Source organism: Bubalus bubalis, chromosome 14, assembly GCF_019923935.1.
Source record: "Bubalus bubalis isolate 160015118507 breed Murrah chromosome 14, NDDB_SH_1, whole genome shotgun sequence".
Lineage (NCBI taxonomy): Eukaryota > Metazoa > Chordata > Mammalia > Artiodactyla > Bovidae > Bubalus > Bubalus bubalis.
In genome coordinates, this window is record NC_059170.1 from 72,134,627 (window position 1) to 72,262,773 (window position 128,147).

Consider the following 128,147-nt stretch of genomic DNA (forward strand, 5'->3'; position numbering starts at 1 on the left):
CTACTGCCCTTTTGTACCACTTCCTCCCCTCTGAGGTCACCCTGCTGCTGCTAAGTCACTTCAGTCGTGTCCGACTCTGTGCAACCCCATAGACAGCAGCCCACCAGGCTCTCCCGCCCCTGGGATTCTCCAGGCAAGAGCATTGGAGTGGGTTGCCATTTCCTTCTCAGCCAAATTTATCTTTGAAAACATAAAAGCATGTGAGAGGAAAAAGCACACTACCACCTGCCCTTTAGGCCCACCCACCCTCCCTCCTCCCTCCAGAGGAGCCCTGGGCTGCGTTGAGTACTAGGTCCCAACTGCCTTTATTGACTTTCACTCTCTGGCTCAGCTGGTAAAGAAACCACTTGCAGTGTGGGAGACCTGGCTTCGATCCCAGGGTTGGAAAGATCCCCTGGAGAAGGGAAAGGCTACCCACTCCAGTATTCTGGCCTGGAGAACTCCATGGGCTGTATAGTCCATGGGGTTGCAAAGAGTCGGACACGACCGAGTGACTGTCACACACACACACTCTATTCACATTCGGTATGTGCACCGTATCATTGCTTCCACGATGATCTTATTTTGGAAACTCTTCTGCAAGGTCACACAGCTAAGATGGTATTTGTGGCATAACAAGGAAAAAGTTTGGTCGTTTTACAATTTTAATTTCTGGCTACACTGGGTCTACGTTGCTGTACCCGGGCTTTCCCTAGCTGCGGCAAGACAGGACTACTCCCCAGTTGCGGTACTTGGGCCTCTCATGCAGAGGCTTCTCTCCTTGCAGTTCACAGACTCTAGTGCTCAGGCTTTAGTAGTTGTGGCACATGAGCTCATTTGCTCTGCGGCATGTGGAATCTTCCCGGACCAGGGATCAAACCGGTGTCCCCCACGCTGGCAGGCGGATCCTTTACCACTGGACCACCAGGGAAGCCCCATATTTGGTCTTTGTTTCCACTCCTGGGACACAGCCCCTAAAACCCGTGGCAAGTCCTGAGTGATAGGAGTGTCTTCTGTTATTCATAAGGAGCTCCCTTTGATCATACCTGAGTTATTCTAATGAGGAGACACCGGTGCAGCCCCCAGATGCCGAAGGCTGGGGCTTCCAGGATGGGGCAGTTTCAGCCCTCCTGGGTGACCCTTGGGAAAGGGAGTGGGACTGCGGATCGAGCTCTATCAAAACTCTTAACAAGATGTGCTGAATTCCCTGGTTGGTGAACACGTGGAGGGCCAGGACCTCCACGCCCCCTCCAACAAATCTCGCACTGAGCCTCTCTTCCTTCTGGTGCTCCTGAGTTGCAGCCTTTATAACACACTGATGACAGCAGGTGAACTGTTTTCCCTGGGCTTTATCAGCCAGTCTGGCAGATTATCGGGCTTCAGAGCCGTGAGTCAGAAGCCAGGTACCAACCTGGGATGCGCAGGCGGTATCTGCAGTGGGGGTGGTCTTGCGGGACAGAGCCCTTAGCCTGGGGGGTCTGCACTGGCCCCAGAGAGCATCAGAGTTGAGCTGAAATGTTGGTAACCAGCTGGTGTCAGAGAATGAGCTGTTGTGCAAAAACACACCTGGTATAAGAAGTGATCTGGAAACATACCAGAACCAAGCCAGGAGGAGAGCTCAGGCACGGCTGATTCAAATCTTGGGCTCCACCGGCTCTTGGTGCAGCCACCTGGCCCTGGCTTCTCGGCTCTGAAAAGACTTTGGCTCCCCAGCCCTGCTCTGAGCAGCGAGCCAGAGGTGCAGGCTGCCGCCCCACAGCCACAGCTTAAGCCTGATGGCTTTCTCTGGGCTCGCAGGCTCCCTGCAGGTAGGCTGCCTTCTGAGTCCTTCAGGGGCTACAGGGCCTCCCAGGCTGATTCACAGGAACACAGAAATACATTAAGAGGCAAAACCAATGTTCAGCTCTCAGCCCCAGCTTGTCTGGAGTGTTAGACACACACCAGAAACAACGGTAGCAGAACCAGCCTGCGGCCTCGGCAGAGAAGCAAGAGCAGGGAGGTCTCACCACTTCCCCCAAACACCTGTGTCCTTCCCCTTCCCCCAGAGCCTCCTCACTACAGAGCCCACAATTAAAAAAAGAAAAAAGAATGAAGATCAGAGATTTTTCATTCACACAGCCTATCTTGGCAATTCCAGCCACTGCACTCCCACTGGTGTTTCCAGGAGGATCGGTTAAAATCCTAAACACGTTTTCTCTTGGCACTTGCCACCAGGTTCCAGACAGCGGGAGCAGTTGAATACTAATTACTTGTAGACAAGGACATGAGAAGACCATCTTTCACTTTCTTCACTATTTAAACCATCTGTTCCTGGCGCTTCTTGTTCCGACCTACTTTCCAGAAAACAAGTGGATAAACTGGCAAAAAAATCTCTACTGAGGATGAAATTCATAAGATTTCTTTCCTTCCTTATTTGGCAAGTAGGCATTGGATGCCTCCTGCTCCTGGGCAGCGGGCTGAATGCTGGAGAGACTGATGGGCAAACACCACACTGTTCCTACCCCTACGTGCTTAAGCCTGGTGAGAGAGCAGACGGGAAGCAAAGAATTACACCAATAAATGTAAAAGGACAAGTCTGGGAATCCTGCAGGAGAGATGCATGTGGTCCAGTGAGTGCATTTCACAGAGATTTGAATTGGTCATTGTACAGATGTGAGAATTGGACCATAAAGAAGGCTGAGCACTGAAGAATTGATGCTTTTGAATTGTGGTACTGGAGAAGACTCTTGAGAGTCCTTGGGACAGTAAGGAGATCAAACCAGTCAATCCTAGGGGAAATCAACTCTGAATATTTATTGGAAGGACTGATGCTGAAGCTCCAATACTTTAGCCACCTGATGAGAAGAGCCGACTTATTGGAAAAGACCCTGATGCTGCATAAGATCAAAAGCAGAAGGAGAAGGGGACAACAGAGGACGAGATGGTTGGATGGCATCACCGACTCAATGGACATGAATTTGAGCAAACTCCAGGAGATGGTGGAGGACAAGAAAGCCTGGCATGCTGCAGTCCATGGGATTGCAAAGAGTTGGACGCAACTCAGCTACTAAACAACTAAAGGATGTCTCCCCTGAGGACATGACCCCAGATGCATCAGGAGCACCCTGGATGAGAGGAGGAAAGGGACACCAAGGAGCAGAAGTACTAACAAGGACAAAGAAAGAGCACAGACAAGGGAGGTACAGAAAGTCCACACAACCCTGGAGGAGTAAAGTTCTAAGATGAAGCCAGGGAGGCGGCTGAGGGCCAGGCCATCCCGTACATGGTGAGCTGTGCTTCTCAGGATTGTCACTATGCCCCAGAGCAATAGGAAAAGAAAAAGTGATAGGCCTGGGAAAAGCCCCAGTGGAGGGCTTTAGTCACTGGGGTAACACAATGTTACTCTAGTTTCATGGTAGTAACAGTGAGTAATGTCAGCCATACTGCACTTTCCATACAAAATAGGAAAACGTATGAACCGATATCTCCTCTGGGGATGACAACATTGATACACAGAAGGAAAGCAGCTTGTGCGGGTCATAGGGTACTAGAAGCCAAAGTGTAAGACCTGGGACTTCCCTGGGAGTCCGGTGATTAAGACTTTGCCTTCCAGGCTTCCCTGCTGGTTCAGTGGTAAAGAATCCTCCTGCCAATACAGGAGACACTGGTTGATCCCTGATCCCACCTGCCTCAGAGCAACTAAGCCCATATGCCACAAGTACTGAGCCTGTGCTCTGGAGCCTGGGAGCTGCAACTACCGAGCCCACACCCCACAACTACTGGAGCCCTAGAACCTGTGCTCCACAACAAGGAAGCCGCTGCAGCAAGAAACGCCTACGTCACAACTAGAGCGCTGTCCCCATTGGCCACAATAGAGAAAAACCCACACACAGCAACCAAGACCCAGCGCAGCAAAATAAATGCATAATTGCATGCCTGCTCAGTCACTAGTTCATGGCCAACTTTTGTAACCCCGTGGACTGTAGCCCACCAGGTTCTTCTGTCCAAGGGATTTTCCAGGCAAGAATACTGGGGTGGGTTGCCATTTCCTACTCCAGAGGATCTTCCCGACCCAGGGATCAAACCCATGTCTCCTGCATTGGCAGGCAGTTTCTTTACCACTGCGCCACCCGGGAAGCCCACCCCAAGTAAACAATTACTTTTTAAAGAAAGACTTCCCTTTCCAATGCAAGGAGTGCAGGTTCAATCCTGGTCCAGGGGCTAAGATCTCACATGCCTTGAGGCTAAAAAACCCAAACATAAAACAGAAGCAATATTGTAACCAATTCAATAAAGACTTTTAAAATGGTCTACATAAAAAAAAAAAAAAGTTTAAAAAAATTAAAAAACACCAAAGTGTAAGACGCTTATCACATGTTCCCAAGTCTCTAAACAGCCATTTTCAAAAAAGTAGATGAAAAATACACTGGTAATCACATTAGGTGACCTTCTTCTCTTATACATTTGACACACGGACTCTTAAAGTTGTGTGGGTATAAATGACTCTGCCAGTAGCCAGAAATACAAGCTGCGTAAGCCCACCCCTAGGGATGGTTAAGCCTCCGACCGCCTCTCTCCATACTTCTCCTCTTTCTCCTCCAATTTCTCTTCACTAAGTCATTCCTAACTTTTTAACTGTAGTGGCTTTCCTCTGGCAAAGATTAGTTCACTGCCTTTTCAGCATAACCTCATCAGCAAAGATAAGAGAGAACCCAGAGTCCTGTAGAGGAAAATACAGTGTTATGTGTTACTGCCTAAAACAAGTCGAAGTCATCCTTGACCACTGAGTCTATAATTCAGCCTTAAATTTGTTTAGGGGAAGGTCTTTATACCAGGCCTCAGTCTTTGCATCTGTAAAATGGAAGTAAGACCTCTACTCTCAGCAGTGGAGGACAGGTCATTCCAACCAAACACCCTGCTGAGAACAAATAGTACAGCTAAAAATGTGAACAATGTCTACTGGGACAGAGCAGGAAGCTAAAAATGCAGTGAAGAATTGCCATCTGGAAAAGATAAAAGCCCAGGAGATAAGCCCACGCATGTGTGGAACCACTTTTCTCCTGGAGGCATCTGCTCGTTCCGGGGGGTTGACTGAGAGGCTGAGCAGAGATGCTGTAGTCTCACCTGGCTAAGGGCTTGGGGATTGGAGTCTAGGGACAGAATGAGGAGGAAGACATTGTGAAAATCCTTCACTTTAGATTGGAACCTCACAAAACTACATGGTAACAGGGTAGGGGACAGTCCCATAGGAAAATGATGCTCAGTTTCAAAGGAGCTGAATCACTGAAACTGGACTGATGTAATCAGACTGTTTGCACCCTCAGGCACCCAGCAAAAGAAAATGACAACATTTGGGGGAAGATAGCAACATATGAATGACCTCTGCAAGTAAGTTCATAAGAATAATGCCCTGTGCACATCCAAAAGTAAGAAGGCACGTGAGGAGAAAATCACATGATTGAAAACCTGCAGAAACAATAAACAGTGAAAGTTAACAAGCATAAATTGTTCCATGATTAATATGTTCAATGAGATAAAAGACTAAGAATTTCAACAGAGAAATGGAAATTATTTCCTTTAAAAAGAACAAATGGGTTTAAAAATAAAATAAAACAAACAAACAAAAAAGAACAAATGGAAATTCTAGAAATGAAAATAACCAGTATTAAGAACAACCCCATTTAAGAGTTCCCGGGACAGGTTTAAGAGAAAAATAGTCAACTAAAATATAGAAGGCAGGAGGATAATAAATGAAGCATAGAGTATCAAAAAGATGGAAAACACAGCAGAGCTGAAAACAGAAGTAGAACAAACATTGAGAATGTCTAGCATACGTGCTTAATAAATTCTTGAAGGAGAGAGGAATCGGGGGGGGGAAGTGTAATATTTAAGAAATAATGATTGAGAATTTCCAAAAACAATGAAGAACATAGAATCCCAAATTCAAACCACTCTAAAAATACTGGAATGATAAATTAAAAAAAGAAATCCACCCAGGTACATCATAATAAAACCACTGAAAATCAAACACAAAAGTAATATCTTGATTGCAGCAAGGGAAAAAAATGGCATATTACCTTTAAAACACCTAAAATGAAATGTCAGCTGACTTCTCAACAGGAAGACAGTAGAAGGGTATCTTCAAAGTGCCGTGAGAAATATCACATATATACAAGATCAAAAATTTAAAAAGGAAATAGCTCTACAAATCTTACAGACATTAAAAATACCCTAAGAAGGTATTATGAACAACTCTAGGAAAATAATTATGAAAAATTGAGATGGATAGTCAAGCCACCAAAGAAATGAAACTTACCAAAACTGGCCTGATTACACAGAAAATTACAGTTGAATCCATCATTTCAAACCTCCCCAAAAGAAAGCTCCTGGTCCACATGGGTTCACTGGGAATCCTACCAAACACTCAGAGGAGAAGTAACGCTCCCCTTATACAAATTATTTTCAAAAAGAGAAATGAAGCCATCTCCAACTCAATTTTCTGAGGCCAGCCTAACCATGATCCAAAACCTCTTAAGAACGTTATAAAGACAGAAAGTTTCAGGCCAATCTTACTCATAAACACAGACATAAAAATCTTAAAGCAAAGTGAGGGTAAACCAAAGGCAACAATATATAAAGAGGTGAATATATCCCAGAGAAGTCAGGTCTATTCCAGGAATGGCAGATTGCTTAATATTCAAAAATCAGTCAGAATCATGAGATATCTTACTAGCTGCAGAAAAGGCATTTGATTAAATTCAGCACATATTCATCTCTTTTTTAAAAACTCATAAATATCTAGGAATAAACAATAATTCCTTGCTTTTATTTTTCTTTCTAAAACAGCTGCAAAAACTATAATATCTCTGGTGGAAAGGGAAGCACTTTCCTTCTAAGATCAGGAATGAGATGAATGTCCACTCTCACCAGTTCCATTCGACGTTTTACTGGAGGGCCAAACAGCAATAAAACAAGAAAAATGGAAAAGGATAAGAATTGGAAAGGAAAAGATAAAACTGTCCTCATTGTCTGACCTCATAATAGGTTTAGGTAGAGCGTCCAAAATAAACAAGCAAAACACTACAGGAAAACTATTAGAGCTAGTCAGTGAATGCAACAAGCTCCCAAGATACCAGGAAATTTTCAAAAACACAATTGTTATTCCTATGTAACAGCAGTAAATAAAGAACGAAATTTTGATGATGCCTTTTAACCTCTTTATGATCTTTGTAAATGTACCATTCAGTCCAAAAAAAAAATTGTGATGAAGGTTTTTTGTTGTGGAAAAAAAAGATAATTTTTACAACATCCTCAACACACACACACACACAAAATCCTAGTCTGAGATAACAGCAACCTCTTGAATTCAAAACTCTCCATACAGCCTCAAAAAAAAAAAAAAAGAAAAGTAACCACCAAAGCCCCACACAACCTCCAAAACACTGCCAAAGATAAAAAAATAAAAAAGAACATTAAAAAAAAAAATAAAGCTGAAGATTATCAAGGAGCAAAAATAAACCACAATGCTCTCAGCATCCCCAGGACAGAGAGGAACTGAGAGTTATGCAGAGAAATATGTACCTAATTGCAACAAAGCTACTGCTGGAGTTCTGCTGTGTGTTCAGGTCCTTGGGAGTAAAAGTCTTAAGAAAATCTCCCAAAATAAGAGACCAGTGAACTATGCAGTCACAGAGGGGCCTGTGCTCAGTAGGACGCTGTGCCTGGATTAAGGCTGTGTTCCTGCCATCGTGAAATTCTTAACTTTACCTTTGAACTGATGTTTTAGAAATGAAGTCTGGGCCTTCATGTCTCCTTGGCCCCTTGGCGTCCCGCTAGACTGCAGGAGGGGTCAAGAGAGGGATTCTGAGAGTCAGGAGGAGCTCAGGAGCAGCTTCCTCCTTTCCACTTTGCAGTTTGGTCCAGAAGCTTCTCTGGGCTGCAGCCCTTCACCCTCGCTGTCCTCTGTTCTAACCTCCAGCATCATTCAGCACACCGGGATCCAATCTCAACGCCCGCCTAGCCCCGCCCTCAAGCTCTCAGCGTCTATCCTTCTCAGCTGTGGGCATCCCCTCTCTGAGCTTCTGGGTTCTCATAACCCCAATTTCTTCCCTTTGTTCCTCTAGCCTTCAAGGCAGCGCCTGTTCTCTGAAGCTATTATCTCCCTGTTACCCAAAGGTTCCTTCTTGGCTTTCAGTTTCTGAAACCTGGGTAACCATGTCTCCTTATTCAACTCTGTTGAGATAATGTGATTTCTGTTCTCTCAATTCAGCAGATATGTACAACACACAACACATGTTCTTGTGACCTCAGGGTAGGGAAAGATTTCCTAAGCAAGACACAGAAGTGCTAATCAGAAAGAAAACATTTGGGAAGTCAGATTACATTGAACAATTCAAAAGACAGCTTTTAAAACATTAATAGGCAAGTAAGGGATATTTGCTATTCATTGCACACACACACACACACAAAGTAGGCCTTCTATCCAGGAAAAGACCCTGATGCTGGTAAAGATTGAAGGCAAAAGGAGAAGAGGTGGACAGAGGATAAGATGGTTGGATAGCATCACTGCCTCAATGAACATGAATTTCAGCAAACTCCAGGAGGTAGTGAAGGACAGGGAAACCCGACATGCTGCAGTCCATGGGGTCACAGAGAATCAGACACGACTGAGTGACTGAACTACAACAATCCAGGCATAGAGAACTACAAGTCAAGGCAGAAAACCCAATGAACAAAATATTTTAACTATATACAATTTTATTTGCCAATTATACCTCAATAAAATTGAAAAAAATGAGCAAAGACTTCAAAATGTACTTCATAAAAGATAATATCCAAAAGTCCAATAAATGTATGAAACGGCACTTGACTTCATTTGTCACAAATGGGATACAAATTAAAATCAAGATATCACTATACATCATCATAAAAGCTGGAGTTAAGACTGATAATGCCATGCACGGTAGGGATGCATGCCTCAGACTCTTGTACTCTGTGGGTGGGGATGTGAATTAGTACAACCAGTGTGGAAAACCGTTTAGCATCACCTACCAAAACTGAACACATGCCGATCACCCAGCAAATCCACTCTTGTTTACATAGCCAACCGAAATGCATGCTCTTTGTCATTGAAAGACATATGCAAGGATGTTCATTGCAGCATTTTCCTTAATAGTCCCAAATTGGAATGCATGAAAGTGAAAAAATAAAGTGAAGTCGCTCAGTCATGTCCGACTCCTAGTGACCCCATGGACTGCAGCCCACCAGGCCTCTCCGTCCATGGGATTTTCCAGGCAAGAGTACTGGAGTGGGGTGCCATTGCCTTCTCCGAAAATGGTTTCTAGTATATACTAAAGACTAGGTACAGGGTGGAGGTGAGTTTTAAGTGTATTTGCTACAAATTAAGGGTTTCCCAGGTGGCACTAGTGGTAAAGAATGTGCCTGCCAATGCAAGAGACACAGGTTCAATCCTTGGGTGGAGAAGATGCCCTGGAGGAGGGTATAGCAACCCACTCCAGTATTCTTGCCTGGAGAATCCCATGGACAGAGGAGCCTGGAGGGCTACAGTCCATGGGGTCAAAGAGTCGAACATGACTTGAAGCCACTTAGCACACATGCACTCTACAAATGAATGCCAGGAGACAAGGAACAGTGCCTACCACAATGTCTGCTTTATAAAATTTTCTCAATAATTATTAGAAATACAGATGATGGATGGGTGTGTGGATGGATGGGTGTGTGGATGGATGGATAGATGGACAGGTGAATGAGTGGATGGGTGAATGAATGGATGATGGATGGGTGGATGGACAGGTAGGTGGACAGATGGATGGATGGATAGATAAGGGGGGGTTTGGATGGATGGGTGGGTAGATGGTTAGATAAACTGAAACAAGAGTTAGACTAATGTAAATTCTGAAGCTCCAAGAGGGTAGACTTTCTCCAGGCAGTTTTCCTTGCTTGGAGCTTAACACACATACAATAAAACTTTAGGCTTTGTGATAACAGGGAAATCAGTGACCATCTTTGCAGGACTTTTTTTGGTCTTTCCTGGCTGTTTACTAGCCAGGAAAATGGCTTAGGATCTATAATATCTGCCATCAAGTGGGTAATTTATTTTACCTACAAATTAAGCATTCTGCCAGGGCTATCAATCTAGGCTGAAGGCAGACTATCCCCCACAGGGAGCAGAGTCTACACTGATGCTCATCTGATGCACCTGCATTTGCTAGGCTAAAAACATGTTTTCCGACAACAGCCCAAAATGACAACCAGGCATCCGGAATGGAGACCACTGAAGCCACAATTTCCAGACCAGTATTATAGGTAATTGTAGTCCTCAAGGTTCTGTTCATCACAGAGACAAGAAAACATCATTACATTCATCAAGCGGTCACTATCATGCTGTCTGGGTCTTAGAACTGCAGATCAAGAAGGCTGTTGAGACACCAGCTACAGTCACATGGCCGAGTTGTGTACATTGCATTTTTTCCTATTCCAGTTATAGGGCATAATAGGCTCTCTCAGGAACCCTCAGCGTCTCCATCTACCCCTCCATCCCCAACCCCAGCCACTTCTGTAGTAACACAATTACGATTGAATCTGTTGCCTTCCAGACTTATTTCTTGCACACACATTTCTTTTTATTTTAAAAATGATATCCAACTATACATGTATAATCTACTAACTCGTGTATTTGGTCTCTGTCCCACATGCCTGACACAGAGCTCCTAAAACCCTTGGAACTTCCTGAGTAAGTGGAGTCCTTTTTTTTTATTCAAAGAGAGCCCTTTTTGATCATACCTGAGTTTATGCTAATGAGGTGATCAGGGTCTGGCCCCCACATAACCTTAGGATGGGGCTGGTCAATGGAAAGACCCAGCAACGAAAAGCTTGGAACTTTCAGCTCCACCCACTGACCTAGGGCAAGAGGGCAGGAGGACTGGAGAGTCAGCTTGGTAAGACTCTTGAGCAGCGAGATGTGATGAGCTCCTGGGCTGGTGAACACGTGAAGATTCCAGGAGGGCACACCCAGAGAGGGCAGGGATGCTCTGCGCTCCGTCCTGCATGCACGCCCTCTGCATTTCTGCCATTTGTCCTGAGCTGCTGTTGTTTAGTTGCTATCTCTGACTTTTTGCAGCGCCATGGGCTGTAGCCCACCAGGTCCCTCTGTCATGGGAGTTTTCATGCAAGAATACTGGAATGGGTTGCCATTTCCTACTCCAGAGGATCTTCCTGAACCAGGGATAGAACCCATGTCTCCCGAGTCTCCTGCGTTGCCAGGCAGGTTCTTTACCACTGAGCTACCAGGCTGTACCCTTTATAATAAACCTGTAACTGCAAGTAAAATGCCCTTCTGAATTCTGAGCCATTCTAGCAAACCACTGAACCAGAAAAGAGGATCCTGGGACCTCCTGATTTGTAGGAAGTCATCCAGAGGACAAGTGGCCCCTGCGTCTGGCACGTGAAGTGGGGGGTGACGTGTGGAACTGAACACTTTAACTTGAGGCATCTGACAGTTAACGCCAGGCAGTCAGTGCAGGGCTGCGTTAAATCACTGATACCCGGCTGGTGCTGCAGAACCGACTGGCGTTGGGAAACACCCAGAATATACCCTCAGCACCTTGCTTTCTCTGCTCAGTGCTCATAAACAGCTTTCATGGGAAGGGCTCTGGACTGCACTTCACTCTTTCGGTGGGAAAGCAGACACTCACCACAACCCCTTGGCTCCCTGATTATTCCAGCATGTCTCACCCCCAGCTCACGGGTGCGTTCCTGCAGCTCCTGCCTTCAGAGCTCTCTCCTGAGGCCTGCCCCATTCTCCCTAGAAGTATCGAGAACCAGGAGGGCCCGCAGGATTAAGAAGGCCCAGCACCAGGGCCGTAGAGAGCAGACATAGAGAACATAAGAGACATAGAGAACAGACTTGTGTACACAGAGGGAAAGGACAGGGTGGGACGAATTGAGAGAGTAATGCTGAAATGTATATTACCATATGTAAAACAGATAGCTAGTGAGAAGCTGTTGTATAATACAGGGAGCTCAACCTGGTGCTCTGTGACAACCTAGAGGGGTTGGATGGGCTAGGGGGTGGGAAAAAGGTTCAAGAGAAAGAGGACGTATGTATGCTGTGCTGTGCTAAGTCACTTCAGACTCTTTGTGACCCCCTGGACTGTAGCCCACAAGGCTCCTCTGTCCATGGGATTCTCCAGGCCAGGATACTGGAGTTGGTTGCCATGCCTGCCTCCAGGGGGTCTTCCTGACCCAGGGATCGCACCCATGTCTCTTGTATCTCCTGTACTGGCAGGCCCTTTACCATTAGTACCATCTGGGAAGTCCCAGACATACAGCTGTCCCATACCTACAGCTGATTCATGTTGATGTATGGCAAAAACAAACACAAGCAATTATCATCCAATTAAAAATAGATTTTTAAAAAGGAGGGCCCAGGGCCTCGCCTGCAGGTGGTACACTTTACACTCCCCCATGGGGATCAGGCATGCACTGAGGCTTCATCTGAACTCACCCCCTGACCTGGTGTCTTCCCCCCCCCACCCCCTGCTCCTGCCCCACTTTCCTTTCCGTGGCTTTCCTAGCAACACATCCCTGGTAAGTCACATCTCGGGTGTGTCTGAGTAAGATGACTCACTGCACTTACTATTCCACGTATGGGATATGCACTCACCCACCCAGTCTCCCGTGAGTGGGTTTTTGTGTGGCTCCTGACTTGACCTGTCCCAGACCATACCATACACATATCTGCACACCCATCCTACAACAGAGAGCTTCCTCGCCCCCCGTTCCCCACCCTGACTCTTAGGAGCTGGCCAAGTCAGTGGCCTGGCCTCCCGTCATCAGAGCTTGAAAGACCAGAGGCCCCGGGGAGGCACGTGGCCCTCCTGGGGCACCTCAGCCCCGGGCACCCACCACAGCCCCTCTAGCTTCTCAGTCATGCAGGTAATGCAGGCACACCTGATTTGTCTCCCAAATCTTTTTCTTTCCCTGCCACCCTTTATTTATCAAGCACGATATTACACAGTAAAGGAGAACAAATAAGGACTTTGTGGAATTCCACCAGGGCTTTGCTAAGGATGACATTTGGAAATGAGAACAATTTTCTGGAAAATGCCAGCCACGTTGGCACTGTACACACACATGGCCCCCACACCCCTGGGTTGGGTTTTTGGTTTGGGTTTTGGGGGGCTTTTTCATGTTACAACCATGTCTGTATTGGTATCTTATTTGTTTCACTCTCAAGTGTATCATGGCATATGTACAGATCTTTTTTGTTGTTGTTAATAATATACTAGGATTTGCTTAAAAAAAAAAACAACACACACACTAACATAGAAACCCTTTTGAGTTTGCCCTAGAATAAATGAGACTTAATTCAATTTCCGGAAAAAGAAAATGTATCTACAAAACAGAAATAGACTCACAGACACAGAGATTAGACCTGTAGTTGCCAAGAGAGATGGGGTTACCGAGGGGTAGGGTAGTGGAGGAGGACGGGTCGGGAGCTGGGGTTTAGCAGATGCTAGCTGTTATACACAGAATGGATAAACAGCAAGGCCCGACTGTACAGCACAGGGAACTACATTCAATATCCTGCGATATACCATAATGGAAACGAATATAAAAAAGAAGGTATACATATGTATAACACAATCACTCAGCTGTACAGCAGAGATTGGCACATTATAAATCAAGTATATATCCATTTAAAAAACAACATGAAAAGAAGGAGCCCACTGAGAAAACATAAGCATTGTAAACACAGCAGCAAAGAACCCACTACCAATATTAGCCACTGAGAAGACAGATGACTCAGCAAGCTTGTTTATTTTTCCTGGAGTTAAGTTAGGATCAGAGGACTCAGCCCACACAACTTCCGAACTGCTTGGCTCTCAGGTTCCTAAGTAATCAACGGTTATTATTACATACCCTCTCAGAGGCTGGGCCTTGTATTTCTAGATCAATGACTCAAGAGTCCTTTTGTCAGAGAAATTACAAGGTTTTACATCCCAGTGTCTAATCTCCTCCTAACACCTTGCTGTGCCATGTTAATTGCTTCAGTCATGTCCAATGCTTGGTGGCCCCGTGGACTGCAGCCCACCAGGCTCCTCTGTCCGTGGATTTCTCCAGGCAAGAATACTGGAGTGGGTTGCCATGCCCTCCTCCAGGGGATCTTCCTGACCCAGGGATTGAACCTGCATCTCCTCTGTCTCCTGCATTGGCAGGTGAGTTCTTTACCACTAGCACCATCTGGGAAGCCCCTCCTAACACCTTGGATGGTCCCAAATAAAAAAAAAAGATGAAATCCTGATGCTGGAGAGGCTTCGTTTATCAATGCTACTGTGAAATTTTCACAAGGAAAAGGCTCCAAGTGGGTTGAAAATTTCATTTTGAAACGAACAGCGAGGACATGGAAATCTATTTGAAACTCTTTTGTTTAAGAAACCTCTAAAATGAGCTAAACTATCTTAGTCTCTGGGGAATCACTGGACTAGAAACTTCCTCCACACTGTTCTCTTGATAACAGAACCTAAGGCAGGAATCTTTGGATTCCTTCTTGATTCTCTCCTCGTGGGCATACATTTGATCTCTCAGTGTCTGAAAGGCCCCCTCTCATCTCTGGCTGTGTATTTCCACTCACGGAATAGTCCCAAGTGACATTTCATTCCGATGATAAATCTCCAACACGTTAAGTATACCTGCTAGTAGCCCCACCTCTTTCTAGAAGCTTTTGAGACAATTAATGAGGTCAGTCCACTTAAAACCCCTATGGCTCAAGAGGTAAAGAACCCACCTGCAGTACAGGAGCCACAGGAGATGTGGGTTCCATCCCTGGGTTGGGAAGATCCCCTGAAGAAGAAAATGGCAACCCACTCCAGTATTCTTGCCTCGAAAATTCCACGGACAGAGGAGTCTGGAAGGCCACAGTCCATGAGATTGCAAAGAGTCAGACATGACTGAGCACACACACACACACCACTTAAAACACACAACCCCCATGCGAATAGAAGTGTTGTGGTTGCCGGCTCTGGGTTGTGTGATAGAATTTGACAAGGCATTGAACACATAATCGCATTTCACAACTCTAGGATGAGAGAGGTCCAACCATAAGCATCTCCTCTGTGCATTTTAGTCACATCCAGCAAAGACTCTTTTTCTTTTTTTCATAAAACAGGCTGACTCACCTAGACCTCTCACCATCTCCTGCTGACACACCCCTTCCCATTCTCAATTAGTCTCTGGGAATTTACAACCTCTGGTGGGAGGTATACCTTCCAGGCCAAACCCTCCACAAAGAGGAGATGCTTTTTCAGGAGCATCTCAGTACTGATGCTAAGAACAAAAGACAAAGTTAAGTTCTGAGCACACCAAGTTAAGTTCTGAGCGCACAGGCACTCAAGTCTTAGAGAGGGGAGGGACTCAGACTAAGAAGTGGGTGAGGCGAGTGGAATAACAATGTTTCAGAGTTTAGGTGATTCACCCCAAACCTTCCATCAGTGGCCAAGTCAGAGGTTGCAGCCAGTTCTCCCAAATCCTGGCCTGGGGTCTCTTTCCACCAAAATGTATTGCTAATGTTATTAGAAGCAAAGACCACAGGAGGGGACAGAAGGTCCACATCAAGGCTCCCATCACCTGCCAGTTACTTTTTAAATAATAATAATCATTGTTATTATAATCACAAATATTGTCATTTCTGAAGAAGCAACTGTATCACTTCCCCAGCAGTTTCATCATCATGTGCCCCCCAGGCCACCCCTCTGGGCCTACGACTCAGAGCATCACCAGCCAGACAAAGCTCAGAACCCATAGCCTTCGTCTCCTGAAGTCCACACATCCCAGGTGGCTCCCCACAAGGCCTGTTCATCCAACACCACCACTTACTTGGCCTGGCCCAGATCTGTGTACTCAACAAAACTAAGCCAAAAAAGTTTTGAGTACTTAAGAGTACTCTGAAAAAAAAAAAATCTCAATTAGTCTCTGGGAATTTACATCCTCTGGTGGGAGGTATACGTTCCAGGCCAAACCATCCACAAAGAGGAGATGCTTTTTCAGGACAGCATCTCAGTACTGATGCTAAGAACAAAAGACAAAGTTAAGTTCTGAGCGCACAGGCGCTCAAGCCTTAGAGAGGGGAGGGACTCAGACTAAGAAGTGGTACTTCTTAGTACCACTTAGTACCACTAAGAAGTACCACTTCTTAAGTACTCTTTTTTTTAAGAGTACTTAAGCCAAAAAAAGTACTCTAGGTCTGTCAAGTTTACACAGTCAGATAAGGGAGACACTTGCTGAAATTATCCAGAATATAGATATAGATATATAGATAAATATAAATAGATTACATTTTTGCATTAAAATTGATTTAAGAAAGAGAGGTTGAGTAAATTGTATTTCATTTGTATGTGGGTCAGAAAGAAATAGAAATAGATGTAAACCCTCAACATAATACTGGATGTGGAGCCCAGACAGTATAAAATGCCAGGTTAATTGAAAACAATCATTTTCAATTGGTCTGTATTGGCACCAAAGGCATGGATGTGAAGACACTAAAAGGTACATTTTACACAGCTGTTGCTGATCTGAAAGTGCCAGGTGACCCCAGAGCTAGGAAACCTTCTCTAGAGGGCCAACCTTTGTCTCAGGTTATCTTTAGCAACTGCTTCAAGGAGCCACAGCAGTGAAGAAGGAGTCTAAGCCCCAGTCCGGCTCCAGGTGCTGGGCGTGGGTACCAGCCCTGAGGCTGGGTGCTGGGCCCCCTCTCCACACACCTACGGACTACCAAGCCGGCCCAGGGGCTTGAATGGGGTGACCCAGGGTCCCTCCCAGAAATTCCACTCTTGAACTCCTAAATAGGAAGGGAGCACATTGTAGATGGATTTGCTTGAGTGGATAATCAGAAGAAGATTGAAGAGGAAAAACAAACCACCTGCGAGTATGTGAATTAAGATACTCTGTTCCTTGTCTTGCTTGAAGCATCACCTTTCCATGTTGACTGCCCCAAGACTGTGCTCCTTCTCTGTCTCGATGGTGCACCGCCTGCTGTCCTGCTCCCTGGACCCCCAGCGCCAGGCTGGGGCAGCCTTTTCGGTCCTTTCTCTATGCCAGCGACCAACGTGGGAAGACAGGCTGGGAGCTGGGACCCTCAGAGGCAGGGCTGCAGTGCCTGCCCCTGAACACAACTTTCCTCAAGCAACAACAACAACAAAAACCCCAAAACCTGTATGGGACTAAAAATAACCATGTGCATGCACAGTTGGGGCAAATTCTGGACCAAAAGATACAAAGAGACCAAAAAACCCAACTGCCACTTTTGAAGGGTCTGGAACAAAAACAGGGGGTTGGGAGCAAAAGCAGGATACTGAGCGTGCCCCCTGCACTCAGCACTACAAAAGGGTGGGCAGATTACCTAAGCCACCCCTCCAGCCAGACCCCCAGACACACCCCTACCCTCATCCCATGTAAGGAACAAGCTTGCCCCCTCACCACAGCAGAGGCCCCAGTAAAGCGTTGCCTGGCCTCTGATCAATATCTATTGATCGGGGAAGGCTGAGAACCCTGGTTGGTAACAGAAGAAGGATGTCGGAAGCAAGGCTGGGGGAGCTTTTTCTGAGCTAAAAAATCTGTCACAGAACACACGTCACAGTGACTGCTGGGTGATGGCACGCCGTCACCCTGGCCTGGAACACACTCGTGCCCCTGAGGGGACCACATCCTGCCACCCACAGCCCTCCACCTCCATGCAGCGCAGAGGGCGACCTTACCGCGTAGGCAATTCGCCTCGGGGCAAACGCCCAGTTAGTTAAATTTGCTGCTACCGTTTTAGATTTGTGGAAGAGAGGATAACATTTTTTTTAGCCCTGCAATAAGCAAGCAAGCTATAGGAGTAGGCACATACACAGGAAGAAAAGGAAAAGTCAAATTTTCTGAAGATTTTATAATTTGAAATTATGTATGTAATAGAAGTAATTGTTCTCATTGTAAAAGAGTCAAACATAGAAGTTTATAGAGTAAATCGTAAAGGTCCTGCTTTATCATTCCCACCCATTCTAACTTACCACAACTACCAATTTGATATGTATCATTCAAGTCTATTTCTATGTATTGGCATATAATATACATATAAATTTACACATTTTATATAATTGCTATATAGTTATATTATTAAATCATGTTTGTATAATTTATATTATATTTCATAATGTTATTAAATTATAATTATATTGATTAAATATAAATGATATATAATTAACATAACTATATATTTATTTTTGCATTATATAAAATATTTTATATATTATATATAATTTATGTATGATGACATAAGTGGTACCATACTACTACTAATAAGTATTAGAGACATTTTCAAAACTGTATGTTTATCTCATTATTTTTAATTGTAGCACGGTTTTCCGTAGTGTGATCATATAATTTTTTAACCAGTTTCATATTGATGGCCAGTTAAGTTGTTTCAGATATTTTTATAATCATATATCCATGCATATGGGTATATGACATATATCATTCCTTAAGGTAAGACATTTCTATCATTTTTAAATTTATCCATGTTATAAATAACTTTCTGTACAAGTATTTGCATTTATGTCTTAGGGCAGATTTCTAGACGCTGAATCACTGAATTGAAGACAAACTTTTAAAACAAAAGTCTTACATGCTTAATTATCCAACTACCAATCAGAAAGTAGACGGCACTGTTGATCACAACACCACACATACACACACAGAGAAAATCGACAGAGGGCGTTCCAGGTGTCTGTTATCAACTCTACCATGAGTTTTGACATGAGTTTTCTAAGCCATCTCATTCATTCTCGTAAAACAAAGCTGAGTTTAGGAGTCCCCAGAGTATATCCTGCAACTACACCAGGACAGCAACTTAAGCCAAAGAGAACAGACTCTATATTAGCCACACAGCAGCAGGAGGAGTGCCCTACAGCCAAATAACACGGGAGACACAGACCGGAGGTTCAGGTTTTGGAGTGAGACACAGATTTGAATCTGTGTCGGACGTGGGCTGCCGTCTATGGGGTCACACAGAGTCGGACACGACTGAAGTGACTTAGCAGCAGCTACAACGTGAAGCCTGTTCTCTCATGATACCTCTGTTCGTCAGCTTGTGTTCCCTTCTTGCCATAGCCTCCCCTTGCCTCCATCTTCTCCTAAACCTCAGTCACTTTGCCTCTGTCCCCAGACCAACCTTCCCCTACACCAGTCCACACCCCTCCCTTCCAAGGACTTCCATGCCTGCATCCCACTGGAACACACAAGCTTGTAACAGACCATCACACCTACCCACAACACCACAAAAAGGAGAAAAACAAAAACTAAGTAACAAAGACATATTTTTAAAAAGCTATGGGCCAGGGCTTCCCTGGCGGCTCGGTCGTAAAGAATTTGCCTGCCAATGCAGGAGGCAAGGGTTTGATCCCTGGACTGGGAAGATCCCACAAGCCACAGGGCAACTAAGCCCACGCCTGTGCTCTAAAGCCTCGGAGCCGCAACTACCGAAGCCGGAGAGCCCCACAGCCCACGCTCCACAACGAGAAGCCACCACAGTGAGAAGCCCTTGCGCTGCAACTCGAGAAAAGCCCACACAGCAATGACGACCTAGCACAGCCAAAAATAAACAAACAAATAAAATTATAAGAAAAAAGATGTTGGCCAGCAGAAACCAACACAACGTGGTAAAGCAATTATCCTCCTATTAAAAATTAAAATTATAATAGTAATAAAAAAGCTGTTGGGAACCACAGATTCAAAAAAACGTCTAAAGGCACTAAACTGTACAGAGAGCCAGGGGCTCTTTTCCGTGAGCGCAGATGGCACTTTGTTCCGGAGGTGATGGCTGGGTCAGGAAAGGCGGGAGGATGAGTCTGAGGGATGGGAGGTGGTGGATAATCCCTCTGAGGACTAACTGAGATCAAAGATACAAATGCACCGGTTCCCTCCCATCCCAGCCCTTGACCCTGGACACCCGAGGTTTACTAACATCCCTTCTGACATTTGCAGTGAGAGCTGGAAAAAATAGTTTAGGTTATTCTAGTTGAAGGCTCTCAATTTTGGCTGCATGTTAGAATCACCAGGGAATTTTTAAAAATACATCCATGGTGGGGGTCGGGGGAGGGCAAGGGGATGTCTGGACCAATTAAAACAACAGTTCTGTGGCAAGACCTAGACCACAATGCTTCCTAAACTTCTCCAGGTGAGTCTGGGGTGCTGCCAATGTTAAGAAGTGCTGGTTTAATTCCACCTGCTTCTTTTATCCCTCACATGTTAAACTATTTCATCTCCTTCCCACTGTTGAGGGCTTAGGCCACTTCTCAGCCACCTTTCTGTCTTTACAGCATCCAGGGACTTCCTTGGTGGCCCAGTGGTAACGACTCCCCACTTCCCCTGCAGGGGACACAGGTTCAATCTCTGGTTGAGGAACTAAGGGCCAATATGCAGCATGGTGCCACCAAAAAGAAAAGGTTCAGTGTGTCTTTACAGGACCCACCAAAGTGCTCTGTGTGCAGTAGGTATTCCATAAACATTCTCAAGGTGATGGATTAAATACACGCCCACAAGAGTTAGTCTTTAGGCACTCAACGTCGAGAAAAAATTGCATTTCTTTAAAAAAAAAAAGTCAGAAATAGAAAGACAAACACTGTATGTTAATGCATATATATGAAATTTAGAAAAACAGTACCAATGATCCTACATGCAGGGCAGCCAAGGAGTCCCAGTTGTAAAGAATAGACTTTTGAACTCAGCAGGAGAAGGCGAGTGTGGGATGATTTGAGAGAACACCGCTGAAACATGTGTACATGTGTATCACCATATGTAAAATAGATAACCAGTGCAAATCCCGTGTGTGAAGCAGGGCATTCAAAGCCAGTGCTCTAGGACAACCCAGAGGGATAGGGTGGGGAGGGATGTGGGAGAGGCATTCAGGATTCGGGGGGGCACATGTATACCTGGGGCTGATTCATGTTTATGTATGGCAAAGACCATCACAATATTGTAATTATTCTCAAAAATAAATAAATAAAGCAATATATAAATATAAAAAAACATACATTTAAAATATTCATTTGTTTGGCTGTGTCAGATCTTAGTTGTGGGATGCAGAATCTTTTATCACAGCATTTGAACTCTTAGTTGCAGTATATGGGATTTAGTTCTCTGACCAGGGAGATCGAACTGGGGTCCCCTGCATTGGGAGTGTGGAGTCTTAGCCACTGGACCACCAGGGAAGTCCCCCAAGTGCAATTCTTATGGCTTCAAATTGAACACTTTACATATAGGAGAGGGAGAAAGACATTTCCAAGACAGAAAAATTCACACCAGCCCAGGAAAGTGGAAGTGGATACATTTCCAGGGAAATCCCCTCAATGAAAAGGAAAGAAAAGGTCGGTTTTCCCACCCCAAAAAATTGCTCCCACCGTTTCTTCTCTTTCTGGAAACTGACTTTTGTTTAATCAAGTTGGATCCACTAAGACATTGACCGCCTGGTAACCACGATCAGCTGGTTTGACGCCCCCTCTAGCTGTAACCATCTGTGTGATCCAGGGCAAATTATTTAGCCTTTGAGCCAGAGTTTTCTCATATATACTGTTAAAAGATAAACTGAAGAATATTAAACTTTTGAGTTTATTTGAGCAAAAATTGATTTGAATCGGGGTAGAGCCAATTTAGTGGAAAGAAAGTTGCCCGAAGAAGCTGTGCGCAATGAAAGATTATAGCCAGAAGGGAGCGGAAACAAGGAAGTTATTCTAGGCAAAAAAAAATAGGGCTGGTTATTGCAAGGCTCCTTTCCTGTGAGGGACACAGGGGTCTATCAGGAGGCGACCTAATCAGAGCAGATAAGGTGTTTCCTGACTAACTGGTTTAAGACTCCATTTCTGGGACAGCTGAAACTGTAATTAAGTTTGGGTTTGGTGCTGTGGGGCTTAGCATAAATGATTCCATTTTGGACCTGTTGCCTTGTTTTTAACAGTATAAAGTGAGAAATAAAACCCCCCAAAAACCAGCTTGTAAAGTTGTGGGGAAGATTCAACGCAATGTTCCAAATCTAAACATCTAGCCATAATGGGCATTCAAGTATTACTTCTTTGTATTCTTGGGGACCATAGAATATTACATGTCTTAAAAGTCAGTATAGTCAAAGCTATGGTTTTTCCAGTAGTCATGTACAGATGTGAGAGTTGGACCATAAAGAAGACTGAGCCCCAAAGAATTGATGCTTTTGAACTGTGGTGCTGGAGAAGACTGTTGAGAGTCCCTTGGACTACAATGAGATCCAACCAGTCAATACTAAAGGAAATCAACCCTGAATATTCATTGGAAGGACTTACGCTAAAGCTGAAGCTCCAAAACTTTGGCCATGAAGAGCTGCAAAGAGCTGACTCATTGGAAAAAGCCCTGATCCTGGGAAAGGTTGAGGGCATGATAAGGTGGTGACAGAGGATGAGATGGTTGGATGGCATCACTGACTCGATGGACATGAGTTTGAGCAAACTCCGGGAGACAGTAGAGAACAGGGAAGCCTGGTGTGCTGCAGTTCATGTATGGGATCTCAAAGAGTCTGACACGACCTAGCAACTCAACACAACAATATATGGTATTAATTTATGAATTATATATATATATTATTATATATCTTCAGATAGCCTCTGGTAAGAAAATCAAGTTAAACCCTTGCCTCTAGTTTTGATTCCTAGAACCATCCAATGACAAACCTGGCCCCCAAAAGAGCTGGGCGATCCCCGCCATCAGGAGTAGAGGGTTGAGTTAGGACGGGTCTGGAAGATGACACGTCACAGCAGGGGAGCTGCAGACTGGACTGGCCAGGGGGAAGAAAGATGGATTTTTCAGTTACTGAAGGGAGAGCTGAACTCTTGAACCAACCGGATGTGTTTTCCTGTGTTTCGCCTTCCCCCAGACTCTCCAAAAGCAGTGGGTGGATGGATGTCTCTGCTGATTTCCTCCGGTTGTTTTCACAGACCTACACTTTGAGAGGCTGATTGTTGAGTCCTCATCTTTCTTCCCCACAAGAAGAGCGCTTTGTTCAGCGATTAAGTCAGGCTGAGAGGCAAAGCCTTCTTATTTTAGATCAAAGTTTGGGCCCCCAAGTAAAACAGCTCTCACCTCGTTTTCATTTAACTGACAATGTTTTCTCCCTTAGAGACCAAACTGGAGATTTCCACCAGACAGAAAGCCCCTGCCATGACTTGTATAGATGTCAAAATACCAGGAAGTGAGTGAGACCCCAGCTGCTTCCCAGGTGGCAGTGGTAAAGAATCTTCCTGCCAGTGCAAGAGATGAAGGTTCAATCCCTGGGTCGGGAAGATCCCCTGGAGAAGGGCATGGCTACTCACTCCGGTATTCTTGCCTGGAAAATTCCATGGACAGAGGAGCCTGGTGGGCTACAGTCCATGGGGCCACAGAGAGTTGGACATGGCTGAATGCACACACACACTCTGAGACCGCAGCTAGCAGAGGAGAGCATGAAGACACTCATTTAGGCATCTTATTTCTACTTCCAACGAAGGGACACAAGCAAAGATCACCTGTGGTTCCTCTACACGATGACCTCAGCTCTCCCCCTTCCTTTGTTTTGGGGCAGATTGCATTCAGACTCGGGGTGGGGGGGGCAGTAGCCCTGCCAGCAGGTGGGTTCTGTGTGCTCATCGTCACCACCTCTGGAGGTTTTCTCGGTGCCTCGCTTGACAATACTGACGGGTTTTTCTCTGATGTTCTAGAGCCGTTGAGAACGTCTCACTGTCCCTGTCTAAAACGATTGCCCGCTCTGAGATTCAAGGATTGTGCTCTGTGGCTTTAATCTCAGTATGAACGTCTTCAGTCCTTTCTTTGGGAATTACCGCCTGAATTTCTTAGTACAAGTTACACGGCAAATTCACCCCTAAAACCGGAAGTTCTAAGGACCTTGAGTCCATCAAAAAGCAACTCAGGAGAGCTCTGGGGCTGAGGGGAAGAAGCAGAAGGCTCAGGGACCCAGGCAGCATCTTTGAGAAGAGGGAAGAGGGTCAGTTTGCAGAAAATGAAGGAAGGTGTCTTCTCAGCCGTCAGTAGTAGAGGGGAGTGGCTGTACCTGGCAGCTTAGAGCTTTTTTCTTAATGCCACACAGAACTTCTGAAAATTCCTGGGGTACTGTTTTCTCTTCTCTCTCCTCCTTTCCAGGAAAGTAACTCTCACTGGAAAGAGCTGGGTCAGGAGTCAAGTTGTTTCAGTCCCAGCTACTATTATGCCTGCAATTGCTTCCCCTCCGTGAGCTCCCATTTCCTCACCTGGAATATGTTAGGGTTGAACTGGAGGACCTTGAAGGGGGCCTCCCCAGTCACTCAGCAGTAAAGAATCTGCCTGCAATGCAGGAGACACAAGTTCATTCCCAGGGTGAGGAAGATCCCCTGGAGGAGAGTATGGCAACCTACTCCAGTATCCTTGCCTGGGAAATCCCATGAACAGACGAGCCTGGCAGGCTACAGTCCATGGGTTCACAAAGAGTCAGACTTGACTGAAGCAACACCCCACACAGAGGACCTTGAAGACCCCAGCTCGAGCCATCAAGGCTTCAAAGACTAAAAAGCTCATATGATGATGTGTTTACAATTCTCTTTGACAGGAACTAATGTTTTTCTCATTCATTTCCTATAAAAGTTTCTCCCAGGATTTAGTACGTCTTGGACCATAATAGGAACTCCATAAAACCCACTGAATGAGTGAATGAATGAATGAATGGGCCTGATTTAAGCCAGCTCTTCTCTCTCCTGAGAAGCTCTGCCTCTGACTGAAGAGGCCCCACGAGCAGCGCAATACACTTTTGTCCTTAACGGCCAATTTCCCGCTTCTCACTCACCTAATCCTCTGTGACTTGTGGGTTTAAAGACCCGGAATTACTTGTCCAAAGTCAAGTGACTCTATTGGCAAAGTACACCAAGCTTCCGAAACAGAGAAAGAAGAACACTTACGTAATTTTTATAAAATGAGTATAAGTCAGGGTCAAAATCAGAAAAGAACAGTATAAGAAACAACTATTATAAGCCAATTTCACTTCTTTGGATGTGGACAATTTATAAAGTCTTTATTGAATTTATTACAATATTGCTTCTGTTCTATGTTTTGGTTTTTTGGCCATGAGGCATATGGGAACTTAGCTCCCTGACCAGGGATTGAACCTGCACCCCTGCATTGGAAGGGGAAGTGTCAACCACTGGACCACCAGGGAAGTTCCCAATTTCACTTTTAATGTAGTGTGAGGCTAGGTTTTGGTTTCAAGACTGCCGAGAATGATGGCTGAAATCTAATTCCTGGTGACTTTCATTTCAGGTTCCTGCTGAATCAGAAAACAAAGAAAACACAAAATATACGAAATAAAGACACAAGTTAGAAAATGGGTGCAGCTTCCCAACTCCTGCCGAGTTTCTCGGAGACATGCTTCCTAAGTTGAGTTTTCTTTTTATCCCCAACTTTTGTTTTCTCTGAAGAGAGGGCAGGATGAGAAGCCTACCACATCAAAGAGTTCAAGTCACCGGCTTTCTTCTATTTATGCTTTAGAAAAAGGAGAGGGGCCATAGCATCATCCGAGGGTCTCTCCACTACCGTATAAAGCAATTCCTTTTCCCACTGTGATGACCACAGTTTTGTGTCATCAAAACACTGTGTTTTCATTGCATTACTGGGTCCAGAGTAGGCTTGACCACAGTCTACAGCGAATATACATAAAGCTCCTAAAAATGTCTACCTGCACATTGAAATCTACAATATATCTTAACACATTATTGACCGGGGGATATTTGCAGAAACTAACGCCTGTAGCTGGTGATTTGTTACACAAGTGAATATTGAAATGTCACCTGTCAATAATGTTCCAGGAACAAAAGACATGTTAAAACGTCTCTGCTCAATAAGCTGTTAAAAGTAAATAATGACCAGGTTGGGTATATCTTAGAAGAGGAGGAATGATATAAGACTGAAAGCGCCCATAATGTAATTTAACACATCAATAGATTAAAGGCCAAAAAGCAGAATTTTTGTACATGCAAAAAAAAAACACAACACCCCACATTCTCTTTAATCAACTCCAATTTACAATTTAACATTAAAAACTTACGAAATCAGAAAAAAAAAATTACTTGTCCAGATGTACTCTGCTTGCCATAGAACTAACCTATTCCTGTGTAAGAAAGCCCAGAGTCTGGACTGAGCTTAGGTCCCTCTGACCCAGAGCCTCCAACCGAACACAGCTTTGGGGGGTTCCGTGCCAAGACCTGCTCTGAATTGGAATATGGTTAGTGTCTCCCTAAAATGGGCTTCCTTGGTGGCTCAGATGGTAAAGAATCTGTCTGCAATGGGGGAGACCTGGGTTTGATCCCTGGGTCAGGAAGATGACCATTCCCAGTAAAGAATGGCTACCTATTTTAGCATTCTTGCCTGGAGAATCCCATGGACAGAGGAACCTAATGGGTTACAGTCCACAGGGTTGCAAAGGGTTGGACATGACTGAGCAGCTAACACACTTCCTAAAACACCGAGCAACCACATTGCTCCAGAGAGATCAGCTTCTCTCCAGAAAGTCCCTCTCTCTTGACCGAGTTCGTCTTCTCTGGCTGGTGGCTGGTGGTGGTCGGACTCCCTTGGAGAGCAGAGGGTTTGATCTGCACTAGAGCACTTGATTCACATTCCCTGTGTATGTGCCTTCTTATCCTGGTAAGTAGTGGGTGCCATACTCTTCATTTGGCACCTGGGGGCCCAGAAAGTCCCCGACAACTGAGTTGACAAGGCCACGATGTCCCCTCAATGGGCTGAGAAAACAAAGAGCTAATGTGTTTAACTCCAAAGCCTTGGAGTTACAAATGACAAATCACAATCTGTCTCACATGCTCTTTTCCACTCCATCGTGGGGAGATGCAAAGTGCATTAGAGGACAAGAACAGGCTCCAGTAAGAACAGCCCCAGGCCCCCAGGGAGCAGCTGAGGCAGACGTCTGCCTTGGGTGGCAGCTCAGACGGACAGGCAGATCAGAGGGACCACAGCCAGAGGCTGGTGGGGCAGACGCTGTGTCATTGCTCCCTCTCAGCCTGAAGGGGGGCTTGTCTGAAGCTGTCACCACGCGTTTACTTCTCCTTCCATATTCTTCCCTCCATCCCTGTCATTCCTCACCAACTTCATCCGCTCAGATGTTCTGGGATTTAATAACAAAGTCAAGAGTCTTGGATGGAATTACCCTCACATCTCAGCACTAGACCAAAGATGTGTTTGTTGTCCTGGGACCAACTGCTGCTCCACTTCTGGTCATGGCAGCGTGGTTTGTAAAGGAATCTTTTTCTTTCTTTAATGAAATAGTGAGGCTCCTGTCTGCTTCTCTATGCTTCCGCCTCGGGCATCCTGGGCCTCAGGATCTAGGCATCCCCGGTGAATGGATTAGATCTCTGGCTCGGAAAGGGTGCTGCAAAGTCTTAAAACATTTTCTGTCTCTAATACTTAGAACAGTGACTTGCACATAACACGCCTTCAGCAGATACTTGTTGGGACATGGAGCTCTGTTCCGTGCTGTGTGGCAGCATGGATGGGAGGGGAGTATGGGGGAGAATGGGTACATGGATACCTATGGTTAAGTCCCTTTGGTGTTCACTTGAAAGTGTCACATTGTTAAATCAGCCATAGCCCAATACAAAATAAAAAGTTTTTTTAAAAAATAATACTTGTTGAGGGGATGGGGATGGATAAGCCTCTTCCAAGTGATATGTGAAAGCTTCACATTTTGGTGAATGAACCCCTCAAACTGCCCAGCAACTGAATCTGCTGGGGGAACAAAGAGAGACAAAGGGATAAATTGGGAGCTTGAGATGAATGGATACGCACTACTGTTTATGAAATAGATAAACAAGCTCCTGCTACATAGCACAGGGAACTATTTCAATACCATGTAATAACCTATAACAGAAAAGAATCTGGAAAAGAATAGATATATGTGTATATGTATAACTGAATGTGTATATGTATATGTATAACTGAAACCCTCTGCTGTACACCTGAAACTAACAACTCTGTAAATCAACTATACTTCAATTTTTAAAAAAAGAAAACAAACACTGTTTTCAGAGCATTACAGTGAGATTGTTCTCATTCTGCATGCTCCACCCAGCACCAGAAAGAAATCATCCAGAGCAGTTACAGCACGAGTGAACCATGATGGTGATGCTGACCTCTGGGTTGGCATGGAAACTGAGATCACCACCTCCATCCCAGGCAGGATTATCAAGTACCAAACATTCTGGGCAGTAGAAGGCAAATTGTTCTCAGAAATCAAAGAACTGCAGAGCAAGTAAGAAACTCAAAAACTTATCTGCAGAGGAATATCCGTGAGTCCGTAGTGATATAAATAGATGATTGAATGAGTAAATGAATGGGGAGAAGTGACTAATTTTCCTTACAGGAGAATCACAAACAACAATTAGAAAGGAAGGAAATAGAAAGTTACCATCAGACATCACAGTAATAACAACTGCAAGGAAAACACATGAATGGATGCTGAAGTCCAGGAGTGAAACTTTAAGAAGAAACAGGGTATTTTGTTGTTATTGTTCAGTCACTAGGTCATGTCTGACTCTTTGTGACCCCATGGATTTCAGCATGCCAGACTTCCCTGTCCTTCACTATCTCCCGAAGTTTGCTCCAGAGCGAAAACTGCAATCACAGAAATTAGTTATTTGTATATCCTCAAAATGTCTCCCCTCCAAACCTTGGTCAATTACTGTGGTGATTTTAACACATGTCCACAAATTCTTTAACACTCCTCCCTTCAGAGATGGAGATGATTCTCCTCCTCTGAATGGGAGCTGGGCTATGACTCATTTCCAAAGAACTATAAATTGAAAAGGAAAAATACCAACCTGACAATGGTTATTACTGGCAGACACCACCCTCACCAAATGACTGGTTAACACCACTGGCAACAAGTCATGTTGTTATTTTGTCCCCCAAAATGGTGTGATGAGAAAATCACTTGCCCCCAAATGCATTATCTTAGTCCCATCATGAGAAAACCTAAGACAAAATCAAATCAGGAGCCTTTTACAGGATACCAGACTAGCACTCTCCAAAAGTATCCAAGTCGTTTTTTTTTTAAAAAGGAAAGACTGAGAAACTCACAGATTGAAGGAGGTTTAATGCCATCTGAGATCCTGAATGGGATTCTGGAAGTGAAAGTGGATATTAATGGAAAAACTTGGGAAATTCAAATAAAATCTAGAGTTGTTGATGGTATTATACTAATGTTAATTCTTAGTTTTGATGAGTGTATTGTGTTTTTATAAGATGTTAACATTAGAGGAAGCTGGGTAAAGGGTAGATGGGAACTCTCTGTGCTATCTTTGCAACTCTTCTATAAATCTAAAAATATTCAAAAATGAAAAGTGTTTGTGAGACTATCTAGTCTACTCCCTTCATCTAGGGATGCTAATGTGCAAAAGTTCAGTATCTTCACACCAGGCACATGCTAAATGCATGATAATTACAATTACAAGTCCTTTAATTACATGAACTTGATCCTAATGGCCACAGAACCCAGATATCCTAGCCATCTAGTCCTGAACAAGTCCCTATAGACATTGACTCTATAAAGTAATGATAATGTTAAGTTTTGCTTTTGAAAGATAAAACAGAAATATATAAAATAAAAATAGGAAGCAGCTCCATTCCTTTCACTAACCACCAAATTTAGACTTTCCCTATCTATATTTGTTGAGGCAAGGAATATGACTTTATTTTGAGAGCCTGCTGACCAAGAAGATAGCACACTAACGTCTCAAAATAAGCATCTTGTCAGAGTCTGTATCCCAGGTTCTGTTATAGAACAGAGATGGGGGAGGTAAGGAAACAAAAAGACCATCAATCTTGCAGATATCTCCTAGAATGGCAAGTCTCTGGCAGGGGGATGTGTTAATTTCTTCCTGCCTGACATCCACAGGTGGACAGGGTCCTGAACAAATGTGCTTTAGTCAGACAGAGGCCACAGAATTCTCTGAGGCAGGCCTTCATGTATGATTATAATAACAAAAGTAACAGAAAGCAAGTCAAGGGAAGTTCCAGCATGGAGTCAGAATTGGCTTTTCTCTGCTGTAACATATTTTAGTAAAAGAGAAAGGTTAGCATGGCTGAAATCTAATCTGTCTGGTGGCTGGCACATCATTCTAATTTTAACTACAAGGAGGTGGACCTCACTATGCATTTGAAGATAAAAGGAGGATTGGCGGCAATCAGAATAAATATTTCATGATACAATTTGATAGAATTGTATTGCAAAGAAGGAGCAAGTCTGACTCCATGTTGGAACTGTTTCTTTGACTTGATTTCCATTGCCTCGTCTCCGATTCACTGGCCTGGCATGTGGCAAGCAGAGTGAGCTCAGACTCAGTAACTGTTGGTTTCAACCTTTTAATTAAAAGACACAAGACTTTTTAAAGAATTCAGGAAATTCTTCATGAAGAAATTCTTTCACGTCCTTTACATGTTTCCATGCTGCTGTTCTCACTCTTTCTACTCTGTCAGAAGCATTGAAAAGAGTTTTTCTTTTTAATCCTTGTTAGACTACTGATTTCAAGAGGGGAAAAGAGCAACTCCTTAGACACTTCCAGATTTTGACTTTCTAGTAAAAAATTGTTGGGATTCTTAGACCTTGACACTTTTGAAGATAAAATAAACATGTCATCTTCTATTTTATTTTGCTCAATAAAATTGTTCAGAATATCAAAAGTGTTAAAGACAATGCAAAATTTAATGTTTTGATATTGATGTTGGATATTGTTTAACATTTTGGAGAGTAACTGCCCCTGACTGCAACTCAAGGAAATACTGTTTCGCTAGTAATGTAATCAGTTTTTGTTTAATGACATCAGCAAAGATGTGTTTATTAGTTTTTAAAAAAAAACACATGAAAACATATAATCTTTTACCTTTTTATTTGAAAATAATTTCAAAAGTACAGAAAAGTTGCAAAAATAAGAATAGAACCAAAAAGACTGTATAACTTTTACCTAGGTCTCCTTATTGCTAACATTTTATCCCTTTTGCTTTATCATTCATTCTCACTCTCTCCAGGTAAATCTTCACTCAGCCATTTTTACAGTAAATCATAGGTATGTCGACATCACCCCCCTGAAACCAGGAGTATAAGAGATGATGTAGAACTTTCATATGTGGGAACTTTTTCCAATGTTTTCTACAAATTGTTTTAGCCCTAGAAAGCATTTCTGCTATGTTTTAAAGAATATTTATGACAACCTATATTGCTGCTCTGACTTTTTAAAGGTATTTTTCTCTCCAGATGGAGAATATTAATAATAATTGAAAATAATTGCTTATATTTAAATTTTTTAATGTTAAGCACTCAGTATTTCTTACTGATAGTCTTTGCTTTGCACACAATGGACTGTTTTTCTAGAGGGCTGTATCTTGGATCCCTGTTGCTGTTGTTTAGTCACCAAGTCATGTCTGAGTCTTTGCAACCCCATGGACTATAGCCCACCAGGCTCCCCTGTCCATGGGATTCTTCAGGCAAGAATACTGGAGTGGTTTGCCATGCCCTCCTTCAGGGGATCTTCCTGACCCAGGGATAGAACCTGCATCTCCTGCATTGCCAGGTGGATTCTTTAATGATGAGCCACCAGGGAAGCCTGTATGCTTGGATACCAATGGAGAAATGAAAGAAGCCAAGACACTGAAATAAAATTATTATTTCCTCCACTTCCTTTTACCATATGCCATTCAGAATAATGTAACAAAATGAATCTCCTTTTAAAGAAATATCTATAAAGCAGAGAAAGGCAGGAGGTCCAGGGTTCAGGGTATCTTAATTAATAATTGATAAAGTCTTACTTTTTGCTTTGTGGCATAGAATTTTTTTTACATACTAGGGCAATGCAGCTAGGTGAGATTTAACATGGGCAAGAGGCATGTTTTCAGACACATAACTTTTGCAAGAAAAAAAAAAACACATGGAATTTAAAGTCTTGGATTGCTAGATACGATCCTATTTACCTTACATGTTAGAAGGTCTTCCCTTAAACCCCCAGGGGAAACCTTGTGTAGTGTTTTAAATATCACTGTCCTGAACAAGTCATGAGTCTGGCCAGAGAAGGTATTAAACTGGTGGAAGGAGGAAAATTGAACCCAGATTCTTGGAGATGAGATTAGGGAGATGGGCCTCCCTCATCATCACCCAACATGAGGATGAAGAGTCGAGATTCAGCAGATGGCCAATGGCCATAAAAGGTGCTCAGCATCACTGATTACTAGAGAAAAGCAAATCAAAACTACAAAGCAGTATCACTTCAAGCTGGTCAGAATGGCCTTTATCAAGAAGTCTACATGAAATGCGAGGTGGCTCAGATGGTAGGAAATCTGCCTGCAATGCCGGAGACCCAGGTTCAAAACCTGGGTGGGGAAGATCCCCTGGAGCAGGAAATGGCAACCCACTCCAGTATTCTTGCCTGGAAAATCCCACGGACAGAGGACCCTGGTGGGCTACAGTCCATAGGGTTGCAAAGAGTCAGACATGACTTAGCAACTAAGCTACCACTAAAAAGCCTACAAATAATAAATGCTGGAGAAAAGGGAAATAATAAATGTTGTGGAGAAAAGGGAGTGCTCCTACCCTGTTGGTGGGAATGTAAATTGGTGCAGCCACTATGAAGAATAGTATGGAAGTTCCTTTAAAAACTTAAAATAGAGTTGCCATATGATCCTGCAATCCCACTCCTGGGCATATATCTGGAGAAAACTCTAATTTGAAAAGATACAAATTTACAAATAGTTCATGTGATTTAATATCATCAAAACAAACAACCCAATCAAAACATGGGCAGAAGACCTAAATAGACATTTCTCCAAAGAAGACATACAGATGGCCAAAAAGTACATGAAAGGATGTTCAACATGGCTAATTATTAGGGAAATGCAAATCGAAACTACAATGAGGTACCAGCTCACATCAGTCAAAATAGCCATCATCAAAAAATCCACAAGCAGCAAACACTAAAAAAAAGAGCCACCATATGATCCTGCAATCCCACTCCTGGGCATATATCTAGAGAAAACCATAATTTGGAATATCACTAAGCCATAAAAAAGAATGAGATAATGCTATTTGCAGCAACATGGACGGACCTAGAGGATACTAAGTGAAACAGGTCAGATAGAGAAAGACAGATATCATATGGCATCACTTACATACAGAATCTAAAATATGATACAAATGAACTTATTTACAAAATAGAAACAGATCCCCATACATAGACAACAAACTCATGGTTACCAAAGGGGAAGGGGTGAGGGAGGGATACGTTGGGAGTTAGGGATTAGCAGATACAGATTATGGTGCATAAAATAGATCAACAACAAGGTCCTACTGTGTAGCACAGGGGACTGTATTCAATACCTTGTAATAAACCATAATAGAAATGAAAAGTAATGAAAAGCATATGAAAAGTAATATATAAAAGAAATATATATATATAAATATATGGAAATACATATATTGAATATATATATGAATCCCTTTACGGTACACCAGGTATTAACACAATACTGAAAATCAACTATACTTCAATCAACATTTTTTTAAACGACAGTTGCAGTTCCGAGGGAAATGCAGAGTTGGGTGGGAGCCGTTTTATCCATTGTCCGCCCCACTGCAGCATCTGATAAAATACCGTGTGATCAGAATGGCAGCCATGTGATCTGTGACTAATCAAGTGGAAACCAATTTGGTTAATAAAAGACAGAAAGGTAAGAAGTAACCTGAAGCAGAAGGGTAGAGTTCTGCAGAAGGGTCCCTGGCTTGGGGGCTCTGCCTGCCATGCTAATGTCCTGTCCCTTTTTGTGGGAAATGAATGGGTGACCACTGAAAGGATTTATGCTCAGGAATTATCAGATTTCCCTTTAAAAAGCCTTAAATGATAATTAGATATTTTCTCAAACATGAATGAGTGAGATTATCACTTTAAGGAAAACAACTGACAATATATGTTGACCATTTTGAGTTTTCAAGTAAAAACTAGCACTGTAGAAAACTTGAACCCATCACTATAAGGCTCATTGCTTTCCAATACTTTGAGAATTTTCTTTTAAAAAATTTATTTATGTGGCTGTGCCGGGTCTTATTTGCAGGACATGGGCTCTCTCATTGTGGAGCTCAGGTTTAGCTGCCCCAAGGCTTGTGGGGGGGTCTCAGTTTCCCATTCAAGGACTGAACCCATGACAGGGATTGAACCTTCATCCCTTGCATTGAAAGGTGGATTCTTAACCACTGGGTCACCAGGGAAGTTCTTTTCTTGAGAACTTTTTGATGAGATCAGAGGGTGATTAATCAATGTGACTTATTAAATACTGTGTTATGGAATGTGTCAATATTGGAAGATGTCCACAACTTAGTGAGTCAATATTTTCCAAATGGCCAATGTTGGATGTTACATAATCATGTGTGGGTGAAAAATCAACCCCAAAATAAGATCAACCAAATGAATTTTAATGTAACAAAGTACTAAAAGTTCACTGAGGTGGTCTGAGATTCAGCACTGCAACTAACTATAATTTGTCCAAAAAGGAATCTCACAATTATTTGAAAAGGCTATTAATATACTCCATCCATTTTCATCTACATTTCTGTGTGAGGCTGGATTTTCTTCCCATATATCAGCCCAAGCAACACATTACAATAGATTGAATACCAAATCAAATATGAGAATCTGCAATTAATGACATTTCTGAAAAATACAAATGCCATTCTCCTACCTAAATATTCTCTATTTTGAAAAGTTAGTTATTTTGCATAAAATATAGGTTAGTTATAACAGGTGAATGAGTTTATCATTTTTAAATAAATTACTAACACACGTTAATAGTTTTTTAATTTTGTAGTTTTCATTTCAAATACACTAAATATGATAGACATAACCTACATAAACAAAGGCCCTTGGGACTCTTGAATGATTTTACGAGTGTAAAGGAGTCTTTTTCTACATTTATTTTTTAATATTCTTTTTTTTATGTCAATCATGTAAAAAGTCTTTATTGAGTCTGGTACAATATTGCTTCTGTTTTATGTTTTGGTTTATTTGGCTGCCAGGCATGTGGGAGCCAGAGATCAAACCCACACCCCCTGCACTGGAAGACAAAATCTTAGCCACTGGACACCAGGGAAGTCCCTGAAGGTGTCTTAAGATCAGAAACCTGGAGAGCTGTTGCACAAACTTATATTGTGTTAACGGTTCTAAATTCAAAACATTCAAGAGGAGCTGAGTTTCACGTTTAACAGAAGCGAGGTAGGCAAGAAATCCCTGGAGGGCTGTAGTGCCTGAGTTAACCGTTAAAGGAGGCTTCTCTTACTTGGGTGCCCTGCAGGTGTTTCCACTTGGGGTGCATTCATTGCAGTGAGTGCTTCTGGGATGGGAGAGGGAAGTTGCCTTTCTCTGCCTTGTCTGCAAAGTAGACCAAGACTATTTGAGAATCTAAGCAAACTTCTCAAACTACCTTGGAAAGGGCAAAAGTGGAAGTCATGGATTTGGAAAACTATTTGCCTAAAACCAAACCCTAATCTATGTAGGGGAGCTCCTGGGAAAGCCTTCCTGTACCCCAAGGATGGGCTTGAGGCCCAGTTTAAAAGAGGTGGGGAGGGGAAAACACAGACTCTTAGAGACTGGACGTCCTAAATCAGGACCCCTTAAATAAATTCTATTTTCTTTCTTTCATTGGAGTATAACTGCTTTACCATGTTGTGTTAGTTTCTGCTGTACTTACAAAGTCAAAGAGCTATACGTATACATATATCCCTTCTCTCTGGAGCCTCCCTCCCTTTAGGCATTTTTGGAAGCAGAGAGACCTCTCCACAGCCCCAGGGACACAGAAGCCCATTTGCTAACTAACATGTGACTGACTCCCATTCCTGTGGCCTGTGATTCATCCAGCTGGATCTGGCTCCTCGGTGTGGCTCTTAGGCTGGGTGATCTGGCAGCCTGTCCCCTGGGGCTGATCCCCAGTTCTGGCTGGGCAGAGCCAAGCAGGCTCATTGAGATCCCTCAGTCTCAGAGCCGCACCTGTAAAGCCAGGATAACAGCCTGGACTTTGCATTCAAAGAATCTGGCACACATTCAGTTCAGTTCAGTCACTCAGTTGTGTCGGAGTCTTTTGAGACCCTATGAATTGCAGCACGCCAGGCCTCCCTGTCCATCACCAACTCCCAGAGTTCACCCAACCTCATGTCCATCGAGTCGGTGACACATTAGTAGATTAATAATGGCCATTTCAGTGCACACTGTGTGCCAAGAACCATCAAGTGCTCTTCATTTATCAGATTTAGTCCTCACAAAAAGCCTGGAAACTCATGACAGTATTGCTTTGCTTCTAAGGAGACTTTTGGTCTACATTTGGGTGGTGGTTTAGTAGCTAAGTTGTGTCTGACTCTTTATGATGCCGTGGACTGCAGCCCGCCAGGCTCCTCTGTCCATGAGAGTTCACAGGCAAGAATACTGGAATGGGTTGCCATGCTCCCTTCCAGGGGATCTTCCCCACCCAGGGATTGAGCTCAGGTCTCCTCCATTGCAGGCAGATTCCTTACCAACTGAGCCACTAGGGAAGCCTGGTTTAACACAACAGAAATCAAATTTCATCTTGTATTGGTTGTGCATATGGTGCATTCTCTTTTGTATAAGAAGTTAGTAAACTGATAGTGTATCTTACAAAAACATGGTATGAGTCTCCCCATTTTATGGGTGGGGAACAAGTTTAAAAATAGGAAATAACTTGTCCAGGTCCACACATGGTCATGGTGGGACAGAGGTGAACCTAAGACCATCTTTTTCCTGCAGTGCAGGAGACACCGGTTAGATTCCTAGGTAAGAAAGATCCCCTGGAGAAGGGGTAGAACAGGCTACCCACTCCAGTATTCTTGGGCTTCCCTGGTGGCTCAGGCAGTAAAGAATCTGCCTGCAACGTAGGAGACCTGGTTTCCATCCCTGGGTTGGGAAGATCCCCTGGAGGAGGGCATGGCAACCCGCTTCAGTATTCTTGCCTGGAGAATCCCCATGGACAGAGAAGCCTGGTGGGTTACAGTTTATGGGGTCGCAAAGAGTCGGACATGACCGAGTGACTAAGCAGATATTAATTATTATAAAATAATGGCTATATTCCCTGTGTTGTACAATAATATATCCTTTTAGCTTATTTATTTATGAGAGTTTGTATCTCTTACTCCTCCATGCTTCTGTTATTTTTACGCAAGTTCTCTTTATCATGAGCTTAGGTGTACGTCAGAACCTATAGGTTGAAACCACTGCCTTCATATCAAGATTACCTAGGCCACTGGGGCTTCCCATGTGGCGCTAGTGGTAAAGAACCCACCTGCCAATGCAGGAGTCACAAGAGACCCGGGTTCGATCCCTGGGTTGGGAAGATCACCTGGAGGAGGAAATGGCAACCCATTCCAGTGTTCTTGCCTGGAGAATTCCATGGACAGAGGAGCCATGAGCTTCAGTCCATGGGATGGCAGAGTCAGACACAACTGAGCACAGCAGTACACACCTAAGCCCTCAAAGCACTGGCTTAAGCCTCGACCCAGACCGCTCACACTGTGTCAAAAACGTGAGCTCCAGAGACTTCTCTGGCAGTCCAGTGGCGAAGACTCCACGCTCCCCATGCAGGGGGCCCAGGTTCAATCCCTGGTCCGGGAACTAGATCCCACATGCCACAACTAAGAGCCTGCATGCTGCAGCGAAGATCTGGTATAGCCAAAATTTTTTTTTGAAAAGTGAGTTCCAACTCAAGTTGATAAAACAACCATTAGAACTTAACCATAACAAACTTCAGTTGTTCTGTCTTTGAGATTGCCAAGGTTCACAGCAAGGATTAACTACAAGCCTTTGTCCCAGGATCTAGAAGACTTGTCATGTTTTTTCTTATTGCTGTGGATGTGTTTCCAATTTACATTTTAGAAAAATTGGGGGTTGTCTAATCTGTTGCAAATATCCACTAGCCTGTGGTTTTGCTTTTGCTCATGTTCAAGGTTTTTGATGACCTTTATTCTTAAGATGGAATCTCAGTATTTCCTTTGTAGTTTGTTATTGCTTTTAAGCTTGGTCTCTGTCCAACCAAAGTTATTTACCAACATTTTCTTCTCCTTTGTTAATGAATTTGATGTTTTGTAAAACACTTGGATGGTGCAATTCTATGATTTGATTAGCTTTTTCATCCCAAATAGTTGGCCGATTCTCCTGCTACAGCTTATTTAAGTGATTCCAAGTTATGAGCGTCTGCACCGAGCTGGTGGGAAAAGTGGAAGGTTAGCCGAGGGTGAAGTGAGATGAGTATCAGCCTGCCTGGAGGCCCCACCCCCTGCCCGGGGCAGGTGGGAACACCTGGCGTGAACGCAGGCACAGCCCTGCCCTTGAGATGCTCAGAGGTCACTTTGCTGCAGCAATCCTTCCTAGGCCCACCCACCCTGATTCCACACCCCGGTACAATCTGCTGCCTCTTAAAAGCGCTAGTCAGCTTCTCAGAAGGACTTAAGAAAGGTGGAGTCTGATTTTACCTAGGGAGTTCTGGAATCCAGACCAGGGCTCCCATATTCTCCTCACTGAAGACCTGACCATGTTGACCACCAGCCAAGCCCCAAAGGGAGCAGGCTAGAGGACAGCCCCTGACCCCCAGCCCTGCAGGCGAGCAGCTTGACCTGACCTCTCACACTCCATTACCCTGGCGAGACCAAGAACACGCAGAGGGGAAATTTTATGATGGTTAAACACACAATCCTTAGAGTCCCAGGCACTTGGATTTGAATCCCTGAAATTCACCCATTAAGCAGCCTTGGGGGACGTAACTGACCTTTGCTGAGCCTCAAATTCTTCATCTGCAAAGCAGGAGGACAGAAACAGCCCCCCCTACCCAGGGCACGCAGGATAAGGATCATGGAAGATCATTAAGCCGTCTGCACTGCAGCTGTTTGATGGAATGACTTTATCTGCTGCAGGTGAATTTCAAGTCCTAGGGGATTTTTCAGCCAAAAGGCATGTGGGATCTTAGTTTCCCAGACCAGGGCTTCAACCAGTGCCCCCAGCAGTGGCAGCGTGGAATCCTACCCAACCACTGGACCACCAGGGAAGTCCCTGCATGTTCTGGTTAAAGAAAGGTGATGGGGCTGAGTGGCAGAAACTTGGTGGAGTGACCCCCAGAGTAGTTAAAGTCTTCCTGTCCCTCTCCCCAAAAAGGACCAAGGGGTGCTTCACCTGTGTATTTCAACCAGGTATTTTATTGTTTTGGCAACTGCAAAATATACAAATTTCCGACAGGCTTTCCGTTTGAAAGCTGGCACAGCTTCATCTCAGGTAATTAATTCGGACAAATTTACAGAGAACACAGAGAAGTCAGAAGTCACACATAAAAGGCCCCCAAGCCCACCAACCAACAAAACCCAATCTATACAGCTTTCTATCTTCAGGATCCCTTATACATATTAAATAAATAAATAGCACATCTGCTATCAAAATAATAAAAAAATAAATTTCAAGTATTAGAAACGAAAACGTCATTGGCGTGGTTCAAACAGTCTTTCTTCCCTACCCCCAAATGAAGAGCTTTGCCCACAGTCTCAGGACAGAAGAAGGCGAGGGGCAAGCCCACCCCAAAACAAATAAGCGAAGTTAAAAATATTGGTCCCAGAAGCTTCTGGGGGAGGGAAGTGAGAGCCAGCGGTCAGCGAGGCAGAAGCCCCGCGACACAGCCTCGGCCCGCCCCTCCCTCCCTGGAAGTCTGGTCTCTGGCCCCCAGACCCCCAGCTTCTGCTCTCTGCCTGTCCCCCACCTTCCCCCAACACTGAGGTTCTCTCTCCACATCAAGGCCCCTGCAAACAAAGGTCCCAGTCAGGCCAGGCCTCCTGTGTAAATGCACTGATTTCGGGCAGTCAGAGGCCAGGGTAAGCATTCAGATCAGCCATCAAGAGTCGAAATTCAGGGTCCGCTCCAAACACCAGAGGAGGAGCCAGAAGGTGGATGTAAGAGCCATGCTCAGGAGGACAGCAGGCCCCTCCGTCTAAACACACACACAGACACACACGACAAGGCAGCAGGAAAGAGGGAGAGTAACACACGCCCTGCACAGGCACGTACAGACAGACAGACATTCTCTTGGGAAGATCGCCAGTGATGGGAAAGGAGGGTTTGAACAGCTTGATGTGAAACCCACACACCTGATTGTAGGGCCTCTGAATCCTGTCCCCGCTCCCCACTGAGTCCCAATCAGAGAAACATGCATTTTTCTTCTACAAGCTCCTCTCAAACAAAAAATTCTAACAAAAACAGTTCCTCTCCCCACTCCAGGCTCCAGCTGTCTAAATGGCTCCCCACCCCCGTGACTACTTCACAAGCTAAGAGGGGGAAGGAGCGGGGAAGGCAGGAAGAGAAGGTGACCTTTGGCACCGGCTTCTCGAGATTCTGAAAAGGGTCACTGGACAAGATCTACCTCAGTTCACACTGCTTCTCCTGGGCCTCGACCCCCTCGAGTGCCCGGAGGCCCCAGGGGAAGACCAGCAGGCAGAAACTACAGGTGTTCAGAACCACGTGTCCACAGCCTGCTCTGACCGCCCCCTACTAGAAATGCCGCAGGTGCCGTGAAGGCAGACGAGGACATTCTCTCCTCCGGACCCACCCAGGGCAGCGGGCTCTGCGCTGAGGACACAGCGGGTCTCTGCACGCACACAGGGCGCCGCTCCACATCCTGCGGCCAGCCTCCTGGAGGACGCGGCCACGAGAGAGGCCTGGCTTGGGCCGCTGTCCTCACCCAGGAAGCACAGGGCGGGATGAATGTCCCGAAGGAGGGGGCCAGGTCGTTTTTCTGCATGCTGTCGCCCAAAGTCAGTCTTGCAACAATCCCAATGCTCCCTGCCCGGCCATTTAGGGGTGGGGGTATCCCCTCACCTCCCCAGAGGCACGCCTGGCTCCCACAACCTTCCAGAGCTCCAGCCCCAAGGGCACAAACCCCGAGCATCTTCAGTTGCCGAAGGTGAGATGTTTCAGGTCACAGTCTCTGCCGTTAAGAAAGTGCATGAGCCAGCAGGCCCAGGAGCCGAGGGAGGAGCTTGCGCTAGGAGGCGAGGCCCCCGGGGCTGTTTCCTCCTGCCAGACTGTCCCACGCCCTCCTCAGAGGCAGGACAGACTGGGAAGGGTAGGCAACATGCAGAGGGGCTGCTGCCTGGCTGACCAGCGGGTTCAGCGCGGGGCTCCTCTCTTCAGCTGCAGGACCGGCTCTCCTGGGTGAGCCCCACCCAGCTCAAGCCATGAGCTTCTCTGCAGGAGGCAACGTCCAGGCCAGATGCACAAAGAGCCTCTTGGAAGTTTTCATTCCCTTGATCCTTAGCGGCTGAGAGCCTGGCCCCCTTTAAGGTTAGGAGTCGAGGACCAGCATCACCACCAGCGGGGCAGGTACAGAACGAGATGAACAAGCCCACAGGGCGGCACCCCGTCCTTCCTTCTCTGTGCACAGTCCTTCCCGAGCCACTTGGGGTCCACGGGGTGAGCGGCCTGAAGGCTGGGGGAGCAGGGGCAGGCAGGGGCCCAGTCCCCCTGGAGCAGCAGCCCTTCCTCCATGCTGCCCTCCACCCTGCTCTGCTCTGCGAGACGTCCTCGGGTGGCTGGCGGCGGGCAGACGGGAAGGGCGGGAGCCGGGTGTGGGGAGGGGGCGGTCAGTGCGTCCTGGAGGCGTCCACGCTGCCCGGGGAGCCTTTCATGTTCTGCTCTCAGGAGAGAAGAGGGGGAAGCCGGTTACCATTCCTGTTGACTAGGCTTCTCAAGCAAAGATGAAGTTTGCAACTGAGACGCGGGCCCCCTCTCCCCAACAGAGAACACGGCCCGGAGGAGCAGCATCACCAAATACAGTGAGGCCCAGGAACATGGTGGTGGATGAGCCTGGGGTCCCACGGGGAAAGGGGCCAGGAAGGGCCCTGATACGCGCCCGGAGGAGGTGGGGAGGGCGCGGGTGGGGACAACGGGCAGCTCCTGGGGTCTGAGCTGCTCCCAGGGGCACTGGGTGCCAGCACCTGGGGCCCCTCCAGCTCCTGCCTCTTTAGAGCCCAAGGCTGCGCTTGTCCCCACCCGGGGCACTCGTGCTGGCCTCGCTACCAGGCAGGGGCAGTAGGGGACGGTTAAAGCTGGAGAAGCACTAGGACCCTCCTCTCGCCTGGCCTAAGCGGAGCTGTGGGCTCCTAACCTACCCTCCTTAACGTGCCCCGGAGAAAAGGGAAACACAATTTCTAAAAGTGTTCTCCTCCCAGACTGTCTTAGAGAGGCGGCAGGGAAAGTGGAATCCAGGAGGACAGAAACACAAGCATCACCACAGCCCACTCCTCTCCCGCCAGAACCAAGAATCTCTGAAAGAGAGGCCCATTGCAGGGCTGGCGGCACAGAAGCCGGGGCCCCACCTGAGCCCGCTTTCAGCTGGACTCAGGGCCCAGGCCACCAACCCGCTGCCCACGAGTGCATCAGACCGCCCCAGTGAGCTGGGCATCTCCAGCAAGGCCCCCGAGGCTCATAACCAGGGAGGACTCGGTCAACCTGTGGGGTCAGGGATGGAGGTCCGGCTCCCACCCGCCCTGGGACATCACACGCCCGAGGCTGTGGCACCCACGAATGATGGTGATGCGATGAGGACACTGGAGACCACAGGCCACGTCATGCGCTCAGGGTGCCCAGGGCTCTGGACACACGGAGACATGGGGGCTGCCCTTTAAAAAACACACATGCTCCGGGGCCTGGGTGAATGAGTTACAGACTTCACGATGGCCAGTGTCCACGCAGACCATGACGCCCTGAGGGCTGAGATGCCATGATGCAGAGAGACGTGGAAGGAATGGAGGCTGGCATGCAGGTAGCGTTTACCTTGCCAAGGTTAGTAAGGAGAGAACTTTGAGAAAATATGACAGACAGTTCGTCTTTCAAGCATAGAAGGGGGAAGGAAGAAACATGTCGGGAAAGAAAAACAAAACATCTTTAGTAGGATTGTCTTCTGAGGGCGCATTTGACATTTAAACGTTGAGGAGGCATGGCAACCCACTCCGCGGTTCTCGCCTGGGCAATCCCATGGACGGGGAGCCCCGCGGGCTACAGTCCACGGGGTTACAGGACAGTCGGACATGACTGGGTGACTAAACAACAGCATGGACTTGTCAGTTTCTGTTATGTGAGTACTATAAGAAGCTAAATAATTAAACACATTATTTATGACTAAAAATAAAAAAGCCAAGGATGCCCTGTGAAGGCCAGATGGCCTGCCGGCCACTGGGGAGCAGGCTGCAGGGTAGGCACTGTGTCCCACCTATCACGAGCCTGCTTTACCAGGACACTAGCATCCTGGGGCCACCACCCTAAGACCCCAAGGGCACCCCATCCCCAGTCCCTGAGGACTCCTGCTGCCCACGAGAAGGAACCCCCAGCCTGGCCAGGCCGCCAAAGCACAGGGCAAGGAGCCTCCCTCAGGAACAGCTCTTGTCCACCAGGCACTGGCCCCGAGCCAGGTATTTTCCTAAGTGCTACACCCACATTCTCGTCATCAAGACACCTGAACGCTGGCACACCTGCATGGATGCAGAGAACACATTTTCACTGAACTGGAGGGATTCTGACCAAAGGTACCACCAGCCTTAGAAAGAGACATGTTCAACCTCAAAGGGTGGCTGAATGGCCCTCTCCCAGCAGGAAGATGTCCTTCCTGGCAACACTAGGCTGTGGATCAAAAGGAAGAGGACACGCACAGATGCAAAACTGTAAGATTCCAAACCTCTAAGGCTGGTTTTCACACTAGCACATTCGCCCCTGGGCACTCTATGTGTCACAGGGGTCACAGACACAGGACTGTTACTCTTACAGACTGACTCTGACGGGCAAGCCCACCATTAAATAAACACATCTTAGCCACAGGAAGCGGCTGCAAAGCAGAGGCTGCGAGAGCCAGAAAGGAATCCAAACTGCTCTGGGCCTCGCCCTACAGGCTGCAAACGCCGGGTGCCCGGGATGGGGAGGTGAACAGGACCCGGGCAGCTCTGGAAGCCAGCAGAGAGAAAGTAGCCAGCCTTTGGGACTGGAGAGCCATTCAACCACTGGTTCTGTTGAGGGCTGCTGGGGTGACTGTGGGCGAGGCCTCACCCTCATCTGGGAAGCGGGGCCAAGAACTGCCCTGCGACCTCCTGGGGTTATATTAAGAACTAAAGACTCAGGATGTGTAAAAGCTGAAAAGTGATGATGTGTATTTCTGGGCAGGTGATATCACTCAGTCCAAACACAACGCCCAGCGGCTCCTATTTTCCAAGAGTAAGCCATGTTTCTGGGTGGATTAGCCTAGCCAGTGAAGGGGAAGATGGGGCAGGGGTGACGCAAGGAGTTAGGGCGATATTTCAGGATGTCTCTTGTTAAAATTTTGTGATATAACAGCCGCAGTTCATTCCTGTGGCTGGGGACCACCAGAGCAGAGGAAGCACTGAATTTATCCAGTGGAATTAAAACCAGCACTGAATTAACCAGAAACTACAGAGAGACAGCCGCACCCCATCCTGGACATGACCGTAAAGGCTGAGAGTGTTCTGATCCAGGACAACACGAGGCAGAGCAGTGGTGTCCAGGCAGACCACTCCAGAGCGGGGGTCCCGGAGCCCCTGAAGGTGGGGGATCCCTGCAGGACAGGAGGGGGTGCTCGGGTCCTCCACTGTTCACCGTGCAGGTTAGGCTCTGCACAAACTTTGCTCTCAAAATGGTAGGGCTCTTGGGGGAGGCCCAGAACATAAAAGACAACATCAAGAGGCAAAGACCCAGCTTCCTGCCAACATCTGACGCCAAGAGGGAAAAAGCAGACCGTCCAGCCACTGAGGACCGCAAATACTGACAGTCACCCCGCCCCGAGAGGGAGCGAGGAGAAGGCGGCGGCGGCCAGGATGGCCAGAGGATGCACGGAACACCCACTCCCTGCGTCCTGTCCTGAAAATTCACAGACCCTTTCTCCTTCCTCCTTCAGATTTTACAAAAACTGCCGTGACCCTTACCACTTTAACAGGCGGGAGGGCCAAGCTGACAAGCAAGGAGAAAAGAGACGCAAAGAGCAAAAGAATTCAGAGAAAAATACTTACAAACAGGCTTTCCCTAGCAAAGGCTGCAGAGAGAAAAGGTGGGAGAGAGTCAGTGCAGGGAAGGGAGAGGGCCTGGGTCACTGGGGACCAGGCATTCTCTGTGAGATGGAGCCCTGGGCACCCCCAGCCTGGCCAGCGGCTTCCAGGTCTGCAACCCCGCAGGACGGGCCCGCCCCCCCGACCCCCATCACCCGGGGCAGCACGGCCTTGACCATCATCCAACCCCCGCCCGAAAGGTCCCTGCGTCTGTGACTGTGGCCCCTCACCTTCCATCTGTGACCCCACCGTTTACGCCAACACACAATGTCACTGACATGCCACTTTAGCTCTAAGTTTTCACAAAATCACTGCTGAGGGTAGGCCCCAAAGGACCACTAATTAGATGTCTTCCAGCCAGTCTGTCTCCCTCATTTTAAAAAAACAGGGAGACTGAAGGCCAGGGAGGTGACAGAACGAGACCTAAAACCCCAGAGCTGGCACCAGGGCGGGACACGACCACAGACACACTCAGCACGTCTCCCCATGTTCAGCCCATGGCAGAAACTGCTGCTCCCCCATCCCACGGATGAGAAAACTGAGGCCTGAAGCGGGCCAATGGCCTGCCCGGGGTGGCACGGCACCGTCACCCCTGCCCCCCACCCCGGGCACACACACAGCACGTTTCCAGACAGCACAAGGTTTAAAGGAGTTTCCAGGAAACTCAGGAAGAGCCTGCAGGCCTTCAAATTCAGCTTGAACTTGAACACATGATTTCTATGTCAGAGGGTGGCGGTTAGCGGAGACCCCTAGGTGGGACCCAAATCTGTGCCTGGGGACTTCTACATCTCACACCCTGGCCAGGATTCTCGAGTGTTGTTGAGGAAGATAGAGGTTTGCTGGAAACAAATTTTACAGCCCAACAGCCAGCATCTTTCAGCCTAGCATCACAAAGGATGAAATAATCTAAGAATTAATCTAGTTGGTTTTCTCCTTAGGGGTTTTTTTTACTGTTATAGGAGAAAGTGTCTATTCCAGGTCCTTTGGTCCGGGTTCCAGTCTGTCCATACCAGCTCCAGACACATTCCCAGGGCCCCATCTGACAAAGCTTTTCTCTAACAGAGCAATGGTCAGGAAGGAAGTCAGGAAAGATACTCATCGTGGGGATAGAAGAGATGTCCCCAGGCCACACAGAAGCCAACAGCCCTCAGCCAGATGGGGGCTGAGCTGGTCCTGAACTGGGGGTTGCCTTCAACTTTTAGAAGAAACTGTCCACGAATATGAACGGATCATGGACACTGGGCCATCTCTTTGCTTGGCCTGGTTCTGCCCAGGGAAGGCCACCCCCCTGGAAAGGGCATGTCCGTGCAAAGCCAAGGTCTCAAGAATGGATCTGGGGGTTCCACACTCAAAGGGACGGTCCGTGTCCTCTCCTCCCAGTCCCCAACCCGCAGGCCTAAGTCTGCGGCCCCTGCCGCCCTGCTGGGCACGCTCTCCCCACCCTGCACGCGACTTGACTCAGGAAGAAGGGGGGTCAACGCACTTGTCCGGGCAGCTGCGTGGGCACCTCCGGGGGCAGGCAGGTGGGCAGGGCAGCGGAGGTAGAGGCCACATGCTCCTCAAAGCTGTTGATGCGAGGCTTTTTGGTGGGCTCGGGGCTGGCTAGTGGGGTGACACTATTGCGTCTCATGAGCGGGTTAGGTCCCTTCTTTGCATCCTAAGCGAGACAAAGACAAAAGAAAGAAGGCGACAGTTACGAGGAGGGGGAGGTAAATAAGCCAAAAAAACCCCCAAATCCGAAACCAAACCAAACACATTTCTCTGCTTCTGGATTTCACTAAGACCACGAGACTGACCACAGAGAACGGCCCTGGACAGCAGGGCCGCCGGCTCGACCCGCGTCTCCCACTCAGCAAGAACAAGGGATGATCTCTCATCCTGAGCCCCCGCCCCGATCATTTCCAGACAACTGCTCGACAGACACGACGTTCGCAAAGCAGGCGAGGGAGGAAGAGAGAGCGGGACAGTGATGCGGTGGCAGCACATGAGAGGCGGGGGGAAGACCTGGCTGCAGGCCTCCAGGGACGCAGAGGGTGGGGTCCTGGGCTGGAGGCGTGGGCAGCGGGAGGTGTCGGTGCCGGTCCCCCCTCCTGCTGACCTCAAGCTGGCATCTTCCCAGTTCCTGCTCCCAGGGAGCACACCCAGCCTCAGACAGAAAACGCAGCCTCCACCCCAGCCAGGGGACCACAGACACAGGAAACGCTAGTTTTCTTCCGACCATGGGACAACTTGATTGGAGTGGGGACCTCCAAGGTCTCCATCAAGCCCCTGCCCTGTTCTGCCCGTCAAAGCTTTCAGGGGCCATCGGAGCCCAGTTCCAGCCTACCCCCATCATCCCGCTGTGGGAGGGTCCAGTGGGGAGGCTGCTGCCCCTGGAGGGAAAGCCAATGCCCATCCTGCCACCCCAACTGGGGAGGCGCCGTCAGAGCCAAGGCATGCGGTCCACCTTCATCTCGGTCCACCAGCCGGGCGACTGGAGGCTGGGATTTGAATGCCAAGATCTTCTGGCCACGCTCCATGAAAGCAGAGACAGGAACATGGGGATGTCATGCTCAGTGTCAAAGAAAGGGTTGGGTGGATGTTGGCAGAGCACTGAGTCTGGCCGCTGGGATAAAATAAATTCAAACTTTCTTTCACAAGGTTCCTACGCCTGGGCAGAACTCTGTGCTGTTCCTGGGGGAATCCCAGCCAGGCTGACCACCAAATTCCAAACCACCCCCAGGTGGTGGCGCATGCGGTCAGGCACTGGGCTTGTCCAGAGAATCATTCATTCCATCTGCCACATCGCTAACTCCCAGTTACAGCTGTGCTTCCCTGGTCTTCATTCTTTATCATCTTTGTGAGAATTAGAGACGTGAGTGCACGTGGATGACACTGAAATTTGTGGGTCCCACTGCCACCCAGGACTCTGGAACCTGCGATCATTTGGCTTCCCCAGAGGAAAAAGCGATGGTAACCAGACCATGGTTACGTTTAAAAGAAGCTTCCTCCTCCACACTCATTTCTTGGGTCAAGAGGAAATGGGGGAAGAAGCACAGAAAGAAAGGAAAAGGAGGACGATGCCAAGAAGCCACCAGACAGGCAGGCAGGAGCACACGGAGCCGAGAAAGCAGGGAGGGGGTCGGGGAGGGCAGCCCCGAGGACCACAGGTCCAAGCGAAGGCAGGCAGATGCCACCGACCGACACAGCTTTTGCCAGCCTTGCCGCTGCGGGGTGTCCGAGGGGCTGGCACCCACGGGTCCCTCCCAGACAGACGACACAGCAGGGGTGAGGAGGGGGCCACGAGCTCACACTCACCTCTGACCTCTCCCGGTGTGTGCTCACGGACTCCACGTTCAGGTAGATGGATTCTACTCGGCAACCTGGGTGAAGCCGGGGACAGGTCAGCTTCGGTGAAAGGGGGACCCGAGCTCACACCCCCGCCCGGCCCACCCGGGGGGACCAGTCTCGGTGGGGCTGGGTCCCCACGCTCACCATAAGCGATGGGAGTCAGCTTCAAGACAGCGTGAAGCGGGCACTTCAGGTAGGGCATCTCCTCTGAAAATGACAGAAGGGCCCATGGTGAGATGGGAGACTGGAGGGTGGCCATGCCCAGGCCCCTCACCAGAGCCTGTGCTGCGTGGGGACCGCAGAGGCCTGGCTAGGCAGGTGCACACCGCCCCCCGCCCCCGCCCCCGCCCCAGCACAGGCCCTGCTGCCCGCGGCAGGCGGCCCTGCTAAGACACCCAGAAGAACACGATCAGAGCTAAACCAAAGCCTCACACAATGAGCTGGAGTAAGAGCGTCATTCCCCAAACACTTTAGGAGTCGGGATCCCGCTGGCCCATAGGCAGACACACAAGTGTTTTGAGGTTGCTGGGCTGGGAGCCCCTTAGAGGTGGGTTGCCCCCTCCCCAAAGACCCACTGCCCCTGAGATGTGGGGAGACAGGGAGGCTGGGTTTCTTGAGGCCGTTAAGCCCACCCAGCTTCAAACTGCTCTGATATCCTCTGGGGGCTGCAAGGAAACACCCGGAGGGGGCTACCCCAGGGGCCCTGCCTCCTCGTGGAGGGGCTGGGACCAGCTCCCAACCCGGATCTCCCCCAGGAGAGGGCGCGCTGCGGGCCAGGCACCTGCGCTCTTGTCGAGGAAGTAGGCTAGGAGGCAGCGCAGGACTGCCTGGTGGCAGATGACCAGCACGTTCTCCTGCCGCTCTAGTTCCATGATGACCGGTTCCAAGCGCTGCACCAGGTCCTGGTAGGACTGCAGGGCGGAGGGAGAAGGGGACGCTGAGCTGGAGCAGAAGCCGGGCACCCCCGGCCACGCCCCGCCCATTGTTATAAACCAGGGACCATGCCGGGCACCCCGGGCCACGCCCTCCGGTCGTTAAAAACCAGAGACCACGCAGGGCACCCCCGGCCCCGCCCCGCCCATTGTTATAAACCAGGAACCACGCCGGGCACCCCCGGCCACGTTCTCCCGTCGTTATAAACCAGAGACCACGCCTTCCGTCCTGCATCAGCCCACCACCCGCGTGCTGGTCCTGCATCCATCCCGGCCCCGGGGGACCCACACCACTGTCCTCTCCCTGCTCCTTCCTGACCCCTACCCTCCGCCGGGAAACAGAGCCCCGACACACAGCACAGCACGAAGGAGCCTGAGCACGCTACACGGAGTGACGTCTGAGTATGTGATTCCATTGACGTGAAACGTCCAGAACAGACAACTCGAGAGACAGAACACAGACTCAAAGAAGCCACAGGCCGGGGGATGGGAACTGGGACTGACTGCTGACAGGCTGGGGGTCTCTTTTGGGGCAATGGGGAAATGTTCTAGAATTAGTGATGATGGCTGCACAATACTGTGAATATACAAAAAAAAAACCCACTAACGTGTACTTTGGCTAAAACGGTGACTTTTATATGATAGGAACTTTATCTCAGTAGGAGAAAACTGAAAAAGAAGGGGTGAGCCTGTGACTTTCAAGACCACCACGACCCCTAGTCCCTCTCTCACTAAGGAGGTCCCAGGGAATGAGACCAGGGACAGTGCCCTGAGCTCCCGGAAACTGACGTGTGACAAACGCTGAGCAGAAGGACCACAGGCAGGAAGGACCCCTGCGGGGTGTCACCAGGCCAAGCCTTCCGCAGACCTGAGAGCTCCGCCTGCACGGGACCCTCCGTGCAGAGCTCCAGGCAGCTTCTGGCACAGCCCGAGGGCCTACAGGGCCCAGCGGTCCCTCTGCCAGCATCCATGGAGCCGGCACAAGGGACTTGCTGAACTCCTGCCATGATGCCCACAGTCAGCGGGGTCCTGCGTCCAGTGCATCAGCAGCCAGGGCTGTTTCCCTTTCCTGAACTGTCATTTCCGTCACTGGAGAAACGCCTCTGTCCCAGCTGCTGGGAAACACAGCAGTGCTTCCCTTGGAGCTGTGTGAGTGGGGAGGACTCTGTTCACCGGCGGATGGGCACGGGGCAGCGCTGCAAAGCGAACGCACAGGCCCTTCCTCCGCGGAGCCGCTCAGCCCCTCTGCATCTTTGGCCTTGCCGGGTACCGCAGCCTCGGCAGGACCAGCGCTAGCTCCTCAGCTGCAGCCCCGCCGCCCTCCCGCCAGCGGCCCAGCGCGCACGCACCTCCCCGGTGGGGTAGCGGTAGTAGTACTTGTCCTGCTCACGCAGCGCGTACTCCTCGGGGTAGGTGTCCTTGATCTCCTCGTAGGTCATCTCCTCACACACGCCCTGCAGGCACAGGCGGAGGTCGCTCGAGGGCGCAGCCCGCAGCCGCTGAGCTGGCCGCCAGCGTGGGAGGCTCGGGGGTCCCCCACAGCGCCTCGGGCAGAGGCCCCGGCCGGCACTCACCGCGTCGATCTCGTTGAGGGCCTTCCACTGCTCGTAAGGCAGCTGCAGGGCCTCGGCCGTCTGGATGGTGCTCTTCAGCTGGCTGGTCCACACCTTGAGGTCCTTCAGGTTCTGCTCCTCCACGAACTTGCTCAGGGCGTTGGCGAACTGGGGGGATGGGGTGAGGGGCGCGCACTGGGTCACAGGCTCCACCCGTCTGGGAGAGGAGGACGGAGCCCCTCTGGGAGGGCAAGGCTGTCCTCACTGCTGGGGAAGCGGGCCCTGAGAGCAGCCCTGCACACATACCCTCCCTTCAGGCGTGCACACTTGTGAGTCAGTGTCTGATCGGCATAGGCAAACACACAGAGGGACTCGCACACGTACACAGAAGGGCACCGATACATACATGAGACACACACATACACAGAGGAACACACAGACACACACAGGGACACAGACACACAGAGGAACATGCACCTGTACACACAGGGACACAGAGACACACACAGAACACACATACACACAGGAACACACACAGACACAAGGACACGTGTACACACAAGGACACACAGACACACACAGAAGAACACAGACACATACACAGAGGAACACACACAGACACAGGGACACACACACATACACACGCGGGCACAGATATGTACACAGGACACATACACACAGGGATGCTGCCCGCCCAGCCCCGCTTCCCCTACCTTCCTGCCCCGGCTGGACAAGCCCGAGTCGCCCCCGATCTTGCCCTGGAGGTTGTGCTCGCTCTCGCCATGCCGGCACAGGTAGATGGTGCGGGGCTGCACGTGGATGTTCATCAGGTAGTACACGATGCGGCTCTGGATGTGATCCTGCACGCGGTTCACCAGGAAGCGCCGGCCCACATCGATCACCTTAATCAGCGACAGGTCCCTGCAGGGGGGGCCGGCCTGTCAGACGCGGCTGGCGCAGCCCAGCCCCACCAGGCAGACTGGGCCTCCACCACACCACAGCGTCACTCCAGGGAGGCACAGACTGAGCCTTTCTGCTCCGAGAGTCAGGGGGGTCTGAGTCTGCAATTCCCACAGCAGAGTGGGGCTAGAGGGCCTCCCAGAAGATAGGAGAGAGAAAAGCAAGAGGATTGAAAGGAAAATAAGGGGAAAGAGCAAAGGGCAGAGAGAGACGGGAGAGACGGGGCTCAGAAACTCACTTTGCACACAGCAGCAGCACGCGGTGTCTGTGATAGTTACACCGAATATATCACCAAGGATTTTTTTTTGAGACATTTAAAAAGAGAGTGTATAAAAGTACCCATGAACAAACGCTTCATGGGAATATTATTCATCAGGAATAATATTCACAGCCCTGAAGCAGGTGGTTCAGACAGTCACTGCTCAGGAATTACCTGTCACATTTATCAGGGTCGAGGGGCTGGTAACTGGCCTCATAGCAGTTAATTCTCTTCATGAAGTCGTCCATAGCTTCTGCGGAGTTGCAATCTTTGTAATCCGGGCTAGAGATTTTCACTTCCTGTAACACCACAAAGAGGCAGCTGATGAATCACGCTGGAGGGCTTTCTGCTTAGAATGAGCAGGATTTGGGGCTTGCAAATTGGGAAAGGCATGGATGGGCTCAGAATGATGATGACCTGACCCACTGTTCTAAGAGGAAAAACAAAAAGAAATATGGCTGAGTGTTGAGTCGCAGCCTGATGATTCCATGGGGAGGGCACCCATGGTAAGGCACGGACAGGAAACCCAAGAGGATTCTTTTTAAGTTTTTTTTTTTTTTTCTTTTTATGTAGACCATTTTAAAAGTCTTTACTGAATTTGTGACCATATTGCTTCTGTTTTATGTTTTGGTTTTTCTGTCCGGGATTTTGGATCTTAGGTCCCCAACCAGGGAACGCACCCACATTCCCTGCATTGGAAGGCGAAGTCTTACCCACTGGACTGCCATGGAAGTCCTATCCCAGATGGATTCTAATAAATCCCTCTGAATGGGCCCCGATTCAGGATCAGTCCAGTAGCCAGGTCACCACTAGACAACCTGGTCTTCAGTCTCACTGAGTCCCACATAAGCACCTACCCAGAGGAGGCTGCCTGTCGGCAAAGGTGCCCCAGGGGGTGCTGGCAATGCCCCGTCACTGTGGGTACCCTCCTGGTGGAATCATCGGGTTCCTCCTGCACTGCTCACAGGCGGGGTGGTACCCCTTGTCATTGGTCCCCAGTGGTACTTCTCTACCTGGTCCCAACCAAGGCTCGCTTTCATGGGACAGAGACAGAGGAGAAATGCCCCTAGGGCCTGCCGTCCTCTAAAACTGAACAAGCCTGAGAAACCTGGCCGATTTCCGGGAAACTCAGAATCTGTTCACACACCCTCTTTTCTTCCTCAACAATGACCACAGCCATGAAAGACAGGCGGGCACACCGCAAAAATTCAACTTCGGCGGGGCGTTCGTGTTTCACGGGGGCAGTGTTTTAGTCCAGGAAGAGGAGAAAGTTCTGGAAGTGGACAGTGGGGATGGTTTCCCAACAGGGTGAATGTGCCGAGTGTCACGGAACTGAACACTTAAAAACAGTCAAAGTGGTAACCATTTTTATTAGGTTGGCCAAAAAATTCATTCAGGTGTTTCCATATGATGTTACAGGTAAATCTGAAAACCGTTTTTGGCCAACCCAGCTATGCATGGAGAAGGAAATGGCAACCCACTCCAGTATTCTTGCCTGGAGAATCCCATGGACAGAGGAGCCTGGTAGGAGACAGTCCATGGGGTCACAAGAGTTGGACATGTGACTTAAGAGACTAAACCACCACCACCAAAGTTATGTATATTTTAGCATAATTAAAAAAAAAAAAAAAAAACTCGGTTCACAGATCTCTTCCTCCAACACAGCCTCTTGCATAAAAAGCATGAGAGAAAAGTCTAAAAACTGCTAAGCAGCTCTGAGGCGTCATCAGAGAAAAATTTCTGAACACGGAGGGTTGGGGAACAGGGATCCAGGGATTCACAGAGGACGAGATGGTGCATGAGCTTCTGGCCAAGTGAGTGTCAACTGCTCACCAGGGAAACAGACAACCTGCAGCTGCGCTCTGCTTCCCTACCCGCTGGAAATGTAGAACCAAACCAAAGAAATACAGCAAAAGCCTTTGTTTAGCCCAAGGCTACTTGTATTTCCTCATACTTTGAGCCTCCTCCTTTGGGGCCACTGAAACCAATCTGGACTGATTTTTCTACCATTTCAATAGCCCTTCCTGAAATATGAACTCATTGCTGAGAAATGCATGCAAATATTCCCACTGCCTTGGAGCAAAGGCCCACCACCAAAAACTAACAAACTCTCAGCATTCCTTTGAAGGACACACACTACATGGCCAAAGTCTGGCACTCCCTGTAGAAGGGTCCGACCAGCTTTTTGCTATAGGTAACATCTTACTCAGATGTATTTAAGCTGGAGAGAAAGTGACCTACAACAAGAGAAGGGGACTTCCAGTGAAGTCTTCACGATAACCTTTTCTGTTTACAGTTTATTGTTAATCAAGTACAATTTAAGAAGACATCAAATTAAGCTGCCAAGTACCCTCAATTTACCCAGGTAACCCTCCCCTTGACACAGGAAGAGAAGCAGGAAGACAGTTTTACCACTCCCATTTTTCCCAAATTTGGGAATTCTGCCCTCTGTCTGCAGGGTCCTATAGGTTGTTGTCAACACATGACTATGCTTACCTACTGGGAAAACTTACCGGCAAGAGACCAGCCTCCTGTCTCCATTTCCATCCTCCACCCTAAGCAGCCCCCTCACCCCCCAGCGGCCAAGGCTACTGCCACCAAAACAGTTTTCCCACCAAAACCGAGGTCCTCGACTTCTCTCTTACGTCCAACAAAGAAAGCTTTCTGCCAACCACTTGAAGGGCCTTGCTAAAATCAGTCCAGGTGGCAGAATGTGTTTCTAAGTTAACTACTTCTCTGCACTTCTGACCGCCCGCTCCCCAGGACAAAATCAAACCGCCAGCTGGCAGAGCCAGCTCATTCTCAAAGTTCTACGGCTTCTCCTGGCTGACCCAGTCACCCTGCTCTCAGACTGCCATGCTGGGGGTCTTACCATGATGTTGGAGGCAACAACTGTAGGGTCATCGCACACAGACTCAATGAAAAACACCTGGAAGGAAACAAGACAGAAATGTTAGGAAACAACAAACGCGGTAACACAAAGGGCCAGCTTTGGGATCGTTGTGACGTCACCACCACACTGGAGCAGGAAGGACCCCACACATAAATGCCCAAATACACAAGAAAGAACCAGCCATCAGTCTCTGCCCTCCCACCAATAGAGGATGCTCCGCTCCCTGGTCTCAGGAACCCCTTAGAGCCCCCACCAGGAAAGCCCAATCTGTAGGCAACAACACCCGGGCCGTGGCAGGGGAAGCCCAAGTGTGGACCTCAGGTGCTCCAGACAAAGAACCAGTCAATCCCTGCGGGACCCCCTTGCTCCTGAGCGCACTGGGCCAAGATGAGAAATCAGGCTCACCTTGAAATCGTTTTCTTTGGCAAAATGGAGGATCATGTGTCTCCTCTCTCTAGTAGTATTGGTGGCATCGAAAACCTGGCCAGAGAAGAGAAGTCGGTTGGCGTTGAACAGTGTTTACTGCACCACCAGAGGTCGGGTCTGCCACTTTCTGGGGTTCCAGGAGAAACTGCATCCTCCCAGGCCCCCCATGGCCTCTGTCCTGCGCTCAGGGACCAAAGGGGAGGCCCGGGTGGGAACAGTCCTTAAAGCAACGCACAGGGGAGGGCCACAGAGGGATACTGGCTTCGGGGGCCGCACCTCCCGGGTCGGGCAGGTTGTGCCCCTCAGTCTGCCCCACCCACCAGCTTCCTCTTGGGTCCTGGGGCTAGCCGCACACCCTGCTTCCTTCACGGCTCACGCCAGACGCCTGTCCCCTCTGGCAGCATCCCCCCAGGGCTCTGTCCACATGCCCCGCCCTCCAGGGCACTGTCCTGCAGCAGAAGGGGAGACGAGACTTATTCCCCAGACTTACTGCGATCTGGCCCCCCTCCTTCGTCAGGTAACTTTTGACATCTCTCAGGGCAGCCAGGGCACACTGCCTGCAACACGGAAAGAGACGGGTGCATCAGAGTGGGTCCATCCTAGGGGACACCCAGGCACCACCACCCCCCCCCCCACAATGAGCAGGGTGACCTGCAACTCTGCCACTAAAGTGTACAAGGTGGTTGAGACCGCCAGGCCAGAGGCTCCCAGTCAGAGTCCCGCACGTATGGCTGCAGCCCTTGGGGAGTGCTCGAGTGCGGCTGGCATGCCGAAAACCGCCCCTGGGAGCTTCCAAAAGACGGCTGCCCAAGTCCTGCCCACGGAAGCCCACTGTACCCATCCAGGCAGGGCTGGCACTGGGGCATTTCCCTGCTCCCAGGTGACTCTCAGGTCACACTTGGGAGCCCTGGTCACTTTGGGTTGAAAAGGAAATCCTTTTCTGGTGTTAACAGACGATTTTGCAGGGAACGATTTAGCTCGTGCCGAGTGAGATGCTCTCGCTGGTCTGCATCATACCAGCGGGCGCAGGCCGCCTGGAAGCGGAGGACAGCGGCGAGGCTCAGAGGCCGAGAGGTTCACGTGCTGCACATGGAGGGGCCGGCTGCCCCCCTCCCGCCCAGTCTAAGGCCACATAGCAGACAGAACACCCTGCACCCACAGCCGGGGCCTCACTTGCGGACTTTCATGGCCTCCTCGTTGTCAGGGCGGAAGAAGTTGTAGGAGCTGTACTGCTTCACGGCCTCCCGGCGGTACTCGCCCACGTTGAACACTGCGTGGAAAAGAACAGCCCCTTCACTGACCATGCTGACCGCCAGAAAGGATCTCCCAGGGCCAGGAGCCCTCTTTCCAAAGAAGGAAACCAAGCCAGCACACGACTTGAATAAGATCCCAGGAAAGCCAGAAACCAGGCAGTGGGGGCTGTACATCCTGCACCGGCATCGCTTGATCTGGAAGGCAGCCAGGGTTCCCCAAGACCCAGCACTGCTCACAGTGCCCCTGATTCTCTGGGGTCGCCTCCCACAGCCCAGCCTGGAAGCTAGCCTTTCAGAGCCGGAGCTGGAGGCTGAGCCTGAAAGCAGGTGGTGGCCACGTGTCTAGTGAAAACTGGGGCCGTGATTCCCGCCAACACAGTTGAGAGGGAGTGTGGACTCACATACATGGCTGGATCCACAGCAGCCACTTTGTATACCAGCAGCCCACACCCAGGATGGGCACTGGGTGCTGACCGGGCAGTTTGTGTATGAAGCACTGTGCTGGGCACGGGCTTGGAGTTGGGGTGGGGGTTGGGGCAGCAAATGTGAAAAATTAGTCCTCGTGCTAAAGACATTCCCCGTGTCAGTGGGAAAACCAGATAAAAAAATATAGTCAATAGCACAGAAAGAGTACTTTAAGACAGCCAGTGGAGAAATGTCACAAACAAGGACTCGGGGAAGATCCGCACAGACTGGGGTGGTCAGAGAAGGCTTCCCGGAGGGGATGAGGGCTGAGCTGGGGAGGACGCAGGGCAGGGAGAACCAGAGAGCAGCCAGTGAGCAGAGACTCCCATGCACACAGCAGGGCGTACATACAGGGTGGTGGGTGACACAGTGAAAAGGAAGGTGTGACCCCCCCCCACTACAGGGAAAGCCCCCTAGAGTGGTCCCGCAAAGAGTTTCAGCAGCTGGAGAGGGAAAGGCCGTTCTTTTCTGGGGGGATGGGGGTTGTGGCAAGTAGAGTGTACCCCCAGTGTGACAGCTCCAGCCTGGGCTGCAGCCTCACCTTTCGTGGGGACACCAATCCAGTTGAGGTAGCGGGTTAGCTTCTTGGAGATGTAGGTCTTCCCCCGGGCAGGGAGCCCCACCATGACAATCACTGTCGGGGAGTTGGTGAGCTTCGGCCCACAGGCTGGGGAGAAACAACAGAAGGGCCATGAATAAAGCAGCCAGCGCTGCCCACAACGGGCTTTAAAGAATCCCACGGAAACACAGCTTTCATTCCCACCTGGAAGCCCCTGCACTTTACAATCCAGCAGGACTGGGCCACCGACAGCCAGAGCACTCGGTCACACGGCTCCCTCTTGCTCTGAGGTCCTCATGGCAGGGACCCCAAATTCCCAGCCTGACACCAAAGGGCCCCAAATCTAGCCAGAAAATGATGACTAACCCCAGAGGGGAAAGTAGCCCTGGGGTGTAAGGAAGGGACTTTCCTGCACCAATACGGGTGAGGTCATCAGTAGGAGAGGCTGTCTCAGATGCAAGGTAACAGGTAAATAGAGGTGGCAGGTGAGAGCCCTGGGAGGTGGGGCTCCTGCAGCCAAATTACAGATAAATTTCTGCACCTCCACGCACGAGGTCTGCATGGCCTTCCTAAAAAAGGTTATTTTTAAAAGGCAATTTTCACAGTAAGAGTTTATGAAATGGGAGTCGGTCAGGGACCAAGAAGCTGACCCCACAAATTCCACTGCCCCCGCCTGCTCCTCCTTATCCAAGTTCTGGCTGCCGCCAAGTCACAAGGGCCCCAAGCAGGGCTCCCAGAAACCCAGAGGGTCTTGCCTGTGCAGCCTCTCCTGGCTTCTCACCCATGTTCCTCGGAATCTCAACAAAACTCCAGGGAGAGAGGTTTTCACTAGGTTTTCAGAAAGCAGCCCAAAGAACCCTGCTCTGGACATTCCAGATGCAGTGTTTCCTGAGAGTCTCTGGCATCAGGTGAGAAGCGCTCATGAGCCCAGGACCGCCCATGTGGGGCAGAAACCGGCCTCCTGCCCGCTCCCCACCCAGCAACGTGCGAGGCACTCACTGACCACCACGCAGCCCCGCTCCCCAGGCTCCGGCCACAGTGCAGACCAAGCGACTCAGACTGCACTATGGAATCTAGGTTCTTTCCTTCTAAACAGGTGAGTGTCAGATGGGAGGGTTGGGGGTCACCAGGCCGCTGACAGCACAAGCTTGTGGATACCCCTCCTCTCAATCTGGACACCCCAGCACAGCCCCATGATGCTGGGCCTGGTGGCCAGACTTAGGTCACGTGTCCAAGCAACAGCCACGATGCTTAGGTTCTGCCTCTGGGACCTGCAGCCTAGGGACACGGGGCAGCAAGCGCCACACATGGACACTGTTTCTCCTTTCATGCTTCTAGACTGTCAGGGACAATCTGCAGGAGAGCCAGGAAGAGGAGGAAAGGCCTTCAGGAGGCCAAGGGACACTCAGGAGCCACAGATACCCTTGGCTGGGATTCCCTAGCGCCCAGGGGCTGGGAACAAACAGGCTCCTAGAAAACAGAGGCCTCTTGTCCTGTGTGACCACGGGACTGGGGCAAATATGCACCAGGGGACTTTCTGGAGTCCCCAAGGGGCAAGCGGAGAAAGCTGATGGCCTCCTCAGAGACCAGTGAGAACAGAAGACACACCTATCAGCATGTGACAGCTGCAGATGATGCACGAGAAAGTGAAAGTGTCCTCGCTTGCACCCGGAAACACCCGCTCTGCTGATCCTTCCCCCAACCCATTGGTTTTCCCCTGGTCTTATCTGATATCCCCACCGGGTCACTGCTCCCAGGAGCATCAAGACACACACACACTCATACACACACACACACTCTGGGCTGTGCACATGCATGCAATACTTTTGTTGGACTCATGCCAAGGAAGCAGAGGCAGATGCTGACTGATTTATCAAATAGGGGATTACTTCTATATCCACTAATCGTATGTGCAAATCTCCTCTGGCAATAGATACTTTGGGAGGAAAAAACAAAACCCATAAAGACATGGCAGCATAAATACCTTAAACCCAAAATTCAAGCTGAATCTCAAAACCAAATAAACCATCCCTTGCTTGTCTGGAGAAGCAGAAGTCATTCCTTGAGTCCTTTGGCTTCTTGCACGAGATTCAAAGAGCTGCCAAAGGTGTCTGCTGGGGCCCATCCGCCCAGGTGCTCAGGGGTCCCCGAAATGACAAAACCTTACCCTCCCTCCTCTTTGTTAAACTCAGAGCACATCTCAAGTGCTTTCCTGGTGCCATAATCTCCTGCCTCTGTCTCAATTCCACTCTGAGCCTCTTTTTCTCTACTGACCTTTTTAACACTCCCACCTCTCATACCTTCCTCCCTGGAGCCCTGCCTTTTCATCTTCCTCTCCAACAGCTCAGGAATAGGGAAGATAAGTGTATAGCTTAACACTAGGTTTTCCCCAAAGTACTTGCATGTAAGGAGATATACCGAGGTTAGAGGTAAAGAAGCAACAGTCTGAAGTCCCTGGAAAGGGGCTGCACTGGCAGATTCCAATTCCAGTCCTGCACCCTGACTGAGCAGCTGACCTCTCTGATTCACATTTCCCACTGCCTGAAGCAGGCAGGACCGCTGTCCTAGCTTACTATACTGATGCCGTACTGCAGGCTCAGAAAATAAAAAAACCGATGGAAGACACTTTGCCATTGCTCCTGTAGGCTTCCCTGGTGGCTCAGCAGTAAAGAATCTGCCTGCAATGCAGGAGCAACAGGAGACACAGGTTCAATCCCTGTGTCAGGAAGATCCCCTGGAGAAGGGCATGGCAACCCACTCCAATATTCTTGCCTGGAGAATCCCATGGACAGAGGAGCCTGGTGGGCTACAGTCCATGGGGGTCGCAAAGAGTTAGACATGACTGAAGTGACTTAGCACGCACGTACTGCACCTCCTGTAAACTTCCTGCCACCCATAGGCACCCCGAAATGTTAACCTCAAAAGATGCTCTTTTGAGCACGTCACTCATGCTCTTCTCTTCTAAGTAGGTAGTCAGGCTTCAATACCAAGTTTCAGGGGAACTCATGGAAGACAGACGGCCAAGCTGCAGATGTAGACCAGGCCAGTGCCCAGCGGGCCTCATGCAAGTTCCACAGCTGAGTGTCTATGGTAACCATGGCAACCTGCTCCCCCATCGCTGCCAGGCAAGGGCAAACGACACGCTGCACAGTAAGCTCTGCTGTGACACCACCACCTGAAAAGGGCTCTCTGGGGAACAGGACCACACACTCCACCCTGGGAGAATGGAAGGCAGCCCCAGAAAGCCACGGCAGACACCTGACTATGGTCTATTGGACACAAACTTTCTCCTGGGATCATTTCAGCCCAGAGAGTCCGCCTGGTCCCGTGTTAGGAATCGACAGGGAAGTGAGCTTGCCCCAGGGGGATGGCAGGGGTGGGGGCGGTGAGGTGGGCTGAGGCTCTGCAGGGTGGGGAGACCCCAGCTCAGCAAAACCTCTTTCCTAAACTCTTCTGGACTGTGCAGTGGATGCTGCACTCATTCATTGCTTTGCACGCACATTTTAACTCAATGCCTAATTCTCATCCAGAGAATGGCCCTCCCAACCCAACAGGCTCTCTGCCAGCAAGGGAGGGAGGGGCGTTTCAGGGAATCAGTTGACAACGCAGGAGCACGGTGGCTGAGAGGGCCTGGAGCCAGGAGAGTTCAAAGCCAACACTGCCTCAGGTCCCGGACGAGGTACTCGACCTTTCTGAGTCTTGGTTTTCCCTGTGTGTGAAATGCACGGATGTTTCACAAAGGTTCCCGGAGGGTGAAGCAGAAGGTAATGTGTAGGTTACTTGCTATGGTACCCTCCATTAGCCATTAGGGCTTCTTTTCATTAAGGTCAGACACGAGGGAACCAGGACCCACAAGTGAAGGAGGTCCCCTGCATAAGCGGTGAGGGACAGACCTGGGGTTCACCTTGGTCCTTCTCACCTGAAACCCCTGAGGTGCTCCTTCCTCAAAAAGTGGTTCTCAACCAGCGGCTGAACCTAAAAAGCTTTTAAAACCAGGATGCACAGGCTGCACCTGTAGCAATTCTAACTTGGAGACGGGGTACCAGCGTGCATTTTTTCCAAAGTCTCCCCGACATGATTTAAATGTGAAGCCAGGGCTGAGAATCACGACTGCAGATTACAGTGGCTGCCCACGTGCTAAGCTCTGTAAGGTTTCCCCCATCTTCCGTCTTTGAGCCGGAAAACCATCAGTGGGGCTAAAGCCTCTGTGAGATGAAGCCTCTCAGCAGACAGTACATAACCTGCTTCACAGATGAGGAAAGCGGGTTCTGAGCAGAGAAATGATACATGAGTTGGGACATGCACACATAACTCTTTCCTTGATGAGAAAAAGGATCACTAGTTCTTGCCAGTCGAGAGTCTACTTCCTTGTCCGTTCAGCTGATTCACCAAGTCGGTAAGTCTCCCTGAATTACAGTCTGCACTTGAAGGAAGTGGCAGGATTTGTAAGAAGCATTTACCACCATGAAGTTGTAGCAACCAGGCCCCGAAATGATGGCCTTCAGAGGTGGAAGTGCCACCAAATGAATCAATTTGGGGCTTCCTGTGGCTGTTTAACCATTCTTTACAGATCCACAGTTGTGTTTTCTGTGTCCTCTGTTAGTTAACACATCTCAGACGGGTCTGCTGTGACCCCCAACTAGGACAGCACTTAGAAAGATTGGAACAGGTTCAGGAGGGAGAAAAATCCACCCAGTTCCCAATGCCATTAAAGAAGGGGAGAGGGGCAGGGAATGGGAAAGATGCCAGGAAGAGATACCCTCTCTCCACGATGGGAGGAGACAAATGTGACCATATAAACCCAGAAAGACACTGTTACTTAAAATAACGGCATGCAAGCAATAAATACCCAGGGTGCAGATAATCTTCTAAGAAAAAAATGTAACCCCACAGCCACACACAGGGATTGCAGGAGTGGGCAGGGACAAGGGACTTAATCCATCAGCTTTAGCAAACCACCCCCCCACCAGCCCTCCACCCATCAAGCTGCAAATTGTTCCGATAGGGATTTTCAGGCAAATATCTCATCTGCGTGTGAGACGTGCAGGCTGATAGGAACTAATGGATGGATCTCTGAAGCCCCGAAGAAAAGCGTGGCCGCACACTTGTGTCTGTCAGAATCACTCAACAAGCGGATGCCAGCCCGCTCAGAGTCCCCCCTCCCACCCCACCCTGCTGTGGCCAGACCTCCCAGTCCTCACCCCACCGTGAACCCCAGAGGACGACTAAATGTGAGTGTGCATTTCTGTGTGCACACATACACCTACAGGTATTGAGAGAACCAATGTATATTTGTGTGCCCCAGTGTATCAAGTGTTCTTTTATCAATATCTTTTATTCAAAAGTGAAAAAGGGGTGGGGCTCCTTCTGTATCTCCCTCCTGATTCAGGTGGGGCATTTCTCACCACCAACAGGTTTTACAGAAATATAACCAGATCGTGGTCAGCCTGTTCAGTGGGCTATTTAAGAGCATATCCGAAAGGGCTGGGGAGCAAGACACCTGTAAGGTTCCCCAGCACCCAACTACCTTGCAAAGAAGCCTAGTTGTCCTTCTGTGGCCGGCTGGACCTGAGGGATCAAGCTGGTGGAGGAGCACTCTACTCCACCCCACCCCTGCCAGCATGGGGAGCACCTTGCCAGGCTCCCATCACCAGGATGTCCTAGAAGCACCCCAGGGCCAACTCTCCTCACCTCCTGGGGCAGATCTGAGGACAGGGAGGTAACTCACACCTGGGCAAACCCTGGGGAGAGGAGCCGTCACTGCGGCCTTGGTGACCAGCCCCTGAGAAATGCGATGGCAGAGAAGGCCCACAGGCCACCTAGCTCGGGGGATGCCTTGAAGCCACTTGGGAGGGTTTGCACCTGGGAGCCAGTGTTTACCTCTCAGGCATCCTGACCTCACCTGACCTGGAGCAAAATGCTCACCACTGTCTCAGCCTGTCCACCTGACAGGCCCCTTGGTGATTTTGCTGGAGGAGCGGGTGTCGCCTTCAAACCTCTGGAACCACCCTTTTAAGAAGTGGCTCTCTCCGTGGCGGGGGACAGAGCCCAAGGTAAACCTTCCCAAAGCATTTATGAGCCAAGACCCGACAGAGCGGGGAGGTGAACTGTCAGCAAACTCCATGTCCAGAGAGAGAGAAAGAGAGAGAGAGAGAGAGAGACAGTGTGTGTGTATGTGTGCCCGCGCGCGCCGGCTCGCACACGTGGGAAACGCTGCCAACTGTGTAGTCCCCGCCCGCAGACCCTCCCCAAAACGTGCACAAAGGCTGAGTTCCAGACAACTCTCTACGCCCCCGGCACAGAGGGTAGAGGGGGGCACCGGGAAAGGAAGAGAGGAGGGAGGCAGAGAGCAGTAAAGACGGCGAAGGGAGAGGGAGAAAAAGAGAACCAAAGATAGATTAGAAATACATAGAAAGAAGGAGAAAAAGATATAGATTAGAAATACATAGAAAGAAGGAGAAAAAGATAAGACGATGTAAATACATAAAGAAAGAGAAACATAGAGACGAAGGATGGAGTGAGGGGGTGGAAGCAGAGAGAGGTTGACAGAGGAGAGAGAAACACGCGGTGGGGAAGAGGAGGTGGAAAGCGGAGAAAAGGAGGCGGGAGGAAAGGAGGGGCAGAGGGAGAGCGGAGGTAGCGATCGACACAGAACGGCGGCTGGGACCCGAGGAGGCGCGGCGGGCGACCGGGAGAGGGGCCGGGGCCGCGGGACACGCCGGCGTCCCTTCCCAAGCGTCCCCGAAACGGAGGTTCCCGGCGGCGCCCGGCGCTTCCCGCTCAGCGCGCGCGCCGTTTCCGGGTCCCTCTGCGCTCCCCGCGCGAGCCGAGCCGAGCGGAGCCCCCACGGAGCCCTCGAGCCGGGCCACAGCGCCCCCGACGCCGGCCAGGGGAGGCGCAGCGCCGGCGCCGTGCCCGCCCCGCGCCGGAGCTGGTGGGGAGGAGCGGGGGGCGCCCGAGCCGGGACGCGGGGACTGCGCGGAGGGCGGCGCCCGGACGGCCGAGCGCGCCGGAGGAGGGGAGCCGGCACAAAAGCGCCGGGCCGGCGCCCGCCACACAATGGCCTCTCTCCGCACACGGCGCGCCCTCCCCGGCCGCCCGGCCCCGCGCGCGTCTGCACTCACTTCTGGGCAGCGAGGGGCGGTGGTCGACCGGGATCCAGATCTTCTGCACCCGGCTCTGAGTCAGCTCCAAGGGCATCTTCCCAGCCGAGGCTCGGCGGCCCTCCGCCCCTTCTGAAGAATTCAGACTTGGGGAGGAGAGCGGCCTGGCGACCCCCGAAACAAAGGGGGGCGAGGGTGCGTGCGCGAAAGCGCGGCTTTTTGGAAACGTGCTTTGTGCTCAATCACGGGCGCTCGCCTGGGGCGCAAGGCTCCCCAAGCGCTGCGAGAGGGACGCGGGGCTGGGGAGGCACCCACGGCTTCCGCGGGGCTGGGATGCTCCGAGCGCAGTGACAGCCACGGTCCTCTTCCGCCGGCTAGAGCCCGTGCGGTGCTCGCCCGCTGGCCTCCTCTCCGGCTCTGCTGGATGCCCAGCGCGCCGCCCCGGCTTTTAAGACAGCCACGCACACGTCAGCCCTGGGGCGGGGACGCATTCCTCGGGTTCCAGCCCCCTTTCACGTGGAAGGCGAGTGGCCCAGCCTGCTGGCGCCCCCTGCAGACCGGCGACGCCGACTCAGATAACGCCCTAAAGGAGCCCTGGCTGAAGGTGCCACTTCGTGAGCCTCTTCCTGTCATCCCCTAAAAACGCCCCGCACAGCTTCCCAGAATAACCACTGCAGCTGTACTGGGAGGAGAGAAACAGCACCGTCCAGTGTGGTCCTTGGAGCCCTGCAAGCGAATCACCTGGAATGCTTATTGCATCCTAAAGACTCGGCCTCTTTGGGAATGGGACCCAGATACTGCGCATTTTTTAAAATATAAATTTATTTAAATTGGAGGCTAATTACTTTATGCATTGCGGGCCAGGCACGGTCACGGTGAAGACAGGGGTTTCGGGTCAAAGGTTGGGAGAAAGTTAAGAGGGGACGGGGGTGTGTGTCTCTGCTACCCTAGAGAGAGGCCAGAAGGAGGTCGCTGAGAGCGCCTGTGGGGTCACTCCTTGCCGGAATTGCTCCCTAATAATATCCGTGAGTCTCAGCCGCCACGGCCCTGGCGCCACCCCAGGGGAGGGGGCTTCCTTGGCCCTTGGTCCTCACTCTGCGCAATTTCCTGAATTCCTTAGAAACCCTGACCTGTGCTGAACACTTCTCCCCAAAAGCCAGCTCCTAAGACCTGGAACCCGGGGTCCCCGGAATGCTGGGCATAAGCAGGGGGCGGGAAAGATCCGGAGGCTGGACCAAAATGGAACGTGGCATCTTGGTTTTCACGGTCACCGTTTACAATATTTTCGATATACTTTTATTTCTTCTAGTAGAAGAGTAAATAAACCTCGATCCTATTCTGATCTGAAATTGATTACCTGACTGAAAGTCCGGAATAACTATTGGGAGGCGGCACCTTGATTGTGCAAACCCCTAAAATTCGTGCCATGTAACCCGCACAGCCCTACTGCACGTCTTCCTCGCCAATTTTTGCTGTGTGTGTCCCTCCGTTCCCGGGTTCCCGAGGCTTTGCATCAGCTGGGGACATGTGGCAGTCGTGAGGTCAGGTCCGTGGCCGCCCTGTGAAGATCTGGGGTGCGGGGAGCGGGGGGATGCCTTCCTCGCAGGGCATTCACTTGGATGTGACTTTGGCACGCGACGCCTCGGTGAGCAGCGCTGCGCTGCACAGGCGCATCCCTCCGCTGGGGCTGCGCGGTGATTGGAAGGAGGCGGCGCTCGCCGAAACCCACACTGCCGCGGAACAGTCTGCGCAGAGGCTGCCACACGTCGCTCACGTACCGCATGGCTCGGCTGGGAAGGCGCCCGCTCCCTGGCGGCAGGCAAGCCGCTCCTGCCTGCCCGCCCCGCCCCGCCGCGCCTCCCCCTTCCTCGCACCCCAGCTCGCCCAGAGGCAGGAGCTCCGAACCATCCCCCAGCCCGACGCCCACCCCCAGCCTGAGCACTCCCCCAGTCCAGGCAGCCCCCTCCCCCAGCCCGCCTGGGGTCGCAGAGCGTCCAGCGCTACCCACCGGGCGGGGACGTACCCTCAACACACCTCCCTTCGCGCACCGACCCCCACTGCAGGCTCCTTACCGAGCCCAAGCATCCTCACTTTCCGCCACCCTAGACCGCCCAGGGGTCCGGATCTCCCATTGTCGTCCACCGGGGGGTACCCTCGACCCCTTCGCCCCTGCACCCCGATCCCCACTAGGGGCACCCCACTCGCCTGGACGTCCCCCACTCTCCCCGCTCCCCAGCCCGTGGAGGAGCGTCGCCCACCGAAACAGCGCCCTTGACCGCCTCCCCCCGCCCCGCCCCCCTCCTCCCTTCCTCCGCTTTGCTGACTGCCTGGTTTCGGAGCTTGGGCAGCTGTTCAGAAACCCGAGTGCGTTGCATTCGGACTTGTTTTTCTGCACTGGGAGCAAATGCCAGAGATGACACCCTAGATCGCCCCAGGGAGAGCCCCACTCCACTCCAGAAATAAGAGCGGGCTGACCCAAAGAGGAAAACAGCGGAGAGGGCGCACCTGCGGCCTGCCCCCAGCTGCTTGGGTCCGGGGCGGCTCGGCTGCACCCCTGCATGTTTGCACACTAGGCTCTCCCTGAGGACTTAGGGTACCTGTGTGCCTGCTACTGCCCACCGATTTTTTTTGCACAGGCTGAAGGACAGGGCAAGGCTGGGGTGGCATTCTTCCACCCTCCAAGCTTACAGGCGACTGTGTGTTTCCGAGCAGGCCACAGAAGTGAACTGACAGTGTATCTTTAATTTCCCCGTCTGGATCACGTGTCTGACCAGGGCCCAGCATGGCGGGCACAGGTAGTGACAGTCCTCACAGCTTCTAGCTGAGCACTCACCACCCAGACCTGGCGCCTTCGCTGCCTGGGTGTCCATAATGCCTTAGAGCAGAGACTGAGTTCTAGCTCATCATCACCTCCCTCACCTGATGGAGGCCAGCAAACGGAAGTTTCGAGTAATCCTTCTCCCACTTCTTATATATAAGTGCAAAGAAACTGGGAGAGAGTGAGGGACTAGGTCGAATTCACACTTTAAAAATAAGGCTGGGGGGAGGGGGGGATGCGGTGTGGGTCATGAGACAGCCAGAACTGGAGCAGTCCTCGAAGCCCCCCAGTGCGGTACATCAGGGTAGTGTTCTTCTGGAAGATAATGTTGCTTCTCTGCAAGTCCATTTACAAACAAGCCGAGCGCATCTGAACTCCAGAATGGACTGGTCCAGAGGCAACTGGTTTAGACATCCACCTGTTTCCCTAGTTCTGCTAACAACCTCATCTATATCCAACCATCCATGGCTTTGACCCACCCCCAAATCTGGCGATCAGGGATGCCGTCCTTCAGAAAAGGCAGCAGAGAATGTAAAAATCCCTCTAATCCGATGATATTTTTACAAACAGGACAGCTTCAAGGATTGGGGGGGGGGGGGGGGCGGGTGTAGAATTTTATGACCCATGGTCTACAAGGAATCTTCCAGATTATCCAATCATCCTTTTAAATGAGTAAAGTGAAGTTTAGACATTAGAGGAGTCAGAACCGGGCCAAAGGTCAAGGACCACAGCCAGTTAGGAACTTTTTTCCCTTACTTGACACAGACATTTCCCCAGGGACTTGTGATGGCCACAGCCTGACTCCGCGGGGTGCTGAGCGGAGTGATGATGAGGGGAGTAGAGTGCATTGACTCAGATCGTCTCACCCAGAACACAGCTGAGAAAGCCCTTCATGTGCGGTATGGCCTATTGCGGTGCTTCTTTATAGAGGAGAATTCCTTTGCTGGGTCCAGACTCAGCAGGAGTGGTGGGGCTGGGTTTTCTCCATGACCTCTAGCTTCTTGGTTCCCGCTGCCAGCTAAGGTCATCTGATCACCCCCTCAACCCCCCCACTACCACCACCCCAAACACTCCTGTAACTACAGCAAAAAAGCAACCCCATTTGCACAATGGTGAGCCACTGAACCAGCTTTAAACACTGAAATGGTGCTAGAACCCACCTTCTCCCCAGCGAGAGGAGACAGAACAAGCCCTGGCAGGTGGTGAGCAATCAGATATTGCTAATTAGACACAAAGTGTCGTCATTTGCTCCTGGGAACAATCCAGTGTCTGAGAGAGTGAAGAGAGACACCAAATAAAAGACTGAAATCAGCCCTTACCTCACCAACCATCCAAAGAAAGGGGAGAGGACTTAAAAAAAAAAAAATATATATATATATATATATATAAAATGTCACTCATACATGAATAGGAACACAGATACAGAGATCCACATGATGCAACATCAACAAGTTGAAAACCCAGTTCAAAACCTGCACATGGAGGTTTATAGCAGCTTCATTCAGCATCGCCCAAAGGTGGAAGCAGCCAAGATGTCCATCAGCAGGTGAAAGGATAAACAAACCGTGATGCCTCCAGACAATGGGGTATTATTTACTGCCAAAAAGAAAGGAGCTGTCAAGTCATGACAAAGACATGGAGGAACGGTAAGTACATATTCCTAAGTGAAAAAAGTCAATCTGAAAAGGGCTACAGGCTATGGTTCCAACTCTATGAAATTCTGGGAAAGGTACAATTACAGTAAAAAGATGAATGGTTGCCAGGGGTTAGGGAAGAAAGAGTGATAAACAGGTAAAGTACAAGGGATTTTTAGGGCAGTTACACTACTCTGTATATTACAGTGATGGATATGTGTCTTTATGTATCTGTCCAAACTCATTTAATATACAACACCAAGAGTGAACCCACAGTAAACGGTGGACTTTGGGTGACGATAACGCCTGCCACTGCAGGAGACACAGGAGGTTGGGAAGATCCCCTGGGGGAGGAAATGGCAACCCACTCCAGTATTCCTGCCTGGGAGAATCCCATGAACAGAGAAGCCTGGCAGGCTACAGTCCGTGGGGTCCCAAAGAGTTGGACACGACTGCGCACACAACGGCAGCAGTAGACATGTCCGTGTGGGTTCAGCCTCAGCAACCACGTGCCATCTGGTGAATGATGCTGATAACAGCGGACAGTGTGCATGGCTGGGGGTGGGGGTACCTGGGAAAAGCCTGTCCCTTCCTCTGAATTTTGCTGTGAATCTAACACTGCTCTGAAAATAAAGTCCAGTTTTTAAAAATCATTTATTTTTCTACAAATGTCATATAGATGTTTCTCCAAATGAGGGGACTTACTCATCTCATTATGAGGTACCAGGACACTTAAATGTGGCCACAGCCTGGCTCTTGGTGAAGAGTCACAACTGAAGTCCTACTGAACCAGCAAGTTTCTTTTCCTTCTGCCCAGCCCTTGTTCCTCCACTTCCTGCAGGCCTTTCCTCTTCTGAAGGCACACCCGTGACCTAGGGACCACACTCTTAAAACTGCCCTGGGTGTTTCAAGCAGGCATTGCATCAGGCTCCTGCTCTGAGAGTATCTGACACTCCCTGCCAACCTCTTCACCCAATATCGAGACAGATTTTATGTGTGTGTATGGAATCTGGAGAGATGGTACTGATGAACCTGTTTGCAGGGCAGCAATGGAGATGCAGACATAGAGAACAGACTTGTGGGGGGAGGGGGAGGACAAACTAAGAGAGTAGCATGGAAACAGATTCATTACCATATGTAAAATAGATAGCCAGTGACACAGAGAGCTCAACCCAGGGCCCTGCAACCACCTAGAGGGGTGGGATGGGGTGGGAGATGGGAGGGAGGTTCAAGAGGGAGGGGACATTTGTATACCTGTGGCTGATTCATGTTGATGTGTGGCAGAAACCAGCACAATATTGTAAAGCAATTATCCTCCAATTAAAAGGTTTTAAAGCATTCCTTTGTGTGTGCTTTTAAAAATCAGATATCCTGTGGTCTGTTTCACAGTCTGGTACCAACGATCAGTTTCCTGGCTTTGATATTTTTCTGCCATCATAGGAGATGTCACCATAAGAGGAAGCTGGGTGAAAGGTCCATGGGACTCTCTATGTGCTATTTTGTAACTTATCGTATTTCAACAGAAAAAAGGGGTTTTAAAAATACCCCAGATTTTAAGTTGGTGATCAGTTTGCTCAAATTCTGGAGAAAAAATAGACAAAAGCATAGACAGTGTGTGCTCAGTCGCTTCAGTCGTGTCTGACTCTTTGCGACCCCCTGGACTGTAGTCTGCCAGGCTCCTCTGTTCATGGGATTCTAGACAGTACAGACCGAGACATGAAGGGAGAGGGGAACTGGCAGAAAGGGAGCCAGGAATTTGGTGATTTGCATGTGTTCCTAACACCTTTGCTTCTTGCAAATGACGCACATATACAAACACAATTTGCACGAATCCCGCACCTGCGGAAAAGAGGACTCAAGCTCAAACTGTTTTACTTTGGTGGAGAGGGGCGATGATTCTGTTTATGGGCTTTGTGTAGATCTTCGGGAGAGTATCAGTGGGTTTGCGGTCTTTGCAGGTACGACATGAAATAAAGATGAGACCTATGCAGAGGCTGGCTGAGGGCTCCCGATGACCGTGCCAAACCTGTTTTTCCTGGAGGGGAAACCAAACACAGAGACCAGCAAGCAGCTCACTGTCCATCTTCTGGTACATTTAACAGATGCTCACGAGCAGGAGCTGCGAGTCATGCACAGAACAGGCTGCACTGGAATCACAACCATCTCGGATCCAGCCAGGAAGAAGCAGCAGGTGATCAACTGGCTCATCACAGTGCTGCGTGCTCTGTCTCACACCGAGTATGACAAAGAAAGATCTCCCATGCCCAAGAGCTTGTAATTGAAGACCAGAGTGGGAAATGGCCACGAAATAGAATACAAGTAGGGAACAGAGAGACAGGTGTTGGGTAAGGTAAGATCACGCTGAGTGCAGGCTCAGGGTAAAAATTTCATGTTGGGAGAATACGGAGAGTTTGCATGGACTTGGGGCAGATGGGCTGGGAATTTCGTATACATCTCATTGTCCTACAGCATTTCTCTGCTAAGTCCAAGAGCACACATCGAAGAAAGTCAGTATCTCTCGTTTCTTCCCACAGGAAACAAGCATTCACTGACAGCAGCTGTCCTGGGGGTGCCAAAGTCAAATGAGATATGGTCCTTGTCAGAAATAAGGATTCATTTTGAATTTCATAGTGTCCCCAACACACACACACAGACGGACAGACACACAGGAACACACAGGCACACATACTCTCCTACCTTTTCCCCTTAGAGTTAATGAAACCGAGGCTCACCAATATGACTTCCTTGTGATCACATAGCTATTAATAATAAGCCAAGGAATAAAAAAATATCTGGCTAGGCTGGTATTCTTTCAAGTGTCACCCAATTAAATTACTTTCCAACTAGAACATTGAGTTTCCTTCTCAATAACAATGCCAACAACAAAACTTTGGATCCAAGTGGTTTCTATGACAAATGTCTACGTTACCTACTATTTGGATATAACGAGGAAATAAGCGTCTTAAGAAACTATTATGAAGATTAATAACTAAAAACTTCCAAATAAGCCTACGCTGTAAAGTGCTCCTTAGCATATGAAGACAGAGAGTCACCCCGCTCCAAAGAGTCCCAGCACTCACATCTAACAGGGTCCCCTTCTTAAAAGGCTAATGGCTGCCACCACAGCAGAGACAATTTAAAAAGAAATAACTATTTCATGAAATCAAAGTGAGTCAGCATTAAAAAATTCTTTTAAAGAGGTGGTGGAGGGAGGCTTTGAGCTCTTTGTGTACTTCTCAAAGGTTTTAAGTTATCCTAATAAAAGCAAAGAGGAAAAGAAATATCCTACTTCTCGAAAACTATTCAAACTCTTTGATGAGCTCCAAATTTCTATGGTTGATAAGGTATCTTTGTGGCCAGGCTGTCAAGAGCATGACATCACTGTGGCTCCAGGGCAGTGCGGCCCACAGGAGCACCAACTGTGGCTGAAGGTTTTCCAGTCGTGAGAAGAACCAGGAGGAGCTAAAGGCAGCGCTGGGTCCCAGTTAACCTCATGTAGTGCAGACACCGTCGCTTCAGTGCATTGTGCTATAACAAGCTGGAGGACGGTCCATGTTCCGTGTCGTATCCTACATCTTCAGTAGCCCTCCCAGGTTTGTGGAGTGAGAAGCATCCAAGTGGAGGCACAAAGAGGAAGGCGCTGGGCTGGGATCCAGATTCAGGGACAAGGCCAGTGGGTGCAACAGACAGCCAGGTGGGTAGAGAGTGGGGTGCGGGGGGCAGCCAGGGGGCACCTTGTGGACCATCAGGACAACTAGCTCCTGTTTTAAAATAGAGGAAGACCCCAGTGGGCACCGAAAAGGAGCGCAAGAAGATGGGAGGGACCTTCTTTGTAATCCTGGCTGTTTCCACCTGGAGGGGCTAGAATGGAGCCGGGCTAGTGGCAGGTACCCGCAGCACTGGCTATCGGCATGCACACTTGGTGAAAGGCTGGCCTCTGGTTATAGTGTTAAGGACAGGTTATAATAGGCAGGCAACAGTCTTAGGACCCTGAGATAAGGTTCAGAGTCTCTGCTCAGGGTTTGTAAGCAAGATAGGGTGAGAGGGAGCTCAAGAGACAGGGCCCCCTGCGTAGAGATGATGATTTCAAACGACTTGGTTCTCAATTTCTCCTCCACTCCTTCCCCAAACAGCATTTATCCTAAGAGAAGGGCAGGCCAGAAAACTTTTTTTCTGGAAAATTCATCTCAAAGGCATGAAAACAAGAGGCAGCGGGGTGCAGCAGGAAAAGATCGGGGTGCTGGAACCCTAAGTGGATGTAGGGACCTGTAACCATACCATAGGATGCAGGTTAAAGGGCCCTTGAATCCTGAAAAAGTTGCCACCTGCAGTGAGGATAAATTGATGGGTAATCCTGGAGAATTCCATGGACTCTATAGTCCATGGGGTCGCAGAGTTGGACATGACTGAGCGACTTTCACTTTTGACTGCTGGGAGCCTCATCTAACAGGCTGCCTCGGCTCTGCGAGCACCCGTGACAGGGACCCTTCAGGCACAGAACGCCTCCACCTCCCCTTCCCTTCCCTCACAGAAAACCCACTGGCGAGCAGACCAGAACGTTCTATCCTGCCCAGCAGCTGTGGTCTTCCTGGAAACGTACCAAGTGAGCAATCTAGTTTAAAGACCATTCTCTCACCAGTTTGGTTTGTGACTTGGTCTCCCTAAGCTCCACCACCGCTGGTTGCACTAACATCCAACTTCTAAAGAGGAAAATCTGGGGACCAGCCACTGGGCCACAGGGAGCCCCCGACCCCCCCCCCCCCACACACACACACAGGGCTGGCCACCCATTTCTCTCTGACATCAGCCTTGTTTCTTTTCATCATAATCATGGAAGCGTGCCCTGGAACACTTTGTGACTATTTCTTGCCAGAAGAGTTTCCCAATGACAATATTTTATTAGACACAAACACAAAACAAGGAGAGGTCGAAGAAGCAAGCCAGAAGTGTAGTAAGAGCCAGATAAACTGAGGCGGCAGCTCTGGGTCAACTCGCCGTGGAGCAGGGAAAACCACAGCAGCTACTTATCCCTAAGCGCCCCCGCCCCCACCCGGATGTCTCCTGAGGGTCTTCTAGGACCTGCATGACACTCTCTTCCAAATCACAGATGGAAAAGAAACAGGAAAAACCCACCTGTGCCATAAGAAAAGGGCTGGGTGACTTTCGGTAGGTGAAAGACTTCCAGAACACATCACTGGATAAACTGAGGATAAGTTAGACAACTCGGGATTTTTTTTTTTCCCCCTAGTTCAGGCTGTTTCCTCATCAGCAAGAAAGCTATCACTTGGCCATTAGTCATGGTGGATGAAGAGGCCAGACAGTAGCCCCCACTCACTGAAACTAGAGAAACCCTGCATACAGCAACCAAGACCCAGCGCAGCCAAAAAGAAATAGACCGTTAAAAAAAAAAAAAAAGACTCAATCAGTCTGGCAGCCCTTCACTGCCCAAAGGCAAGCTCACAACAACACAGCGGCTTGTCAAATACCTGTTACTGGCTTGAGGAGGGCCAGAGCCACCCAGATACAGAAGGTTGGACCTGGAATCTGCACCCAGACACTTAGCACTGCTCTCTGGGGATAGGGTACACACCGTGCCTGCCTCTCCTCTGCCTTCTACTCCCCCAATGCCAGTCACCCCTTTATGTAAAAAGGCAGTGGGTATAGCAGTGTTTTTCACAAGAGCCAAAAGTCCAAGTATCCATCAAGAGATGAATGGAAACACAAAATGTGGTCCATCCATACAATGAGATATTACTCAGCCTTGACACATACTGCAACACGGGTAAACCCTGAGGACATTACATATGTGCCGCTGGTGTTTAGTGGCTACGTCGTGTCCAACTCTTTGCAACCCCATCGCCTATAGCTCACCAGGCTCCTCTGCCCATGGGGTTTTCCAAGTAAGAATACTGGGGTGGGTGGCCATCTCCTTCTTCAACACATGTGTCTTGGGGAACTCATATGAGTTTTTGTGTTCCCCTAAAACTCACCCTGCTTATTTAACTTCTATGCAGAGTACATCATGAGAAACGCTGGGCTGGAAAAAGCACAAGCTGGAATCAAGATTGCCGGGAGAAATATCAATAACTTCAGATATGCAGATGACACCATCCTTATGGCAGAAAGTGAAGAGGAACTAAAACGCCTCTTGATGAAAGTGAAAAAGGAGAGTGAAAAAATTGGCTTAAAGCTCAACATTCAGAAAACGAAGATCATGGCATCTGGACCCATCACTTCATGGCAAATAGATGGGGAAACAGTGGAAACAGTGTCAGATTTTATTGTTTTGGGCTCCAAAATCACTGCAGATGGTGACTGAAGCCATGAAATTAAAAGACACTTACTCCTTGGAAGGAAAGTTATGACCAACCTAGATAGCATATTGAAAAGCAGAGACATTACTTTGCCAACAAAGGTTCGTCTAGTCCAGGCTATGGTTTTTCCAGTGGTCATGTATGGATGTGAGAGTTGGACTGTGAAGAAAGCTGAGTGCCAAAGAATTGATGCTTTTGAACCATGGTGTTGGAGAAGACTCTTGAGAGTCCCTTGGACTGCAAGGAGATCCAACCAGTCCATTCTGAAGGAGATCAGCCCTGGGATTTCTTTGCAAAGAATGATGCTAAAGCTGAAACTCCAGTACTTTGGCCACTTCATGCGAAGAGTTGACTCATTGGAAAAGACCCTGATGCTGGGAGGGATTGGGGGCAGGAGGAGAAGGGGATGACAGAGGATGAGCTGGCTGGGTGGCATCGCCAACTCGATGGACATGAGTTTGGGTGAACTCTGAGAGTTGGTGATGGACAGGGAGGCCTGGCATGCTGCGATTCATGGGGTCGCAAAGAGTCAGATATGACTGAGCAACTGAACTGAACTGAACTGAAAACTCACATGCTGAAGCCCTGACCCCCAGTACCTTTAAGTGTGACTGTATTTGGACGTAGGGTCTTTAAAAGAGCAATTAAGTTAAATGAGGCCATTAGAGTGGACCCTCATCCAACCTGACTAGAGTCTCTATAAGAAGAGGAATTTGGACATCCAAAGAGAAATCTGGTGTGTGCCCACAGGAAAAAGGCCCTGTGAGCGCAAGGAGGCCTCAGGAGAAACCAAACCTCTCAGATTCCAGCCTCTGGAACCGTGAGAAAACAAGTGTCTGCTGTTTGAGCCGCCCCATCGGTGGTATTTTGTTATGGCAGCTGGAGCAAACTAATACAATTATGCTCCATGAAAGAAGCCAGACACAAAGGGTCGTGCCATGTATAATTCCATCAGCGGAGCTCTCCAGAACAGGTGGATCCACACAGACAGAAAGCAGATGGCTGATCAGCAGGGGCTGGAGAGATCGGGGCTGACCAATGGGAATGCAGCTTTCTTTGGGGGTGGCGATCACCTTTCGGGACCGGATGGGACGTTCGTCTCACTGCACTGTGAACATATTCTACTAAATGCCACTGGACTGTGTGCTTTACAATGTTCATCTTGGAATTTCCCTGGTGGTCTAGTGGTTAAGACTCTGTGCTCCTAATGCAGCGGGGAGTGGTTTCCATCCTTGGTCCGTAGAGCTAAGATCCCACATGCTGCGTGGCATGCCCAAGATAAATCTCGCTTTAAAATCGTTCATTTTACATTGTGTGAATTTCAGCACAATTAAAAAAAGAAAAAGACGGTAGATGAGGGCTGATGGAGAGAGACCTGAAAAATGAAAACATTAAATCTGTTAAAGTTACCACAAAGTGGTCAACAAAACAGAGAAGAGGATGATAGAGAGACCAGGAAAAAGCAAGTTTGGGAGAATGGAGACGAGCAGAAAGGGTCAGCCCAGAACTCTGCGTCCACAGCCCGGTCTGCACCCGCCAACTGGCAGCCTTCGCCCTTTTGCCCCCTACCCCGCACCGCCAGCTTCAACAACACGGGGAGGGGAGAGGAGAGAGCAGGAGGCTGAACAAGTCGTGAGCCGCTGTACCCGAGTGGGCTTGCTTCGCGGTGCCTCAGGGTCAATGCTTACCTAAAGCACGGGGTTTTCATACAAACAGTGCACAGCAGAGACTCGGCACACAGCAGGCTCAGGACCTCCCATGCTGAGATGGGAAGAGCTTTGTGAAAAGTGAGCCTTCCCCTTTTTCCAGACTCCGAATCTCTCCCTGAACTCTCAGCCAAGGGGTGCCACCTGAGCCAGAGCATGGGTTTCCCCAGCTCCTTCGTCTTCCCCACCCCATCTGACTCAGCGACATCCACCTTGCGGCTGGGAGGCTCTGCGACTTCCTGTAACAGTCAAGGTTCTCCTGAGAAACAGATTTGTACGTATGTATGTGTGTACGCATGTATGTAGATACGTGTGCATGCGTCTATGTATATACATAGGTATGTATGTGTGTAGGTAAGTGTGTGTGTGGGGGTCTTCCCAGGTGGTGCTAGTGGTAAAGAACCCACCTTGCCAATGCAGGAGACATAAAGGGTTGCGGGTTCCATCCCTGGGTCGGGAAGATTCCCTGGAGGAGGAAATGGCAACCAACTCCAGTATTCTTGCCTGGGAAATCCCATGGACAGAGGAGCCTGGTGGGCTACAGCCCATAGGGTCGCAAAGAGCCGCACGTGATTGAAGTTGACTTGGCACACACTTGTGTGTATGTAGGTATGGATGTGTATGTATATGCATGTATGTAGTATATGTGTGTTTATGTATGTATAAAAGGAAACTCATTACATGGTTTTGGAGGCTGAGAGGTCCCACCATCTACCGTCTGCAGGCTGGAGACCCAGGAAAGTAGGTGGGATTCACTCAAGAACCAGGAGCTCTGACATCCAAAGTCCAAGGACAGGATGGATGTCCTGACTCATACCAAGAGAGCAGGTTCACCCTTCCTCCATATTTCTGTTCCATCCAAGCCCTCACCAGACAGCATGGCACCCACCACCTTGGGGAGGCCCATCTGCTTTCCTTAGTCCACTGAGTCAAATGCAACTTCTCCAGAAACATTCATACACACCCAGAAATAGTATATTAACCAGCTGCCAAGGCACCCCTTGGCCCAGTCAGGTCAAAACATAAAACTAGCTGTCACACACCCCAGGAGCCACTCTGCCATCATCCTTCAAGGCAGAGCCCCCATTTTAGCTAAACGATCTCCCAGCTGAAAGATGGTTTTCAGAAGAGCAGGTAAGCTGAGGCTGAGAGGTGGAGGTGGGGCCACTCCGCCGCCCGCATTTGGCACCCGACTCTCCTTCTGTATAGCTCCCCTCCCACCCTCCACACCCTGCCCTCCAAGGCGCCTAGTCACTCCTGCACCAAGTCCAGAAATCCTGGTGCCCTCCAGCGAGCCCTCAGCTTGAACCTGTGGCTTCCAGCTGGTAGTCCTATTATTAGACGAGCTGCTGGCCAGTCATTCTGTCCGCCCAGCCAAACATCCTTTCCTGCCACTCCCGCCCCGGTTCTCTCTGTGCCACCTGCCCCGTCCTCCAGAGCAGATGCCCGCCCACCCTCCAACACAGACGAGCAGCCAGCGGGTTCCCATAAGACGCGCACTCCTTAGGTTCAGAAGCCCACTCCTGGGCTTCAGAGCAGCATGAACACTGTTTTCCAAGGCACACATCAATGCCGACTGAAAGACCAAACTGGCCCCAGGACATGAAAGAAGTGGGGTTCTAGACAGGAGGGAATGCTGAGTGACATCATGAGACTTAGGGTTAATACTGCAGCCAGGCTCTCAAAATGACTGGCAAAAAGCGATTCTGGGAAACCTGCGGATTAGCGAAGTTTGGATCCTCAACCATGTGAACCAGCCCTTCGGATAAGGTCTCCGAAGCTTATCCTGTGGGAGTGAGGGGCACAGAAGAGACTGCGGGGGTAGGGGGCGTGGGCTGGGGGCTGGGAGCCTGGATCCCGCTCCGAACCTGTCTGTACCGGTCATGGCACTGCTCTCTCCAGACCCCAGTTCCCTCCTCTGCCCATGAGCCATCGAAATGGCCTCAAAGCATCTCCTCCACTCCTCCAAGGATTCTACTTGTTCTCAATGAAACACAGATAAACACAGATAAACTCGATGGTAATTACTAGACTAGAAGCACTTGAAAGAGGGGCAGCTGTGCAGGCGTGCAGCACCAGAGCCTGCCACCGCGTCAGGCACACAGGGCATCTTCGTATGTTGGGTGAAGGAAGATTGGATTTGCAGTGACTCTTCATGGCTCACATCATGGGGAGGAAGTAACCTCTGTAAATGTTCTGGGAACCCCAGCTCAGAGGGGGCCAGAGCACCAGTCACCCTGGCTCATCTGGAAAATGAGGATAATCGCCACCCGGCTACCGCAAGAGGCGGTTGAGGGGATCAAAGCAGATACGACTAAACGTGCTCGTGCAAACACTGAGGGACTCAAAAAGAAGATTAGCATTTTCTGAATCATCCAGGCCTAACCCGGGGTGGTGGTTGAGGTGTCTGAACAGACTTCCTCTGCTCTTGAGGCTCTGTGATCTGGTCTCCAACCCCTGGTTTCCTTAATACACACACACACACACACACACACTCATACACACACACACTCACACACACACATACTCAAACACGCACACATACCTCATACACACCCACACACAATCATACACACATACCTTATACACACACACTCAAATAAACTCATACACCCACACTCTCCCACATACACACACATTCACACACTTACACGTATACACTCATACACACACACACACACCCATACACACATACACACTCTCTCTCTCTCACACACACACACACGGCAGACAGCTGAAGTCAAAACAACCGAGGTACCTGACCCGTAGGGAGCACAGACGCTGAGCGGTGCCCACCTGCTGCCACGGGGGGTGGCACACTGGGAGGAGCGTGGGGGCTGGGCCGTGTTACGAGCCCGCTGACGCCCTGAGGTGCATCCAGCTCTGCGATTGCCAAGTCAGAGCTGGCATCCCTTCCCTGCTCTGCTCCCCCTCATACTTCTTCCTTCTCCCGGGGGAAAACACCCTAAAAATAGAGCCAAATCAAGCCAAAAAAAATGTTTAAGTGCAGGTTTCGGAAAACAATGCTGACTAGATGTTGGAAAGCCTACCGCAGCTGGGCCGTGCTAAAGCCTCACGTTCAAGTTAGAGAGGTGGGTGGTCTGTAATCACCGGTGCTAAGACCACACCGCACACATGTCCTGTGCTGGGTGATGCCCTCTCAGGGAGCGGTGACAAAGTCATACACATGAAAAGACAGGCCATCAGGGTGCCCCAGCCGTGGGGAACCACACTCTCTGAGGGCTAAAGAGCGAGCTGATGAGCTAAAACCATGGCCAGGCGCAGCACAGGGGAACCTGCCTCGCGTCCCACTGCTCCCACGGGCAGAGGCCGGAGCGCCAGCTGGAGGCCGCGGGGACAGCACCGGAAAAGAGCAGCGACACAGGGTCTGCGCCACCGTGAGCCCCAGCCCGGCTCAGCAACTTGGTGGCGCGGGACAGGGCATAGCGGCACACCGGACATGCTCAGCGAGCTCATGATCTCAGGAGCCCTGTTCCGTGGTGAAGCCTTCAGAACCACGATACTAAGCAAATCTGGGTACGAAGCTGCTGACCCAGCATCTAATCGTGCATTTGATCACACGGGGTAGGCAAGGGGCCGGAGCCACTGATTGGGTGGAACATTCCTTTAACAAGTCCCTTGGAATGCAACAGCCCTCCGGTGATCCCAGCTGACAACTCATTCTTTCCAGTCACGAGCTGGGGCAACTAGAGACCATTATAGCCCCTCTGAACCAATCAGAGACGCCAGCTCAAAACCCCACATAAGAATGGAGTCAGACACCTAGATCAGCATGTCCCATCTAGCGATGACTGAAGCCTCAACGAGTGGCCAGTGGGTGGGAGCCCAAGATGTTCACATGCCAGGTGGAAAGAGTTCTGTTTCAAATTTCTAATTTTTGAATCAATAAATACAGTCTTTAAATATGTTTCCTATGGCAGCCTTAGCAGCATGCCCCTCAGGTCTCCCTGTAAGAAAGAATCTGTTTGTCAGCTTCAAGGAGTGGGGTTAAACGAGGCTCCAACTGCAGTACTTGGGATCCATGGAGGCCCCGGAGTCCGACCATGCCCCTCCCTGCAGCTCCCAGGCAAGAGTTCAGCCCAGAAGGGCACGAGGGTCTGGCACTTCTGCCCATGATGGGCGAACTCTGCACTGGAGCTGCCCTTGAGGCCAGACTTCTCAGAGATGCCCTCCATCTTCCTGGTCCCCCTCCCCTTCATTCATATGTACTCATATCAGGCTCCTTATTTCACAAGCATTATCCCCAATACATTTCTTACACTTCTGACTCCATCCCACTGTCTGCTTCTCCAAGGCTACAACCAACACATGTGCCCAAAATAACCAGAGAGCATCCAAGTGTGTTTGGAGTTCGCAGAAGCAAGGGTGCAAGATAAGTGTGCTTGCAATGCTGGGCTGGCTTATCACTCAGACAAAGTATCAGCAGCCGCCTTGTGGGTTTGGACACCATACAGCATTAGACAGATTTCATGTATACTCCATGTTGATGACTACGTAAAAATGAACAACACAAGAAACACAGATGCTGGGACTTCCTTGGTGCTCTAGTGGTCAAGAAAACACTTTTCAATGCAGGGGACACAGGTCCAATCCTAGGTCAGGGAACTAAGATCTCATATGCTGGGAGACAACCAAACCGTGCACCCCAACTACTGAGTTCATGTACTGGAGATAAGACCCGAGGCAGACAAGTAAATAAAGTAACTATTTTTTTTTTTAAAGAAACACTGATGTTGACATGTGACTTCCTGAGAAAGTGATAAGGAGACGTTAAAAAAGGAAATAAGGACCTACTTTAAGAGGTTCCACTGGCCAAATCTGGTAGGAGCTGGGCAAAAAAGTGAATAATGATAATAGATCATAACCCTGAGAAACACTTGCACCTTGGAAGAAAAGCTATGGCAAACCTAGACAGCATATTAAAAAGTAGAGACATTACTTTGCCAACAAAGGTCTGTCTAGTCAAAGCTACGGTTTTTACAGTGGTCATGTATGGATGTGAGAGTTGGACCATAAAGAAACCTGAGCACTTAAGAACTGATGCTTTTGAACTTGGTGTTGGAGAAGACTCTTGAGAGTCCCTTGGACAGCAAGGAGATACAGCCAGTCCATCCTAAAGGAAATCAGTCTTGAATATTCATCGGAAGGACTGATGGCTGAAGCTGAAGCTCCAGTACTTTGGCCACCTGATGCAAAGAACTGACTCATTTGAAAAGACCCTGATGCTGGGAAAGATTGAAGGCGGGAGGAGAAGGGGACGACAGAGGATGAGATGGTTGGATGGAATCGCCGACTCAATGGACATGAGTTTGAGTAAACTCTGGGAGTTGGTGATGGACAGGGAAGCCTGGCATGCTGCAGTCCATGGCCATTGCAAAGAATCAGACATGATTGAGTGTCTGAATTGACTGACTGAACCCTGAGAAAAGTGAGAATCCCAAACCCATTCAACTGTAAATAAAACAATGAATAAATGGGTGCAGGAGATGAGACAGCTTCTCCTTGCACAGAATGCCAACAAATAAGTGTAAAAGCAATAATGAAACTTGTAAAGCACCGGTTGGTAATAATGATTTCAGACAAGAGTCATCGAGTGGATGAAAGTTTGGTAAGAAAAAGGATATTTGCAGAGTCTCAGAGTATCTGCCCACAAGACAGCTCTTAGTTACAAAGGAGGAATAGTAACCTCACAGTAGAGGAAGTTGGCAGATGCCATCCAGAACAAGGGATCAAAGTGAACATGGGCACTTCCCTGCTGGCCTAGTGGTTGAGAATCCGCCTACCAGTGCAGGGGACAGGGGTTTAATCCCTGGTCTGGGAAGATTCCACACACTGTGGGGCAACTAAGCCCACAAGCCGCAAGTACTGAAGCCCTTCTGCCGTAGAGACCAAGACTCTGCAACAAGAGAAGCCACCACATTGAGAAGCTGGTGCACCACAACTAAAGAGTGGTCCCCACTCACTGCAAGTAGAGAAAAGCCTGTGAGTAGCAAGGAAGACCCAACACAGTCATAATCAATTAATTATTTTAAAAAGTTCATATGGGCAAGAATGGGACAAAGACCTACCACGCGTGTCCTGACATGATACCCCAAAGACATGGCACTGCTCCCCTGGGTGCTCCTGCCAAGGTGCAAAGCCTGGGTCTCATCATAAAGAAGCAACTAGCAATTCCAGCTCGGGGGGTGGGGGGTACTCTAAGAAGTAAATGGCCTGGATCCCAAGGCGGTATTTGCACACCCATGTTCGAAACAGCATTATTCATGGTAGCCAAGAGGTGGAAACAACCCAGATGTCCAACCCAGATGTATCTAAATGAACGTATACACAGAATGTAGTCTCTCCACATAGTGGAATATTACTCAGTCTGTAAGTAGGAAGGAAATTCTGACATCTGCTACAACAGGGATGAATTGTAAGGACACTGCGTTGAGTGAAAAAAGTCAGTTGCCACAAAGACAGAAATATAGATCAATGCAACAAAATAGGAAGTCCAGAGATAAATCCATGCAGCTATGGACACACCTTATCTTTGACAAAGGAGGCAAAAATACACAATGGAGAAAAGACAGTCTCTTTAACAAGTGGTGCTGGGAAAACTGGCCAACCACCTGCAAAAGAATGAAACTAGAACACTTTCTAACACCATACACAGAAATAAACTCAAAATGGATTAAAGATCTAAACGTAAGACCAGAAACTATAAAATTCTTAGAGAAAAACATAGGCAGAACACTCTCTGATATAAATCACAGCAAGATCCTCTATGATCCACCTCCCAGAGTAATGGAAACAAAACCAAAAATAAACAAATGGGACCTAATTAAACTTAAAAGCTTTTGCACAATGAAGGAAACTATAAGGAAGGTGAAAAGACAGCCTTCAGAATGGGAAACAAAACAACTGACAAAGAATTAATCTCCAAAATGTACAAGAAGCTCATGCAGCTCAATGCCAGAAAAATGAACAACCCAATCCAAAAGTGGGCAAAAGAACTAAACGGACATCGCTCCAAAGAAGATACACAGACAGCTAATAAACACATGAAAAGATACTCAGTATTGCTCATTATCAGAGAATGCAAATCAAAACCACAATGAGGTATCATCTCATGCCAGTCAGAATGGCCATCATCAAAAAGTCGACAAGAAATAAGTGTTGGAGAGGGTGTGGAGAAAAGGGAACTCTCTTACACTGTTGGTGGGAATGCAAACTGGTACAGCCACTATGGAGAACAGTGAGGAGATTCCTTAAAAAGCTGGGACTAGAATTGCCATACGGGCCAGCAATCCCACTGTTGGGCATACACACCGAGGAAACCAGAACTGAAAGAGACACGTGTACCCCAATGTTCATCACAGGACTGTTTATAATAGCCAGGACATGGAAGCAGCCTAGATGTCCACAGGCAGACAAATGGATAAGAAAGTTGTGGTACATATACACAATGGAACATTACTCAGCTATAGAAAGGAACACATTTGAGTCAGTTCTAGTGAGGTGGATGAACCTGGAGCCTATTATACAGAGTGAAGTAAGTCAGAAAGAGAAACACAAATACTGTATATTAACACATATATATGGAATTTAGAAAGACAGTAACTACGATCCTATATGCAAAGCAGCAAAAGAAACACAGACATAAAAAAAAAACGATTTTTGCACTCTGTGGGAGAAGACAAGGGTGGGATGATTTGAGAGAATAGCACTGAAACATCTGTATTACCATATGTAAAAGAGATGATCAGTGCAAGTTCGATGCATGAAGCAGGGCGCCTAAAGCCGGTGCTCTGGGACAACCGAGAGGGATGGAGTGGGGAGGAGAGTGGGAGGGGGATTCAGGATGGGCCACACATGTGTACCCATGGCTGATTCATGTCAACGTATGGCAAAAAACCATCACAGTGTTGTAAAGTAATTATCCTCCAATTGAAATAAATCATTTTTTTTAAGTTAGTCACAAAAGAACAAATACTGTATGATTCCACTTCCATGTCTGCTCCAGGTGAGGCAGTGTGGATGGGTGGAGAGAAAGAGACGGGCAGGCAGAGGAGTGAGGGAAAGAGGGAAAGAAAGAGAAATAGACTCAACCCTCTAGGTTGTCACAGAGCACAGGATTGAGCTCCGTGAGTCACACAGCGAATTCCCACTGGCTACCTATTTTACAGATAGCAGTGTATATGTTTCCATACTACTCACCTAGAGGGGTGGGATGGAGTCGGAGATGGGAGGGAGGTTCAGGAGGTAGGGAACATATGTATACCTATGGCTGATTCATGTTGATGTAAGGCAGAAACCAACACAATATTGTAAAGCAATTACTCTTCAATTAAAAATAAATTATTTTTAAAAAAGAAACAGGAAAAAAGAAAATCAATAAATTTTTAAAGTTAAGAAAAGAGACTCAGAAATCAAATAGGGTAAATGTGAACTTTTGCAAAATCTGGGTGGAGGTTATCTTGGAAGGCTTTGTGCTATTTTTGCAACTTTCATGTAACTCTACAATTATTTCAAAACAAAAAATTAAACTCGAAAAATTTTTAAGTTCACAAAGGGCCTAAAATGGTAGCAATTCTGCACATTCACATTCACTTCAAAAGGCTCTTCCTCAGGGTTGGAATTAACACACATCTGATCAAATCAAGGCATCTCCCATAGGTCAAAACCTAATGGTTTATTAGGTAAACCTATTATAAATTATAAAACGTGTAATTGCAATTACATTTAATTTGACTTTTCACTTGTTGACAACAAGAGACCTGCCACGCAGCAAACAGGTAATTTGTGTAGAAGCTGCCTAGAACAGTTGTTGCCTAATATCTCTCTCCTCATTTACCATATTTTAAATGGTGTAACCTAAGCCACGTCGTATGTATTGCGTTATATTGAACAGTGTAACATAAGCTATGTCAAGGAACCAGAGATCAAATTGCCAACATCCGCTGGATCATGGAAAAAGCAAGAGAGTTCCAGAAAAGCATCTATTTCTGCTTTATTGACTATGCCAAAGCCTTTGACTGTGTGGATCACAATAAACTGTGGAAAATTCTGAAAGAGATGGGAATACCAGACCACCTGATCTGCCTCTCGAGAAATTTGTATGCAGGTCAGGAAGCAACAGTTAGAACTGGACATGGAACAACAGACTGGTTCCAAATAGGAAAAGGAGTACGTCAAGGCTGTATACTTTCACCCTGTTTATTTAACTTCTATGCAGAGTACATCATGAGAAACGCTGGGCTGGAAGAAACACAAGCTGGAATCAAGATTGCCAAGAGAAATATCAATAACCTCAGATATGCAGATGACACCATCCTTATGGCAGAAAGTGAAGAGGAACTAAAAAGCCTCTTGATGAAAGTAAAAGTGGAGAGTGAAAAAGTTGGCTTAAAGCTCAACATTCAGAAAACAAAGATCATGGCATCCAGTCCCATCACTTCATGTCAAATAGATGGGGAAACAGTGGAAACAGTGTCAGATTTTATTTTTCTGGGCTCCAAAATCACTACAGATGGTGACTGCAGCCATGAAATTAAAAGACGCTTACTCCTTGGAAGGAAAGTTATGACCAACCTAGATAGCATATTGAAAAGCAGAGACATTACTTTGCCAACAAAGGTTCGTCTAGTCAAGGCTATGGTTTTTCCTGTGGTCATGTATGGATGTGAGAGTTGGACTGTGAAGGAGGCTGAGTGCCGAAGAATTGATGCTTTTGAACTGTGGTGTTGGAGAAGACTCTTGAGAGTCCCTTGGACTGCAAGGAGATACAACCAGTCCATTCTGAAGGAGATCAGCCCTGGGATTTCTTTGGAGGGAATGATGCTAAAGCTGAAGCTCCAGTACTTTGGCCACCTCATGCGAAGAGTTGACTCATTGGAAAAGACTCTGATGCTGGGAGGGATTGGGGGCAGGAGGAGAAGGGGACGACAGAGGATGAGATGGCTGGATGGCATCGCTGACTCAATGGACGTGAGTCTCAGTGAACTCCAGGAGTTGGTGATGGACAGGGAGGCCTGGCGTGCTGCGATTCATGGGGTCGCAAAGAGTCGGACACGACTGAGCGACTGATCTGATCTGATATTACACTATTTAAATACTACAAAATTACGTATGCCAAAATACCACCGGCTCAAAAGATGCCTGGTTTTTTGCTTTTAAAACACTCTGCAAAAGTCCTTGGAACACCTCCATGTTATCTCACTAGGCAGAACTTGGTCGTAGAGCCAGTCACACTAGCCACCAACTCAGGGGGGAGCTCAGTCTTTTAACTGAACTCTCTGCCCAGGACTCTGCTGCTCAGAAAGTGGTGCATGGATGTTGGGGGAATGCTGACAATCTCTGCAATAGCATCCTTTTCTGCTTACACAGTTTTTCAACCAACATCTCTCAGGAGACATGGTCTTTAATCACAAGAAGAGTGGGGAAAGATATTAAGCTTTGTGCTCAGACAAGACTGACGATGTTTATACATTCAACTTCCACTCTAACATTTTTTTTGTGAGGGGACACACCACTCAGCTTGCAGGATCCTAGTTCCCCAACCAGGGACTGAACCCTCACCCTCCGCAGTGAAAGTGTGGAGTGCTACCTACTGGACTGCTATGAAGCTCCCTCCAATGCCATCCTTGAACTCGCTTGTGGAAAATTCATGTTTCCCTTCCATAACTAAAGTAAATCAAATAGCATGTGTTAGTTGTCAAAGATAGAACGTTGAAGATTTATTTCAATGGATGTGGAGACGCCCCTCCAGAAGGAAACGGCAACCCACTCCAGTGTTCTTGCCTGGAGAATCCCACGGACAGAGGAGTCTGGCGGGCTGTACAGTCCATAGGGTCGCAAAGAGTCGGACACAACTAAACGACTGAGCATGCACGCGTAGGTGGGGACGCGGCCCACCGTTTGCCCTCCAGCACCTCCATGCTTGCCCCTGGCTGACCAAACCTCAAAAGGGCAGATGTGGGAGGCAGAAATCCCCACCTCCCAGACTGAACACTTGTCCAGCCACACCAGAGAGGAGATGGGCAGGACCAGCAGGACCCACTTTGAGAACTGGTCTTCTTCCCTCGCCCTCCACACCGCTCCATGGCCGGTTTTTAGGGCCCATTCTCTCCTTCCTTATCAGACTTCTGCTGCTGCTAAGTCGCTTCAGTGGTGTCCGACTCTGTGCAACCCCATAGACAGCAGCCCACAAGGCTCCGCTCTCCCTGGGATTCTCCAGGCAAGAACACTGGAGTGGGTTGCCATTTCCTTCTCCAATGCATGAAAGTGAAAAGTGAAAGTGAAGTCGCTCAGTCGTGCCCAACTCTTAGCGACCCCATGGACTGCAGCCTACCAGGCCACTCTGCCCATGGGATTTTGCAGGCAACAGTACTGGAGTGGGTTGCCACTGCCTTCTCGGCCTTATCAGACCAGCTTCCTGAAAGGATTGCATCACACCGAATTAGCTTATCAGTGGTTCCTGGTTGGCTTAGCATGTCTCCCCTCCCATGGTCCTTGACTTACCCTGCATCCAGCCGTTAAGCTGAAGAGACAGCTCATCAGGCATTGACCCTGAGGCCCTGCATGAAGGGGTGGGCTTGGGACTGGCCTCTTGTGGCTCGAGTCTGCTCCCAGGGGCTGATCTCTTCTGGCAGGGGGGACCCTCAAGCGCCTTCATGTCTGCCTGCCGAGTGGGGATGCTCTCTTTCCTTTGGTCTTTGGGAAACTGCCCTGAGCCACTCAGTGTCCTGACCCGGGCCACCCCAGCTCCCCCACCCAGAGGAGGGGGAGGCACAAGGCTGGTAGCAGAGGGGTACAGGCGAGCCCCGCCTATCCCGGGCCAGCGTGGGGAGATCACCGGCTCCACGGGAACCCTCTGGGTGCACAGACCGAGGGAAGAGCCCCAGGGACGCAGGGAGCCCAGTGTGATGAGCAGCCTCCACGGTGAGCTGTCAGAAACCTGCCACCAGGGAATAAGGAGGAGAAGCATAAACGCCAGACACACAGAAAGCACTGAACCCAGAGGCATCACTGCCAAGCTGAGTGTGTTTTTGACGCTGTCATGTGCCATACATGAGGTGTACTGCCGATAGCAGAATGTGGTGACGAGGGAAGGACACGTAAGAGTCATGCCAGTGGGATGGAGAGCAGACTAGGTTGCTGGGTCGGGGGGAGGGAGGGACTCGGAGTTTGGGGTTAGTAGACGCAAACTATTATATGTGGGAGGGATAACCACGAGGTCTTACTGTATAGCCCAGAGAACTACATTCAATATCCTGTGATAAACCACAATAGAAAAAAACATGGAAAAGAATATACATATATACACACATATGTGTATGTATAACTGAATCACTTCGCTGTACAGCAGAAATTTATAAATGAACTACACTTCAATCACACTTTTTAAAAACAGTGCTCGTGGAATCTCAACTTTCTAGAATATATTAGGTATGTCTATAGATCAGAAGGACTTCCCAGGTGGCACTAGTGGTAAAGAACCTGCCCGCCAATGCAGGAGACACAAGAGACGCTGGTTCGATTCCTGGGTCAGGAAGATCCCCTGGAGGAGAGCATGGCAACCCACTCCAGTGTTCTTGCCTGGGAAATCCAAGGGACAAAGGAACCTGGTGGGCTACAGTCCATGGGGTTGCAAAGACTCGGACGCTATTGAAGAGACTTAGCACGCATACATAGATCAGAAATGATGAATCTTGGTGGTTGAATTATAGGTGATTTTCATTTTCATGATGAAAGGCATAGCTCAGTTGGTAAAGAATCTGCCTGTGATGCAGGAGACCCCAGTTCGATTCCTGGGTCAGGAAGATCTGTTGGAGAAGGGATAGGCTATCCACTCCAGTATTCCTGGGCTTCCCTTGTGGCTCAGCTGATATAGAATCCACCTGCAATGTGGGAGACCTGGATTCGATCCCTGGGTTGGGAAGCTCCCCTGGAGAAGGGAAAGGCTACTCACTCCAGTATTCTGGCCTGGAGAATTCCATGGACTAAGTCCATGGGGTCACAAAGCGTCAGACATGACTGAGAGACTTTCACTCACTTTCATCTTCATTAAGTGAATATATTGTAAGATACTTTATAGACTAGAACACAATACTATAACAACTACGTGATGAAACAGCTACTATGTATCCCGAGCACTGTATCTGGGCCAAGTTCTGTGCTCAACTTTTATATTTTCAACAACGCAATCAGGTAAGTAATGGTATCACTAGTTTTCAGAGAAAGAAATCCAGGTCGAGAGGTAAAAGTCCTGCACCAGCTCACACAATGGGGATTCCAATCCCAATGTGTCTGCTGCAAACAGTCCATGTGGTTAACTACCATGAAATGAAACCCTTTCTAAGGACGTATATGCCTATGTGTGAATCTGGTTAAAGGGGGCAGAGAAAGAGGGAAAGACGGTGGATCTGGGGTGAGCGTCTGCCGTGGAGCCCCCCTGTCACCCGGAGGAAGGGCTCTCTGTGGTCAGCAGGCCCCACCACCTCTTCTCACCTATTTGCTGATCCCGGACCGTTTTCCTGGAGAAAGATAAAGACTCTCATTTCTCCGTCTGACCTTCGGTGCAAAAGTGGGTTGAATAACACTTGAAGAAAAACAATGGATACAGTACAGGACTAGCAAATCAGCAAGCAGAGATGAGGGCGTCTTTTGATTGCCTCCTTCCTGGCTTTTTTGGCAAGGGAACTCAGGAACCCCAGGTTAAAGGCTGGAGGTGTCAGAAGGAGATGAAATCCCTCAACCTGGCAGCTTAGCTGTGGGGCAAGTCTGGGACAGAGCACAGCTGTGCCCAACAGGGATGACTACGACACTTTCTGCGATGTGTTGAACTGTGTTGACGTATCACACAATACTAAAAGCAGCCTTCTTTTGAAGGAGTTGGAATGGAGAGGCCGCAGACCCCCCACAGTGTGTGCCGCCAGAACAGGGGCCAGGGTCAGGCACGCGCACGTCCGGGCGCTGTGGACAAGGGGGGCTCCCTGCAGAAATAGCCCGGCCTGCCCGCGATGCTTCATCTGTGGACTGCAAGTTGAAACAGAGACTGTTTCCACGATTCTCACAAAGCAATGAGAGATCAACTCAGGATGGAAAGACAGAACTGGACAGCCTCATGGGGTTGTAAGGGATGGAAGGCTGCTTCAGCAGGAAGCTCTCCGGGGCACAACCTGGTCCCCCAGGCATTTCTCCCACCGGAGCCTCATGCAAAGCCAGGCCTCAGCCTCCTGGCTATTTCCATCAGGTTCCTTATGTCCTAAGTTTCAGTAACTTGAGGTCGCAGGCTGCTAGGCTGGATAATCTGGGGGCGGGGGGTGGTGCGGCAGGAAAGAGTGGCCACACAAAACTGGTCACTGAACCTGAACCACGATACAGATCTCTGGTTCTCTGCATCAGGAACACACGAAAACCATCCAGAGCACATATTTTAAACATCTGATGTGTAAACTCCGTGCTAGACCCTTTTGATCAGGGCTGCTGGGTGGGGTTTAGGCTTTGCAATTTTTTAAAGCCTTTCAAGCGATGCCTGGGTCTAGCCAAATAAAGATTCCAATTTGCACCACACCTAACCAGCCCTGTGCTGGGCTTCAGGTTGGGGCCACGGGACTGGGAGAAGTCGGCGGCGTCTGATCACATGTGTCTCATACTGTGTTCAGGAACCAAGCGTACATTCATGGAAAGAAACCAGTAAACACAGTCCCCGTGGAGTCTGTTGGTGTTCTGGAGACTCGTGAGCAAAAACATCCAGAACAAGAGAACTCCTCAGAGTCGGTGTTTCTGCTGTACCTACAGCCCTATCTCCTCCATGGCCAATGACCATTTAGCAGCTCAGAAACCTGTTCTTATGTGTTTTGTTTTGCTTTTGAGGATGAAGAACTGGGTTGACCTTCTCCAGGAAGGCTGAATAAACTCTTGGGATACTAAACTACTAGGTGCTTTCCAGAGAAAATTCCCTCTGGCCTGCTACGCTAGACGAGAAAGTCCCCCGAGAGGTCATTTGCCCATGGGGTCTGTTCACCCAGCAGAGATGAGGAAGACTCTCTGGGAGCCCCACCCTCACCCCCTGTGAGAGCAGCAGGGGCGGCGGGCATGGGGATGGGCCGGGGTGTGTGTGTTCGCGTGTGCGTGTGTGCGCATGCAGAGCTCTGCTGCTTCTCTGCTGCAGGGCTTGGCCACGTCCACTTTCTGAGGTCACCAGGGTGGGTCCATGGGGACAGCCGGACCCTCTGGCTGACCCTGCAGTGGAGCAAGTGGGGTCCCTGGGGCAGTGGTAATGGTGTTGCACTGTCTGGCAGAGACTTGGCCCTCTGTCCCCTGACCCTGGACTGGACGACAAACTTTACCCACACTTGGGCATCCATCAATGGGCACTTTGGGCTGCTTCAGCCTTTGCACTACTGTGAATGAGCTTGGGTGTACAAACATCTGTTTGAGTCTCTGTTTTCACCTCCAGTTCTAGTTCAAACCTGTGAGGATCTGTCTCAGTATTATATGATCAGGACGTGCCGTAGTTTGAGGAACACATGCAACAATCTGTCATTTTCCAGACAACTAACACACAGAGTAGCCCATCTTCATCTGAATTCTTAAAAGGAAGGCCGTCAGGACTTCCCTGATGGTCCAGGGGTTAAGCATCCACCTGCCAGTGCAGGGGACATGGGTTCGATCCCTGGTCCTAGAAGATTCCACATGCCGAGGTGCCACTAAGCCCCTGTGTCACAACCACTCAGCCTGCTCTCCTAGAGCCCATGCTCTGCAACGAGAGAAGCCACCGCAGTGAGAGGCCTTCGCGCTGTAACTAGAGAGCAGTCCCCACTCACTGCAACAAGAGAAATAAAGAAAGTGAAGTCGCTCAGCCACGTCCAACTCTTTGCGACCCCATGGACTGTAGCCTACCAGGCTCCTCTGCCCATGGGATTTTCCAGGCAAGAGTAGGTTGCCATAAGCCCATGACAAAGACTCTGCAGAGCCAAAAATAAAATAAATAAATTTATTAAAATTTATTCTTAAAAGAGTAAGGCATCAGAGTACAAATCGCATATACCCCATGATTCACTTTTTAAAAAAAAGGAGGAAATTCCCAGAAGTGATAACAAAGTTACTTCTGTGTTATGGAATTATGGGGGATGCCTTTCTTTCTTTGCAGTTTCCTGCCCTTTCTACATGAGCCTGTCCTGTTGTTATCCTTAAGGGGAAAACACAGTACTGTGTTTTTCTCTTGGTCCAATTTCCTTAGGACTGCCTGCTGTCCGGGAGTCAACACTGACGTATGTATACATCATTCATTCATTCAAACTAATGCTAATTCCAGAGATTTTTAGAAGCCGGATACTCTGAATGGCTGAGTGCCCACCGTCCACTCATTTCCATGCGGTCACTTAGCCTGATCTCACTCTGCAGCTGTGAAAGGATGTGCCCAGTCTGGAGCTGGTCATGGGCCTCAGTTTTCACTTAGGGGCCCAGTGGTCATCTCACAACTCACAAAGCTGGAAGGTGCCCTGGGTTCCAGCGCCACCCCTGCTGGCGACCTCGGCTGAGTCTGGCTCAGGTGCCCATCTCTGTATTTTTGTACCCCATCCCTCCTGTACCCACTTGCTCAGACAGCAGGATTCCTGCTGGCTCCTGGGGCGCCAGCGAGTACGCCGTTCAAAAATCCAGCCCAGTGGAACTCAGGGTCCCTTCTCTTCCCCCACCTTCCGCCTAGTGCCTTCCTGAGTCGCCACACCGTCCTTTGACAGCCCCCACTAATGGTGACACCCCAGAGCAGAGAAAGAAGGAATGGGAAAATTCCTCCAGCTCGGGGCCTCCTTGCCATGCCCCAATCCTCCTTTCAGCACCAGAAGGAGCAAACTGTTAGCTGATAAATGATCAGAAAGCTTCCAGCAAAAACGGGATTCGGACAAAGAGCTCAGAAGCAGCGTAAGGTCCCGCAGGTTCAAGCTTTTGCCAGCTTCACCTTCATCTGCTACTTCTCCCCCATGGGAACCAGATGGCCTGGGTTCAAATTCACCATTTACCAGCTGTGTGATTTTGGACTGAGAACTTAACCTCTCTGCGCCTCAGTTTCTTCACTGGTAAAACAGGAGCAGTCACAGAGCCCAGGAAGCCTTAGCTATTTTTATTCTTAGCCAATAAATTCATCACAGCTCCCTTTCACTGAAGGTACCAGGCATTGTGTTCAGTACTTAAAAGAAATTATCTCTCATCTTTGGAACCGACCCAACCAGGTGGGAACTAGCTACCACTATATCCTGGCTATTCTGGAGGTTAGGATGCAATCTCAGAGGGACTAAATAACTCGCCCTAGGACACGGAGAGGTAGGGAGGCCCTTCACAGTGGTCACCGGGGTAAGGAGGAGGAAACAGACTAGAGACCATTTCCCAAGGCAGTTTCAAAAGTGGTGCCAGCAGCAACCAAAGTCTGTCATCATATCCCACTGGCCTGCTTTGCAGAAGCAGAAGTGCAGGATGCCCACTGGGGCAGAGGTGCAAGCTGGGGTGGGGGACGAGGGGCGGCTAGACACATGCAGGGGCCCTCACACACTGCTGCAGGCCTGGAATTGCTCCAAAAGCAATAAATACCTGGATCCAGCAAACAAATTCAAGGCAAAGACGCCCAATCCCTGCCCCCAGGAGAAATGACACCTGACTGCATTCCAGGGTAATCTCCAAGGCACCTGGCTCGGGGGAGAGTTCCATCCACTTCACAGTTCCTGCCCCTGCCCTCCCACCCCAGGACCCCTGGCCCTCACTCCCCAGTCCTGCCAAAGTCACTTGGTGATGCCCCCCACCATGATTCAGCACACACACCCAACACTTCACATCCCTCTTCCCTGTTTTATTTTCCGCCCCTTGGCACTTATCACCCTTAATGTGCTGTATTCTGTTATCCTGTTTGTTGCCTCATCTCCCCCATGAGGGTACAGATTTTTCTTTGCTTGTTTCTGCCTCTGATGAAGCCCCAATACCTAGAATGAAGCCTGGCACCCAGTAGGTGTCAACATCTGATGAGTGGATGGTACTGGCTTTGCTGGGCAGCATGTGCCCACGGCTCACACAGGCCAAAAGCAACGGGGCTTGGATAGATGGGGCGCTCTCTGAGTCTGAGCATCGCTGATGCTCGATTCCTCATGTCCCAGCTCCAGTAGACAAGGAGCAGCCATCACGCTCGGCTCCACCCTGCTCCATGCTCAGCTCAGCCCTCTGTAAAATGCGGTGGGGATGCTAGGATCTCACTCAGTGAGCTTGGTGTGCACGCACGCCAACGCCCAGGCCGACACCCGCACATCCTAAGTGCTCCATGCATCGGGATTTTTACCACGACACCCAGTAATGTGCCCCTGAAAGTGCCTGCAACTGCAGAGAAAAAGGGCAGAGGGCATGGACCAAGACCGAGAGGACATTTCATAATTGGTCAGCAACTTATCGCCTCTTTAGTGGCCTCTTGCTTCCCCCCACAGAAAAGAGAGACATCCCTCGTGCGTGGAACCGGAGGAGAGGTGATGCAGGGATTTGAGAGGAGAAGCTGGTGCCCCACTGTCACCAATGAAAAGAAACCAAACAGCACCATCCGTGAGGCTTGCCGGGACCCCAGGTCCAGGCATCAGCCACTGGGGCTGCAGAAGAGGAGCTGGGAGCCCAGAGCCGAGGAGATGCAGAGCCCACGGAGAGCAGGGCGGCCCCACACCCACCCTTCCTCCTGCCTCCATGCTTAGTCCCAGGCTCGCCTGGTCAGTCCGACAGCTGGGTCCCGTCTCAGCCTCCTCAGCCGGGGCCTCGGGGCAGCTCTAGGCAGCGGGCCCAGAAGGTCAGCCTAGGCTGTGGCCGCCCTCGCTTGTGGAATCTGAGCTGCACCCTGGGACACCCTGCCTGGGCAGCCGGGCCAAGACTGGCCAGGTGCTGGGACCTGGACACACGGGGAAAGCAGGAACGAGGTCGGGGGGAGGCGGGGAGCGGGCTGCTGGTAAACAGCCCGGGTCAGTGAACGATGTAAACAGCAGGTCTGTGCCAGGAGGCCATGCGAGTATAAGTCTGGGATGAATCATCAGCTGCAGCTCCCTGAGGTTACAGACAAGGAAACTGAGGCTCGGAAGTTTGGAAGACCAGCCCACTGGTGGCCCCTGACCCGGCTTCTGACCACAACCTGCGGCTTCCCTCCGAGCCCCACCGATAATTAGTCACCAAACCCTATTTGATGTAACATTTCTCAGACAAGTGATCTGTGTTCCGCCTATTCCTACCACCTCCAGTAAGCCTGAGCGTAGGACGCTGCTTCCGGTTTCCCTTGGCCTCCCTTGCCACGCAAGCCTCCCTATTCCAGTCCATGGCACACGCTGCTCACGCATTCATCTCCTAAAACAGTACTTCAGCTCTGCTCTTCCCCTGCTCGGAAACTACCACTGGCTCCCTACTCTCCGCGCCCCCTCCCCCCACCCAGACCACTTCTGATTCCCCTGCCTGCACTGCAGGACCTCTGCAGCGGCCTCTGTGCTGATGTGTTGACTTGGAGACCGACCTTGCTCTCAGATGGTGCAGTCTCAGGGATGGATGTCCACTCTTCCCATGCCCAGGGCCAACCCCTTCTACTCCAGGACGTGCCAAACCTGACCTGGCCATTACATTTGAAGCTTTAGGGAAAGTGTTAGAAATTCTGTTTTCAAAGAAACTCTTCTCATGCTGTGTTGGGAAGCTCACCGCACCCTCCAAGTCACCTCAAGGCTGGTGTTGAATGTGCGTGCCCTGCACAGACAAACCCCATTGTAAGCTGGTCAGCAGTCCAGGAAGGCTTCATGGGGAAGTCGGCTTTTTCTGCCAGAGAGGGATTCAGGGCTAAGGTGGAGCTTCTAAATGGTGGGACATGGGTATAGGGTGGGCAGAGGGGGGCCTGGGCTGACATCTCACAGTCAGCTCCTTCCACAAACCTGAAGACCAAGCTCCAGGGGCTCCAAACGCAAGGTTGCTGACTCCTGGGCCGACTGCTGGGGAAATCTTCAGAGCCAGCCGGCCAAACCTGATCCAGACTCTGGCCCAGAACAGACTGGAAGCAAACCCTCTGGCCCTGGGGAACTTTCTATTCTTGTGCTTGAGGACAGTTGATAGTTACATTAAACGTACACGGCCTAAACACTACTTAAAAGACACATCACACTGGATGAAGAGAAAAAGCAAGCCAGACGATAAGAAATCCAGCTTAAATACGAAGATGTGCGTTGTTCGAAGTAAAAGCCTGTGGGAATTACAGCAGGCAGACACATGTCACCAGAAAAGGGAGTGCTGTATTAACAGCAAAGTAACTCTCAGAACAAACAGTATTCCCAGTGTTCAAGAGGGGCCTTCCAGGATGATTAAGTGGACTGAAGACACAACAAGCAGCCCACTTAGGATTATCACTAATCTAATGACTTAGATAATGACTTAGGATTACCACTGTTAGGTTTCAAATGTATTACTAATCACCATCATTTCTGTTTCTGTTGAATGGAGGAGAAAGCCCGGTGTCCACATGCTGAGTCACTGGGTGCCGGAGCCCCCACCCCTCTGTCTTGCTGGATATTCACTCTCAGGTCTCAGCCGACACACCCCGCCAGATCACCTTCCCTGCTGCCCCTTCCATGGCAATGGGACCCTCCAGGGGCACAGTGACCTGACCCCACCTCGGCACCCAACAAGCTGGTAGACTCATCTCTGCTCCTCTGTCTCCCTCCTTAAGGCCAAGGACTGCCTTGTTCATCCCTGAATTCAGAACACTTAGGTCTAGACACATTCTAGAAACTTTTCTGATGAATGAATGAATGGGACTTGAAGTCCTCAAAACCGCAAGCCTCTTAGCTCTCTCGGGCTCCCAGCACAGAGGTGGTCTTCAGTCAGACAGAAGGAACAGTGAGCACACGTTGGGAAGGACCCTCTCTGCTCCACTGCACCCAGCCCTGCAATCTCACATGAGTCACTTAACCACTCAGGGCCTGTTTCTTCATTTGAAAAGTGGTAAAAAGAATTCCACCAGTGACAGAGGAATGGATAAAGATGTGGTGCGTATATACAGTGGAATATTACTCAACCACAAAAAGGAATGAGACTGGGTCATTTGTAGAGATGTGGATTGACCTAGAGTGTACAGAGTGAAGTAAGTCAGAAAGAGAAAAAAAAACAAATAAGGTATTTTAACACACATATGTGGAATCTAGAAAAATGGTACGGATGAACCTATCTGTAGGGCTGGAATAAAGACGCAGCCGTAGGGACCAGACATGCAGACAGAGTGGGTGGGGGAGAGAGGCATGAATCGGGAGGTTGGGACTGACATCCGTAATACACTGCGTTGTGTTGTACTTAGTCGCTCAGTCCTGTCCTACCCTCTTTGTGACCCTACGGACTGTAGCCTGCCAGGCTCCTCTGTCCATGGGATTCTCTGGGCAAGAATACTGGAGGGCAAAGAATACTTGGAGTATTTCCTCCTCCAGGGGTCTTTCCAGGGATCGAACCTACATCTCTTATGTCTCCTGCATTGGCAGGCGTGTTCTTTACCTTTAGCGCCACCTGGGAGAGAGCTAGTGGGAGCCTGCAGTATAGCACGGGGAGGTCAGCTCAGTGCTCTGTGATCACCTAGGGGGTGGGAGGGAGACTCCAGAGGGAGGGGATGCACGTATTGGTACAGCTGATTCACTGTGTTGTACACCGGAAACTAACACAACATTGTACAGCAATTATACGCCAATTTAATTTTTTTTAATAATGTTATCATTTATTTATTTAGGCTATGCTGGGTCTTTGTTGCCGCGAGGGCTTTTCTCTAGTTTTGGCCAGCGAATGCTACTCCGTAGCTGTGATGCGCAGACTTCTCACTGTGGCGGCTTCTCTGGCTGTGGAGCACAGCCTTCAGGAGCTGCGGCAAGTGGGCTCAGCAGCTGGGGCCCCCGGGCCCTAGAGCACAGGCTCAGCAGTTGTGGCACATGGGCTTCAGCTGCCCCACGGCACGTGGGATCTTTGTGGGCCAGGGACTCTCCTGTGTCTCCTGCATTAGCAGGCAGATTCTTTACCACCGAGCCACCGGGGAAGCCTTATACTCTAATTTAAAAAAAAAAAAAAATAGTAATAACAACTCTGGGCCTGGGAAGCTATCATTTTTAAGCAACAATATTGAAATGTGCTTTGCAAATGTGAGCTAAGTGTTAGAAGCAGAAGGTACCATGTCACCTGCATTGCAGAGTGCCCAGATGAAGCCAGCAAAGGAAGGAAAACACCAGGAACCACACAGAACAAGGAGGGGCAGCACAGGCTCTCACAGGTACACCTGTCCGCTCACCATCTCCCCCTCTCCCCCTCCCTCCCCCGTCCTGCACACCGCAGAGGGTCAGGGCCATCTGGCCCAAGAAGCGAAGCAGCATCACAGTGTCATGACTCAGGACACTGACACATCCCTGATGGGAACGGATCCCAGGACCTCTGTGACACCGACCACACGGGGACTTCCTTGCAGTGTCGGGGGTCAGGCTGGGACATTCCAGGGAGGAGGCTCCACAGTATCTTGTTCCGACCCCCCACTGGTTTTCCCTCAATGACTAAAACACCAACTGGAACACTACTGGAAAAAAAAAAAAAAAAAAAGGCAGGCAGAGGGACCACTATTTCACTCCTTCTGAGTCAGCACTCCAATTGCAGAATGTGGGGCTCTAGCACAGACGTCCTGAACACAAATTTGCATTTCAGCAACAAAGTGTCCAATGAGTCACGAGCATTCAACTTTGCGGAGCACTGGTCTCTCCCTGCTGCGTCATCATTTCTGAGCAGTGACCTCCCAACTCTTTTGATGGCAAACCACCACCTCCCAAGAAGGTATGTCTTTAGTGGTAAATTATATACACATACCACTGTGCTGATAATATTATGTACATTATAAAACCTGCTTGAAAATTAGAAATGAAGGATGAGTTTGCAGTAAGTAGAAAGAGAAGTTGTGGTATTTTCTTCTGGCACTTGAAGTCATGCTTTGCGGGCTGAGAAGGGACATGGTGTGCCCTGTCTTTCCCAACAGCGAGCTTAAGGGAAGGAAGCTCAGGGTCCTGGCATACACAGGTCATCTCCTCTGGTTTCTCACTCCCCTCACCCCCCAGTACACTCTGCTCCTGCTTGACCATCACCTCCGTACATTACCCACCTCCACTCTTCTTAATCTCCCCTTCTGCACCATCCACCACCCTAGGAATTTCTGTGGCTGAAATTTTCTAGTCCCTTTCAAACATTAAGTCTTTCTGTACTTCGTTTGTTACAGGGACAGGAAGGAAACCACACGAGGCACGGAGGAGGGTGGGAGTGAGCTTGGAGAATAGACCTCTCTTTCAATGTGAAAGCCATCCGTCCTCTTTCTGATTCCTAGATCACCAGACAATCTAAGCAGTCTCTCCAGATAAGATGAGGATCAAAGTACAGAGTTTTTTAAACTGCTTCTAGGCTCACAGCCTCCAATCTTGGGATAAGGATCTATGGCTCTTTTTGGAGCTCCAGTAAATGGTAAACTTGGTTCTCCCGATGAAAGCAAACTACAGTCTCCTCATTAGAGAGCCAGTGGGTGGGCCCCCAAGGCACATCCCCCAATGCCCACGCTTCAAAATAACCACAGACAGAAGTCCAGGAGATCGGATGCAAAGAAAAAAAAAAAAAAGACTCCCAAAATGTTACTAATTTAAGGTTTCTACAGACAGGGAAGAGGAAAAGTCAAGTCATTCCAGAAAGCACACAACCAGTAAGAACATCAGTCTTTCCAGTGCAAACCCAGAACCTCAGAGATGCTGGTGGAGGTTCAAGGAAATGCACATACAAAACTGAAATGGAAACTTTATAAAAACACAAATGTGAGAGGCAGGGAGGGGCCAGTCCTCCCTGGGGTCTCTGACTCTCCTGGCAAATCCTGTAGCAAAGCCCAGGAACTGGAATTTCACCCCAGGACATACACATTTAAGGATGCCACACCTTTTAGGGGGGCTTCCCAGGTGGCGTAAGTGGCAAAGAATCTATCTGCCAATGCAGGAGATATGGGTTCGATCTCTGGGTGGGGAAGATCCCTTGGAGTAGGAAATGGCTTGTCTGGAAAATTCCGTGGACAGGGGAGCCTGCTGGGCTACAGTCCAGGGGATCACAAAGAGTCAGACACGACTGAACACGTACACACTTTTTAGAAGGATTTTTAAAGATTCTTTAGACTTTGAGCCTCTCTCTGGAGCTCAGAAAACTACCTCTTTCTCACAGTTCCTCCCCCACACCCACCAATCAGCAAAGACAAGTTCACTTACACACTTAAACACACACACACACACACGGCACCCAACCCCCACCCCCAACCTCCTGGCAACCTTAGGAACAGACACAAAGGTTCAAGATCAAAATAAAAAATCCCAGGAGAACACGGTCTGCTCTGTACCTACTGAGGACGCCTGTCTCCCAACAGCTCCCGTGACTGGCCGCAGGTTGAACCCTCTTCATTGTTCTTCCCACTAAAGCTAAGATGCGCGTGGCCACCAGAGACCCCATCACAGCCCCACAGGCTGTGCGAGTGAGGAACACAGTCCTTCTCTTCCCCAGGTGCAGGGCCCGCCCAATTGGCTACACCTAAGAAAGCAGATGGTGGTCCCTGCCGGAGAACCTGGGGTGGCAGGAAGGGGGTCATTCGGCCGAGGACCCCTTCGGGAGGTGTGGTCCTGGGTGGATGGATCTCTGGCAGTTTCCTGGACACAGCACTGCAGACAGCCCGCCTTTCCACAGGGCAGGCCTGGGAGTCACGGTCAGGCGGGTCTGAAAGGGCACTGAGCCCTTGGGGGGCAGCAATGCTGACCACCTGCCCCCCCCAACCCCGTCGTCCAGCGCCTAGACAGCAGTGGGTGGCAGCAACACCCTCAGAGCTGGCATCACTGGGCAGAGGGCACCAGCCACGGATTGCCATGCACGTGCCAGTCCCAGACCAGGCTGCTTCTTGCTTCATCCTCACGACCACCCCACAAGGCTGACAGGTGAGGAAACCGAGGCAGAGAGGAAGGAACTTCCCCAAGGCCACGCAGCTGGTGTGTGAACCCAGGATGCGAGCCTCCAGAGCCTGCAGCAACATCCCACCTCTGCCTCCAGCACAAAATCTGAGGCTTTGATCTCACTGAAGGAATCTCTTATTGAATGAATTATAAGTGAACAGTGAAAGACAGCTGGCTGGGGAGCGGAACCTTGGCTCAGTAAGCAGGAGCAGAAATGGGGACCTCATAGTCGGGCGATCTGGGCCCCACCCCAGTGGTCCTTCAGGGTGAGTAGGCTAGGGTGAGAAGGGGGCAAGCTGGGAAAAGAAGGATGTGATTCAACCTTTGCCCCCACCCCAACCCTAGAAAGTTCATCAATAAAAATGCAAACCAAGCTACTATTGTTACCGAGTCCTAGCTCTCTCTTGGAGAAGGAAATGGCAACCCACTCCTGTACTCTTGGCCTGCAAAATCCCATGGACAGAGGAGCCTGGTAGGCTACAGTCCAAGGGGTTACGAAGAGTCGGACACGACTGAGCGACTTCACTTTCACTTTTCACTTTCATGCATTGGAGAAGGCAATGGCAACCCACTCCAGTGTTCTTGCCTGGAGAATCCCAGGGACGGGGGAGCCTGGTGGGCTGCCGTCTATGGGGTCGCACAGAGTCGGACACGACTGAAGCAACTTAGCAGCAGCAGCAGCTCTCTCTGCTTGCTGCATGATGGGCCAAGGAATCCAAGAGATGAGGAGTTGAGGCAAGGGAGACACTTGAATGGGTAGCCGGCTGACCGAGATGATGGCAAGCTAGTCCCTCAAAATAACCATCTGATGACTGGGGGGTTGGGGGGGGGGTCTGTATTCCAGGTTCTTTTATAGACCAGAGATCCCAGGAAATGAGGAAGCAAAATAAGAAGGCCATTAATCTTGCAAATATCTCCTACTAGATTGGCAAGCCTCAGGCAAGGGATGTATTAATTTCTTCCTTCCTGCCAGCCACAGGTGGACAGAGTTCTGAACAAAGGCACTTTAACAGTCAGGCAGAGAGGCAGGATACTCTGAGGCAGGCCATTCCGTATGATTATAACAACAAAAGCAACGAAAAGCAAATCAAAGAAACAGTTCCAACATGGAGTCAGAATTGGCTTCTTTGCAACACTATCCCTTTAGGATGATGTCCATGGGGACTTCCCTGGTGGTCCAGTGGTTGAGAGTTCACCTGCTGATGCAAGGGACACAGGTTTGTTCCCAGGTCCATGAAGATTCCATATACCGCGGGGCAACGAAGCCTGTGCATCACCACTATGGAGCCAGTGCTCTAGAGGGTGAGCTGAAACAGGAGAACCCACTGCAATGAGGCCAAGCACCGCAACTGCAGAGCAGCCGCTCGCTTGCCGCAACTAGAGAAAGCCCATGCACAGCAACCAGAGCAGACAGAAATAAATAGTAGATAAAATAAATTCAGATGATGGCCATGAAGGTTGTGAGGAGAGTGCAGGAGAAGACTTGAGAGATAGGAAGTAACCCAGGGAGAAAGAGGTCAGAAGGAGGCAGGCAGACATATTTCACTCTCTGTGGTGCTGCTCAGGGCTGGACTGGGCTGCCTGGGAGATGGCCAGTGTCTTGGTACCCTGTAGACGGGAGGACCCAGGAGGTTAAGGATGAATAATCAGCAAACTTACTGAAAGGAAGAAGAGTGGACATTCAGCAACAGCCGTCTGGAGGTCTGAAAACTGTGTGCAGGGTGGATGCAGCCGCAGGCAAATTCCTCTAGGGGAAGAGAGCTCAGCCTGGTTATTTTCTCCCTGGGTTATTTTTATAAGAAATTGCAACCAGGTTCACTAGAGATCCAAGAAAAACCAGATTCTGCCTCCTATGTTACATGCATTTCATATCCCTACCTTCCTCCCAGGGGTGCTAACATGAGAAATACTGAACAATACATGTAGTGGAGACAAAGAATGACTCCTTAAGTGCTCAGCTTTTCAGAAAGCTTGAAGATATTAACTCATAAAGTGAATCCAAGACCTCAAAGAGGGCCACTTCCTCTATGCATCTTCTCTAGAGGCTTAAAAGTGTGTACTCTTGAAGCACTAGGGGCCACAGACTGAAATCCAACCAGCCTGGGCCCTCCCCTCCTGACTTTTCATGGCACTGTGACTCATGCTACCTGTAGGACTGACATACTCAGTCCTACTTGCTCCCCCAGACCTCAGCTCTTACTGTTGGTCCCACGTGTACCTGAGTCTAGACAGATGGAGTGCACAAGGGACAGAGTGTCAGATGCAAAAAATGGGCTGGGAGGTTGTAACAAAGACTGATGACAACTGGACCCTGTGACCTCATTTGTTAAACTCAAAGTCAGGACTGTTTCAACAGGTGAGAGCACTTGCAGGGCCAACGGAGCAGACATGTGCCCTGGTGGAAAATCTGACTTGCTGGTAAAATGGGGGCGGATCTCTTCCTTCTCAGGTAGCCCTGGTATCCTTGTCTGGCCCAGGACAAGATCCTTCTCCATCAGATACAGAAATCAGTGACACGGCTAAACAGGCCTGGCTGAACCTTCCAGTCCAATGCACTCCATCATTGCAGAAACACTTTGGCCCTGTCATTACCCACAGAGTAACCCATTGCATTAAAACAGATGCATCATGAAAAATGAAAAGGCTCTGGAATCTGGCAGATCAGAGTTTGAATCTAAGCGCCACCATTTTCCTACGGAAACAAGTGAACACCTATCTGTACCAGGTTCCTGGATAAAACTCCAGCAAGGTTCTTTGCTGCCTCTTCTCCGTAATTGACCTGAAATTCACCTGCCATAAACATCCCTGTTCTGTCCCCTCAGGCAGCACGGTACCAGAGCAATCCAAGAGTCCTTCACATATTTGTAGCTGCGCTTGTGTGCCCCAGGGACCTGTCTGGGCTAAACACCCCAATTCTTCAACCACTCCTCATGTGACTTGGTTTCCTGACCCTCCACTAGCTGAGTCACTCTCGAAAGTTAACTCCAGAACTCCACAGACCCAACTCATTCTAGGCTCTGAGTGAGGGTGAGGGGCTGGGGGAAAGAATTGTTCAGCTAGGGGTCGAAGCTTGAGACACCTAAGCCTCAACCCATGCGGGCTGGGAGAGCTCGCACGCAGAACGTGGCCGCGGTTTCCTGGGGCCACTGAGGCCCCGACCCTCTGGAGGCACCCTCCAGGGGAGGCTGTGCAAGTTGTTTACACCGTGTCACACGAACACCGCGTCCACGATCAATTTGGTATATCTTTTGGTATATCCTTCGGCCGGGCAGAAAAACGAAACGCAGACACTTGCACTGTTTACTTCCCTAGGATCAAAACACTGCACGGGATTACGCAATCTCCCCGTCCGGGCTCTTTTTAATGCCTCCCCATCCCCTTCCTCTTCTGCGCCGCGCCCTCCCGGCCCCGCCCGGATGGCAAACCACCTGCCGCCCTAGTTCCTCTGGCGCTTTAAACAAAATAAGGCCACTCCCGGGCCTTCTCGGAAAGAACCCTAGGGCGGAACATGAAACCAAGCCGCAGGAAGGGTAGGCGCGGAACCCGAACGCGGCGCCTGCCGGTACCGCAGAGTGCACGCCACGCCGCGCCCACGTGCAGGACCCGTGTAGCTGAGCCGAGTGGGGCGGAGCCACGTGAACGCGGCGTGCGGCGCACCAGGGCGAGGCGGGGCGCGCGCTGATCGGCCCGTGCGCCGCGCAGGCAGCCAATCCGCGCGCCCATCCGCGCGCTCGGCCCCGCCCGGCCCACCAGGCCCCGCCCCGCCCCTTCCTACCCCTCCCGCCGCCGCCGCCTCGTGTCCCGGGGTGACCTCTCCCCGGGCAGCCGGGCTCAGCTGACCTGCATGCCCATCGTCAACCCAGGGAGGGCGAGGCGGCGGCCGCTGGGGCAGGGCTCCACCTGCAGGCTCCTGCCTGGCCTCCCACGGCGGAGGCCCCGTGGACACCTGCCCTCTGCCTGCCCCTCTTTCTCCCCCAGCCCCTGGGCCATCTCCATCCCCGCAGCCTGGCTCCAGGAGGTGTATCGAGGGCGGCAGAGCCTGCCACCCTAAAATATGCCTCCTGGCTTAAGGATTATTTTGAGCTGGTTATTTTAGAGAGACCGCAGACAGAGGAAAAGTTACCCTTTTTATAAGAGAAATTCACATGAGAAGGGGTCCTGTTCATGGGAGACAGTGCTTCTTCACCTAACTTTCCTTCATTCTGAAGCCCCCAGACCCTCATCCCTTCCTTAGTTCACTGCCTGGCAGCCTTTTGAGTCTCATATCTTTGTGAGTATATGTCTGTTCATCATTTAAACATTTTTTCCTTCTATTGATCTTTTTATGAGGGGAGAGGCAATCTTCATCGAACATTTTCATTTCCTTTCTCCTCCTTTAAATGCCTGGTGGTCCAAGCTGCATGTTGCTTATCTGCTTGTGGCCGTGGGTGAGGAGCAGGCCTGTTGCCCAGAGGAGTTGGGAGCACTCAGACAGCAGGGGCGGGAGTGCCACACCCCATCCCCTGAACTTTACGGTAAAAATTCTGTTAAAGTAAAACACATGCATTGTGACGTAACTGGCAGATACAGAAGGAACCGAAGTATTCTTGCTTGTGGTCTCCTTCAGACCTCCTGTCTGCAGATATTTTTTAAGGCCCCAGAAGATAGGACGATCAGCCCCTACCTGTGCACTGAATTTATGATCCACTCAATGCCATCGCTCATGGGGAATCAGATATTCAGCACAAGGAATTTTGGATACCAAATTAATAATACCAGGAGTAAAGGAGAGTGAAGATTAAAAAAAAAAATGGCTCACTGTGCAGCTTCTGGGATCTTAGTTTCCTGACGGGATGGAACCCATGCCCCCTGCAGTGGAAGTATGGAGTCTTATCACTGGACTGCCAGGGAAGCCCCAAGATTAAAAAAAAAAAAAAAAAAAAAATTCCTGGGGAAAATATAAAAGGTAAATATGCCAAATTAGGAGGAAGGAAAGGAAAATCTATCTGGTATTGGGCCAAAATGAGAGCAGTATGAATTTATATTTTTTTAAAAGCATGTTTCCTAGCTCTATCCACTGAAAAGTCCCCAGAAACAATGGTAGCCCATGAGCAAAAATCAAACCAGAGCCCAGGTCTGACTTATAACCACCATCCTCCAGTGAAAGAAACCAGGGCTCTTTGGAGCAGCCGCTGATCCCAAGGCTGAGACAGGATGAAAGCACCTGGTGGTGCCAGAAAAATAAGGAAGAGCTCAAAAGGCAAAGGAAACGTGTCGAAAAGACATGGCAGCCGACTTGAAAAGGGTGTCTGTTAAATCTGGGACGTTTTGAGCGTTAAAATCCATCAGGTCAGGACTGGATTCTAACACATGCGATCATCATTTTAAAAATCCTCAAATCCATATGGATAATTTAAGAGAACATTCTTGATTTGGGGAGGAACATGCTAAAGTATTTAGGGATGAAGTGTTAGGATGTCTGCAATGAAGTCTCAAATGTTTCAACAACAACAAAACACCCTGAGACAATACACATTAAAATGCAACAACCGCTGGGGAATCCAGGCAATGCAGGTCATCCCCTGTGCTGTGCCTGCAACTTTGCTAAATGCTTAACATTTTTTAAAGTAGAAAGTGATACAGACAGAAATGGAAAACTTCCTCCAGGCAAGGAGTATCACTCATTGCTGACACATGCAATGAATGCTCGTGGACCTGAGAACTATTTTCTGAGTCATCAAATGTAAATCAAACATCTTATGTTCGTGTAGACACACAAATAAAATACACACGCAGTGAAAGGGACACGTCTGGGGCAAACAAATCCCAGGTGTTTTGTCCAACATTCGCTGCAGAAAGGTTTCCATTTGCTCCCAGGCTGCCTTCTCAGCAGGGCGGTGTCCCCCCAGGGAGGCCCAGATGCTCAGAAGGGGCCTCTTTATAACGGACTCTGAGGAGGGCAGGTGCAGATCAAAGAGCGATGTGGACATTGATAATTAAGAAGCACACGGGCTCATTGCAAAGGTCTCCTGAAACCAAGGTCCCCCCTTTGGCCAGTTGTGCTGGGACACATTTCTGCTGTCATTTAAGCATTTTATGTCTCCTTCATTACAGGAGGTCGGCCAGGCCCATGTCATTCATTCATCACACACTTGCTGCCGTGGTTCTCAAGCCTTCGGGAGGAGACCCATGGCAGCCTGAACTCTTATCTCATGTTCCAGGGCCCTCCTCTCAGGGGTTCCAATTCATTCTGCACAACCCCCCAGATGCCCTGTGTGAATGGGACAGCAGGTGTCCTGGCTGGAATAACTTAGGACTTCAATCTAAGCGGCTTGAAGAGGACAGTGTCTAACCCAAACTGGTCACCCTCTGAAAAAGAGGCATTTGACTTGTTAACCAGACAGAGCAATGAAGGAGAGGTAAAGGCAGAATAAAACCTGCGGAAATGCCCCTCAGAGAAGTCATCAGAGCGGTGTTAGAGCATCAACAACACACGGAGGCTGAGGGGCTGCAGGCTCCCGAGCCAGGGGGCTACAAAGCCCGGAGGCTCTGGACACGGCGCTGGCTCTGCAGCCTTGTGTTCCTTCCCGTGAAGGTCAGGCTCCTCTGCGTGGACCTTCCGTGTGATGGCTGTCAGGGGCTGGGAGAAGATTCCATTAATAAGTTAATCAAGAAGAAAGAAAGACCCTTAAGTCAGAGAGTGATATCCTTCGAGGCCTGAAGTATTAATGTTCCTACTAATTCTTTAGTTAATTCAGTATATGGCTATCAATCATATCGGGCCCAAGGCTGGACAAGGGGACACTGCCCAGGAGCTTACGGTCCAGCTGGGGAAATGGAGTGAACACACATCATGGCACAGGAACCACTATTACCTCCAGAGAGAGAGAAAGGGCTAGATCTTGCAAAGTAAAGAATTGCTTCTAATGTTTTAGTGAATTCAATACCAATAGACGTGTAGAGACCGATCGAGATTTGAACACATCCCGTATATATGTTACACCTCAGCTTAAAAACACATAAAATGTAAGCCAATAACAGAAAAGACTCACTTAGGTCTTGGTGTAAACCACTTTTTTGTAATCACCAAAGACGTCAGGTGTATGGATCCCCAGATTAGGACAAGATGACACTTCAGAGCAGGAGAGACTGTCCTGTTTTGATTTGTCCAAGTCGCCTATATACCAGCTCTTAGTGTGACGCACACTTTGTAGAGGGGATGAAGAAGAGGGGTTAATGGAAACTGAAAGACCTTCGGGATACCCATCGAGATAACTAAATATACTACATGTATTACCAGTTAAACATAGGAATCATTACTGTAGCCCTTTGGGGACTAAAACTCAAAGGCATATTGAAGAAACCAACCCTAACAGCATGAGAGATGAAAGAGGATCATTAGAATCACAGAGTGCACTTGCTGGAAGAGATGACCCAGCCAATTCCTCCTTTTATAGAAGAGAACAAAAGTCCCGAGAGATGAAGGGACCATCAGAGGCCCCCCGACAGAGAGAGATATCACAGGACTGGAATCAAGTCCCTCCTGCCCGCCCAGTACACTCTCCCACGCCCCCTGAGGTCGCCTGGGGCACCCCCAGGCCAAGGTCCACGTCACCCCTGCCCGGAACCTGGCACCCTCGGAAGAAGCAGAAAGATGTGGCGGGCAAGCAGAAGTCCAGATGGAGACTGGAACCCAGCACCAGCCTCAGCTGTTCTTCCTGGTCATCTGTCACCTCGGCAGGGTCTGTGAAATCTTTCTTTCTTCTCATCCAGAAAGTGGAGACAAAACCTTGCTTCTTGAAGGCTGAGAAAGCAGCTGCCATGAAGACGATGAATTCTTTTTGTTTGGTTTTTGGAACGGCTTTCTTGAGACATAAATCACCCATTTAAAACCAAGCAATTGTAGGACTTCCCTGGTGGTCCAGTGGCTAAGACACCGAACTCCCAACTCAGGGGGTCCGGGTTCCATCCCTGGGCAGGGAACTAGATCCCCATGCCAAAACGAGGATCCCACGTGCCAAATTAATTATTTTTTTTAAAAAAGCTATAAAAGGGAATGAAGTTTTAAAAAAGCATATTGCTTAGATTTTGTGGGTTTTATTTTTTTTTTAAAGCATCTGTATCCAATGTTTTGAGGGTTTTTTTTAATAGTCATGGGCAATACTGAGTGTAGCTGTCTTCAGAGTGTAGCTCATTCAGACGGCCACAGAATACTCCACTATGGGGCTATACCAAGAATGAACTCATGCTTCTGTTCATGTGCTTTCGGGGTGTTTAAAGGGCTTCCTAACAGAGTCTCAGTGGACACCAGCTGTCCAGGAGTGTGTCTCGGTGACACACCCAAGAATGACCTGGTGACAGGATGTGTGGGTGTCCACTTTATAAGACAGCCCCAGACTGCCTCCCAGGCCCTCTGCCAGCTCACTCACCCTCCAGCAGTATGTCAGAGACCACCCTTGTGGTCCTGGTTCTACCCAGCACGCCATAATGCCAGCCTTCCTGTCTGTCAGCAAAGAAGGGGAAAATGGTGCCTTCCACCATGCTCTTCACCTGCATTTTCCTGAGTGGTGAAGAGGCGGAATTTCTTTTTCTCCTTCATCCCGTTACACACTGGCTGATTTCTAAAAGGTTTTCTCAGGCTCTTTGGTTATTTCTAATAGGAGCCAGAGAAAGGAACACGGCCACAGAGACACACAGGCCACCCCGCTTGCTGGGTACAGCTGGTGCTCCTGGAGTGCAGATGACCGGTTTGCCGTCATGCCCTGAATTACGTATTGGGAGCCATGCACAAATGAAATCTGTAGAAGTTTTATGACATGAAGCAACCAATTTCCTCTAGAGCAGCCAGTGACCACATGACCTTTCCCTGCATTCAAATGACTTTATTCAAAAAAGCTTTTATATCATCTGGGATTTGCACCAAACATGATTTCAGCTTGAGGCGGGCCCCGTGCTCCGTTCCCCATTTTTATGTCTGGGAAATGATGTCATGACAGCAAATGTGCCTCATGGTAAAATGGATGCTGACTGACTCACTTTCGTGGAAAAGGGATGACATTTGAGTTTTAGGTTTTTCACGCAGAAGCCAGGCAATTTGCAGATTCAGATTCCTTTGCTGTTATTACAGCAAGTTGCTGATAACATTCTTCTTCTGATTTTCTACTGTGTCTGCTGACAGAATTGCTTTGAAACTTATCTTCCATACTTTCCAGCCTGTAACCCAGGGCCGTAAAAATAACTTGGATTCTATTTGTTGCTCCAATATGAATGTTTTCAAACCTACTTCTCCAACAAGAGGCCATCCAGGGGTCATCGAGCCCAAGGCACGAGGGTTGGCAGAAGGTGGGTCAGGTATCCACCATCCCAGTTTGCTTGGGATGAGGAGGCAGCTGACTCTGGGGACTGTCGATGCTAAAATGGGGAGATCTCAGGGACACGGACTCGACTCCTGGTCAGGGAACTAGAAGACTGTCTGGCAAAGACTCTTGAGAATCCCTTGGACAGCAAGGAGATCAAACCAGTCAATCCTAAATGAAATCAACCCGAATATTCACGGGGAGGACTGATGCTGAAGCTGAAGCTCCAATACTTTGGCTACCTGATGCGAAGAGCTGACTCATTAGAAAAAACCCTGATGCTGGGAAAGATTGAAGGCAGGAGAAGAGGGCAGCAGATAATGAGATAGTTGGATGGCATCACCAACGCAATGGACTTGAGTTTGAGCAAGCTCCAGGAGAGAGTGAAGGATAGGGAAGCTTGGCGTACTGCAGTCCATGGGGTTGCAGAGTCAGACACGACTATGGGACTGAACAACAGCAGGTACCGAAGATTCCAGATGCCGCAGGGCAACTAAGCCTGCGTGCTGCAACTAAAGAGTCCGTGTGCTGCGATGAGAGATCTGCATGACACAACTAAAATCCAACGCAGCCAAATAAATACTTTTTTAATAAAAACAACGGTCAACGCTGATTTGACTTGAAAGCCAGTTTCTTCTTACAAAAATTGTCTGTCTGGAGATCAGCCCAGAGCAAACTGGATCTCTGCAGATGTCCGCTTGCCAAGTCCCAATCCTCCTGAATCCTCTCACGGTTACTCAGCAATCACTGAGTCCCCCAGCCCCACTGTGACCTGCCCTCTCTGCTGACCACGCAACTGTTAACAGTAACGTGCCCAGCATGTCCACAGGTCAGCTGGGGGCAGTCGTGGGAGCCGCCCCAACTCTCTCCCTCCACATCCGATCCATCCATAGACCTGCCATCTCTGCCTCCTGAATATATCACCTGCAGTCTGGTCCCAGGAGGGCAGCCACGTGCCAGCCTGAGGGTTTTATAATATAGTTGATTTGTGCCTGCCCTCCACCAAGTCCCTCCCAGGGCATCCCATCCCACTGCAGGGAGGAGGCCAAGGCCTTACGATGGCCTTGATGACCCACACCACCCACCCACCCCTTCTGAACCATGATCCACAGCCACCCTACATCATCCCCTCCCACCTCCAAACTCAGCCCACGACAGCCGCAGGGCCTTTGCATCTACACACCCCCCTGCCAGACACTCTCCTAAGAAACCATGTGGTTCACTCCCCACTCCCTTCGGTCCCTGCTCAAATGTCCCTTCGGTGACCATCTATTGCAAACAGCAGCGCCCCCCGGCCACCACCTTCTCTCGTCTTTCTAGCGTTATTTTTCTACCCAGCGTGGATACCCCGTGGACAGATGCTGTGCTCACTGACTCGCCTGTTACCGTCTGTCTCTCCATCAGAATGGTAGCCCATGAGGGCAGGCGTCTGGCCAATTCCCTGCTGCACCCTTGGCACTTCACCCGATCCTGCTCCATGAGGCAAAGGACAGACATGTGCCGTGCAATCGAAGGACTTCTGGAGGCGACTGAAGTAACATCACGGGGTCGGGGTCGTCTGAGGCAGCCCATCCGGCCTCCCAGTGCATCTCCTGCCTTTTCTCCCAAGTTCCTCAGCTGTAACCCTCTCTTTCCTCGTGTTCCCCAAACATTTGTTTTCTGATGTTTCCCCAGAGAAAGGTGGCCCTTGCAGATGGATGGCTGCATGGTGGGGGCCTCCCTCCTTTGATGCAGATTCACAAAGCCCCCCACCCCACTGAGTTTGGGAAGGTCCCTTGCACCCCCAGACCTGCCGGAGACCCTCAGTCACACCCAGAGCCCAAGTGGCAAGAAGTCTGGAGGCGCCCTGAGGGCTTCCTGGTCCCTGAGGCGCAACGAGAGCGTTCTTAGGAGTGCTGGGCTCTCCTTGTTCATGGCCTTGAAGTGGGTTTGCTGAAGCCTGACCAGCCTCCTTGTTAATGAAATGGAACTGACTGGAAGTGTCACCATGTACCTGTATGCTAAGGATGAGACTGTTTCATGAATCTTTCTGTCCAGGCATCAACCCAGTACCATTAAATCAAAATTTCTGGCACATGAGACATTTTTAAAAAGCCCTCAGTTAACCCAAGTGTGGGCTTCCGTGGTGGCTCAGCTGGAAAAGAAATCCACCTGCAATGCAGAAGACCTGGGTTCAATCCCTGGGTTGGGAAGATTCCCTGGAGGAAAGCAAAGCAACCCACTCCAGTGTTCTTTCCTGGAGAATCCCCATGGACAGAGGAACCTGGCGGGCTACTGTCCGTGGGGTTGCAAAGAGTCAGATATGACTGAGAAGCTAAGCACAACCCAAGTGTGTGGCCAGAAATAAGACAGACGATGCCCCTGGAGCCCCGTCCCCGGCCAGCACCTGCCGTCCTGGGACCGTGGTGCCAGGGGCCGGCCTTCCCCGGGGTTCTGCTCGGGTCTGCTGCCCCTGCATCCTGGGGCCGTGGTGCCAGGGGCCAGCCTTCCCCAGGATCCTGCTCGGGTCTTTCTCCCTCTCTCTTCCTGCACCTCGCTAAGCTCCTGTCCACCCCCACAGGCTGATGGAACCTTGCTCTCCCTCTGACTGCACTGGCCCAGGTCCCCAAGCCTCTGGATGAGCCCAAGCAGCCTCAGGGGGAGGCCTCCCTGAACCCTACTCTAGGTTCAGCAGGTCAAGCCCACAGTCAAAACACCAAAGCAGTAGTCGGTCCTTGGAAAGAACACATTTGTTCCCTCAAGAGCGTCAGCGCCCCTGCCCATCCCAGCAGGGGCAGCCAGGGCCGGACAGCCCCACACCCTCCTGTTCCTCACACATCGCCTGCCTGGCCCCTGCCCAGAGCTTTGACATGCCCCCTACCCTGGCTGGGCCCCCCTGCTCAGTCCCTGGACACAGATGCAGCCAGTATCCAGACGGGCCATCTCAGGCCAGTGGGATAAGGATGTGCTTCTCCCTGGCACCCAGGACAGCCTCAGTTGCCACTCTCCTGAGACTTCAGCCTGTCCCCTGGAGCTGCTGGGAGAGGCTGTCCAGGCTGCCCAGGACAGAGTCCCTGGAGGACACAGTCCAGTGGGGGCCCCCCCTGCCTCCCACAGCCCAGCTTAGCTAAAGGAGCTCGGAGGGGCAGACAGAGCAGGAAGCGTGTGTGACGAGCGCCCAAGCCGGGGGGGAACATCAGTCCCTGGGGTGGAGCTGGAGCAATCTCAGGGTGCCACCTCTTTGGTTCCAAATGGTCAGCTGAGGCCGAGGGCTGTCCGCACCTCCCGGGACCCACTGGAGATCAGGAGGAAACAGGAAGGCCACCCACAAAGGAGCTGGGTACTGAGAGACAGGTGATGGCTCAGGCAGGCCTGCCCTGGGAAAACCCTGTGAAGTTCATGTCCCCTGCAGGGGAGGGTCAGGGGTGGGTGGGGCGCCGGAGGCTTGGACACTTCACGTATCCACAAATCCTGAGCACATGTGAGCAATGGGCGCTTTTAGCTCCACAAGGAGAAGAGAAGAGCGTCTACCTGCATGGGGCCCCCAGCTCTGAACCCACCAAGGTGCAGACCACACAGGCGCACAGCATCAGGTGCTGTTAAGGACCTACTGTTTCACCCAGAAGCATCAAAAAAATAGGGACCATCGTCAGAATCACAAGTGTGTCTGCCTTGCTTACATTTATGGCTTGGTGTTGTCTTTATTTTAGATTACACATGGGAGCATGACCGTAAATCTTTCAGTGATCAGGGAATCTGACAGTCTTACTTCAGCTCTACAACTGCTTACTGCAGAGAGAAATGGAGTTTTGGACAAACTAACCAGGCACAAGGATTTATGGAGCACTTGCAACCACCTGGCTGGATAGAAGTATGAGATCCAGACCCTCCCCAAATCAAGGGCAAGCAAACTGAGCACAAGTAAGCATCTGCAAGAGCCCGATCTGCACAGAATAGATGGAAAACAGGGCAGAGAAGACTTGAACTTGAGCAGGGCCTTAAGGCAGGACCAGAAGCCTGTGTGTATCCACATGTGTGGATGCAACATCTCCCCCTCCCCAACCCAGGACGGGGCGGTTAGCTCTCCCAGGGGAGCAGATGCAGGTGCGGAGCCCAGATGTGGGAGCCTGGGGGTCCTGGGGGCCACCACGGGATGCTGAGGACATGGACCACAGCAGAGGACATGCTTTAAGGGAATAGGAAAGCATTAGAGGGGCACAGCTCAGGGGTCGAAGGCCTAGGAGGACAAAGCAGAGGATCCTGTGGGAACAGAGGCCCTCAAGGAAACGAGATGGCCCAGCCTGGCTGGCAGGTGCTTCCCTGGGGCAGTCTCTGAGATGGAGCCTCCTGCCCAGCCAGCTGCCCTGGACCCACGGGAGGAGAGCGCCCCATGACACGGCCTGCCTGCACCAGGGCAGAGGGTGGTGCTGACCCAGCACTAGAGTGCTGGGGCTGATGGAGGGACCAGGGACCAACCCAGCCTTCTGGAGGGTAGAGCCAGGGTCTGCTTTTTGCAATCCTATTGGGAGAGAAAGGAAGGAGAGGGCCTCAGCTTGGGTCCAAAAACCCACGGCCCACAGCTCACCTGCAGGAACCCCTCAGGGGCCGCCTCTCCTGTGATGTGGCACTGGTCTGTGCCTCCACTCCCAGCAGAGGCTGGGGTGGCTCCGTGGGCAGCTGTAGCCAATCATCTGGCCAGACCAGGGCACTGAGTCCTGCCCCTGACAGGTGTGCCCTCGGGGCCATGGGAGAGACAGGAATACGACTTGCCTCCACATGCAGCCCCATGCCCTCCTCGGGCCTCCCTCAAGGACTCAGAAGATTCAGGCATCTAAGTTTCTCTCTGCTCCTGTCTAATGTGGAAAACACTGCTGGTCCATAACTGCAGACTTTTCACGCTGTGCAGTCTCAGCCTGATGCACAAAGTACCAACCACATCCCTGCCTAGCCTATCATCGCAGGCAGAGCTGGAAAGGCAAAGCCTCGGTCCGGCTCTGCTCAGTGCCCGAGCTGACTGCTGCATACAGAGCCTCTGTCCTTCACCCTTGCAGTGGACGGAACAGTCCTGGGGTGGTTGAGAGGGTAAGTGCACACAGCCAGAGCTCTCACCCCAGGACTGGAAGGTGCTCCCTAAGTGTGAGTTTGGTTTCTCACTGTTATTATCAGAAACTCACCCCTCTCTCCCCTTCCCTTCTGAAGGTGGGATGTACAGGAACATCTAGGACTCCAACATCTAAAGACATTTTTCCAGCTTCTCCACCTGAGAGAGTCCCAAGAATTTGGTCCAAGCCCCAGACTCGGAACGGAGCACCCCTCCACCCCCTAGAAAATCACCATCCAGCCTGGCTTCAAAGTCCTCCAGAGGGGGACATGCCAGGTTCACAGGTTTAATCGCCCGATTCACCGCCTAAGTTTTGGGTTAGGCTCCTTCACTCATTCATTCTTTAGATCTAGCGTCTGCTGTGCACCAGGCACGCTGGAGGTTCTCTACCTGCAGTCACACCCCCCGGGCATGATCCACCTGCCGTGATGGGTTCCCACCTAAGTTTTTGCCACCCACTTTGTTCTCACGATTTTCCCTGATGGTCCACATCAGGGTGTTTCATTGTCACTCTAGCCCATCTCAAGATTCTAGCAGTTCAACCAAGGGTCCCACTCTGTTCCCCCAAAACACACAGCCACCGGCACCCTGCAGCCACCAAGGAGAGAGGCCAGGGCGGGTGTGAACATGGTGAACATGTGAACAGCATGAACATGGTGCTGGCATGTCATCCCCTCGGCCGGCAGGGAAGGTCATCGAAGGTTTCTGCCCGCCACCCCAGCCCCACCGTTCACCCCATTCGGGCTACATGGTTCCTGCTGCTGTCATCACGGCAGGTGGATCACACCTGGGGGGTGTGACTGCAGGTAGAGAACCTCCAGCGTGCCTGGCGCACAGCAGACACTCAATCTAAAGAATGAATGAGTGAAGGAGCACATGAATGAGCGAGCAAGCAAGTGGTGTGCAGTCACGGAACTCTGTCCACATTACATTCAGTGCCATCGATCGAGCCCCTCCAGGGGCAAGGCACAGGCTGAGAACCAAAGCCTGAGTGGCGATCTGTTTGTTGCCCCAGACCTACTGCCAGGAACTGCAAGGCCAGGTCCCAGCAGGTTCGGGTCCCCACAAGTTGACCCGCATGCACACAACGAGCTTCCTGGCCCTCTGCGGCCAATGCCCTAGGGTCAGAGAGAGGGAGCAGCAAGCGGTCTCTGCAGGGTCACGAGCCACCAGAATCCTCCAGAGAGGGGCAGGCCCCATCCAGCCACCAGCTCCAGTGACGGCTGGACCTTCAGCGCCCCCCGGCCTGGGGTGGGACTGCCGGGGCTTCTGTAATACCCACTGTGGTTTTTCTCTCCCCTATCCTGCACCTTTGTAATAGGACCTTCACTAAGCTCTTCTCAGCTTGCCTGGAATGAGCGGGCCAAGTGCTTCCTGCCAGGCCCTGACCCAGCTGGTCCCTGAATCTGTCTTGCAAGACACAGAAACACAGCCTAGGAGACACAGCGGTCAGTTAGCCTTCTGGATGTGAGCCACAAAGGAGCCCTCCATCTGGCTTCTCGTTTTGCAGGGAGAGAAGCAAAGTCCTTTCATTGCCCATCTTTTTAGTTATTAAAAAAAAATAATTAATGGATTCAGATTCAAATTCTTTAAAGTATGAATGAGTGAAGATGCTCAGTCGTGTCTGACTCTTGGTGACCCTACAGGCTGTAGCCTGCCAGGCTCCTCCGTCCATGGGATTTTCCAAACAAGAATATTGGAGGGGGTTGTCATTTCCCAGGGATTTCCCAGGGATTGAACTCAGGTCTCCGTCACTGCGGGCAGACTCTTTACCATTTGAGTCACCAAGGAATCTCCTCTTTAAAGTATGAAAGAGTATATATATATATATGTGTGTGTATATATATATGTACACTGAAGTCTCAGTATATATACCATGCATATATTCTGTGTCTATGTGTATATATAGAAGTCTCTAGCCCCGAGATGTTTCCCAGGATTGCCACAGCCCTTCTCACAGGTTGACCTTTCCACCTCCTGACAGGTCCAGATGTCTCATCACCGAACTGGACTGAACGTACCTGGTCTGGCCCTGATTTCCACTCACTGTGTTTATTTCTCAACAGGAGGTCCCAACCCAGTCAAGTGGAGAAGTTCTGCTTGGCCTGCAAGCCCGCCGGAGCCCTGCCCTGGCTCACAGCAAAGCTGAAAAAGCCACAAGGGCCGTCTCTCACACCCTGGACCCTTCAGGAATCAGTATTCATGGAACAGAGGGGCAGGGTTCGCCTGTCCAGGCAGCAACATTCTTCTCTTCGGACTAGGGAGAAAAGTCAAAACACGGTGGGCAGCGTGAGGACAGAGGTCTGCTGTGACTTAACGAGGCTGTCACAGAGGGAAACCTCCACAGGTGAACATCAGCTCAGCTGCCCAGGGACCTACTCCTCCTGCGCAAGGCTGGCTCCCTCCGAGTGAATGGCGGCTGTGCCTCCCAGGAGTCTGCCTCCAGAGACCACACGGACGCAGTAGATAAATGACCATTCATGCTGCAGCGACATGAGGTCAGGTGGGGACTCTGGGGACTGCCCAGAGGCATGGCAGCCCTGTTATATGGAATAATGGAGCCACTGAAGCCAGCCACTTTGGGACCATGAGCCATCAGCCGAGGACCTGACTGAACCCTCAGTCCCCGCGCTGAGCTGCCACCTACCTTCTCAACATCCCCACAGGCCGGCATGCAGACCGTGCCCCTTCACAACCAGGACCTCACAGTGGCACCATAGCAACCTCCGTTTAAGGGACAAAGGCCAAGAGGGTAATCGGGGCAATCCTAGCATTAATCTGACGATGAATCGAGATGATGAGAGAAGTGTAGAGACGGCCAGAAAGGTGGGTGGAGGCAGCGGGAGGAAGCCATGCAGCCAGTCCTCAGTCCCCAGGTGTTCGAGAGGGAGTCGCTGGCATGGGTCACTGGTACCCAGGTGGGCATGGGGAAGCCTTGGGTCCGAGTGACAGTGGGTCCCCGAGCCCTTGCCAACAGAAATACAAAAAGCAGGAGTCAATCAGACTGCTCTGTTTGGAAAGTAAACCGAGTCTCCTCCATCCATCCATCAAGGCTCCAACCTGAGGATGGCGCATCCTGGCCCAGCTCTGCAGCGCCCTGGGCACAGCAGGGCCTCCATCACCCCGCCAGGAAAATGGACCACGGGAGTAGCTGGGGCTTTTCTGCAGAGGAACAGGGCCTGAAGGTGGGCCCGGTGGGAAGCTCCGTGCAGGCTGCCGGGCACAGGGAGGCAGGTCTTGCCTGGTAGGCGGGCCATTCCTCTGCCAGCTGCCCCGCGCGCCTCTCACCCGTCCCACACGTCCCAGCGGACGCGCTCGTACTGCGGATGAAGAAACCGAGACTCCGGTCGGCTAAATGACTTCCCGAGAGTCAGAGGGTAAGTAGAAAAGGCCGGAGGCAGGACTCCCACTCGGATCTGCTTTCACACCTGCGTGCTCCCCCACCCGTCTCTCCGGGAGGCTCGGACGGCAACCAGAGCGCGCCGCCGGGACCCCACGCTGCGAGCCTCTCGCCACCTCTGGCCGCCATAAAACACTCCCTTCCCAAATCTTCAGCCCGCCGGGAGAACCCGATTCCACCTGCATCTCAGAACTTGCTGCGGCGCGAAAGGGGTTGGTCCAAGTACCGCGACCCACGCTCTGCGCGCGGCCTCTGCCGCGCGCGCTGCACACCGGCTCGGGCACGTCGGTGTCAGCCCACCGGGTGGCCGGAGGCGGCGACGCGGGGTCGGAGGAGCCGCGCGGAAAGAGAGGGGCATTACGGGGCCGGCGGGCACACCGAGAAGCCCGGGTCCCCGAGCCCTACCGGCCTCCCCGGGCACCTGGCCGCTCAGGTCTCCCGCCCAGGCCCGAGCGCGCTCCGCGGGGACCCCGCCTACCTTTGCGGAAGGGCATCGCGAAGAAGTGCTCCCGGGACACTGAGGCCGAGCGACGTCCGAGTGCCAGCCCCGTGGCTCGGGGGCGCCTGCGGGCGCCGGGTGTCGGGCGAGGGAGGGGAAAGTGACATATTTGGGCAAAGGCCGGCGCGTCACCGGCGGAGGGAGGAACCGCGGCGAAGCGGGAAGCGCGGCCCCAGGGCGGGCCTCGCGGAAACCGTTTAACCCTTGCGCTCCCGGCCGGCCGGCCTGCGCCGGCGGTCTCCCAGCTACTGCTGGGGTCCGGGTCCCGAGCTCCCCGACGCCCGGCCTGCCTCTCCTGACGCATCGGAGCGGAAACTCCTGATCGGAAACAAAATCTACTCCCTTATCAAAGCCTTCGGGCTGCTCTGGGGGCTTCATCCCTGGAAGTGTTGGGAGAACTTGATTGGATTTTAATCTTTTTGTCCTCAGGTAAAGGATATGGCTCCAACGCTGGCTGAACTGATTTGAAATTAAATGAGGGCTGGAGGCAGCAGCCACACGCACAGCTCAATAAGTATGTTAAAAAATAATGATGGTAGTGGGACTTACGGAACTGTAACCCAGAGAATTGGGGGAGGGGCGTTGCCCCTCACGTTACTGGTTTGCTTGCGAGACCAGCACCTGAGAAAATGCTTTATAATGTGATGGACTCAAAAAGCCTCGAAGGCAGGTCATCCTTCCAGTCAAGTAGGAGTTAATTCCTGTGACAAGTGCTATTTCACGTTACAGTTTGAAGATGTTAGCACAATCTCCTGATCTAATATTTAAAGCATCCATGCAAATAGCAGTTGGCATTTCTATGTAGTGAAAACTACCAACCAGGTGAGCTGGAAAAGTCAAAGCCAGTAGTGTGGTTTTTAAATTTTTTTTTCTTAATCAGAATCTGAACCATTACTGCTTAACAGTCCTAACTACCTCCTCACCACCCCCACTCCCCCCACCCCCTCCCCACCGCACCCTTTTTTGAAAAAAGGAAGTGGCCATTGGGTCAGACTGTCAAGGGCCCTGGTGGAGCCTTCTAGAAAGACAGTGTTACATGGACCCAGCTAGAGAGTCCGGAGAAGGCAATGGCACCCCACTCCAGTCCTCTTGCCTGGAAAATCCCATGGATGAAGGAGCCTGGTGGGCTGCAGTCCATGGGGTCGCTAAGAGTCCAACACGACTGAGAGACTTCACTTTCACTTTTCACTTTCCTGCATTGGAGAAGGAAATGGCAACCCACTCCAGTGTTCTTGCCTGGAGAATCCCAGGGACAGGGGAGCCTGGTGGGCTGCTGTCTGTGGGGTCGCATTGAGTTGGACACAACTGAAGCGACTTAGCAGCAGCAGCAGCAGAGAGTAGGCTAGTGAGCCCTGGTGAGTGTGGGCGTCAGTCTGCCCACAGGAGCAGGAAGTGAGGGACAGTTGGGACAGCCCCAGATTCATTTCCATGATCAGCTCCCTCTGCCCTTTTCTCCCACCGTAAGCGTAATGCCTGGTGGCCGTGCACTTTACTCCATGGTCTGAGCTGCCACGGAAGGCAATTTTTATCTAAGTGCACAGATAAAGTGCACAGGACCGCACATCACAGATGCAGACTGCTCTGAGTCACTGAAGCCAGAGGACGTGCACTTTGCAATGACGGCCCTTTTGTCCTTCTGGTTGGCACCTTTACTGCTCTATGGACTTGAGTGACTATGAAATACAGTAAGAAATCTTTGGTCTTTTGTACCGGTTCTCGGCACACAGCTCCTAAAACCTTTGAAATCTCTGGAGTGATCTTCTGTATGCTAGTTAGAAGAGCAGTGGCCAGGAGCCCCTCGATAGTTTCGGGATAGGAGCCGGTGGTCAGAAAGACCCAGTGTGATTAGAGGACTGGAAATGGAGCTCAATCACCAATGGGCAATGATTTAATTAATCATACCTACAAAATGAAACCTCAGTCAAAACCCCACCATGGCGGGGTTGGGAGAGCTTCTGGATGGTGGGCATGTGGAGGTGCTGGGAGGGTAGTGCACCCAAGGAGGCCTGGAGGTTCTCTGTCCACCTCCCCTCTCACCTGCCCCCTTCATCTCCTCTGCCTGGCCGCTTCTGACTTGCATCCTCTACATTAGCATTAGTTGCTCAGTCATGTCCGACTCTTTGCAACCCCGTGGATTATAGCCCACCAGGCTCCTCTGTTCATGGAATTCTCCAAGCAAGAATACTGGGGTGGGTAGCCATTCCCTTCTCCAGGGGCTCTTCCTGGCCCAGGGATCAAACCTGCATCTCCTGCACTGCAGGCAAGTTTCTTTAGTATCTGAGCCACCATAATAGCAGTCAAGTAAATACTTTTCTGGCTTCTGTGAGCCTGTCTAGCCAATTATCAAACCTAAAAGGATGGGGTTGGAGGAACCCCACACTTTGCAGCCAAACTCTACAGAAAATGGTACCCTGGGCAGTACTTGTGACAGGCGTCTGAAACGGGGCAGTCTTGAGGGACTAAGCCCATAACCTGTGGGATATGGGCTAAACCCAGGTAGTTTCAGAACTGAGTTGAACTTCAGGACATCCAGTGGGACAAATGGCTGTTGGTGTGGAAAACCCACACATTTGGTATCAGAAGGGCTGAGTAAAACCAGTTCATATTCATGCAGCCTGATCTCTCCACTCTGAGTATAACGCAGCACAGGAAACAGGACTCCTTACAGTCTGGTTTCCCTCCCATTTTCAGAGAGCAGCCCTCTCCGATTTTTGTGGTGTCTGTTTAACATCCCTGAGAACATTTGTTCTTTCACCACCAGTCAGAGGCAGCCAACAAGGATTGATGTCAACGTATAATAACAGAGTGCTTCTGCTTGTCCCTTGCAGAAGGGAGGAAATAACCCAGGCAAGTTCCCACAAGAGGTAAGAGTGTCATGGACAGTGGGATTTGCTGAAGCACTAACTTATCACAGGCATTGCTGGTGGGGAATGGGCTGGGGTGGTGGGTCATGGTCCTCTGGTTTGCAGATGTGGAGGAAAAGTCGGGAGCGATTTGAAATTTAGAATACGTTCCCAGGCCCTGTCACCAATGTAACATGAGTCATAAACTAAGTCATGTCATCAGTGTTCAGCAGATTTCAATTGTGTCAGCTGACATTTCTGTCCTCAGTCTAATGGAGTATTGATCCAACACTTCTTCTCTACTAAGGAGCTCTTAGTGCATCGAAGTGGCATTTTAAAAACCTACCCTAATTTCTAGAAATGTGAGGAAACTCCAGGGCCTCCCCTAGTTCCCAGTTGATCATCAGTTTAGGATGGTCTCCATTAGCAGAATCATCTGAGGTCCTGTGGCCAGAGGCACTCAACTTGCAGGCAGAAGAGGAGAGGAGGCTGGAGGGCTGCTCACATGGATCGCTGGGCCTCAGCCCTTGTTTCTGATTCAGTCTGGGGTGGGGCCCAGTAACTGACCCATCTGTCAAGAAGCCCAGGTTATAAGGATGCTGCTGGTTCTCCTGGTTCAGACTGTGCTTAGAGAACCAAGAGGAAAGTGAAGCTTAGATGGGAGGCGGGGGACTGGAGGAGCCAGATCCAGCATCTCCGGCTCTGTTTCCCCAGGATGTGAGCTGCCTTCTCCTGGCTTTGGTGCCCTGTGCCCAGGCTCTTGGCAGGAAGTGCCCAGGGCACAGCCTCTGATTTTCTCTCTGCAGGAAGAAAAGGGTCCCCACCCAGATTTCTTTTCTGATTCATAGGCAGAAGGCTTTCGTGTCCTCTCATAAGGACAGGAACACTCAAATAGGAAGAGATCTCACAGTCTTTCCCCCGGAAACTCACCCATCCCACCTGCAGCCTTTGCTTCCCCAGGTATTTGGGCATCTGCATTTTCAAGCCTTGTCTCCCTGATCATAGAACGTTAGGCTTTGTCTCCAGTGAAGAGTTCCCAGGCCAAAGAAGGGACCTGGGAAATTTTGATGGGGGCTGAGAACAGTGGTAAAAAAGAGTGTATGAAGGAGGAAGGAAGAGGAGGGGACCAGGGGAATGGCCCCACCCCACCTCCACCAGACTCCCAGGGAGGAGAGTCCAGGGGCTGTCCCCACTGTGCTGACTCCCACGGCCTGGCTGCCCCTCACTCTTCCCGGCTCCTGGGTGTCTGCAGACCCACAGTCCGCACAGGGGAGGGCGGATGCAAAGAGCAGAGCTGAAGAGTGAGAATCCCCACTTCGTGCTTCCTAAACTGGGTGACAGCCCCCTTGGAGCCTCTGTGTTTGGTCCATAAATGGGGAAGCTTCCTTCTTCGTGGGTTGCTGTAAGGATTTGAACTCATGTTTGCCTGGAGCACAAGTGCCCAGTAAGAGGTATTAATAGTTATTAGTAACATTAATAATAATAGATATGAAAGCGGAGAGAGGCTCCTTCCACGGTCGCTGAGTGGGAAGGGTCCCTGCAGAGGAGGTGAGTGATGGGAGCGCCTGGGGAGGCATGGGGTAGGTGCACATGGCTGGCCCAGGGAACGTGGCTGCTGAGGTTCAGGGGGGTCAAGTGTAGCAAGAGGAGTCCAGCTTCGGGCAGATGAGCTCCCCTTGACTCTGCGTTTTACCAAAAGGTGAGTGTGTGTCTGTGTGTGACGATGGAAGGGTCAATGATCCACAGTATCAGAGCATGGCCATTAAGTGTAGTTCTATGAAAATAGCCAAGACGTGCATGGAAACAACAGAAATGTCCATCAACAGATGAACGGATAAAGAAGATATGGTACATATATACAGTAAACTATCACTCAGCCATAAAAAGAATGAAATAATGCCATTTGCAGCTACATTGATGAACCTAGAGATTATCACATTAAATGAAGTAAGTTAGGAAAAAAAAAGACAAATACCATGTGATATTACTTATATGTGGAATCTAAACTATGATACAAATCTACAAAATAGAAACAGAATCAGAGATATTGAGGACAGATTTGTGTCTGCTAAGGGGTAGGGCGTTAGGGGAGGGGTGGACTGGGAGTCTGGGGTGAGCAGATGCAAACTATTATTTATAGGATGGATAAACAGCAAGGTCCTACTGTAGAGCACAGAGAACTATATTCAGTATCCTGTGATGAACCATAATGGAAAGGAGTATGAAAAAGAATATATATGTGTATAACTGAGTCAGTTTGCTATGCAGCAAAAATTAACAGTGTTGTAAATCAACTATACTTCAATAAAATTTTAAAAATGAACAGTGCTGTGGACATGTCTATATACTCACAGATCTTGGTTTCTAAATACCGATCTCTGAATAAAGGACCCAGGAGACCTTGGAGAATTGGAGCAGGAAAGATGAGGGTGCCAGGAAATCGTGAACCATTACACCGAGGTAGGAACAAGTGACAGGCGCGTGTCCAGAAGACCCGGGGGCCAACCTGCAAGGGCTCCTCTGGGGCAGTTAGGGCAACAAGATAAATCATGGTTGTAATGGGTTCTGACCCACAGAAGAAAGAAAGATTCCCTGAATCCACATTGAAGTAAATAAATAGGTAGGTGAGTAAACAAATGGGACTGGAAGGAACACTCTTCCTCACAAATTCTAGGACTTGTAGAAATTAATGCTTTCTAGATTTATTGAAATTATTAGAATTCTAGCTAATAAATGTAGAAGGAAAGTATAGAACCAGGAACTTTTTGGCAAATCCCACGGCAGTAATTGTTTCACAGAAGAATCATCGGTGGTTGCTAAAATCAGTGAGCAAAAATACGGTGAGAAACAGGATCCCAACAGGCTCACAGTGTTTCGCACAAGGTAATTATTCATGACAAAGGGGAAGAAGGCAGCTTTACGATGGAGAAACCAGGCATCTGCTTTGGCCAAGGGATCAACGCGAACGCCTTCCATGAGGGACCAAATGGGGCCTCTTGACACAGTGCACCGAGAAAGACACAGCGTCACATCTTCTATGCTCTTGCCAAAAATCCGTACTCTGAATTTAATCTCGAGGAAAAAACAGGCACCTAAAATAAGGGGCATTCTACAAAATAACCAGTTGATACTTCTTCAAATACATCAAAATCACGAAGACGAAGACTGAGGAGGTGTTCCAGATGAAAGAGAGGGCTAACAGCTTCCTGCACTGCAACTGGACCACAAAGGGGATGCCAGCAGGGCAGCTAGGGGAATGTGTTCACTTCCAGACTTTAATAGCTGTGCTGTGTTTGTGCAATAGCTGGGGGACTGGAGTGAAGGGTTTTTGAGAATGCTGTGTACTGTGTACAACTTTTTTGTGAGTCTGAAATTAATTAAAAATGAAATGGTTTAAAAAGTCAAAACATAATTATAGATGCTGGAGAGCTCACTAAATGAGAAAACTCCCAAACTGACTTGGCCGTGTGACCACCCGCCGGTTACCCTAGTGACTGGAACTGTCCAAGTGCCGGGTGGCCCGAGTGCTGACAAACCCAGTGCCTTATCACTGCCCATCTACTGGGCCACAGTTCTGTAGGTCAGAGGTCACACAGCGGGACTGGGCTCTCTGCTCAGGGTCTCCCGAGGTTGAACCACGGTGTCAGCTGGGCTCAGGTCTCACCAGGAGGCTCTGGAGACAAACACGCTTCAGGGCCCTTTCTCGGAGGCAGAATTCAGTTCCCACGGCTATGATAGCAAGGTCCCCGGGTCCCGCTGGCCGTCCGTGGGCCACACTCCGCTCCCAGAAGCTGCTTGTGTTCCTGCCACGTGGCCCCTCCATCTTCAAGACCACGAATCCTTATGCATTGAGTGCTGACATCTGGGACCAGCTGGAGAAAACTCTCCACCTTAAAGACTCGGGCCCACTCAGATAATCGCCCTCTCTTAAGGCCAGCTGGCTTAGGATCTTAATTCTATCTGCAGTTTCCTCCTTGGCAGTACCTAGACTCATGTTTGCCAGGATTGCTGCAGAGGTGTGTGAAGAGCAGAGCCAGGGGTCTTGGGGGCCACATGAGAATCCTGCCTACCACGGAGAGTAACCTCTTAAACTGAACACATATGTATGAACTGGCATGTGGATGGGGGAGCGGACTACCCACAGTGAGGCTGCCCCAGGGCCTCACAAGTGAGTCTGACCCACCTCGGCCATGGCTGATTCTCAGAGGGGACTCCTTTCTCTCTGAGCACTCCTCCTGCTTCTGCTGCTTGAGCATGATGTTGATAGTGTCATCCATTATCCTCTCTTCTTCCAACTGGAGTTTCAGAAATCAGAATTTAGTCTCTAGGGGACAGAGCCTTTTCAAACCCTTGATTAATGTCCCCAAGGCAGGTGAGCACCTTTGTATCTCTTGCTCAACTGTGCCTGCAGCTTTGGGAGCAGTTACCACTGTGCCTGCTGGGAACATGCGCCCCGAGGCCAACCTGCTCCGTCGGGGACAGTCACCCCTTTCTTCAGAAGTAAAGACTAGCTGAAGTGAGGCTCCAAAGTCGTGGTTGGCCTTTTTGAGCTGCTCAGAGTTGAACTCGGGCCTTT

The 128,147-nt window shown here is 49.9% G+C and overlaps 1 protein-coding gene across 6 annotated transcripts; it reads right to left on the reverse strand.

Moving 5' to 3' along the window:
* Nucleotides 1–39,269: 39,269 nt before the first annotated feature.
* PFKFB3 (6-phosphofructo-2-kinase/fructose-2,6-biphosphatase 3) lies at nucleotides 39,270–121,047 on the reverse strand. 6 transcript variants are annotated; one of them, XM_044928264.2, is made up of 16 exons: nucleotides 120,708–121,047; nucleotides 57,794–57,919; nucleotides 56,708–56,804; nucleotides 56,025–56,091; nucleotides 55,514–55,588; nucleotides 55,088–55,144; nucleotides 52,390–52,514; nucleotides 51,710–51,917; nucleotides 51,018–51,164; nucleotides 50,793–50,897; nucleotides 49,293–49,422; nucleotides 48,656–48,718; nucleotides 48,479–48,543; nucleotides 46,665–46,838; nucleotides 45,146–45,168; nucleotides 39,270–41,764 (listed from the first exon to the last, which is right to left on the reverse strand). In XM_044928264.2, the coding sequence occupies exons 1-16, from the start codon at nucleotides 121,030–121,032 to the stop codon at nucleotides 41,758–41,760; spliced, it is 1,794 nt and encodes a 597-aa protein (XP_044784199.1). In that variant the 5' UTR covers nucleotides 121,033–121,047; the 3' UTR covers nucleotides 39,270–41,757. The 6 variants fall into 6 exon arrangements, with proteins under 6 accessions (XP_044784199.1, XP_006044141.2, XP_006044139.1 ...); XM_044928263.2 differs by lacking the exon at nucleotides 39,270–41,764 and adding an exon at nucleotides 41,995–42,961; XM_044928266.2 differs by lacking the exons at nucleotides 39,270–41,764; nucleotides 120,708–121,047 and adding exons at nucleotides 41,995–42,961; nucleotides 64,936–65,356.
* Between the last annotated feature and the right edge of the window lie 7,100 nt (nucleotides 121,048–128,147).

Excerpts from the sequence above, each read along its gene's own strand:
- PFKFB3 (XM_044928263.2), bottom strand. The coding sequence starts at position 121,032 with ATGCGTCAGGAGAGGCAGGCCGGGCGTCGGGGAGCTCGGGACCCGGAC. Across the intron at positions 57,920-120,707 it reads CGCGATGCCCTTCCGCAAAG|CCTGTGGGCCGAAGCTCACC; the intron begins GTAGGCGGGGTC and ends GTTTCTCCCCAG. Across the intron at positions 48,544-48,655 it reads GCTGACTCCCATCGCTTATG|GTTGCCGAGTAGAATCCATC; the intron begins GTGAGCGTGGGG and ends GGCTTCACCCAG.